The sequence below is a fragment of the Cucumis sativus genome, chromosome 6 (genome assembly GCF_000004075.3).
Source record: "Cucumis sativus cultivar 9930 chromosome 6, Cucumber_9930_V3, whole genome shotgun sequence".
Taxonomy (NCBI): Eukaryota; Viridiplantae; Streptophyta; class Magnoliopsida; order Cucurbitales; family Cucurbitaceae; genus Cucumis; species Cucumis sativus.
In genome coordinates, this window is record NC_026660.2 from 14,894,108 (window position 1) to 15,016,642 (window position 122,535).

General features: G+C 31.4%; 12 protein-coding genes and 1 long non-coding RNA gene across 20 annotated transcripts; 8 read left to right on the forward strand and 5 right to left on the reverse strand.

The window, feature by feature from the left end:
* Window positions 1–16,044: 16,044 nt before the first annotated feature.
* Window positions 16,045–20,709, forward strand: LOC101221327 (probable serine/threonine-protein kinase PBL5). The gene is made up of 5 exons (XM_004148200.3): window positions 16,045–16,180; window positions 16,957–17,216; window positions 18,441–18,630; window positions 19,428–19,819; window positions 20,271–20,709. Exons 1-5 carry the CDS (start codon window positions 16,099–16,101, stop codon window positions 20,478–20,480), a joined length of 1,134 nt encoding a protein of 377 aa, XP_004148248.1. The 5' UTR covers window positions 16,045–16,098; the 3' UTR covers window positions 20,481–20,709.
* A 946-nt stretch (window positions 20,710–21,655) lies between these two features.
* On the forward strand, window positions 21,656–22,732 carry LOC101221086. Its single transcript, XM_004148199.3, has 2 exons — window positions 21,656–22,025; window positions 22,326–22,732. The coding sequence occupies exons 1-2, from the start codon at window positions 21,761–21,763 to the stop codon at window positions 22,508–22,510; spliced, it is 450 nt and encodes a 149-aa protein (XP_004148247.1). The 5' UTR covers window positions 21,656–21,760; the 3' UTR covers window positions 22,511–22,732.
* An 8,218-nt stretch (window positions 22,733–30,950) lies between these two features.
* Window positions 30,951–43,444, forward strand: LOC101214662 (phototropin-1). Of its 3 annotated transcripts, XM_004148180.3 has the most exons (22): window positions 30,951–31,712; window positions 32,769–32,951; window positions 35,144–35,235; window positions 36,338–36,668; window positions 38,265–38,481; window positions 38,578–38,648; window positions 38,762–38,868; window positions 39,004–39,053; window positions 39,206–39,310; window positions 39,458–39,517; window positions 39,597–39,686; window positions 39,910–39,986; window positions 40,112–40,196; window positions 40,516–40,596; window positions 40,772–40,875; window positions 41,222–41,271; window positions 41,353–41,459; window positions 41,585–41,707; window positions 41,810–41,861; window positions 42,479–42,591; window positions 42,731–42,871; window positions 42,947–43,444. In XM_004148180.3, the coding sequence occupies exons 1-22, from the start codon at window positions 30,958–30,960 to the stop codon at window positions 43,052–43,054; spliced, it is 3,102 nt and encodes a 1,033-aa protein (XP_004148228.2). In that variant the 5' UTR covers window positions 30,951–30,957; the 3' UTR covers window positions 43,055–43,444. The 3 variants fall into 3 exon arrangements, with proteins under 3 accessions (XP_004148228.2, XP_031744131.1, XP_031744132.1); XM_031888271.1 differs by lacking the exons at window positions 42,479–42,591; window positions 42,731–42,871; window positions 42,947–43,444 and adding an exon at window positions 42,013–42,470; XM_031888272.1 differs by lacking the exons at window positions 42,479–42,591; window positions 42,731–42,871; window positions 42,947–43,444 and adding an exon at window positions 42,217–42,470.
* Window positions 43,445–44,251: 807 nt separating this feature from the next.
* LOC101214422 (uncharacterized protein DDB_G0283697) lies at window positions 44,252–45,675 on the forward strand. The gene has a single exon (XM_004148179.3). It carries the CDS (start codon window positions 44,329–44,331, stop codon window positions 45,391–45,393), a length of 1,065 nt encoding a protein of 354 aa, XP_004148227.1. The 5' UTR covers window positions 44,252–44,328; the 3' UTR covers window positions 45,394–45,675.
* Window positions 45,676–45,850: 175 nt separating this feature from the next.
* LOC101220851 (chitinase 2) lies at window positions 45,851–46,817 on the reverse strand. The gene has a single exon (XM_011658935.2). It carries the CDS (start codon window positions 46,815–46,817, stop codon window positions 45,903–45,905), a length of 915 nt encoding a protein of 304 aa, XP_011657237.2. The 3' UTR covers window positions 45,851–45,902.
* An 8,487-nt stretch (window positions 46,818–55,304) lies between these two features.
* LOC101220613 (embryo-specific protein ATS3A) lies at window positions 55,305–57,183 on the forward strand. Of its 2 annotated transcripts, none has more exons than XM_004148197.3 (2): window positions 55,305–55,587; window positions 56,585–57,183. In XM_004148197.3, exons 1-2 carry the CDS (start codon window positions 55,495–55,497, stop codon window positions 57,032–57,034), a joined length of 543 nt encoding a protein of 180 aa, XP_004148245.1. In that variant the 5' UTR covers window positions 55,305–55,494; the 3' UTR covers window positions 57,035–57,183. The 2 variants fall into 2 exon arrangements, with proteins under 2 accessions (XP_004148245.1, XP_011657238.1); XM_011658936.2 differs by having other exon boundaries at window positions 55,393–55,587; window positions 56,588–57,183.
* Window positions 57,184–65,480: 8,297 nt separating this feature from the next.
* LOC101220383 (WUSCHEL-related homeobox 3) lies at window positions 65,481–67,259 on the forward strand. The gene is made up of 2 exons (XM_004148196.3): window positions 65,481–65,995; window positions 66,765–67,259. The coding sequence occupies exons 1-2, from the start codon at window positions 65,627–65,629 to the stop codon at window positions 66,975–66,977; spliced, it is 582 nt and encodes a 193-aa protein (XP_004148244.1). The 5' UTR covers window positions 65,481–65,626; the 3' UTR covers window positions 66,978–67,259.
* A 1,693-nt stretch (window positions 67,260–68,952) lies between these two features.
* On the reverse strand, window positions 68,953–75,891 carry LOC101220144 (putative respiratory burst oxidase homolog protein H). Of its 3 annotated transcripts, none has more exons than XM_011658937.2 (13): window positions 75,676–75,890; window positions 75,416–75,581; window positions 74,789–74,951; window positions 73,706–74,503; window positions 73,194–73,289; window positions 72,916–73,034; window positions 72,270–72,372; window positions 71,761–71,840; window positions 70,661–70,814; window positions 70,338–70,472; window positions 69,565–69,693; window positions 69,352–69,427; window positions 68,953–69,221 (listed from the first exon to the last, which is right to left on the reverse strand). In XM_011658937.2, the coding sequence occupies exons 1-13, from the start codon at window positions 75,848–75,850 to the stop codon at window positions 69,118–69,120; spliced, it is 2,298 nt and encodes a 765-aa protein (XP_011657239.1). In that variant the 5' UTR covers window positions 75,851–75,890; the 3' UTR covers window positions 68,953–69,117. The 3 variants fall into 3 exon arrangements, with proteins under 3 accessions (XP_011657239.1, XP_004148243.2, XP_031742494.1); XM_031886634.1 differs by having other exon boundaries at window positions 68,985–69,221; window positions 69,361–69,427; window positions 75,676–75,891; XM_004148195.3 differs by lacking the exon at window positions 73,706–74,503 and having other exon boundaries at window positions 75,676–75,889.
* A 5,155-nt stretch (window positions 75,892–81,046) lies between these two features.
* LOC101219908 (putative respiratory burst oxidase homolog protein H) lies at window positions 81,047–85,586 on the reverse strand. The gene is made up of 13 exons (XM_004148194.3): window positions 84,998–85,586; window positions 84,738–84,903; window positions 84,508–84,670; window positions 83,613–84,422; window positions 83,356–83,451; window positions 83,145–83,263; window positions 82,941–83,043; window positions 82,699–82,787; window positions 82,446–82,611; window positions 82,248–82,361; window positions 82,017–82,148; window positions 81,845–81,923; window positions 81,047–81,582 (listed from the first exon to the last, which is right to left on the reverse strand). Exons 1-13 carry the CDS (start codon window positions 85,344–85,346, stop codon window positions 81,470–81,472), a joined length of 2,499 nt encoding a protein of 832 aa, XP_004148242.1. The 5' UTR covers window positions 85,347–85,586; the 3' UTR covers window positions 81,047–81,469.
* Window positions 85,587–93,114: 7,528 nt separating this feature from the next.
* On the reverse strand, window positions 93,115–94,819 carry LOC116404674. Its single transcript, XR_004217677.1, has 3 exons — window positions 94,137–94,819; window positions 93,577–93,667; window positions 93,115–93,473 (listed from the first exon to the last, which is right to left on the reverse strand). It is a non-coding gene; the product is annotated as an uncharacterized LOC116404674 (long non-coding RNA).
* A 10,284-nt stretch (window positions 94,820–105,103) lies between these two features.
* LOC101213939 lies at window positions 105,104–111,185 on the forward strand. The gene is made up of 3 exons (XM_004148177.3): window positions 105,104–105,565; window positions 105,701–109,975; window positions 110,819–111,185. Exon 2 carries the CDS (start codon window positions 105,827–105,829, stop codon window positions 109,961–109,963), a length of 4,137 nt encoding a protein of 1,378 aa, XP_004148225.1. The 5' UTR covers window positions 105,104–105,565; window positions 105,701–105,826; the 3' UTR covers window positions 109,964–109,975; window positions 110,819–111,185.
* A 2,949-nt stretch (window positions 111,186–114,134) lies between these two features.
* Window positions 114,135–116,461, forward strand: LOC105435836 (zinc finger protein CONSTANS-LIKE 5). Its single transcript, XM_011658938.2, has 3 exons — window positions 114,135–114,617; window positions 115,319–115,492; window positions 115,988–116,461. Exons 1-3 carry the CDS (start codon window positions 114,267–114,269, stop codon window positions 116,201–116,203), a joined length of 741 nt encoding a protein of 246 aa, XP_011657240.1. The 5' UTR covers window positions 114,135–114,266; the 3' UTR covers window positions 116,204–116,461.
* A 1,761-nt stretch (window positions 116,462–118,222) lies between these two features.
* Window positions 118,223–122,067, reverse strand: LOC101218953 (protein GAMETOPHYTE DEFECTIVE 1). 3 transcript variants are annotated; one of them, XM_011658940.2, is made up of 6 exons: window positions 121,553–122,061; window positions 121,285–121,362; window positions 121,069–121,149; window positions 120,372–120,526; window positions 119,192–120,273; window positions 118,223–118,784 (listed from the first exon to the last, which is right to left on the reverse strand). In XM_011658940.2, the coding sequence occupies exons 1-6, from the start codon at window positions 121,964–121,966 to the stop codon at window positions 118,573–118,575; spliced, it is 2,022 nt and encodes a 673-aa protein (XP_011657242.1). In that variant the 5' UTR covers window positions 121,967–122,061; the 3' UTR covers window positions 118,223–118,572. The 3 variants fall into 3 exon arrangements, with proteins under 3 accessions (XP_011657242.1, XP_011657241.1, XP_031743981.1); XM_011658939.2 differs by having other exon boundaries at window positions 118,223–118,793; window positions 121,553–122,056; XM_031888121.1 differs by lacking the exon at window positions 118,223–118,784 and having other exon boundaries at window positions 119,315–119,481; window positions 119,666–120,273; window positions 121,553–122,067.
* Between the last annotated feature and the right edge of the window lie 468 nt (window positions 122,068–122,535).

The window sequence follows — 122,535 nt, forward strand, 5'->3', positions numbered from 1 at the left end:
ACGGGACTTTAGTGGAATGACCCGTTAGTTAACGAATGTTGATTAACTCGGTTTAAAAGAGTTTAGCTAGTTAATCTTGAATCGTTGGAGCCCATGATCTATAGGTCCATTAGGTTCCTCTGCTAGCTCATATGGATTAAACTTAGAACAGTGTGATGAAATAAGTCGAATTGTTCGAATTGGGAGAAGAAAGAGAAACCGACAAATATAGTGATATAGTCGTCAGTCTTCTAATTAGAAATAGAGCTTTATGTTTTACATACTATAAGTATGAATGCGGATTCATACTAAGAAGCTTGGAATTGGTGGAATTGGTCAAAAATAGTAAAAAGTCAAAATGTTGACTTTTGACTTTGAAAAGTCAAACTTTGACCGACCTTATATTCAAATGTGATTTGAATTTTGGAAAAATGAATGCGGATTCATGCTCGGGAGGTTGGAATTAGTCAAGACGGACAAAATGGTAAAAAGTCAAAATATTGACTTTTGACTAAGAAAAGTCAAAGTTTGACTTTTGACTAGAAATATCTAATGACCATTTTACCCTTGGACTAAGTTAGTGGGAAAATCCAACATTTTGTTGGATAATCCCACTAACTCTTAGTGGGATATGTGGCTATATGAGATATAGACACCTAGCCCACTAAGTTCCACTAATTGTTAGTGGAATATTAGGTGTTGAGATTTGGCAAATGAATTGCATGTAATTAGGTTATAAATATAGGTGTTTTCAAATGTTGAAGAATTTTTTTGCCTCTTTTATCATTTTCATCATCTCAACCAAAGAAAAAAAGGAAACCTTCCAATCCCATTTTATCTCCATTACTTTCTACACCAAAATTGGGTCTCACAACCCGGTTCTTTGTCTAGAGGATAGCAGTTGAGTACTAGTGGTGGTCTCGGTTAGAATTGGTAAGAAGATATCAAACCTTTTGAAAGCTTCAAATGTAATATTTCCTAAAACCCTAATTTGATTAGTTTATGGTTCCATGTTAATTGTGGCAATTAGGGTAGAAATTCGATTCTTTTTCCGCTGTGCATGATTTAGTTCTATCATATTACAGGTTGAGGTGAGGAGAAAGATTGTTTAAGATTGATGCTTCAAGATAGATTGGAAAATAATTTTAATAAGATTGGATAGTTAAGTTCAAATGTTATGGAAGATGTGTCATTGTTTTTAAGATGACAAAAGAAAAGAGTCATCTTAACAAAGGAAGGCGTAAAGAACGTTTGAAAATTAGCTAAGTGTTGGCTAAGGCATGTTGCATACTTTAGATGGCCAAAAGTGTCAAAAGAACCTCTAAAGAGACAAGTTGGGTGGCTAAGGGTTGAGATGTGGTATGGTCGAGAGGTGTCAATGCTAAATGGTCAAGACAACCTATAAAATCCACACTTAAATTACAAGAGTTAAGGCGGTTTGGGATGGAGTTATGTTGTAAGAAATTGATGTCTAAGGTAGTTTGTGAGGAAGACTTGTGAAGTGTAAGTGTAATTACGGGATAAGGATATTATGCAAGAAGAAGTAAGGAAGCTTCTCAGAAAATTATTAAGTGTGTTAGTGGGTCATGTGTAGTGTTTAAGTTAAACATGTTTTGGTTAAACCTTACGCTTACACGTGCATCGCTAAGAAGGAGAGCTTGCAAGCAGACAAGAGTTTAAGGGTGACTAAGAGTTTAAGGGTGTCAATGGTGGTTATTCTTTGTCTCCATGAGATGGTATCATTTTCAAAGATAAAGACTGATCCTATTAGCTTAGAAGATAGGCAGGGAGGTTCCTCTCCATAAATTGAAGGCTCAAACTTGCATTTAAAATAAACAGTTATTAAACCAACTAAGTCGGGATGGTTCCATCAGGATTTCCTCCAGTACCATTAATTGAATATTAGAGCAATTTGCATTATAAATAAACAGTTACTAAACCAATATTCGTTAACATCTAAAGAATGTACACAAGGGCAACGCACCAGACTTCAATTTCCTTCAGCAGGTAAGATAGAAAAACAAGTGATAATCAAATTGAAAGCAAAAGAAACACAGAAGAAAGAAGTAATTGGTTCTACAAAAAAACAAGTGATAATTTTGATTACAAGTAAGTAAAATTGAAAAGAAAAAGAAAGAAGTAGATTAGGAAAAATGTTAGAGCCGAAAATTACAATTCAATACCTTCTCAGTGTAAGCAATAACATGAGCTTCCCTTTTACACAGAAATTGGAGACAAATGGAGGTTTTCCGGTAGAACAGGTCTGTATGTGTTACGCGTTTTCGAACAAAGAAGGTGAATAGATGGAGCCGTGCAAGAACGATGAACAGAAAATCACTCTCAAAATAATTGGAAACTCATACAAAGTAAGTAAAATTGAAAAGAAGAAGAAAGAAGTAGATTAAGAAAAATGTTAGAGCCAAAATTAAAATTCAATACCTTCTCAGTGTAAGGAATAACAGGAGCTTCCCTTTTACACAGAAATTGGAGACAAATGGAGGTTTTCCGGTAGAACAGGTCTGAATGTGTTACGCGAAGCTGTTGAATTTTGTACTGATTTCTTATCTAGAGTAGATCCCATTGGACTTGGGACTCGCAAGTCACAAGACCATTTAGATACTTCAAACATTGGTAGACCATTGTCCACGGAAGTTCCTTTCAAACCTCAACAAGAACTTCTACATCAAGCTCATCAATATGTTTTGGAAAATACAGTCGATGTCCAACCATATACAGAGTAAGTATTTTCTTGCTTTCTTGATTGTTTTATTCACTTTTATATACTTAATCTAACTATATTACAATGTTTGAATTGATGACTACAAAGAAAACATATGAAGAGGAACCCTAAACCCTAGAAATCAAAAATGGCTTCAAGAGGAACATAATCGAACTTTTATACATTGGCTACAGGAAGAGGTATAGTGCTGAACATAGTAATTTAGTTACACATGTTATATGTCCAATTTTAAGTAAGAATTATCATGTTAGGTATCAACTGAGCTTGAAGTTGGAAATGTTGGAGTTTCAGATAACTTACGATGGATTGCTCATGGCCCTCATCCTTTTGTTATTAGATATAGTGGTTATGCAATCAATGGATGTCGCTATCACACACAATCTTGTGATAAAGAACGAAGTGTACAAAACAGTGGAGTTAGCTTAGTTGCAAAAACAATGCAAGTGTCTAGTTCTAAAGATAAAAATCCGGTCATCGGAGATATGTCATATTATGGAGTCATACAAGAGATATGGGAACTAAATTATAATACGTTTAATGTTCCTGTGTTTAAATGTGATTGGATTCAAAACAATGGCGGTGTTCGGGTTGATGAACTTGGCTATGTTTTAGTTGATTTGAATAGAGTAGGACACAAGTCAGACTCCTTCATACTAGCAAGTCAAGCAAAACAAGTTTTTTATGTTGAGGATCCAAGCGATGTTAGATGGTCAGTTGTGCTTACTCCACCACAAAGAGACTTTGAAGATAGATATAACAACGATGAACTTGGTGATACAATACTACAGTGTGAAGGAATACCCAATGGTATGCCATATGTTGACTTAAATAATGACTTGGATGATAACATCTGAACATACGTATGAGCAGATTGTGAAGGCACATGGATACCTACATAATATTATAAGGTTTAGTTTTACTGTTCTCAAACTAATAGTACCATTCGTTTATTATGCTCATTCATCTCAATTAATTGACCAGTTTTTAATTTTGTTTAAAACTTGTATATTATGCTAATTGTTTCTTCATTTTCATTGGCAGCCTTTGATTCATACATCACATGGATAACTTTAGTGATGAAGAAGCTAGTGTTGAAAATGAAACCCCAAAGCAGATATGTAGACCACGAGGACCAACTATTATGTTCAATGTCACTCGCATTAGAAGTTTGGGAGAGAAGAAGGTGGTGATGTACAATGAAGACGGAGTACCCATTGGTGAGAATGGAGCAAAGTTGAAGTCTTTCATAGGATCTGCGACACATTATCATGTCCCGATCACATATTCATCGTGGAAAAGTGTGCCGGTAGAGCTGAAAGATAAAATATTCAGTACGGTTGAGGTATATATATAATTTCAATGTGCTTATATTGATAATGTTCATGATGTATACTTTATTAATCACTTTTAAATATTTAGGCCGCATTCATCATTGATCCAAGATCTAGGAAAAATATTATCCAAACTGCTGGCATTTCGTTTCGTCAGTTTAAGTGTTGGCTAACAACAAAATATATTATGCCACATAAGGATGAACCACAACTCCTACAAGTTCCACCAGAAAAGTATTCATTCATTGATCAACATCAATTGGGCCAGAATTTGTAAGGTCTAGATTTGTGTGAAACTTTTCAGGTATGTTACTTTCTCAATAACAAATATATTTGTAAGGTTTAGATTGTGTGTTACTTTCTCACTAACAATATTTTTGAAAAATAGGAAAAAAGACTTCTGCAACAAGATAGACGATCTAAGAACAAGTATAACCATAGGATTTCGAGGAAGGGTTATGCCAATCTTATCGAGGAAATGGTAAGAACTAATTTATTAAGTTTATCAAACTTTATCAAAGGTTGTTCTAATCTTATTATGGAATTGAAATGTAGAAAAAGGAAGGTTCAAACCAATAAGAGTTGGATCGAGCCATCATATGGAAGAAGGCTCGAGTTAACAAAAAAGGGGAGTATGAGAACGACGACGTTCAACAAGTTGTCCATAAAATTGTAAGACTTTTTGTATATTGAACATTTGAACTATATTGGTTTTGTTTACACATTTCTATAACGTAGATTGGTTTTTGTTTTAGGATGAGATTTCAATGAATACGTCTTCATCGTCTCAAAAAGGACACTCTTCTAACGATGTGTTAACCCAAGCATTGGGTACAAAAGAGCATCACGGTCGTGTTCGTGGGGTCGGTGGGTATGTTACTCCTACCAATTACTTTCATTCTGTAAAAAAGACATCTAAACGTGAGGATGAGACTATACTTGAGAATGAAGAACTTCGAAGGCGTGTAAGCGAATTAGAAGCACATATCCACTCAAACTTGTCTAGACCATTATCTAGACATGGTAGTTGTTCGAAGCCAAATATCTTAGAAGAGAGTGACTCGATGAAAATAATCAAAGGGAAGAGTAAGTTGATGGATACAATTGAAGGGAAAGAGGTGGAGGAGATAAATGTAAACGACGACAAAGTAGAGTTGGACATCTTTAAGGTATGCAATCGATCCTCTAATAAACTCAAATTCTTGAATTAGGAGAATCGTATTGAAAGTGAATGTTTTTCTTGAATTAGGAGAGAGCCTTAATAAAAATGCCTAAGGAAAGAGAGGTTGTCTGTGAATCGACGTCAGTTTTGCCAATGGGAATGAAGTTGATTCTCAGATACGCTGAGAAGATAATGGAGAAAGATTCTAGTATCACTATTCCACTACCTGTTGGGATTTTTGGTGTTAGTCAAAAGACTTCTGTTCTCCGAGAGGACATCATTGATCTTTGTAACATGAAAGAGGTAAAAACATTTACATTGGTGGCCTATATGACGTAAGTCAATTTCATTTCTTTAGATCTAAATTTATGTATCTCGTTTACAAGTTTATAATATTTTGTAGGTACTTGTATTCATCTGTTCTTGGTTCGAAGGAAAATATACAGTACGTCTTTGTAGATCCATCCCTCACCTCTGCCGGACACTCGCAAGAATCTCGAGTTCAAAACTTATGCAGTAGATTGATGGTCTCAAAGATTAACGAAATAGTTCTTGCTCCTTTTAATCCTGGGTAAGTCAAGTTATTTTATTACTTGCTTTGCAAAAAACTAGTACTAATATTTTGTATAATTATGGGTCATTGGGCACTGCTGGCCATAAATGCGTATGATGATACAGTATTTTACCTCGACTCACTAAGGACCACATCGAAGTCAACTATAAGATACGTCACTGACACGTAAGTTAATCTAGTATTTCATTTAGTGTTGATTCTTATATGCATGTACACATTATTTAAACTATTTGTTCAATCTTATCTTGTCAAAACAGAGCAATAGCGATGTTTCAATCACAAAAGAACATTAAAAAAAGTAGAAAACAAACATTATGGCGAACAGTAAGGCAAGTATCAACTTTTAAAGTCATTATATTTTTGTAGACTACTAGCAATTAGGATTACTTTGTTATTCAAATTTGTTGCTTTTATATAGTGTCCACTACAAGTCGGGAGTACTGAGTGTGGATACTACGTCATGAGGTATTTGAGAGAAATTGTGACTAGGGGAAGCATTGTCATATCCGATGCGGTATGTTATATATCAAACTATTGGTTTTGTGAGTTAATTGGTTTATTTGTATAGTCAGTTAATTCATTTAATTTATTTTGCATATTTATATATAGATTGATACACGAAGATCATACTCACAGGCAGAACTAGACGAGGTGCGAGTTGAGTTAGCTGACTCTTTGGGTTCTTATATATGACTATGACTAATATTTTGTGATTCTGAAGTAGGAAATTTTTTGTTGTGCCGCTTCTTTATGACCTTAAACTTTATGTATAAAAACTTTAGCCGATAATTCTTTTGAATTGTTCATATAGAGCATGTTTTGTGACTTTGTAAGTTGATTTGAATTCATACCAATGTAATGCCATATGAAATCTAATGTAAAGCCTATTTCATTATGTATATGTAAAGTCTTGGAATTGAATATATATGGTGAATGGTTTTATTTATATATATTTTTAGATTTGAAACTATATTTGATGAATATCAAATATCTATGAAACTGTTGCTGGACAATTACAGGACAATCATCTTTCCATTACAGCATAATTCAATTACAAATTCTTTTTTAAAAAAAAATAAAAAATGCTTGACGATTTTAAAATGTCATGAACAATTGCAAGCTTGACGGTTTTAAACTATCATGAACAATTGCATTTTTGACGGTTGACAAATGTCAAGAACAATTACATTCTTGACAGTTTTAAAATGTCATGAATATTAAAATTCTTGACGGGTTTAAAATGTCATAAATCATTTCATCCTTGACGGTTTTAAAATGTCATAAACAATACCAGTCTTGACGGTTCTAAAACGCCATGAACATAAGTATACTTGACGTTTATAAAACGTCAACGTTCACTATTCTTGACGTTTAATCAACCGTCAAGAACTTTGCCTTTCTTGACGCTGGCTTCAACGACGTTTTTAAAACCGTCAAGAGAGCCTTCTCTTGACAGTTTAAAAACGTCAAGAGAGCCTGTTTTTGTAGTAGTGTACGTACTTAGCACTTTTAATTGATGACCTACAAATGTTGTGGACGGATGGAGTTCGTTGTTTCGATGCATATAAGGAAGAATACTTCATACTGTGGGCTGTCTTATTGTGGACCATCAACGATTTTCCGACATATACGGTAATCTATGCGGTTTTAGTGTGAAATGATGTAAGGCTTGTCCAATATGTGGAGAGGAGACTACTTCAATAAAATTGCAACATGGAAAAAAAATGTCATACATGGGACACAGGAAGTATTTGCCAAGACATCATCCATACAGATTACAAAAAAAAAAAAAAATTTAATGGGAAGCAAGAGCATGAAATTCCTCCACAACCCTTGTCGGGAGAGGTTATGTACCTTAAGATGAAAGACGTGATATTTTCATGTGGGAAGAAGTGTGGGTAGACCGTGCATAATGAAGGTGGCAATGACTTTTGGAAAAGAAGACCATATTTTTTTCAACTACCATATTGGAAACACTTGCATGTTCGACACTGTTTAGACATAATGCATATTGAAAAAAATGTATGCATGAACATAGTGGGCACCTTGCTTGATATACCAGGAAAAAGTAAGGATGGGATGAATACTAGACTTGACTTGGTTGAAATGAAAATTAGACCAGAATTGGCACCAACGTTTATTGGTAATAGAACTTATATCCCTGCAGCATGTTGTACACTATCAAAAGAAGAGAAGTATCGGTTTTGCAAGACTTTGTCAGAAATTAAAGTTCCAGAAGGTTATTCAGCAAATATTAGTAGTCGTGTCTCTTTGGATGACTTAAAATTGACCGGCCTTAAGTCGCACGACTGTCATGTTTTAATGCAGCAACTGTTTCCAATTGCAATACGTTCAGTCCTACCGAAGAATGTGAGGTACAGTATTAGTAGATTGTGCTTCTTCTTCAATGCGATTTATGCCAAAAGTTTTCTGTCTCAGATCTTGATGCATTGCAAGAAGATATAGTTCCGACTTTATGCAATTTTGAGAAGTATTTTTCACCATCGTTTTCTACAATCATGGTTCACCTTGTCGTTCATCTCGTTAGAGAAGTAAAGCTTTGTGGACCAGTATATTTGCGGTGGATGTACCCATTTGAACGATGCATGAAAGTGTTGAAAAGTTATGTTCGAAATAGAGCTCGACCGGAAAGATGCATTGCAAAAGCAAGCATATGCGAGGAGGCAGTTGAATTCTGTTCAGATTTTCTTTCTGGATTAGATCCTATTGGACTTGGGTCACTCAATTCAAGGGCATAAATACAAAGCGACTGACCACTATCAGCAGGAACATACGTTCGACCCAATGTCCAACAACTCAAGCAAGCACATCTTCATGTCTTACAGAACATTGGAGAAGTGCACCCATACGTTGAGTAAGCATTTGTATGATTATATACTGCCATTAATTTACCCTCAAGGGACCATTTTAATGTATGAAACATTTTGTAGACAACATTTCAATCAATTAAAGATGGAAAATCGCAGAAGAGTAAAAAATGAACAGTGACTACAAGTTGAACACAATCGATCATTCAGTGCATGGTTTAGGGATCGAGTACTTACACAATCAAAAGTTTATTTTCGTTTAATCTAATTGTTCAATATTTAGAACGACTAACTGTTCTATTCAATAGGTGATGAGTGAACTACATGAAGGAAAAGTTCTCTCGAACACCATACGTTGGCTTGCACATGGACCCCACCCTGCTTTAATGATGTACGACGGGTACATAATTAATGGAACGTCTTACCACACAAAATCTCGTGATGACTACCGAACGGTGCAAAACAGTGGGATTATGTTAGTCGCAACAACAAGGCAAGTGTCAAGTACGAAGGACAAAAACCCGGTCGTTTGTGACATGTCTTTCTATGGCACCATTCAAGAGATTTGGGAAGTCAACTACAATATGTTTAAGGTTGTTCTTTTCAAATGCAATTGGGTTGAAAATAATGCTGGTGTTCGGAAGAACGATCTGAACTACACACTGGTGGACCTTAGTCGAATTGGCCACTCTTCAGATTCGTTCATTATTGCCACACATGGAAGACAAGTATTCTATGTCACAGATCCTGTTGATGCAAGATGGTCCATTGTTGTCATGCCACCGAAGAAGGACTTTCCCCACAAATGTGTTGATGATGACATAAGTGACATTTTACCTCACTATCCCCCACTCTCTTCTTACCACACAACATGTGATTTTGACGAAGGTGGTGAAACATATACTTTAGACCTGACTGTGAAGGCACATGGGTTACCAATTAACTTTGTTAAGTATGTATAGTAAGATGCATACACTTTGTCATTTGCGTGTGTCATTCAATGTTCACTCCATTTTCAGAGATGACTACTTCAGAATGTACCGTTATCAAGTTTTCTTTTCATGTTCAACAATATCTTTGTTTTCAAATTTCGGAGAATTTTATGTAGTAGATATTCTAATTTGAAAGTGTTATGTGCGTTACCATATTTAGTGTGAATTTTGCCTAATTAAGTTTGTATGAATCGTTCCTATTTTCTTTGAGAACCAAGGGTTTATTAACGTTTAATTATGAAAGCCATGTATCGGTTCTAATATTAGACTTTTCAGTTATGTTAACATTTTTTTGGTTATTTCACATTTCACATTTACAATTAATTGTTATATAAGTGTTATGAAATATTAAATGAATATTGTTACTAACAGTGTGTTGGGTTATGTTTTAAATCACATGTATGTTTGCAGTAATGGTTCATTCAAATGATGATGAGGTTGCTACACCCCTTCAAAGAGGGAAAACTACTAGCCAGAAAAAGAAACGTGGCCCTACGGGAATGAAAGATATAACACGTTTTAGTAGTGAGGGACGGAGAATGGTTATTCAGTACATTGAACTAGGTCAACCTATTGGACCGAATGCAACAAAGTTGAAGATTTTTATTGGAACGACTGTAAGGTTTCACGTTCCTATCACGTACACTACTTGGCATGCTGTTTCAATAGAGATGAATGAGAAAATCTATGAACTAATTGAGGTAAAATTGCTTCTTATTGAGTGTTTTTAGGTAAAAATCTATGAACCCTTCATTCCCTGTAGCACTTTTTTGGTTCATGAACCTGAGTACTTGTTGTAATCTTCTTATCCGTTTTAATAATCTGAGAGAATTGGTGCATGATTATTCATAGTTCATCTTTATTTGCGATGATTGTCTAATACAAACTGTTCAACTCTAAGGATTACAAATTGTTATACATGTATTGTCGTAGTTTTTTTGTTCTAAGGACTAGGAACGACCCAATAAGTTGTTCAATTTGCAGTGGCCATTTGGTTGGACGTTCTTCTTCTCCTTGATCTCTTTCTCTTGTTCTTAGGAACTTCATTTTCATTATCAGATTGGATATCCATTACCATATTCTGTTTGGCATCTGTAATATGAGAATCTGGTTCTTCCACTTCTTCTTGCAGTGGTCATTTGTTTCTTATCATTATCAACTATATTATTGGTCAAGTGAGAACTCATATGACATCCCAAGGATCTCCCACAAGCAAAACTCTTATTACAGAGCTTGCAAACATGTCTTGACCCTAAAGTCTTTCAACCAGAAGAGAAAAAAAAAAAACACCAAAGGACGAGATGAAAAAGCTAATGAAACTTCAAAATTAATCCAAAAGCTTGAATTGATGCTGCAATTCTTGATCTCATAACACTAAATACAAGATCCAATACACAATGAAAACAGAAAAACAAATCCAACCCATATTAGAATATCAAGAGGGACCACCATGAGTGAGACGGTTTAGAGAGGGGGGACCACAGTGAGTGGGGGAGTAAAATAAATAGAGAAGGGGAGAGTGAGAGGGGGTATGTTTTTGGTTTGTGTATTCTGGAGAGAAAGAGTAGCAGAGAGACCCTTCAAAGGCATTCCATCACTTGCCTGGTCTTCCAAAATTTGGTAATCCATCACTTATGAATTGCTAAAAAAGTTCTCTTCATCCTTACGCTTAAAGAAGAGTGGTAATTTGATGTGACAACTGAGTAGTTGTACTTCTCTGAGAATAGATTTTGAAAATTTGAACAGAGAGCCTTCAAAGGCATCTAAGTTTTCATCTTGCCTTTTTAACCACAAGCCAATCCATTTTGGTCCATTTTGACCACCCAGAATAGTTGGTAAAGAAGTTCCTTCATCTTGAAACTAAAGGGATGATGCATATGTCCATTAACCAAAGAATAGCTAACGTTTGTTACTATATTTAAATTTCAGAGTTTTATTGCAAGAAACAGGGGTGAGAGAGTGCTTTGCATTCTTATACTTGAAGCTTCGATCTCATCTCACTTCTTGCTTTTCTGCTTGTCATGCTAAGCTTCGATCTCATCTCACTTCTTGCTTTTCTGCTTGTCATGCTAAGCTTCGATCTCATCTCACTTCTTCCATTGTGTATATGTATGAAGAAACCTCAAACCAAGTATATAAGTAGGAAAAATTAGTTTGTGGGAATTACTTGTGAGAACAGGATTATATATTTCATGTTTGATATTTTGCAATTGACATTTTGCACGTACAAATGAACACCATAATTTCTATTCATGAAAAATATTCAGGAGTGGTTGTATATATATTGGTTTGATGTGCCCTTGTTTATAATGTGTACTTGGTAACCTATCTAGTGCTTTATGCACACATACACACACTTAAACTCTCTATATTTGTCTCTTTTTGTCTCCATGAACAATGAGAAGGCAATACAAACAGATGAATTCTATGTTTGGTTCTCTTTCTTTATCTCAATGTTGGGGGAAAGATAAATATTTGAGGCATTGATTTCAGGAATTGGTGCAAGGGTTTGATCAAGAGCTTGCTGCGGATGTTGTGGCAAGATTAACTTCTCTTTTTTTGTAGATGGAGGTATTCTTAAATGCTTATATCCCTAAAAATGCTTATATCACTTATATTTAATCGTTTACGTCACCAATAATTCTCTTCAAACATTTTAAACTGCATTGCTTTGGCTTCAAAAACTGAAAAAAGAAATTGGAAGACGACTCCAAGTTTTAGGGAATTTTATATAGGGTTCCTACCTTTAAAAAGTTTACTTTGTCATGTGTGCTGAAATTCATGTGTTCCTCTATTATATTTATTCTAAGGTGTTATTTTACAACATAAGCTCGCTCTATCCTGAATTACTTTATAGCTTTTGGTTGCTGATATTAAATTCTACAAACGCTCATTAAGTACATTGTTAGGAAATAAGTTCTTGATTAGAAACAAGATTCCTAATATATATAATGGTTCTTTTACATTCAAATTACTACATGGCAATCCTCCATTTTCTTCTTTGTTGTGGTAATGTTGGTTCACAAATGTATATGTTATGGATGCTTATGTTCATGTTGTCTTTGTAGGTTCAACTAGAGTCGACAACTTCATGAGTTTTCTTTCAAAGAACATTTCTAGAGACGAACATTCTCGGTTGGTCGTTTATGCTTCTGCAGAAAATCTTGTTAGATGTATTCTAATGCTATTTAAAATATTTTTTGATTAAGGGCTAGGATTCCGTACATGTGGATTGTTGAAACTTGTATGGAAATGTACAAATATTATAAATTGTATTATAGTGTATACATATTAAAGTGTTGGCTATTTTTTTCTACATGGGTGTCAATATTATAAATTCAAAATTGTCATTCTCAGCTACATTATTGTCATTCAAATGGTTCGTGTAATGGTGGAGCGGCAAGGAGAACAGGAAAAAACTGTAGTAAATTGAGAAATGTGCAACAGGAAATAAATGACATAATAAATGAATTGTACAGCTATTACTTGTTGTAAATTGGAAAACGATGAAAGTTATTTAACAAAATAAATTGTCACGATTGCCCTATATGTGACAGGAAAAAAATGACGTCAATAGATAAACAATGACAATTTTTTTAAAAAGAACTGTCACGATTGCAATATATTTGACTGTAAAAAAATGTCGTCAATAGCAAAACAATGACATTTAACGTTATCGAAAAACTGTCACGATTGCACAATCGTTGACTGGAAAAAAATGTTATCAATAATTAAACAATGACATTTTTTTTAAAAAAAAAATAGTCTCGAATAACATATTCATGACAATTAAAAAATGTCACAATAAATGAATTCGCAACATTTATTTAACCGTCGTTAATACACAAATGATGATAGTTATTTGTTGTCATAAAATAAAAATATGACAGTTATTTGAAGTCGTTGAATGCTGATTAACGACATTTATTTCATGTCATAAAATAACCTATTGCGACAATTTTTAAAATCTGTCGTCGAATGACTTTCCATGACTCTCGCTTCTATGACTGAAAATAATTGTCGCGAATTTTGTTTACGACAGTAAATAACTGTCGTCGTAGACCACTTTTCTTCTAGTGGTAGTCTAGTTTTTAAGTTGCTTTAAATCGATCTACGTAAAAGATAATCACATTAGTGTAGTGTTAAGTTTATTACAGTTGGATATTTAAGAAGTGTTCGGCTAACACTATTTCAAAACTTTACTGGTTGTCGTTTTTATTATTTATATTCATTAATTTTTTTTTATTATTTGCTGTTATATTTATTATTTGCTTCTCAAACTAAAATAGTTTACAAGTCAAACAATTATTATTATAATATAAATTAAAATAATTTATATCTCAAACACAAATTATTATAACTCAACTATAATAACCTAGGATTATAATAAACAACTCCTTGTCCAAACGCTTCATAAGATAGTATAGGTAGTGACTAATTCATTTAAGCACAAAAAGAAATTATGTCGACTATCTTATTTTGAGAGTACTTACTCTATTCTTTGGGATGGTTGTACAAGTCTATTTATAAGCACATCCTTTTGATACACACCTCCAAACTCTAGTTAAGTGTGACGGGTGATCTTAAAGGACATTTTTTATGCTCAAGATTATACGTTGCAAGTTAAGATCCAATTCAAATTTTCTAACGGTATACATTCAGCGTCATGGTTTTCGACCCCAAACGTTTGAAATACTTGACTTTTTCTTTTAAGCTGTGAGCCCAATATTTTATTTTATTTTATGATTTAAATACTTTAATTTTATAATTATTCAAAAGATGTTGATTGATATCAACATCTTGTCACTATTTACCTCGAACATTTGTATAAAACTAATATTTTGATTTACAAGTCTATCTCTTGCTCTTTAATTACATCAAACAAATAACTATAATATTTGGTAAAATAAATATAAAGAATTTGCTACACTACAAAATTTAACTTAACAATTCAATAAAAAGCATGAAAATAGACTAAGTAAGTATTAAAAAAAAAAAAAAAGCACAAAATACATTTTTAGTTTATGAGTTTGAGATCAGTATCTATTTGGTATGTGAACAAAAATTGTTGAGTTATTGTATGTTGAGTTGCCACGTTGTAGATGAGTTCATGTTTTTAGTAATATTTCTATTGAGGTGGAATTTTGTACGTTCTTCTCTTCCTTTCTATCTTACCACTTCTCTCCTCTCCCTCTATCTCTTGGAACTGCGTTCCTACCAATTTTTTGAAAAACTGATAATTGTTAAATGAAAATGGTTTTTGATTTCTCAAACCGATTACCATCAAATGAAAGTGTTTTTTAATTTATAATATACAGAAGCAAAACTCAATTTTCAATTTGGAAAATGTTGAACCTAACTGTATCTTAGATTATAAAAATCCTAAATCAAATTTCCACATCTCCCTTGCCATTTCCTCACCAATTTGTCAATATTTTCTTCAATATTGTGATTTATACGAGTGAAGGGTATGGCTACTGAGTACTGCCGAAGCATGAAGCTTCAAGGGTTGTTTTAAGAATTTCATGTATAAACTTAATAGAAAATAGTGAGAACTAGAAATGAGAATCAATAAACAAATTTTAGTTAGAAATTTGTTCACAAAAACAAATATTATGTTTTGTTTATGTTCGTGTAGCAGGTTAGTTTGTTTTTGATAAACTAATACTGTTTCAAATATAAAAACTAAAAAAAAAAATAGTTAAATTAATTTTTCAACTGATTACCGTTGAAATGGGTTTTGGTTCGTCATATGAAGGCTTCTGGATTTAGAGAGATCCGTAGGAAGGGGAGAAAGAAAGGAGAGGACAATACAAATACAAATATAGGGGAGAAAGAAAGGAGAGGACAATACAAATACAAATATTAATAAAAAGTATTAGTGAAAGAAGTGTTATTTTTTTTATTAGTTAAGTTGGAAGTATTTAGAAGCATTTTTGAGTTGATTTTATAGAGGCATAAAAAATGTATTTTATTTATATTATATCAACGTGAACCTGTTAAAGGTAAGATTGGGTGAAGCTCCTGAGTTAGTCACTTGCTGTCAATTATTCATACGGCGCTTCTTAAGTAAACGGCGAGCGTGGGAGAGCGCGTTCTCAGCGTCAAACGCGTACTGGACAAGAGCGTTTTACCTACAAAAAAGGACAAAGATCTGTTGCAAACCAGCCACAAAACCGTTGGGCCAATCAACCCACGCCACGTAAGCCCACAGAACAAATTTCATATTGTAAACAAATCCTGACGTGTTTTACTTCATTAAATAAAACCCCTAACACTGACGTGGCACACAATCACTTTTCCACGTATGCTAACTTCAAATATTGTAGTTGTTTACGCGTCTCGTAATCAAATTCGTAATAGTTATTTTTCTAGAAGAAAGTTAATTATAATAAATTTCTTAGATACTTTTATGCCCAAGTTGACAACTCTTCTCCTTTTTCTTTTCTTTTTTTGCCTTTGTTTCATCGGCTTCAAGTTTGGGCTGCAAAAATGGGTTGCTTTAGCCATATCAGAAAACAAAAGAAAAGATTATCAGGGAGCAAATTAGAAAGCATTCAACCAGCTTCTTCAGGTATTTTTCATCTCTTTTTCAAATTTATTCAAGAGGTCCATTTCATTTTTTAAGATTCATACTATTAATTGTTCCCCCAAATGGGTCTAGAAAAATCCTTCAATGTGGACAAATTTTATGATTGATTTTGGTTACTTTAATTTTAACTTTTGATTACTTTTCATGTGGTTTTAGATTTGGAATGAACAATTTTATGTAAGTAAAAAGAAATTTCTCACATCAAGTTTTAGGATTGTTTCGTTTTCTTTTTTTTTATGTTTGCTTGGAAAATAAGATAGTATCCAATTTGTTAGATTTTGCCTCTACATTGTCTTGTAGAATTAGAAATGTTGGGATTTTTTCTTTTATTGTGCATCAATCAATGACGATTCTGGTGCACAGTTCTTTTCTTTAGAGATTTATCTTTGTCAAAAAAGCAATCAATCTTCTATGTTAAAAGATTGTAATTTGTAAAAACCAAGATTGTTGTAACTCAAGAACCGTAAAATTCTACAAATTTAATTTATATTAACTCATATTAACTGTGTTTTTGCATAGTTTATAAAATCTAAACTCAATGTAAGCATGGCATAAATTTATTATTGATCTAAATATCACTGACTCCTCGGGCAAATTTTTAAAGTATGTTGACGTATATTAATGATTAATTTTACATAATTCTATGTCGTGTCAACCTACAAATTAATTTTTTTAATTATATAAAAAATTGAAACAATGAATAATGCATTTTGGTGTTGCTTATGCTAATCATTAATTTATTATTTATTTATTACCAGGAAATGCAGTAAAAGTAAAAAGGGATTTGAAAGTAAAAACAAGGGAAGAAGCAAAAGAGGTGGTTTACGAAAACGAGCACCGGTTGGGTTCAAATATAAAGAAAGAGGTTTGTGGTGAAGCAAAAACGTCAAACGAAGAGGTAAAAACATTTACATTCCATGAACTAGCAGAAGCAACAAGAAATTTCAAGTCGGATTGCTTTCTAGGTGAAGGAGGATTTGGCAAAGTTTACAAGGGCTATTTGGCAAGGATTAACAAGGTACATTTTCTTTTTATCACTTTTCAAGTTAATCCACTCTAATAAAAGTAATGTACACATATCTAAATAATTTTAACACAACAACCATTAAACCTCCCACCATTACAAACAAAAATCTTATCATTTAATTAGGATTGAGCTGAGTTTTATTTTAATAATGATGCTTTAAAAAGTTGATTGTTTAGTAATTTTTTCTAAAAAAAATAATGTATACATCCTCGTTTAGTCTTACAATAACTTTTATCTTTTTTAAATAGAGTAATTGAATTCTGAGTAAATTATAAAAAAACACTTTTTGAAAGAGTTTTTTTAGTTTTAAAATATGGATATAAACTTTAAATTTTTATTTACTTGTCTATTAATTTTTTATTGTTAAATTCAATTGACAATTTAAGGGCTTCTTCACTAGTTGAGTTATCTATTCTTTTAAAGAAATTTGTGTGATTGTTTCGCTAAAGGTAGATATAAACATATCATTCATTTAGGTTGAAAATATTAGTATGTACACCCCAAAACAAAATAATTTTAAGATATAACCAAATTTAGGTTGAAAATATTAGTATGTACACCCCAAAACAAAATAATTTTAAGATATAACCAAATTTATGTCTAATTTTTAATATCTATATTATTATATATAAGCTCTGATGAGTTGGTACATGGTTGTTTTTATGTTTAAAAGTATTTGAATACATAGCTAAATACTAAAAACCAAAATAAATTTCCAATCATAAAAGATAAAAATTAGTATTTATAAGTTTACTTTTTAACAACTAAAACAAAGACAGTCCTTTTTTTTTTTTTTACTAAAATATATAACCAATATATTTGAATACATCTCTTACACTTTATTTTGAAATTACCTTATACTTTCCAAAGTTGTAATATTACACCCTAAACTTTCATATTTCAAAACTATATTTGGAATAGAATTCCTTAGAATTTAGAATATACTTCTTTGACAATAATCTAAAATAATAAAATAATCTAACTTTTTTTCTAAAATATCACTAGCACATCAATTATATGTATACTTCAAGAACATTTTTGAAACACTTATGTGAGTAATAAGTATTTTTTAAATAAATGACACAGTTCAAGAAATTGTTTTAAAGTGAAGTTATGATTGATAATTTAACATGCAAATAAAAAGAAAGAAAAAGAAAAAAAAGTAAGAGAAATTGATATTAATATATTGTTTTTTGGACTCTAATTTTGATATAGCTTGTAGCTATAAAGCAACTTGATTGGAGTCGAGGTCAAGGAATAAGAGAATTCATGGTGGAAGTGGTAACATTAAGTTTGGCCAATGACCCAAATCTTGTAAAATTGATAGGCTATTGTGTTGAGGGTGATCAAAGATTGTTGGTATATGAGTTCATGCCTTTAGGATCATTGGACAAACATTTGCACGGTATGCCCTTTATTCTCTTTTTACTTTCTTTGAACAAAAAGAGAATAGAAGTTGTAAAGATAACAATTAAATTAAAAATATTAATTTATATTACAAAGTTTTAAAAAAAAAATTATAAAAGCAACGGGTCTAAATAGACTTTTAATGATAGATTTAATATGACCTATTATTCATAAATTATTTAGAGTCTATCAACAATAAACGTTTGTTAGCGATAAACTTTGTTATATTTGTTTTTTTTTTTATAATTTTGCTGTACATTTGATTATTAACATCATTACAATTATCCTAATAAAAATTTAAATGTATAATATTATTATTGATTATGATATATTACAAGTTTAGTTTTAGATTCCTTAAAGTTTACATACATTTGATATTATGAACTATCAAAAGTACTCCAGTAGAATTGTTAATTTTATGTGTAATAATAATTTATGCTCATGAATTGAATTTGATGTCAAATAGAACTCTAGATTTTGAATTGTGTTTTACTTTGTGTGCGTGAATTTTGGAAATAATATTGGATAGGACGATGACTTGTACAGCATATTAACAACACACTATTGAAGATGGAAGTTTTTTAGGGTCTCTTTGACATTTTCTTAATTTATATTATTCATTGTGCCATAAGATTGAAACCTCAAAAACTTATTAAATTAATTATGTCTAAAAGTTTAAATAATAAATAAACATAATTAGACTTTATTAAAAATATATGTATTATTTCCATATTAAGTAATGCTGAATGAGTAGTTAAGAGTTTGATTTGGTTGTGGGTATGTATATATGTATAGATGTTCCAGCAGGGAACAAAGTGCTTGATTGGAATACAAGAATGAAGATAGCAGTAGGAGCAGCAAAAGGGTTGGAATATTTACACAACAAAATGAAGCCAGCAGTTATATATAGAGATTTAAAATGCTCAAATATTTTGTTGGGTGAAGATTATTGGCCAAAGCTCTCAGATTTTGGGCTAGCAAAAGTTGGTCCAAGTGGTGATAACACTCATGTGTCTACTAGAGTTATGGGCACTTATGGATATTGTGCACCAGATTACGCAATGACTGGCCAGTTGACATTCAAATGTGATATCTACAGCTTTGGGGTTGTTTTATTGGAACTAATCACGGGTAGAAAAGCTATTGATCATACAAGACCTTCAAAGGAGCTGAGTTTGGTAGCATGGGTGAGTTTTTATTTATTTTATTTTAATTTTCAACAAAAGTACTATTTTCATATAAGTTATTCAGAACATAAGTTGTATTTAAAAACTTCTTAAAATATTAATTACTTTTTAAAATCTTATAAATTACTCTAAAGAGATGTCATATATATTTCAAAAACTATTGTTGGGTATACATTTTCTTTAAAATAAATTTATATAAAAATGGAAAATGAAATGATGTGACTATGTCCTGAAAAAAGATTTAGAATTTTATTCTAGGTCACTTTTTTTTTTTTTTTTGTCTAGTGCGTAGTTTTTATCTATAATTAAAAGAATTTCTATTCGATTACTTTAATTTTCTAACATAAAAAACAGTAATAATCATTTGAAAAGTATATTAAATTTAGTTAATTCACAAACTATGATTTTATTAATTAACACAAATTTTGGTTGTATTTTTTTGTGTTGGTAGGCAAGACCATTGTTCCGAGACCGAAAGAGATTCTTAGTAATGGCAGATCCAAGGTTGGATGGTCAATTTCCCATTAGAGGATTGTATCAAGCTCTTGCCATTGCAGCAATGTGTCTTCAAGAACAACCTACGATGAGACCAACAATATCAGAAGTTGTCGCAGCTTTAAATTTTCTTGCTTCTCAAAATTATTCTCACACAACCGATTAGCTTATAAATATCAATTACCCAATTCTAATATATTATATACTTCTTTTCATGGGTCTATCTCCCTAAGAAGCTTATAATTATGTGACCCACTATAGGATTGTTATATTGGGGTAGGATGAAGGTATAGGATCATGTTTGAGTTGTCTTTATGATTCTATTGATTTCGTTTTTAGTTTTTTAGTTTTTTTTTTAATAATAATAAGATTGAGTTAGTTTTATGAGTTCTAAACTTTGTAGCAATTATCTTCTTTTGATAATCTTTTCTATGGTTTATTGTTAACACATATATTGAGGACAAAATTGTTAGAGTTAAAAAAATGACTTTTAGAGCTTTACCTTTTCCTCTTCTTCTTTTTATGTTCAAATTTGTGACTTTCGGTAAAGTCATTCATCAAATAAGTTAGGGAGATTTTCCATTTCAAGGTTGTTTAAATATTATTATACGTATAATAATATTTAAACAAAGTATGGAGATTTGTAAGAGCTGGTCGATTAGAGCTTTTGAACAGTTGGTGATTTGTTTTTCAATCTTCTTACGTAGTAGAATCAAATTTCTAAAGATGTGTTTAGTCCAAAGAGCGGAAAGTAAAATTTGTGAACTGTGTTTTTGTTTAGTTTAAAGTGTCGATGGATTAATTACTAAAAAAACATATTAAATTTTTAAAAAATTTATTAACTTCTTATATGGTGGTGATAGAAGTTCACAACTTTCTAAACTTCATAGTTCAATACTTATTAATATTTTACTTGAGATTAAAGAAGAGTTGAAACATTATAAGAATTATTAAAAGTTAAAAAAATATTCGAAAACGTGAGTAATTGAAGACGAAATGAAAATGAAATCGTGAAACGTAAAAATATTAAAAAAGAAAGTTTGATTGATATCAGACCTGTCTGAATCGAATTAGGTCAAAAACATTCAATTCAAACATGAATTTTGAATAACTTTACGCTACAAATCAATCATTATGAGAATTTGGACTCTTTGAATTTCTAACATTAGAAAAAATAATAGAAGAAGAAGAATGGAAGATAGTTGATTTGGGTTTAAAATGTTAGTTTGTGATTTTTTCTCTCCCTAAACTATAATGCTGGAATTGAAGTCGTAAATACATAAATATATGATTTTAAAACTTTGAAAGAATAGTGAAGTTTCCCGCCCAAACTCAACACCTAACAAACAAACAGAATATAAGTACAAAGAAGCATATACAACATTAATGGAGGCCAAGGCAATGATCAACTTCACATCCTCATTCCCCCACTTCCATTGTTGAAAAATGCAGCAGAGAGCTATCCGTACAACAACCGACGATCCTTGCACCATAATGAACTCCACTCTATCACAAGATCAGCCTCAAGGAATTAGATTATCAATGGACGATTTCACTGCCGCTGGTGATCTTCTTCCAGTTTCCGATCCTCGTTTCTGGATAAGGAAGCGAGATCGCAATTCACGCTACAGATTCCGCGTGCATTGGATTCATTTGATTCCTTTGATTCTGCTCCTCATCCTCTTTATTCTCTGGTGGTCATCTTATCCAGGTAAATTTCCTCAATAATACATTATTATTCTGTTTATCTTAGGTACATTCACGTAATTTTCTTCAATCGATAAATCTCATCCGTTGACAATTCGTTTCTGATTCTTCTTGCATGTATAATTTAGCACTTTCTTTCACTTTCCGATATATATTCTGATTTTATCAAGAATTTTCAAGTACTTACTCTTTTTCTTGATTTCATGATCTTGTTCTTTCTTGCCTCCTCTGTTGTTGATCAGTAATTTCTAAATCGATTTACTAATACTTGTGCTCTTTTTCTCATGCGAACACATGAATTTAGCGATCAAGGATGGAGGAATTAGGGCAGTTGATGAGAAGGATCGGTTTCCGGAGGTGCCGAAGTACGTTGATCATACCGAACTTGCCGTTCTTGGAGATGCTGGAATGGATATTGCTTCGAGTCCTTTGAATCTAACCAGCGTTGGCGATCGAGATTCACGAATAATACCAAGTAAAATCGATTGAGAATTGTTTTTTTTTTTTCTTTTTTTCTTTTTTTGTCTCGTTTAGAAATCTGAGATTAGTTTCACTGAAAATCAAGTAGTTGATGGAGAGGAGAGATTGGGAATTTACAGAACTGTCCCCATACAATGCATTGGCATTCAATCAGATTTACTCATAGAATATATAACAGAAAAGCATAGTCGAGTAGCAATTCAATGAAAATATTTTGGAAACTTGATATGATACTGATCTTTCCCATTCTTGAAGAATTATACATATTTGTTAATAGATTGTTTATGATCTCATTTAAAAATACATAGAATGATAGATTTACGGTATTTATTGATTAATATGTTTCTCAAAATCTCCAATTCAACATTCTCATAAATTGTGTTTGAGTTTTCTGTCACACGTGTAACATTTTTTTGGAATTGACCAATGGTTTATAAGAAAACCACTTATCTTCTCCCTTTCAATTTATGTTCTTTAAGTAATAGTGGGAGGGAAAAAAAAAAAGAAGAGGTAACGAGTAAATATTCCTATTATTTTTGTTAAATTATAAAAATTATAACTCAAAACATAAATTTAAACTTTGAAAAGTACTAATGTTACAGTTGAACTTTCACATTAAAAAATAATGTAAATTTCTTTGAAAAAATGAATGAAGATTGAGATATAAAATGTTGTGACAATAACGGTTTTAGTTATTTTCATACAATTCTAAGTATATCTTGTTTGAAATTCTAGAGTTTAGCTTCAATTAAAGTTTAGATATAATATTACCATTTTTAAAAATATGTAAACACTTCTAAAACAAATGAGAAAGGTCAAGAATTTGCCATAATTGGATTGTAAGAGTCGCATGAGTGGGATAAAAGTTGGTATTACTAAAGTATTACTATTTTCATATGTTTGTGTGTCTTGTATTAGTGTATTTTCAAGATTATTACTACAACTATTATGAAATTAAAAAATTGAACCTTCAAATTGGGAGTGAATGTAAATTAAGTTTCGCCTATCGGATAATTCTAATCAATTGGCTACATCTCAACAACAAAAAAAAAAAAAAAGAAGAAGAAGAAGAAGTAGAGAGAATATACGGAAGGCCACTTGATTGTAGGTGAAGTTAGGTAGTGTTTGTACTACCAAGAGGTGGATTGGAAGTTACTTTTGAAAAAAAAAAAACCTTATGGGCTGATCCATTGGAGTGGAGGAATGAAGGGCGGCCCAAAAACTTGGAGGCCGAGAGTCCATTAGTAGTCAATTTGAGTGATTGCACATGAGGCATGTGATTCCATCTATCTATCGGCCTTCCCCTGGAAACCTACCTCAAACAACCACCAGGGCCACTTGAGGAGGGGACCATGTTAGGACCGAATTAAAAATTACATAAATATTATATGTATATTGTATGTGTATGTGTATGTGTGTATGAGTGTATGAGTGTATATAATAATATATGTGTTAAGATTAATGTAGGAAAGGGGTTTTGATGAAGGTGATGTGACTCCACATTTGGGGCATCCTACCTGTACACTCAAAGCCGTGACCGGATAAGCTAAATGAAATATAAACAAAAACAACAACAAAAGAAAGAAAAAAAAGAAAGAAAAAGGGGGGGTAATTTCACGTGGGTATGTGGGCCCTACCACATGTGGGGGACTTTTCCACTCCCCTCATTCGTCTCTTTCACCTCCTCGCTCATGTTTATAGCCATTACCATTAGCCACCCAATCCGCATTTTAGGTATTCCCCTTTCTATACTCTCTTCCATTTTACCTTTTAAATACTTCTCATTTTTACTCTTAATTTTTATATCAATCTTCCTACTTAAGTTTATGGTACATTTCTTTTTTATCTTTTACTTCTATTTTTTTTAAAACATACCTTTTTTACCATTTACCAAATCATCATCCCTTAACAAATAGAAAAACCTAAAAATCGACACATATAATATATATGTGGTTCACTAATATTATATTAGATGGAATTCTTTTAGATTCTACATTACACCACTAGAGATTATAGGATCGACTTATGCACGTCTCTAAACTATAGGATCAAAATTACGAAAAATAAACTTAAAAGTTTTCGAGGATGACACTCCCAAACCCTACTGGACATATTGTTCTTGGACTTTTGCTCATTTGACTACTCATTGAGACTCCCATATTAGATTGTTCCTAGCACCACATAACAAAGTTAAGAAAGTCCAACAATATTTATTTATCGTGTTTCTTTGTGTGACAAAAGTATTGTTGATATTTAAATCAATTTTAATTAAAAAAACAATAGAAAAAATAATTTCTCAAATTTTGATTACTTATGGAATTAGGAAAAACTAATAGAAGCATATATATATAGTACTATTTTTTTTCTATATTTTCATTGTTCTATTGATATAAGGGGTGAATCCATATTTTCATTTTCATTGTATCGTAAAAAGCATGAACCATAAAAAAATTGTTACTAACATAAATATAATATAAATAATAGACATCATAATAATTTAAAAATCAAATAACGTTTATTTATTAATTTAATTATTTTATATAGTTTTTAAAAAATATCCATTAAAATTTGTGTAAAATTTTAAAACGTTAAGAATTTTGTGAAACTTTGAGGGAAATTTACTTATCTCTTTAATTCCATTTGTAACAAAGAAAGAAAGTCTCGTGGGAAAGGTTGTGGCTGTCTACCGTTAAATTTCCATTATCTCCTAAGAAATATACGTTTTTACGTTAATTACGAGGGTAATAGCGGAAATTTCAGTTGCTAATGATTAGTATTTTTATTTTGAATGATAATTTTTTGTTATCCTTTTCTGCATCCAAAGCCGTTCTTTCTTTTTTTAGTGGTCAATTATTGACATTACCTTATGAGGAAATTATTGTCCTCTTAAAATAATTAAAGAAGTAACCCTCTTTTTAACCTTAAACGTTACAACAATAGTAATTATTTAACTTTTACAATAACAATGCAAAAATTAAAACTTGTTTACAACCTTCTTAAAATAATTCTTAGTTAAAAAGTACCTTTTATCATTAACTTTAAATTAAGAATGAAATAAGGTTGTTTGAAAAATATTCTTTTAACTTTTATTAATTTTAAGAATACCATGGAACCATTATTTTTTCAAAAGTTGTACATTTAAAAAAGAACTATTTTTACATAATAGGATAAAGTTGATAATGTGAAAATAATGTTACTTCATGATGGAATATGATTCTAAATGTCACAAGATGAATAATAATTGTGTCAAAATTATATACTATATTTTCTCAGCCTTCATTATTAAGACAACGAAGTTTCAATAATTATGAAGGGAATTTTTCGTCCATAATGAATTGTGCCTTCTACATGTTTTGTTTATCTTCAAAAATCATTTCACATATATATATAGTTTTTTTTTTTTTGAGATAAAAAGATTAGATAATTTTGAATTGATTCTTTGAGACATAGATATATCAATTTTAATTTCACAATATGGGGAGAGAGCATTGAAAGGAATCCACATCCTATAGGACATATATAATACAAAAATCTTGTTTCAAAAAAGAGATGGGACGAGGATGTCCTCTTCTCAACACTCCTCTTTTTATTGTCTTCTCAATTTATTTATAATATAATTCTTTTTTATTTTTCATTTTACGTTTTACTTCTATTTCTAATTCAAAAAATTATTTTAAATCACACACCTTTTAAAAGTATCTACAAGTATGCAACAAAATATCATAATTTATGTACGATAGATCATGATAGACTACTATATGTATTGAGTGAGAGGTAGGACATTTTGATTCTCTTTTAGTTGACTACCTAAGCGAGGCAAATTCGAGCTCGAAAGTTTAAGGATTCCTCATCATCTTATTTGATGTGCTGACCATCTTAACCTTCCTCTCATGTGGGAAAATTCTTTGATTTCTTTTGGCACAATATGATTATTTATTGATCTATTATTGTCAAGGTAGATGAATTGTAATATTTATTATATTTCGTAAATATTTTGGTCTATTTTAATATATTTTGAAAATAATAATTTTAAATTCTAAATTCTAAATTCTAAATTCTAAAGTTAACCATTTGCTAATAGTATATGTTTATTTATTTATAAAACAAAATTAAAAGTTCATAGTGAGAACTAATCGACATATAAAGAACAAAATAAAAGTTCTAAATTTGCATGCACTTAGATACTTTAAAATATTTTTAAAGTTTAAGTGTTCGTATACTATGAGATTAGATAATATTTTGTATACTATGAGATTAGATAATATTTTGGAATCTAAACAAGTAGTTTAATTACAAATTATTATAGAGATTAAACCTTCTTATAAAAGAATATTTACTGTGGTCGATCATTATAAGTACTCTCACATATAGTTTCAATCTAGTTCAATAGTTTCTATAACTATATATTTTCATTTTTTTTTGACACTCTAAAACGTTTGATTCTTTTCATTCAACCATAAATTTCATTTCAATTGATGATATTAGATATATGAAACATACATTAAAAAAAGTTTACTCAAATACAAAATTATAACATCTTCAATCCAATTAGAGAAATGAAGCATTCATGTTGTGGAAAAAGTAAAATATATAGATCAAGAATCACAAAAGTGTAAAAATTACAATGATTCATATTCAAAATTGAAGAGAGTATAATAAGAAGAAGAAGAAGAATGGTAAATAATAAGTGAGTGGGGAGGCAGCGGGACAAGGAAATACAAAGGGCCAATGGTACTGAGATGAACCGGTCGGGAGAGCCAACAACTCACAATGTGCCTTATTTCACAACACACACAAACCTCAAATCCATTCATCTTTTGTCTTCATTTTCCTCCCCATCTCCCTTTAAAAATCTCACCAAATAAAAACAAAATCCAACCCCCTCCCTCAAAAAGAACCCTAGAGACTACCTGGCCCTTTCCTCGTGCATCAAAAATCGTGCAAATCACCCCAAGTAAAACTATGTTAAGTGCAAAGTTCAGTCTAAGATGTACACACAAATTCTTTCATCTTCTAATGTTACGGTGTAGTGCATGCCATTTGTTGTTGCCTACAAAGATAATAAGCATTTACAATATTAAACAGCAGAGGGCAAAGCTTAGTGGTATTAGCAATAACTTGTAGAGATGTGTGTGTGGAGTGACTAAACCTCACTCATAAAAAAGAAACTTGATGTGAACAAAGTGACAATCCAATATGACGTATTTTTTTCCTCCGGTGAAAAATGGGATTAGAAGCAATGTGTGTGGCAATATGTTGTCACATAACAATAGAGTAGGAGCTCAAAATCCTCAAGCAACTGAATAATCAACCAAATAAGTATATTTATAGTTGCTACCAAATACTCGGTACTCAGCCTCGGTTGATGAATAAAACATAATGTTTGTTTCTTGGCCGGCTTATCGTGAAATGAGTGAATCACTTGAAAACATATGAAAACTAGGGGTGTCCATAAAATATTTGAAAACTGAATCGAAACCGATGTATGTGGTTTGGTGCGGTTTATGTTAGGTTGAAACTATTTCTTTTGCGATTCGATTCAGTTTAATGTTTTAAACCGATTTTATAACCGAATCAAACCGCTTCATTTTTTAAAAAATAAAAAATTGAATTGAATTAAAGAAATCTTCATAAACGTTTTGTTTCTAAAATTCAGTTAAATATGTTGACCCGAAAATACACTGAGGTCTAAAATAGAAAGGAAAATATTATAGAACCCAATGCTTTGGTGACTCGAGATTGTCCAAGATTTAAAATAGGAAAGCAAATTTTATCGAACTTAATGCTTTGGTAGCATGAGATTCTCCAGGATTTAAACAATTGTAATCGAACCATATATGTGATTCGGTTTGACACAAATGTGCAGTTCGATTAAGTTTTGTATGAGATTTTTTTTTTTTTTTGCACTTTGCAGTTTAGTGCAGTTTCAACTTGAATCAAACCAAAAACACTCCTAATGAAAATGGTCGTTCATGGATGTTCGAGAATCAAAACAATAACTCCAATTTGAACCATAAAAAACCTTCAATTGAAAAGAAGTTGAAATAAGCTAATATTAGAACTAAATTGTTTTTATTTTAGTAACTCAACTCTCCACAAATTTTAAATTTTATAAATGATAACTTTTTAAAAATAATTATAGATACAAGAAAATATCATAATTTATTTGTGGTAAACCACGATAACAACACACATCATAATAAATACAAATAAGAGTCTATAGGTAGAACATGATATTTAAATATTTTTTATAAATATTTGGATTCATTTTACTATATTAAAAATAACCCTAACCTCTCTATATACATACCAAATTGTTTTTTCACACGAAAAGTATATGATCCATCGTTAAATGATTGTGTCGAACTAGTATATGATCCATCGTTAAATGATCGTGTCAAACTTTGAATTAATGAGATATGTACAAATTATATAGTGAAATTTGTGAAATGTTATTGGAACAACAAATCATGTGAAATTTTGGGGTCCTTGAGGAATGGGAGAACCTTAACCTTTTCCACTCATTTTTTTCTTCTCCTTTCATTTTTTAATTCCAAAAGTGCTTTTAAAAAAGTCCCATTTTCCCTTTCTCCCACCGCCACTCTTGTTCCTTCTTTTCACTTCAATATTTCCTATCACCTTTTCCACCTTCAAAGCAGCTTTTCCTTCGAGGTAAGCTATGAGTTATGATTATTTTTAAGGCCTAAAATGTATTAGATGAGATTAGTCTTACTATTTAAAAATAGTTGAGTAGTTATATGTATCATGATAAAAGATATTTTTAAATAGTGTTTTTTTTTTTTTGTTAAATTTGTCGTTCTCAAACCAAACGATCATGTTATAAGTTTTTGTAGTATAGAATAAAATAAAATTTCAACACTAATTGACAATAAAAAAGAGTAACTTACCTCCATCTAATAAAGTGTGAAATTATTTGACTTTTTTAAAAGGTATGATCTTCAATATAGTAGCCATCAAATGTTATACACATTATAAGATTTTTTTGTTTTTTCAATATCAGATTCTTGACACATTCTTTGAATATGATACTCTTTGAATTCACTATTTTTTTTATCATGCATTTTCTTTTCATGTATGTTATAATATTAGATTGTAAATAGTTTATTAGTTAGTGAGTGAAGTGTTTATAGACCTTGAAATAGGATCTTATCTTAGACCATAGAACCAAAAGATGTTTGGTGTTGAATTTGGCACTTTTGTGAATTGCCCATCAACTTTTTAGCTGTCGAGCTCAATTTCGTATGTCATATCAAATATGGACTCTTGTTTTATTTGTCTAACAGTGTGGGAGCAAACACAATGAACTAAGGTAAAAAATGGTTAGCTGGGATTTGCAAAAATCACTTTTTTTTCTCTTTTTGTATGTTATTCATTTATGAATTCTAGAACATCGTAACATCTAAACTGAAATTTGTGGATTTATTATGTTTTCATGAATTATTAATACATCTTTTCATATTGAAGTTTTAATTATTATGACTACCAGTCATTAAAGTCTCTGTTTGAGATTTGTTGTGAATGGACATGTGATTCAAAATGGTAATCTTATCAACTTGTTTACAAAATTTTACTAAACACAATCGAAGTTATTATATAAAAAAAAAAACAAGATTTAGATTTGTTTTAATTGATTCATGTTTATAGGAAGTCAATTTATAAAAGGTGTTTAATTATTTTAAATTCATCACAACACAATATGAGTGAAAAAGTTAAATAAATGTTAGAAATTTAACAAATAATAATAGTTAAATTAACTCGTTTAGATTAAGATTTAAATATTTTTGTCAATATCTACCTTGCAAACATTATGCATTTCTTTATTAATTTGTTGAATACTACCCTCCAAGATAAAGGGAGGGTAGAACAGATTGAGTGAAGTGTTGTGTTAGGCAAATATGACTTGAAATGACCTTAATACCCTTCAAATATTCTTTTAATTATATAACTAATCTTCCATCAAATCAACCCGACGTCGTCGTCTCATATCTACCCTACCGTTTCATGACTACTCCACAAGGACTTACCACATAAGAACAACCATATCAATATTGGACCTCAACAACTCTTAAATTTATCTCTATGAATCATCAGTATCTATCGATTTCACTCCACTTTTGTAATTATCTATATTCACATAAAAAAATATAATTAAAAAATTAAAAAAAATATTTTTAATATAATTTATTTAATTTTTATTATTATATTTCGTAAATAGTTTCATTTTTCTTATTTCTTGAAAAAACAAATTAAAAATTAAAGAGAAAATAAAGAAAGAAGATTATTGGGTTTTATAGGTTTGGTTACATGATATTTATTTTCTTAGAAAATGATTCCAACGTAGTATAATTAATTAGCGTTTTAAAGTACGAAAATTTGATGATTTATATATAAATAATTCCACATTTTGATATTGTGAATGTTCATGCAGAGTTCCAATGGAACCGTTGGATAAACCAGCGCCGAAGTCGTCGTCACTGGCGCCATTTCCTCGGGACTCGCGAGGATCCTTAGAGGTTTTCAATCCCTCCTCCACTTACTCGTCCCGATCGATCAATTCCATCCCTCGGACGAACCCAGCGTGGCCCAATTGGGCGGAGCCACGTAGCAGTGCGGAGTCGGATTCAACCAAACTCCCCGCTAAACCGCCGAGTAAAACCGGCGAGGAGATTACGTCATGGATGGCTTTCAAGGACTCAAACCCTTCCCCTTCCCCTTCCCCACAGCCCTCATCCCCACTCGCTCAAAAAACCATCTCGGCGATTCTGAGCGAAAAGTCGCCGTCGGGGAAGACGCAATCGCAATCGCAATCGCAATCGGCGGACGAAGTGGGTTCCGCCGCCTTACGCGCCGCCGAGTGGGGATTGGTACTGAAAACCGATACGGAAACTGGGAAGCCGCAAGGCGTTGGGGTTAGAACTTCGGGCGGCGATGAACCGAATACGAAACAGGAAAACTCGCGAAGGACTTCGAATAATTCGGTGCGGAGTTCGGGCGACGAGATGTCGGAAGAAGGGGGAAGAGAAAGGGGGATTCCGAGAGTTTCTGAAGATTTAAAAGACGCTTTGTCGACATTTCAACAAACATTTGTGGTTTCTGATGCTACTAAACCTGATTATCCTATTATGTATGCTAGTGCTGGATTTTTCAAGATGACTGGCTATACTTCCAAGGAAGTTATTGGAAGAAATTGGTGAGTTTCTTCTTCGTTTTCAACTTTCTTTTTTTCTTCAAATCCCCCAATTTTTGCTGTTTCAAATTTTGTTTTCTTTCTACACAGATCCATACGTACGTTTTCTTCTTCCTGAATAATGCTCGATTCAAATTTCAGAAACAGCAAGTGGAATTTTCTATGTAAACTATAAAGATGTTTGTAAACAAATTTGTATTGAATTCATCCTTTAGCTTTTTAGTAATTATCAAACTGAAGAAAGAAATTGACAGTTGGATGAAGTGAACTATTGTATGTATGTATTTGGTAATTATTTGATTTTTAGTTTTTGAAAATTCAGATTTCCAACCAGTTTTTGTTTTTAAAATTTGGATGAGAATGAAAGATATTTGAAAGAACAGAACACGATTTTCAAAATAAAAAAATCAAGCTTATAATTGGTAAACACTTTTTTTGTTTTTCATTTTTGAAAATTAAACAACACCCATTTCACTTCTAAATTTTTTATCTTATCATCCACCTTTTGCCATTTCTTTAGAGAAAAAACCAAAATTTAAAAACTTGTTTTGTTTCAGACTTTGGTCAAGAACTCAACTCTTTTACTACTCTAAAATGCAAACTATCGTTAAAATGGAGACAAAATAGGCATTAAGTTCAAAAACCAAAACTTAAAAACAAAATGGTTAGCTCAGATAATCCTTCCTTTTCCTTTTTTTTTTTTTTTTTTTTTTGTGTTTAATTTATACTTCTTTCTTTTCCAATTTCCAATTATAATTTTTACTAAGAAAACATTTAAATTTATTGTCAAATATTAAAAACACAAACCCATTTTTTGCAACATAATTTGTTTTACTATTTTTGAACTTTGTTTGATTCTTGGAAGTATTTGTAGAAAATGGACAACAAGACGTATAAATGTATATTTGAAATCAGTGGCATAGATTTAAATTTTGAAAATAAAAAACTAAAGAAACAACAAAGCCTTGGAACTTATGAGGTTCGAAGGTTGAGATTTTTTTAAAAAAATTAGAAGTTTGAGGGTTAAAATATAATGGGAATTTGAATTGGATATTGCAGTCGATTTTTACAAGGTGCAGATACAGACCCAGAAGATGTGGCCAAGATCAGAGAAGCTTTACAAGCTGGGACAAGTTACTGTGGGAGGTTGTTGAATTACAAGAAAGATGGGACCCCTTTTTGGAACCTTCTTACTATTTCACCAATCAAAGATGATGATGGCAAAGTTCTCAAACTTATTGGGTCAGTTTTCATTTCTCCCTCGAAATCCTCTTTTCATTTCTCGTTTACTTTTTTTCTTTTTCCTTCCTGTCTTTGCCGTTCAATTCTCTGCATTTTTCTCTCTGTCTAAATCTTCTTGACATCTACTTACTCTTTTAGTTATATATATATGTTAGCTTGCATGCATTTTGATCAATTTTATGGGATAATTATGTTTAGAAAATTTGTAGTATATTACACTTAGCCACTATGAATTGAACCCATTCAATTTTGATGTTCCCTTTATTGGTAGATTGAAGAAGTAGGCGTAATAATTCTGTTTTGAGTGACAAATTGTAAATTTAAATGTCTATGAACTTGTGTTGCCTTGTTTATTCATTTAGTTGTGAGAAAAATTGTCATTATCTTGTTGGAATGAGTTGGTTTAAGAGCGTGTTTAGAATGATCGTTTAAACACTTAAAATCAAGATTTGATTTCATTTAGAAGCATTTTTGGTTAACTTGCAAGTTTCATTTATGAACTTTGAAGTTTGTGTTTATTTGATTGGATCTCTCATAAATTCAAATTGAAATTTTATATTTGATGCAACCACACTAAATTTTTAATCGTTTGCCTTTCTAATTAGTGAATTTTAACAAATCTAGAAGTTTGTGGACTAAATTTATAATTTTTGAAAGGTTAGAGACCAAATAAGTGTGAACCTCAAAACATTTGTAAACACTTAGAGAGTCATTCCAAGCAAGCTCTAATGCTATTCTAGGAGGGACAAAAGTTGACGTGATGTTCAATTGAGGACTAAACGGTAATTTCATAATAGAGATTGGAAGTGATAGGTAGAAAAGGTGGGACAAGATATGGATATGAATTCACGAGAGTGTACTTTTCGAGTTTTTTTTTTGAGAGAAAAAAAAAACTGAATTATGGAAGAAAAATTCCAAAGCCATGAAATAAGGAGGCAGTATGAGTTGGATATGATCAATGTCTGATGAAGAGGAAGATTTTGGCATATGGGCAATTGCCAAAAAATTCAAGTAGTTATGATGAAAGAGTTTGATCTATGTTATAACTTGCAAAAGAAAAAAAAAACATATCACATGATGAACTAGAAGTAGGTATTTCCCAAGTCCCTCTAATAATTAAAATATCAACTAACTTTTTTCATTTAATTTTTGTATATTACTATTATTGTCCATTTGGGGTACCTGTCTTTGTCCATCTTGCTTATTGATTCAATGCTTGATTGTGATGGAATGTGGGCCTTTATTTTCCTCCTCTTTTTGTTGCATCATCTTCTTCTTCTTCTTCACCATTTGATCTTTGATGGACTGTGATTGATAATGGCAAAGAATGTTGGTTAAGTGCGAATTTATTAGAAGATAATGAGATGCTTATCCTTTGACCTTTGACCTTTTCTTTTTAGTTAAGAGATTCCATTCGAAGATGGATTGGTAACTACTTTGTTTTCTAATTTTGGTGTTTTAAAAATTTAGGTTTCTTCCTTCAATTTGATTTTCAAGGTTTTATTTTTATCTTTTTGTTTTTGTTTTCAAAACTTCGTAAAAGTGAATGATATAACATAAAAATTGAGAGGTAAAAGTATAAGGTCTTAATTTTCAAGAGCAAAAAGATCAATTGGTCAACAAATTAGACTTAGTTTTTTTTTTTTTTTTTTTTTGAATTTATGCCTTTTTTTCCAAATTTTCTTACCATGATTTTCTTTTTAATTTCTGAAGGAAAATTCGAATTCTAGTGAAATTATATACATATTACATTAGTAGGTGATGAATTACAGAACAACCGAGCTAAGTAGGATGAATAGTATTTCCAGGTTTGATTTTTAAGAAATAAGAACAAAAAAAAAAAAAAAACAATAAGCTCTATGGTTATTGAAGAGGGTCTAAAATCAATTTATTTGAAACAAAGAAGTCTAAATTATTGCTAGGCTAGTTTATGAACTTTCATATTTGTATTTTATAGGCTACCAAACTTTGACAAGTGTGTTAAGTCATTAATAAGTTTTTGAATCTAAACTAATATTTTGAAAATTAGTAATCCTATTAAACTCAAACATTGAATTAAAATTCAATTTATATATTAAAATGTATTAGAGTTGAGAAATTTTGAAGAATGTAAAATGTAGTAATAGTGAACCCAAAAGTTGAAAAAGGGATTACGTAAAGTAATTTAAAAAGTTTGTGTGTTGAGGTGGCAGAATGCAAGTGGAGGTGAGCAAACACACAGAAGGATTCAAGGATAAGATGGTCCGTCCCAATGGGTTGCCAGAATCATTGATTCGTTATGATGGTATTCTTTTTGGGCTCTTCTTTTCTTTCGTTTTTTTTTTCTTTCCCTTTTTCTCTCTATTTCCTTCATTATTATTTATTTTGGGACCCCATTATTTTTATAAATTGGAAGTTGGAACCCATCTAATTTAATTTGATGTTTATTGGTAGCCCCCAGTGAGTAAATATATCTGAACATAAAAAAATATTTTTTTTGGAAGAATATGAATTTGCTGAGAGTTTGGTGTTTGAAAAAAAAAAAAGGAAGAAATTTCTGATTTTGAGATGAACATTTGTATTTATCTAATGAAATTTGATATACACTTCCATTATAGCTTTTTAAGACTTGTTTTTAACCCAATTGATAGAGAATATCAACGAATTATGGAAGTTTCTAACCTGTCTATGATATTTTTATATGAGTGTCTTTCTATGTCAATCTCACTTAGCTGCTATTTTTATTAATATTTTGATTCAATTACGTGAAAAAAAGAGAAGAAGAAAAAAGAGATTATTTGTCATAAGATTTGATTGTTTTTAAATATAGCAAATGAATTTAAAAAAATGAACATAGCAAAATGTCACTCTAACTTAATAACAGATTATGATAGATACTAATTAATAGACTACTACTATCATATAATATGATTGAAGATTTATTAATAGTTGGATAAAATTTTCAATGAGGAATACTCATTGAATTAGATTCTAAAATAACTCTACTTTGTCAAAATATAACTAAGTTTCGGGCTTGAATGCTCTATCCTACACATTATTGAGCCCAGGGTGTTATTTTAGACTTTTTTTAGTTCTAAAATATTTGTAACCATTTATCTAAAACAAAAGTTAATACCCCTCTTAAAGTAACTCTGGAAATCTTTCTACTATAAAATTTCATACTCTTTTTTCTTAACATTTTAACATAAATATTAATTTTTTTCCTTTAATTTTTAAAATTTAGGATGGTTTTTGCACATATCAATAAAATGTAGATAAATTAAGAGGTGAAAACATAAGCTTAATCTTTTTAAAAGAAAAAAAAAAAAAAAATCAAAGAGTAACCAAACGTGGTGTAAACTGTTTGAAGTAAAAAAGAATTAAAAATAGGGTAATTTTGGTGGCAGCCCGTCAAAAGGAGATGGCAACCAGTTCGGTAACGGAGCTTGTGCAGGCGGTGAAAAGGCCTCGGTCTCTAAGTGAATATAGGCCTCGAGCTCTAAGTGAATCTATGAACCGGCGGTTATTTAGAAAGTCCGGGGGCGGGGGTGGGGGTGGTGAGGGGGGGGGTAAGGATGAGAAGGACAAACTTGAACCGACTATGGTGAGACGGAAGTCTGAGAGTGCAGCAGCTCCAGCAGGTCGACGATCGCAGGGAGGAAGTAGAAGGTCGATGCAGCGTATTAATGAGGTGCCGGACAAAAAACCCAAAAAGTCTAGCCATCGTTCATTTATGGGGTACGTTTTATTCATTTCCATAAAATAATATATGTTTTATATCTAATTGGTTACGTTTTATAAGTTTTACTCTTATAATAATCACCTTTTACTTCAACCAAAACAAAAGCACTTTTATAAATTCTAATCAACATTTTTTTTTGTACTAAAAAATTTTATTTTTGTTCTAAATTTTTCTTCTGTGAAAATTTTACGAAATTTCTAAAAAAATATTTATAAGTATGGTAAAAGTATATTACGTTCTTACTTGTTTATTGCTATATTTTGTAAATATTTTGATTCATTTTGTTATATTTGAAAAGTTTTTTTTAAAAAAAAGTTCTATTTTTAATAAATAAAATCTAAATATTTAACCGTTAATTAACAAAATACTGTTTTTAAATATAGCAAACTGAACCAAAATATTTATAAAATATGGTAAAATATCACTTTAAAATAGACGGTGATAGATTAATATATGTGTCTATTTGTATCATGATAGGCACAAATAGTATTCTATTACATATAGATATTGATATTTTGATATATTTATAAGTATTTTTAGAAATTTTGTCACTCAAAATAATTTCTCTTTAAAAAATCTATTCATTTATGTGAGTTTTTTTTTTTCATATCTAAAGACTGATTTTTCAAGGGTTTTTTCTTTTAAAAAAATGCTCAGGTGTATCTTGGGTTGCACTTAATTAAAATTTGAGACATATCATTTTTTGAGATTAAAAAATACTTTTTCTAAAATAATAGTTAACCAAAATTTAGTCTCACAAATTTAGGCCTTTAAAATTTGATATAATTATACATATTAAAAAATATATTAGGAAAATTATCCACGTTGTAATAATAATAATTAGGCTCCCTTTAATTGTTTAAAAGAAAAATCTTAATTTTCATACAATTCATGAAAAGTGTTTGTAAGTTGCCAAAATTGATAGATGAACTATATCAGAAGTTTATTAAAAAAGAAAAAAAAATTAACTATAATATTTTTATTCATCATCTCAAGAAATTTGCTATATTTTATAAATCTTTTGGTTTATTTGGCTATATTTGAAAATGCCTATACATACATATTTATTTATTTTAATTTAAGAAATTTAATTAATTTTTATGTAAACTCAACAATCAGTTTTTATTATTATTATTTTTTATAATTTTTATGTTAGTTATTTGAAATTGAAATTTATCATTTAAATTTAATTAATAATCACAGTTAAATAACAATGGGAGGATTTTATAGAAATCTATTCTGAAGAGACGAATTTAGTTTAATAGTTTACAAACTAACTATTAAACTAACTATTAATTGGATTCCAAACGTTCATTTTATTTATCAACAGCTCATAATTTGTTTACACAATTTAAAACTCTCATCAAATCAAAGGTAACTTATAATACAAACATTAAATTAAAAAAAAAAAAGTATGGGGAATTAATCATCCAAAACTGATTCTGAATTCAACTCTTTTACTATGTTAAAGACGGATACCTTTTTCATAGTTAAAAGAGTATGTTTGTGAGTTTTAGTTGGCCTGCACAGATATCTCTTATTAACAAATTTAGACTTGGGAGTTTCTTATATGATTTTGTCTTATGATTAAGGATTATGAGGAAAAGTCAATCAAATGTTGAAGAAAGCTTTGACATTGAAGAAGGTTCGGATGACGAGAATGAGTCCGACGACGATGTTAGACCAGATAGTGTCGATGACAAAGTAAGGCAGAGGGAAATGAGGAAGGGTATTGATTTAGCTACTACCCTTGAACGTATAGAAAAAAACTTTGTGATTACTGATCCTAGATTGCCTGACAATCCCATTGTAAGATTCTTACTTCAACTCTTATCATATTGATTTTAAATAACACATGTGTAATGAAAGTATTAAGGGAGTTAATTGTTTATTATTCATATTCAGATATTTGCATCTGATAGCTTTCTGGAACTAACCGAGTACAGTAGAGAAGAAATCTTGGGAAGAAATTGCAGGTATGCTCAAACTTCTTCACTTTAGATGGTTCCTCAAATGATTTGGATCATATAACTATGGAAATTGTAGTTGAATCAAACTTACAATATCTGTTATTATTATGGATTTGTAGATTTCTGCAAGGTCCTGAAACTGATCGAACGACCGTCAAGAAAATAAGAGATGCAATTGACAATCAAACAGACGTTACAGTGCAGCTTATTAACTACACAAAAAGTGGTATGCTTGTTCTTCATGGAATCTGTGAATTCCAATAAGCTGGCTTTGAATGGAGAGCTATTCATTAATTACTTTGATGTTTGTTCGAGTGTTATGCAAGACTATTTTTGTTTTTGTTTTTGAATCTGAATTCAGGTAAGAAGTTTTGGAACCTGTTTCATCTACAACCTATGCGTGACCAGAAGGTACCCTTTTCTGAAGATGAAATTCTATATGATGTTGACTTGTTAACTTTCGATATTTATATCTTGTATCGTATGGATATCAAGAGGCTGTTTTTTGAATAACATGGCTATAGTTTGAGCTGAAAAAAGTAAGTACTTGCTTTTGCAAACAGGGTGAAGTTCAATATTTTATTGGAGTTCAACTCGACGGTAGTCAACATGTGGAACCACTAAGCAATTGCATAGCGGAAAGTACTGCAAAGGAGGGCGAAAAACTGGTTGGTTGTCTCTAATATGAACCTCACCATGCTTTAAGATTATCCGCATTCAAAATCTAATTGTGCACACGATGAGTAAAAAGTACTCTACGTTGAAGAATGGCTTGCAATTCATTTAACTTGACGTTGCTTGTTGTCTACTGGCAGATAAAAGAAACTGCTGAAAATGTTGATTTGGCAGCCAGAGAACTTCCTGATGCCAATTTGGTATGACGAATCCTTGTATGCATCTGCTGCAACAATTTGAAAGTTTCTGTTTCTCACATGAAATTTCTGCAACTTACAGACACCAGAAGATTTATGGGCAAATCATTCTAAGTTGGTTCAACCAAAACCTCACAGAAAGGATAGTCCTTCTTGGCAAGCTATCCAGAAGGTAGTATTCATTTTACTTTGTTCTCTTTGCCTGAATTATATTACCTTCAAAACATAAATACTTCCAAAGAGTAATTCGATCCCTCTTGCAACCATACTCGTATGCCTTCCAAGTTCTAGATAGTTTAATTTTTTACAGTATAGCCGGCTTGTTGTGTAATCTTTCTTGAATTTCTGCTACTGTCAGTTTAGTAAAATTGTTGCTATCTTCTTCTGTGCTACAGATTTTGGACAGTGGAGAACAGATAGGACTGAAACATTTCAAGCCAGTGAAGCCTTTGGGATCTGGTGATACTGGCAGGTTCGTTTTTTCCCCCATTTTTACTGGTTCTGTTCAGAATGAATCGATGTTAATTTATCAATCAAACCCTTGTATCAACAGTGAGCACCAATCACTATTTAACTTGTTTACATTATTGGCTGCAGTGTGCATTTGGTAGAACTGTGTGGAACTGATCAATACTTTGCAATGAAGGCAATGGATAAGGGTGTCATGCTCAACCGCAACAAGGTTTTGAAATATTTTGATTTAAGTTCATCAATGTTTTCCCTTGGTTTATATTAGTAATTCAATTGCATTTCACTTTAGTCCTGGAAGTGAATGAGACCCTTATATGTTTTCCTTTCTCTGGTGGATCCATTGAAATTTGGAAGCATCGCAATATTTTGTGGAAGAATCTGAAAGAAATATATAGGATTAGAAAGTAGTTGAGTCGAAATTTGAGGAAGATTTTCTCTTTAATGCTTCATTTGATAGGTAAAGTACTTACAAGTGTAGCTATTTTGGATTTCTTTTACTTTGGTTTAGGAACTTTGTTATGTTTTGGTAGGTGCATAGAGCTTGTGCCGAGAGGGAAATACTTGACATGCTGGATCATCCTTTTCTTCCTGCGTTATACGCTTCGTTTCAGGTTAGGAAGTTAGATATATGCCGAAAACTACCTAAATGTTTGTAAACGTTGACAGCAGGTAGAACAGCTTTAGCTGTTAAAACTAAACAGACTGTTGACTGATTTTTTTATTTACCTTCTCATTGGTTTTTTATGCTGCAATAAATTAAATTAAAAAATTTGAGCTATTCCGCAGACAAAAACACATGTTTGTCTTATAACTGATTACTGCCCTGGTGGAGAACTCTTTCTGCTTTTGGACAGACAACCCACAAAGGTCATAAAGGAAGATGCTGTTAGGTAAATTAAACCAAAGCTTGCTATTCTAAAATACTTCATTTATGAACCAAAAGCTGGATGTTGCTAACTTGCTATTTGACAAACGTAAACTTATAATTTCATTTTTAGTTTTCTGATCTTTAAACTCACTATTTGTTTAGTATAGTTTCCTCATTTCTTAAAAGATATATCTAAGTTCTTAGTCCAATTTAAAAAACAAAAACAAGTTTCTGGAAAGAATTTTGTTTCTTAAGATGAAAATCATTTTTAATAACAACTAGAAAAAGAAAAGCAAATTTTTCGAAAACAAAAATCAAAATGGCATCTTAGAAATTTGTTTACCAGAATTATGTTCCTTCCCCGGTAGGTTTTATGCTGCTGAAGTTGTCGTCGCATTGGAGTATCTCCATTGTCAAGGTAAGGCTTTGTCAGTGATTGAGGAGGTGGTAAAGTGAACCTTCAAGTTTCTTGCTGTGAGTTTTATATCTGTTCTTTCAGGGATAATTTATCGAGATCTAAAGCCTGAAAATGTTCTACTCCAGAGCAACGGCCATGTTGCCTTGACGGATTTTGACTTGTCATGTTTGACTTCTTGTAAACCTCAGGTATACCAAACGTTTTAGACTTTAAGTTGTTAAGCATTTAAGATCACCAATCATCTTTGAACTATATAAAGTTTTCATTTACAAGTTATAGGACTTTTCTTGATGTTAATTCTGCAACTCTGCAGCTTTTGCTTCCAGCAGCAAATGAAAAGAAAAAACAATCAAAAACTCAACAGACTCCGATCTTTATGGCCGAACCCATGCGAGCTTCGAACTCCTTTGTTGGAACTGAAGAGTATATAGCACCGGTTTGTACAACTATTTTCCATTAATAAGATAAGAGGATAGTTACTTCATTCGCGAACTTCAAATCTAAACAACAAATACTATACCTTTTTTTTCTTTTGTAGGAAATCATTACTGGGGCTGGCCATACTAGTGCAGTGGACTGGTGGGCTTTGGGTAATTTTCGTTGTGCTTTATTTTATTTTATTTTTCTTGAAACAAAAGAAACAAAATCTCAATGATGTAATGAAAATGACCACAATATTTAGGACATAAAAACTCGCAATCAAAGAAAAACTTTCAAACTTTAACGATCATTGGTCTTTAGTGGAAAAAAACGATGGCTACTACAACAACTACCAAAGAAATCCGGAAAATCATCGTCAGACCAACCAACAAATAGCTGACAAAGCATACTGAAAACTCTTCGACAATGCACGAAGTACAGTCCAAAGAGAGAAGCTTTTGATGAACTAGCACCGAGAAACTTGAAAAGAAACAATCGATCTCATACTCTATAATCTTCCAACAGGAGGATGACGCAAGTTCCAACAGGAAAAGTCAACCACCACCCGTTAAGACATCCAAAAACAGCGAATAAGGAACCAACCTTCAATTGTAGAGCAACCCATTCCACAATCTCTAGTGTTTCGAAGCAAAAATCCTCTGATTGACGAAACAAGTTGCCTCAACTCCTCATAAACTCATTATGATCTCTTGTGATTGATAATATTTGAGGATTATATTTTCAGTTTAATTACCTTATTTATGTTCCCTTATGGTTTATAATTCAGGCATCCTTCTATATGAAATGCTTTATGGATACACACCCTTTAGGGGGAAGACAAGGCAAAAGACCTTTGCCAACATTCTCCATAAGGATCTTAAATTTCCAAGAAGTATATCGGTAAATACTTTTTAAAGTTATTTGAGCTTAATAAATCACTTTTTACTCACTACTAAATATATTAATGTTTAAAAGATCTTTTACATTCTTATGTATATACAAATCTAAGATGTGAAAACTTTCAAATGTTGTGTTTCAGGCTAGCCTCAATGCAAAGCAGTTAATTTTTAGGTTATTGCATAGAGACCCCAAAAACCGATTAGGTTCTCGAGAAGGAGCCAGTGAAATCAAACGGCATCCTTTCTTCCGTGGCGTCAATTGGGCGCTTGTCCGTTGCATGGTAAACTCGAAACTCAATCTCAAGAGACGTCTTACTGAGAAGCTTCATTTCCTAACATATCTGATTATTTTGCAGAATCCTCCCGAGCTCGAAGCGCCTCTTTTCCAGACCACCGATGGCGAAAAAGATGCTAATAAAGCATCAGATTTTGATCCAAAAGAACTTGAACTTAGTGTTTTCTGATCGTAAGTGTGCTTGTTGATTCTGGCTTGTGTTCACAAAGAAATGGGTGTCTTCAGATAATTCTTTTATGGTTCATTTGTTTTGATCAAAATCACCTTCATAGTTCTGCAGAATTGTGGAGCATTCCAAGCTTGTGAAATTTTTTAGGATTCAGGGCTTTAAATTTAGTGTTTATTTAGTATTTCCCAATGTAATAAGAGTGTTGTTGTGTATGTAATGGTGGTTGGTGAATTGATCTTTTAGCTCTGCTTGCTTTTTGAATAATTTTGTTCTGTCCAGTGTCCTGGGTTTTTCTTCTTTACATTGCCATGTGTTAATTTTATGTGGTCTTTTCCATGTAAACTATAAAATAAATAAATATATATATATATATATTTCTTGTGTAGAATACATATGAGAATCTGAACTTTCTACCTCTCAACATTTACCCACGTTTTCAATCCTAATAAATGCATAATCTAGACTTACTCGATAATAAAGCTTTATCTTAGTTGAATTGTATTACTTTTTGCAATTTCTAATGTCCATAATACGCGTATGGTGGTCAAATTTTGAAAATGTGAACATTTCAATTAACAGAAGTATGTATTAGCAAAAGGTTAGTTAAACTGAAAATTTGACTTTATCCAATGTTAGTATATACAATTTAATTAAAACTCATGACTACTTGAGATCCAGTACTGCATGCAAATTAGACAAAACGCACAAAACACAACAAATCTAACCCCCTAAACCTTAAATGAGCTCAACTTAATAATTAATATCTAGTTTATAAGATGGACTAAATAATAATTATTGGATAAGAGATCAAATATAAGCATTTCAAAAGCCTATCAAATTATAATCAAAGTTTACAATCCCAATACGATCATCCTCAATTAGACTTGTGTAGAGATTCGGAGTCCCTTGGAACCTAAAATGTATGTGTGAGAGAGAAAATTAAGAGTTAAAAAAATTAAGAGTGAAAGAAGGAAGAAGGAGGTGAGCATTTCATATATGTTAGTAGAAGGAGAAAATCTTAAAACTTAGAAAATAGATCAAAATTTGGTTTCAATCCATTATATATTTTTTGGTTATTTCCAATGGGCAAAGTTTGGGAGAGTTGGGAATTAGGGTTAAGTTTATTAAAGGGCAATAAAGTATTTTCACTCGTAAAAAAAAGGGTCATATAAATTAAAGTGTTGTCATATAAATGATTTTCCCTTCAAAATTTGTACAATCTTTGGCAATTGTTTTCCTTTCCCCTTGAACCCTAAGAACGACGGTGAAGGGCGATGAAGACCGTCAACGGAAGTGTCGTTTCTTCGAAGCCGATCTCTATCTCGAAAGCGGCGTCCACCCTTTCCTCCTTCCTCTCCGCCGACAATGGCGCTTCAAAAGCGCTCTGTGCCTACCTGAGGCGCGCCTCCGACTCTTTCAACGAGTTAAAGCAGCTCCACAAGGAGCTGAAGTCTTCGTGTTCCGTTCGTAAGCACCTGCATCACGGATCTGAAGTTTCGAACGAGTTCGAGGCTGCCATACACGACCAATATCGGGTCGAAGACGGCGACAAGAATAATTCCTCAGTCTCCGAGAAGAAGAAGCGGCCAGACCGTAAGGACCGAACTACGGATAAGACGAGTCTTAGAGTTCAATCTTATAACGAGCAGATTGGGAAAACACCAATGGAAAACGGTGGGAATGGTAATTTGGAGGATGTAACAGGAAAGAAAAAGGGCAGTGAGTTGAAGATTGAAATTGAGGATAAACCAAGCGGAAAAGTTGAGATGGACGTGGAATCAAGTGATAGAGATAAGAGCGTTGTAGCAGTTGAGAAAAAGAGAAAAAGGCACAAGAAAAAGAGTGAGGATAGACATGATGACATTGAAGATGATGAACGTGAATCTGGAGCCAGGCTAAAACATGGTAAATCGCAAAATACTGATAATAATTGCGATGCTGAAGCTTCTGGTGAGTTTGTTGAGAACAATGTAGCAAATGGAAAAAGTAGAAAGAAGCTTGAGGACAAGAAGCGTTTGGATGATGTGAAGGATCAAGTAAAGAGTGAAGATCAGAGAAGAGGAGACGTCAAAGAGGGAAAAAGCACAAATAATGATAATGATAATGGAACAGATCATGTGGATCTATCGCCCAAGAAGAAGAAGAAGAGGAGAAGGGAAGAAGATGATGATTTTCAAAAGAACAGTGGAGAAGCTATGGTGAAAGAGGAAGTGCCAGTTTTGGATAGCAAAGAGTTGAAAAGAAAAGAGAAGAAAAAGAGTAAGAATAGAGAGTTAGGAGAAGAAGGGCGTGACGATGGGTCAGAGGAGCAACATAGTACGAAGAGAAGAAAAGGTTGAACTTTTAACAATTTTGGTGGATGATTATTTATCAGAAGATGAAGTCTTTGTATTGGAAGATTCCATAGGCTCACAGTTTCATGGAAAGTCTGTTATATCCAAAGCTTCTGTTTACAAATTGCTACCAATGGTAATTGTTTGATGGTTCATACCAACCTCTAATTTTGATTGTTTTATACCAAAGCATTATCCCTCATTTAGGAAGCTAATTTTGTGTTTATTCTTGTGAAAATTGGAAATTAGGACTATTTAATTAATGAAAGCTTATTGAGTTCTTGATTATCTTGCTATCTGTTTGAATGAGTAAGCCTACTGATCTCTGATGTTTATAGGGAAGAAGAAGAACTGTGTGAAAGGCATATATATTCAAAGATATTTTCAAAGGTCCATCATACATGATTTGATGTCATTAGTGTTCTCTTTGTTGCTTATTTATGATTGTTGTGTAAGCTGTTGGTTTTTTCTTTTGAGTAAACAATAAAAGTTAATCAATTTGATCAAGAGATGGATCATTCCACATTGGCTAAAAGGTTTTGTGCTTGTATCTCATTACGAAAATTGTTCTTCTTCGAATCGTCTGCTGACCAAACAAATATGCCATGAAGTTTGCCCCTACTTTGAAGGGTGGTGCATGCCTTGAAGAACCCTTTTTCTGGTGTCAAACCTCCACTTCCATCTGTTGCAAAGCTTGCTAGAACTTTACCACCTTCGTAATTAGAGCTTTGGGCATCGAAATGATTCAAAAACTGAGAAACTGTTGTCCCTTCTCCATAGGAATAGAACTGGAAGTTGACATAGTCTATTAGATCTCCATACTTTCTCCACAAAGCCATGTAATGTGACTGCACAGTGTCGTCATCAAATGGTGCAATGGATGCAAACGAAATGATATTTTGACGTTTGAGTCGTTGTAGGAGTTGCCCTATACACTCGGTAAATGTATTAGGGGATGCTTTGAAGTGTTCATAATCGATGTCTACCCCATCTAGATCATACTCCTTCACTATATGAGATATGGACGTAAAAGCATTGTTAACCCAAGATGTAATGGATTTGGGTTTGAAGAACGCAAATGTTCCATCACTTACCGTATCACCTCCGAGGCTGAGGGCGAACTTGACATTTGAATGCTTGGCCTTGATGGAAGAAATAGAAGAAGGTGTGAGGTTTTCTTCATCCCAAAAGACATTGAACTTGCCATTTGTTGGAGAAGATGAACCTGTGTAATCGATAGCGAAGGAGAGAATGAAGTGGAATTCAACATCAGAATGAATAGGCACGTCTGAAAATCTAACATTTTTGTCTTCAGCTCCTATGTATTCTCTGAATAGTCTTGTGTTCTTTAAGGGCTCTGCCTTTACTAATGAAAGTATGGCAAATAGGAATCCTAGAAATGAAAATAGGAAGAATATACTTGAACCCATGATGATTGGTTGAAGCTTAATGATACTTCTTCCATTTCTAAAACATCGATGCATTTATTAGGTGAATTTGCACATAAAGGCCAGGAGAATCATGAGATTCCTCACCAGCAATGAGACGGCAACTAGGCAGCCAATTTGTTTGTTATGATACATAATTTACTTTTAAGATCTATTAGAACCTTGTCTTATCTCAAGAACATTTTGTCATTATGTAAAGACAACAAAGGTTCCTAGGATTTAACCACCAGCCTATAGTTTGAAGAAAGTGTTTCTTGGCCGTTTGGGGAAAAATACACATCACTATGTATAATTTAGTGTTGTCTCTTCTAGTTCTTTGCTCTTGTTAGTTCAGATATTTTGTTTGTTCTTTTGGTATTAATGTCTGATTGTAGGCCTCTATCAATATTTAGTGTATAGATGATTTGGCAATATTAGTGAGTTGACCACCAAAACTCACATGTATTGGTTAGTTATTGACACTTGCTTTAACTTAGCTATGTTATTTAGGTAAATAATATACTAAGAGAAATGAATTATATAGGCAATGCTTGAGTGTAGAAATTATTGGCCTCAATTCAGTATTTGAACTGCTAGAACTTCGAATCCTCGTATGTGTGTTCAACCTCGATTGTTCTTTATGTTTATACTTGCAAATTACTGTAGGATTTCAATCAATGCCTATGCACCTCAGATAACTGTGATTGCAACTTTATATGGGATAGAAAACTTAATAATTCCGAAAACTTTTTAAATATGATATCTTCAATAAGTAAGTTTTATTTACCAAACTATAAAATTTGATTGTACATAGATGGATAGGTCAATGTTTATTAGAAGAATATGTAAGTGTTGGAGTATCTTGATCCCCTCGGATGCCAATGTCATGAGAGCTATGGTAAGTAATAGGGTTGGAAATTGTGGTTTCAAAGGTTCAAGTAAAAATACATAAATTCCAACATAACCCAAGCTCACGTGTACTTGGCTTGTTCATTCCAATATTAGATACTTCTTAAAGTTAAAAGAATATCAAGTAAACATGTAACTAAAATATATATTATCTGCCTGGATTGTCAGCAAGAAAGCGAATAGACACCCATCCTCCCGAGGGAACACCAACTATATTCCTCTGCATCGGATCAACAAGAATGAACTTTTTAAGATAAAAAGTTGCCAAAACCTTGACCAACAACGAAAACATCATGCCCATGCAAACGAAAAGGGTCATCGCAAGCACCTATAAGACTTGGTACCCTGCAATATGAATCCCGCACCTGTGTGAAAATCCAACCTCACCACCCTCGTCCCATTTCTCACCATCGTGTTATTCAACGGCGGCCCTGTGAAGTGGAAAAAGTTATTCTTGGCTGGACCAAATAATGGGCCTGAAAAAGGGCCGTTTTAGGCATAGCAAAAGTAGCATTGTTTACAGAGGCAGCAAAAATCGATCCATTGGGCCCTTAATATGGGACCGCGCTTGCATGGGCCCGTACCAAGGCCCACTTTTAAAAAGAATCGCTTGTCCACTTTTTTTTATTACGGGGGAAATGTAACCGGAGACATTGTCAAACCTGCCAAAGTGGAACGGAGGCAGAGGGTAAAAGTTTGTTTAACAATTCGAACATTAAGACAGCAAAAATCATCAAATGATCGCTGATTAAGACAAGAAAAATCATCACCTGTAGAAAAGAATCGCTTATCCACTTTGTTTAACAATTGATGCTTTTGACACTATGAAAAGGGATTTGAGATTTTTTGGTTTCACAGTTGCAAACCATAGGCCTAGCTCACTACTACCAGTTATACATTGCTCACCAGACAATCTGTCAACCAATACCTTGCTACTCTTCAACCCATTGGACCCAGTAGACCAATCTAATATCGATTCTGGTCATTTATGATTCATCGGTTCTCATGGGATTGAGGCCCAAATATGAATCTGTTCGTGCTACCATGTTACACTTTGAGGAGAAAAAACTTGACCTTGTATCGTCTATAATTTTTTAAGTCTTGTTATCCTAATTTAAAATGTGATATAATTAATAACAATAATAAAATCTTTGTAGAATCTTTTAATCCTATTTATAAAATTGAGACTAAAAAGTATATTGTAAACGTATAGAATCAAAAGCAAATTTTCCAGTACGAAATAGTTAAAATGATTAACCATCTTTGATTTTTTTAAAAAAAATACTTGTATCTAGTATGTTTCTAAGTATTTAATAAATTATTGACACAAAATTTAAATTTAAAAAAAATACTTGTATCTAGTATGTTTCTAACCATCTTTTTGTATTCTAAGGAGGAGGCACGGCTCCAGGCTCGGAGACTGGGCATTGGCCCACGACTCGAAGGAGAGGCTCGGCTCACGACTCGGAGATTGTGGCTTGGCTGACAGCTCAATTAGAAGGTGGATCGACTCACGACTCAGACGAAAGGTGGAGCGGCTCACGACTCAGACGGAGGGGCTCGGCTCACAACTTACGACTTTTTCAGCTTTTTCTTTCTTTCTGTCTTTTCTTTTTTTTTTTCTGCCCTCCTATTTATTATATTACAATTTATGCCACAAATGAATAAATTCTTAAAATATCAACACTTGTTTTGGGATTAAAATTAAGCAATAAAAAGGAGACTTGGATATAATTAAATTTAGTGTAGTTGGTGAAGCACCAAAACAGAACGGGCTTGTTGGCTAAGTGAATGACAGAGTTAGACAGACTCATTTGCTCATTCCACTGGTCGCTGGTTCGATCTGTTTGGGTACAAGAAGAAAGGGAAATAACAATGGCAATAATAATTATTGTATCATCATTCTCTTTAAGGTATTTCAAAATACCCTTTTTATACAATAAATTATATATAAAAAAGGAAGGCTCACAATTTTTTTTATTAAAATCTTATCAAAATACCTTTATAATGATAAAAATAGAGAAGGTCAGAAGTGAGCTTAGTGGTTAACATTATTTTCCAAATAATATACGATATGTATTAAATGCTACATTTTTAGTTAAATTTTTTATTTAATGTTTAGCTTTCCAAAATATATTAACGATTGAGTTAACTCAAAATTAGAACTAATCTAACCTAATTTTTATTATTTTTGGTTGAGTAATTTGAGTAAGTTTAATAATGAGAGACAAGAAAGAAAGAGAGCGTCACACACGAGAAAAAGAATAAAAATGGAAATAAAGAGAATAAGAGAGGAGAGAAAATATAGATGAGAAAAACATGAATAAATAATTCCTTTTCCAATTTATCTTTATCATCACCTCAATTTTGTTTTTTCAAATTTAATGATTTTTTAAAAATACATATGGACTAATTTTAAATTTATTCCTAAAAACTTATCAATTAAATTGACTGATTTAGAATCCCATGAATTTGAAGTAAATATTTTTCAAAACCCACAAAGGATGATTTTACGTGATTTTGTTATAAAAGAAGTGAAACAAATGAATGAATCAGTTTGAGTTGGTTCATATCGTAAATATAATTATAACCTACAATAACTTATCAATCTTTATATAACTCTTCCTCAATTACTTATCAATCTACTTATTAGATTTGATGCGTATGAATAAACTCTTAAAAAATATGAAAGCATTAAACACTTGGTGAGTTATGTTTTAGAATTTAAATACCGAAAGTGAAAGTGAAAGATAGTTTATAATTAAGTTAAGGGTAGTTTGTGAAACACCAAAATAAATGGTGGCTTGATGGCTTAGTGGACAGCTGAGTTAGACAGACTCTATGTTGATTCCTCAGGTCGCAGCTTCGATCTATTTAGGTATAACAAAATAAATAAATAAATAAAAGGTGACTATGGTCCAGGTATTTCTAAATACCTTTTTTTTTACAAACAAAAAGAAAATGTTGAGGAAGAAGAAATAAAATGCATACGTGTGTATATCCCTTGAAAGTAAGGGACTATATGTGTTTCTTGAAACATCATAACTCATGGTCAACTCGGTTGATTTTTTCAAAAAATAAAGCGAACCAAATATCAATAAATGAGTTTAATTTTGTAGTTTTATAATGAAATTTAGATATAAGTAAGTTAGATGTAGTTGGTGAAGCACCTAAACATATTGTGGCTTGTTGGCTTAGTGGACAGCGGAGTTGGGCAGACTCAACGCTGATTTTCATTCCTCTGGGTCACAGGTTCGATCTGTTTGGGTATGAGGTAGAAAGAAGGAAAATAATAATAATAATTATTGGTGACTATCGTTAAGGTATTTCAAAATACCTTTTTTTCTTTTCTTTTTTCTTTTCTTTTTTAGTTACTTTTACATTTTTTTTATTTTTTATTATTATTTTGAAAAAAAAAATTTCTTTTTATTTTTAAAAATAATCTAAGTTGATGTCCGTTTATGTTGTCTTTAGATGTCATATTTGTTATGATGTTCTTCAAAAATAAAAAAAAAAGTCTTTCCATTTTTCGACATTAAGTACTGTATATATTTAAAACATATGAACGTTAGATATATTTTTTTATAAGGCAAACACATATTTCATTCCACGAAAACTGTGGTCTACTCCTTCCATTATCTAAAATTCGAGCTTAGTACTATACATATTCGAAATATATGAACATTAGGTATATTGAGTATATTTTAGATATTCGATTAATTAGTGAACTATATAGGAAAATAAAAGATAATGAAGATTTTGAATGTGATACATTATAGGGTTTACATATACTAAATAAGATGGGGTATATATACACTAAATCACATAACAAAATTATTATAGCTTACAGGTATATTAAAATATACATTGATCATTTAAAAAATATATAAAGTGATAGTATGTATGTATGATATAGTCACTGTATAATATAGATACATTAAGAATGTGTCGTGTACTATTGTTTTAGTAATATTTACTATTATAAACATATAATTTAAACTCAAATTTTGTCGAAATTACGTAGTTTACGGTATATTTAAAATATAAATGTTTATATGACTAACAACTTAATATTATTATATGAAAAACAAAATTACAACCAAAATTAACTAAGGAAACAAATTTGGACGTTTTAGTGTATGTGATACTGTATATAAGATGGAGTATATATGTGTAAGCAATATCTAGGTAAAGTATAAAATTTGAAGAAAACGAAAACGAAAACAAAAGTAACTGAAGAAGACAACTAACCATAAGTTTGAAGAAAACAAAATTTCAAAATAAATTGAAAACTGGAATTGAAGAACGACATTAAAGACACCAAAACAAGTCGAAGTCGTCGTCGGCGTTGGAATAAACTTCACACATTTCGAATGTGTTGATGAAAATTATTATATAAAATTATATTTAATTAATAAATTATTTCAAAAATAATTATATACAATTATATTTAATTAATAAATTATTCCATATTATGATAGAGTTATAATTGTCCTAACAGTATACAAAATCATAATCAATAAAATAAATTTTAATTTATGTAATTTGTGAAATTTCGTAGTATATTTAGGTTTTTTCTCTAAACCTTTCTCCTATTTACAGAGAATTTTCGTGAGCTTTAGGTGAGCTTGGACTCATTTGCCTGTTGGGCTTGGACGTTGACCCTATTTACTTGACGGACTTGGACTCATTATTTCTTTGGTCCAATTTTTCCATCATGAGCTTGAATTGAGTGAGATATGAGAAAACTTAACCACTCAAGATCAATCAAATTATAATTATTACAATTTTTGTTGTGATGACGTATTGCGATTTAATTAGCCAAAATTTCTTATACAAGATATATAAAATCTTACCATGTTTTATAAATATTTTAATTAATTTTACTATATTTAAAAATATTCCAAAAATGAGAGTAAACTCAAAATTTAGTACAAAATCCCCTTAAATTTATTTTGTGTGAGAGCCTCTGTCCTTTTCTTTTATAATTGACTTTTTAGGAGATTATATTATATTATTGCAAATTTAACGAAATTAAAAAGATTAATAAAATTGGTATATGTCAAATTGAAATTTTTATGTAAAAAACAAAGAAATCACAATTAAATTGCGACAATATTAAAATTTAGTGACTAATAAATTTCACCAGTTATTATTTTTGCACTTAAGTAAATACAACACTTATTTTTTTGGAAGTTTTATGGTCTAATCTAATGAATTCAAAACATTTTTCTCGTTTCTTTTTTCTTTAGTTACTAAATATAGTGATGGATTAATTAGAGATCAAATCTCTAATCTCACAAGATTTTAGAGAATGTTAGGCTTGGACCGGAAGAAGACGCGGCTCGGATGGGCAAAGGAAAACAGCTCGGGCGAATGGTGCACGCCGCTCATGGCTTGGACTGAATGGGCGCGCAGAAAACGGCTCGGACGGAGGGGGCTCGGCACACGACTCTAACGTAAGTGGCGGCTCACGGCTCAGGGGAAGGGGTGCGGCTCAAGGCTCGGAGGTTGGGGCTTGGCTCTGACGGAAGGGGTGTCAGATGAGGAGGCGCGGCTCCAGCTCGGAGACTGGCTTGGCTCACGGCTCGGACGGGCGCGGCTGACGTTCGGTAGCAGGAGACTCGGCTCACGACTCAGACGGAGGGGCTCGACTCACAACTTACGACTTTTTCAGTTTTTTCTTTCTTTCTGTCTTTTTTTTTCTTTTCTGCCCTCCTATTTATTATATTACAATTTATGCCACAAATGAATAAATTCGTAAAATATCAACACTTGTTTTAGGATTAAAATTAAGCTATAAAAAGGAGAATTGGATATAATTAAATTTAGTGTTGTTGGTGAGGCACCAAAACAGAACGTGGCTTGTTGGCTAAGTGAATGGCAGAGTTAGGCAGACTCATTTGCTCATTCCACTGGTCGCCGGTTCGATCTATTTGGGTACGAGAAGAAAAGGGAAATAACAATAGGAATAATAATTATTATTATGTGATCATTATCCTTAAGGTATTTCAAAATACCTTTTTCATACAATAAATTATATATATAAAAAGGAAGGCTCACAAATCTTTTTATTAAAATCTTATCAAAATACCTTTATAATAATAAAAATAGGGAAGGTCAGAGTGAGCTTAGTGATTAACATTATCATCTAAATAACATATATGTATCAAATACTACATTTTTAGTTAAAAATTTTATTTAGCGTCTACCTTTCCAAATTTTACTTCTCCTATTTGAGTTTGTTTCTATTCAATAGACATATATAGCTTTCAACGTTTACACTTTCAATTTCTATTTCTTCATTAAATTACTTTCTTTTTTTTGTTTGTTTATATCTATCAATCATTTTTTAAAAGATTTAAAAAGTTGTTATAAGCTAAAGTTTTATGGCTCTTTTAAAATCAAAATTAAATTTATTCTTCATAATTATATAGAATTAAGTAATACACTTTAACACCCGAGAATGAAAATAGATATTTAATGAAAGTTTGAGATTAAAATTATAAAATTTAAAGATTTAAAAACTAAATTCAAAATTGTAACTTTTTCAAATCTGGTTTGAATTCAAATCAAATTCAAAAATTGACAAGTAAATCTATAAAATTATGAAAGAAGAAAAGAAAGCAGACTCATGACTTCAAAAAAAAAAATCCATTAAATTCATTTTGTGCTTATTATAAATAAAAAATAGTAATTTTGGTAAAATATTTATAATATATAACAAAATTTTCAGATTTTATCAATAATAGATATTGATAGACACTATAGGTTTCTATCAGTGACATTGATAGATAGTGATAGAAGTTTATCAGTTTCTATTATTGATAGAATCCAAATTTTGGTTATAGTTTGTAAATATTTTAATCTATTTTGTTAATTTAGAAAATGACCCTCGAAAAAGTATTATTTTTTAAAAATAATATGGATTCAATAGCCATTTGACTAAAATGAAGTCATTATTTCTTGTGAAATCGCCCGAGATCTTTGGAAAACTTGGCTTGGGTTCTGTTACATTGGTAGAATACGTAGACATGACAATGTTAAATCTTTATGCAAAGAGATTTGTTGTATAAATGAAATGAGATGAACAAAAAAGGGAGTATCACTTTTAATGTTATTATTGTCTTTGTAGTCCTTATGGCGGGAGAGAAATCACATCATTTTCAAGGAAAAAAAAGAAAGATGTACGTATCATTAAAAGAAATATATTTCTTAAACTCATTTATGAATAAGAGATTTAGAGTGAATACTAAAATGATTTATTCGCTTCTCAAAAATAAACATTGGAAAAGAAAATCAACAAATCGTTAATGCTTTAATATTAATAGGATTTCTTATACGTATATGGAGTGTGGTGGTGGATCAATTATGAATAAAATTAACCAGAATTGAATCAATTGTGCCGTACGTTAATTGGAAGAATTTGTTTAAATAATTTTGAGTTTAAGATTTAATTTAGTGGAGTTCTTAAATTAATTTGATATGTATATTTAGAAAATCAAATGTGTTGGGTCAGAGTGGAAGGGGAACCCTTTTCAATCAATAGATATAATTAATTAAAGGTAATGAAGATGCTTTGCTGTAATAAAGAGAAATTTAGGATTGGAAAAGCAAAATGGGAAACCTATGTTCTCAAGAAAAGAATGGCACCCTCCTCTCTCTCTCTCTCTCTCTCTTCTTTATCTAACATTTACCAATTCTGTTATCATCACAACCCATTTTCTATTTTTCTCTCCCATTCCTAACATCAGACCGGCCCTTAGTTCCCATGGCTAATTCCGGCCGAACGTCCCCCCCGTTTATCGCTCTTCTTCTCTTCTCTCTACTCTCCGCCACCCATTGTCTCCTCCATAACGATAAGGTAATCAACTTTTTTTTTAGGGCAATTACAATCAATACAAATTTTAGGGTTGGTATTATTGCTCATATTTTTCTACCCGTGAAAGACTGCTACTGATATAGTTTAGGATCTGATCATTCATACACTTCCAAAACTTTATCTTATATGTTTTGGCGTTACTTATATAATTCATATATACTTATTAATGCTTTAATATTTTTTCTTTTGCTAAATTATAAAAATTTAACTTTGCACTTTATCTAACAAAAAATACTCCTATTTTTCTTTTTAATATTTTAAGACTACTTTTACGGGTAGAAATCATTTACAAATTTCTACAACAATTGGGACTTAACATTTTATGGTAGTTAATTTCTTAGGTCTCAATTTTCTTTTTCCAAAATTGTGGAAATTTTTTACTCACAACCTTGTTGCATTAAAATGTTTTTGAAATGTAGAAAATAATATTACAATATTTTTGGAAGAAATAGGTATTTTTGTAACAAACATTAAGGTCGTGGATATTTATTATAATATATTTCTTTTGGTTAAATTTTAAATTTAGTTTTTCTAATTTAGAGAATTTAAATTAATCTTAGCAAAAACTACTTATGAACACACGCACAAAAAAAAAAAAAATTAAAAAAAATGGTATAGGTAGAATTCAACTAATTTATAATTTTATATGCATCTTAGATTATAGAGATTAAATTAATTAAGAAAAAACCAACATTATACAAATAAAAGTAAAACTCAACTTAAATTATTTCAACTCAATTAATCCATTACTTTATCTCTTTTCTTTTTTTTTAAACTATTGATAGATATTCCATTCACATAATATAAAATTTTACTATTTTCAAACAATTTTATTATTTTCAACTTTTTTAATATTTTTTTTTATATATAATTTGAAATTTAATGTTGGAGTATAATGAGACTTGTATTTATAGTAAAATAGTAATGAAATTGAGAATTATTCAATAAAACAACTAGTATAATCATCTTAATTAAATAGCAGAAAAATTGTATGTACGCGGTGACCGTGGAAACAAGTTGCACGAAAGGAGCGGACACATCAAATCACGTCAGTCTTAGATTCGGAGACACAAATTCAAACGACATTGTGGTTAGACGTTTGAATTTGAAGCACGTGAGAAGAGTGGATCCTTTAGAACCTCAAGTTCTAGACGACGTTTCCAGAAAACCATTTCAAGTTTGTATGGTTGATCAGTTTCAAGTAACCGGAAAATGCGTCACCTCACCCATATGTTACCTCTACCTTAAACTCTCTGGCACTGACGACTGGCGACCCGGATTCGTCCAAGTCCGGTCCTTGAAGGGCCCACACCTTAGCTCCAATTATTTCTATTTCCGGCGTGTATTGCCTCGTCACGTTTGGCATGGGTTTGACACGTGTCCAGGTGAAGTCACTCCTTTTGGCATGAAACGTAATAGAAAAGTTTAAATTTAGCCCTTGTTGGATTAATTTCTTTACCATGTCAATTAAACAACCAAAATATGTTATGTGGCTTCTTTTTTAATTAACGTGAGATTTTGTTTTATCATAACCCTTTTTTTAAAAATGAAAATAGCGACAATGAATCATCCTACCAAGAGTTCGCTCTTATTAAGTTTTAGTTCACACAACTATGAATAATCTATTTTTTGGTAGAATATCTCCTCCAATAAGTCTACCTAATTTAATACATCCAAATTTTGGTCGACAAAGGTCTACTTGGTTTGGATGTTCAATACTTTTTTCTTTCATTAGGAGATTTACCCATAAGCTTCACTGCAGAAAAATCGTTGAAAATCTCATTCACAAAAAGAATTGATTTTGTTAGTGCAGATTGTTATGTTAGCTTAGCTGATATTCATTATTAAAGTTTCCTAATCATTTTATTGGAAATTAAAACTTTCAAATAAAATTTACTAATTAAAATATCAATAAATTGAAGTGAGAAGTTGGGAAATTATGAAATGTTGCATCACACAATAAATAGAAAAAACAGATGAGAAGGAAATTAAATAATGCAATTTGATGGGCATTTATTATTCAACTTCAATAATGATAAGAAAAAGAAAATAAAGAAATGTTTCTTTCAAAAATGAAAAAAGAAAGAAAGAAAAGAAGGAAAATAGACAGATGATTACAGAGATTTGGTGAAACGGTGATGGAAAGTTGCATTCAGAATATTTACTACTTCTATTGTATATGTACCCTTAGATTTGACTAATCATTAATTCTCTTTGTCTCCCCTTTTTTTTTTCTTCGATTCTAAAATAAAATTTATACATTTAAAAACCTATATAAACTTTTAATCACAAAGACCTAAGATATCAACTTATCTTAGTTAATTCAATCTCTTGTATCAGTAGGATATTGGTTTGAGCTTTTCCAGTAATTCATGTATTATTGTAGATTGAATAAATTTTGAAGGGGTGAGAGATTGCTACCTTATTTAATAAATTTATAATGAAATTATAAATAATTGTCAAATTTGGGGTTAATTACAAAGGTAGGCAACACACATCATACCCTAAATTGGATTAAAGTTACAAAGCTGGATAATTTCGATAATATATATATATATATGTAGCTACTATATTTGTCTTCATTACAACTATTTGATTGCCGATCGAATTGTGAAATAATTAGGTTTGTGTTTAAATTTTAAATTAGAGTTCTTGAAGTCTAATTCGAAAAACTTACTCTGAACGCTCTCAACTTTTAAAGATCAAATCTTTGAATATCTTGAAAAACACAACTTTTCTTTTTAACTTAAAATTAGAAGGTAAAGCTCGAAAGATGTATTAATTAAGATCCAAAGAAAAGAACTACAATTTTGAGAACAAGCTGCAAATTCCTAAGGACAAATTAACATCTAAAACAAGTTGTAAAATCTTAAAAACAAGTTTATCTGTTTTAGTTCATGTTACTAGGAGAATATATGTGTATAGATATGGCTAAAGATTTGATTACAAATTTCAAGACAAGCCTCAAATCTCTTTACAAAAATAAGGTAAGCAACAACAAAAGTAATCAACTATGACACACTGTTTACTTTATACTTTTATACTTTTCAACCAGTGTAAATGTGGTCTATAGTGGAAGCTAAATTCATCCAAATTAAATGAAGATTACCAACAATGTATTCTACTCTGGTTGCATTTTAGTTTCATCCAAGAATTTCACAAAGTTGCAAAGTAAAAGTTCATTAGATTAATTCTACTTAAAAATGTATATATATATATATATATATATATATATATATATATATATATATATATATATAACATTCCAACTTTTAAAATATAAAAAGACAAGGAAATACAGAGAACAAATAAATATATATTTATCACAATTTTAACTATTACGAGTTGATATAGTAATAAATAACCAATAGGAGGTTATGATGATCTCTAGTTAAAGAACTAAGAGACTAATATGTTCCATTTATGGTAGATAACTATCTAAGATTTAATATTTTAAGAGATTTTTTTATATCCAAGTATTATTTAATCAATCAAACTTGAGTGTTTGATTAAACCTCATGTTTCTCACCATCTCTAAAAAAAATACATTGAACTACTACTCCCTCCATTTTTAATGGAAATTGATGGTAAAACTGAAATCTCATGTTCCTCTAACATGAAACTAAAGCTCACCAAACCTCGAAACCGTTAGGAAAAAAAACTATCTTTAAATAAATGTAGTTGGTTAATTGATGTTTTTGTTTGTTAATAAAAAAAGAATAAATAAATAAATAAAACATATAAAAAATTGCAATCAACATATATTTTATTCAAATAAAAACTGGTAAGTGATCGTGAAAACAAAATATGAAAAGTTCATAAAATAACATCATATAACCCTGACAAATGAATTCAAATTTTCTGCTCCCTGATTAAACATAGAGTTACAGACATATGAACTAAGATAGAACAACTATGGACCCCGGCCAAACATAGAAATGTAAATGCTAGACATGTTATATCAACTCAACACCTCAAAGAGCCCCTAACAATCACCTCTTATAACAATTACTATTTTTTAGTCTCTAATTAGCTAGTTATAGTCAACATCTATTATTTCAAAACCCTCCATTTGCAACAATATTTTATAATTCATTCTCAAATGTAAATTTTTTACAACTCAAACACATATTATTATAACCAAACCTAAAATAGTTTATACCTTAAATAAAAGCTATTAGAATCCAACTATAATATGATGGGATCATAACAACAAACTTTTTGTGAGCAACTTTAAAATCGATAAAAATAAGTTGTGTATGGATGAAAAAACCACCTAGAATGATCTAAAATTAATTTAATATTAAATTTATACATTTAAAATGTAGGTAAGAAAAAGATGGAGAGGACACAAAAATTTAAAGAATTTTTTTTGGGAAAGAGAGTAAAAGAAAGTAATTAAAATTTGGTATAGGAAATATAAATAAAAAAAAAAAAAAAAGTGAATATATTTAGGTTATATATATGTATATATAAAATAGTGAAGGAATTAGGGTTATAGTTGGTAGAAGGTTTAGGGTATAGGGAGCGGTAAGCATGGGTTTGGCATGACCGCAGTACGGGTCTGTGGTGATTGAGCTCAACTGACCAACTTCTTCTTTCCCCGTCCTGCCCAATCAATCACTCCATGCATGCCCACCTCAACTTTTTTTTCTTTCAAAAAAATACCCCTACTAATTAGTTTACTATTACTATTACTATTATTGTTATTATTATTTTTCGATTTGAGATCATCAATTCTATCTGCTACGCTAGGAATATATAAAATATCACATTGACTTTTTAAATAGTAAAAAATGTCTTATCAACTCACTTATATTTGGAATATGTTTGTATTCCTTTATTTTTTTACACTACTACTCTACCTTATTTTACTTATTAACCTCTCTTCTTTACCAGCTTTTATAAAATTATTGTAAACGCTAAGATGGTTGAATATATATATATATATATATAAAATATAACATAAAAAGAATTATTCTATCATACACCTTAAAACACATTTTTATCCATTCCTAATGAAAATAATAAAATATATATATCAACCTGTAATAAAATTAAAATTTATAGGCGCTGTTTCTTTTTATAGAAAAAACAAAAAAAATATTATATTGTTATTGAACAAAGTCTAACATTTCGTAACAAATACACACTCAGAGAGGATGCAAACAAAGTTTCGTATTCGTAAAATAAAAAATATTCAATTATATTGGTTAGATGAAAAAAAAGATATTTATAAATATATGAATAAGATCAATACTATTTCTTATGATAACTATTTTTACTAACCGTAATATTTTGAGAGGTAATTAATTACATGCATCTAATTAGTTCATAATATCGTAATATCATTGTTTTCATAATATCGTAATATCATTGTTTGTATGGTCGGTGTGTTATCCAAGTAGATAAACTTTACATAAATTAAAGAATGTAGTGATACAAAAAAGTTGTCTATTAGTAAAAAATTTAGCATAAAACCTTAAGAGGATTATGCCTTAAACAAACAATAATAATAAAGAAAATGTGTCATAATAATAAAGAAAATGAGAGATGGAAGTTATTTTGTTTGAATGATTTGAAGAATTGAATAATGGAAGGAATTTTTTATAGGGTACAACTTAAGTCAAAATGTTAGATTAGATGTGTCTATTGTTTTTGTGAATCTAATATTGCATGGTCATAATTAACCCAACAGAGCTACACATTAACATGAAAGCTAAGACGTGACATATTACAGTAAATACATCGTACGATATATGTTGGATTTAATTAATTTCCCTCTTCCAATCTACTATTGCTATTCACTAGGTTCGATGATTTATCAAAATCCACATTTTCAAACTCTTCTTCACCATTTTTTTTTAATTTAATAATATTTATATGCTATATCTTTTCAATTTATTTTAGTACAAAATAAATATTTTCCTACTTTTATCAAATTTTTTAAGTAATATTATTTATTTTCAAAACTTAACATCTAACCTTGTCTATTTTAAATAGAGAAGTACTTTTTTTACTATAGGTTTTAGATTTAATTATTTTCCATCTGGTGATCACTAGATTTTAGATAGAATGTTATATATATATATATATATTTGACTCTTACCATTTGAGTTTGAATTTATTGTAGTTGAGAAATTCTAAATTGTTACAATTTTATTCTTAGAATTTGAGTTTATTCCAGTCTTGTGTTTGATTTTTGAAATTCACAATTTAACTTTGATTTTAAAATAAGTATTTATTTTTAATCTTTTGCAATAATATGTATTAATCAAATTAAAATAATTATGAAGTGAAATTATAAAAATAATTTAAAAAGGTAATGGATTATATAATTGTTTGAAATTAAGTAACAAAAAAGAAAATACAATACAAGAGAGTATGAGTGAGAATTAAGTAATAGAAGTGAAGATTAAAAATGTAAGTTTGAAAATTTAGCTTTCAAACCGAAATAAAAGGTAACATTTTAAAATAAAAAAGAAAAAACGAAAAAAAATCTTTAGAGAATTATATATATAAATTGAAACTTAAAAGAGGATGTATAAATATGATTGGTATAATAGTAATAATAGAAGATTATAATTAGGAAATGATGAGGGAGAGGGGAATGGTAATGGTCAGAAAGAGATGACCATAGCCTGATTGACATAATGAACCGTCCAATCACCCAATTTAGTTTCATGCAAAACACACGACCCCCCCTCCATTTCTTGATTAGACCATACCTCCCCTCCCTCTTTTACTTCTTACCTTCTTTTTTAATCAAAATAAATTCTCTCATTTACCAATCCTTCTAATTTTTACTCAATTGTAGTTAGAAAGAGAATTACCCAAATGAATTGTAAGAGTAAAAAAAGAAAAAGCATGGGCAGGAAAATTGAAAAGAAATCTTTCGAAGAAAAACCCAGAATGAATGGAAATTGGGGAGAGAGACGAAAGGGTAGGTTTGGTGGGGGCCCACGGAATCGCATGAGCGGGCCCGGGCCCACGAAAGTCGAGCAGGATCATTGTCTAGAGTTTCAGCAGAGGGAAATTACCGTTCTGTCCAACTGATTTGAATTTCTGTCCTTGTCGTTTTCCGAGAGCCAGCCCGACCAATCTCTGTTTGTCTTTTAAAAAAGAAATATATAATATTAATCCACAGTAAAAAAGAAAAAAAAGAAAGAAAGAAGAGAAAAAGATAATGTAGTCTGCGATGTGGTTTGGGTTCTCCTTCTTTCTTCTTCCTTTTTTGCAGAGTCAATTTTTTATTTTTTATTTTATATTTTTTACCGTCCTTTGTAAGGAGTGAAAAAAAGGGCCGGCAGCCCCACAGATTTGAATGTTGAGGATCGTCGTGAAGTGGCGACAAACGGACGATTGTGATTATTCGACAGACAGAGAAGCTCCACTGCTTAGTTGTGGCCCTCTCGCATTTAATGAATTTTGATGCACCGCTTTATCCAGTTTTCCAATTTCCACTGGGGAAACACAAAACAAAACAAATCATTATTATGTTTGATGAGGTGGAATGTGAATTAAATGAGGAGTTGGCAAGACCATCTGAGTTGGCGTGTTTTTATTGGGTTCTAGAGGTGGAGTGATTGACAGTAGAAGGGAGGGACTGGCCGTCTTGTTCATTCCGTTGAGAAACTAGTAGTCATATTACGAGGTGATGATGACATAATCATCTTCTAACACCTCTTTGTTTTTCCTTTTTTCACACTCCTCCTCTTTCTTTTCTATTATTTTAATTTATTCAAATTCCACCTCCTTCAATTTACACCATAATAATAAGTCTCATTATAATATATAATATATAATCTATTTTTTTTTATTTTTTTTATTTTATTTGAAGACCAAATTAGCTTAACATAAACAACAAATAATCTGTGTTTGACAAAACCATAACCTGTTTTTGTTTGCTAGAAAATAAAAATGGATAAATAAGTAAATAGTAAATAGTAAACACTAACAATGAGCAAAAGAGAGAGGATAGGTAGAAAAACACTTCATCCAACTATATTGTTACAAAATCAGCTCAAACTATACGTAAATAAGTTTGTATTTCAAAATTCACCAAAGTAGAAAAACTATCAAATAAAATTTTAAAAAATAAGTAGAGAGAAATAAAGTAGTACAAAGCTTAATGCACTTTTTTTTTTTTTTTTTCTCTCAAAATCTCTCTAATCTAGATTAATTGTTTGTACTTTTAGAAATCTTATGCAAATGTAAAAACTATTCATTTAAAGGGGATTTTAATTGAGTGTTCAAATATATAGTTATCTATAAAACTTAAGGTTTGAATAGATAGAATGGTAAAGATACTATTCATTATTTGAGCACATGGGTAAATATGGTATTATAAGTTTTGATCACAACTTCTCCGTGAAAGTTAGTATGATTCGATAGGTACAAGTTTTTAATATATAAATGTAGTATCAGAAGGCACAAGTATAGCCTTTTCTCTCTATAGCTTTATACTACTAATATATCTTTTTACTTTTTACCCTTGCCTCCCAATATGTGTATGTATATATACATACATACATAAGAAATCTTGTAGTTATATATTTTCAAAAAGTAATTTTGAACATATAATAAATAATATTATACATATTATTATATCTACCAAATTACTACTTTTATTTAATTAAATCCACTATTTCTTTTTATTTTCTTTAAACTTTAGATCTCATTAAATTATATTTTAAAGAAAGTTAATGCAAGTTACATATACAATCAAAAAAATGGATGCACCTATTGGCTGTTATATGTGTGTTGTGTAATTACCATCTCACTTCCACTGTATACATTCAAGTGGCATATATTGCATTATATCTTCAAAAGTCACATCTCGCTAAGATCGACTGTACTTATTTGACCTAAGACTTTATTTTTTAAACTAAAAATTGAAAAAGCCACCCCCACCATTTTCAAATGAATACCTACATTTCAAATTAAAAGTCAGCCAATGTGGAAAAGTTAAAAACATTTTATATCATTACTAAGATTGAAAAAGTCACCGCCACCGTTTATTAGATATGAGATGGAACCTCATGTTTTAACTATGATGGAGATGAATCCAACCAAAAAGAAACTTACGTTCAAGATGATAAATCCAACCAAAAAGAAACTTACGTTAAAGATAGAGATGAATTACCACTCCCACTGCTAATTAATTTTAAGCAAAATTCTTTTAAAATAGGAAGAGGAATCATACACATTTGTTTTGGTCTTCATCAATGAGGTAAAGATGGTGATTATGGATTCATATTAAATCACTAATTGAACAATGGTCTGAAATTAAGAAATTAAAAAAAAAAAACGTAAAAACGTAGAGAAAACTGATACAAAAATTTACGTATAATTCACTAACAATGTATTAGCTATGTTCATAAGCAAAAGAAGAACAATTTATTCTTAGAAGCGATGTCTCTAGGAATAGAGAGTGTATATAGAGCAATTTTCTCTACAATTCTAATGCAAAATAGTATACGTAATGTAAATATGACAAATAGAAACTTGTCATTCAAATTGTCGAATTATAACATAACATATTCAAATACGTTCCAATAGATACCATTTAAAATCATGATTGAGTTGAAAGAAAAACTTAAATGAGTAGACAAAAGTAAATTTAATATCATATCAATACTCACACAAATAGAACTATGGTTGAATAAGTGTATTTATTTTTTATACATAGAATAAAAAATTTGATAATTTGTGTAAGTTTGTATTCTGTTATTGTGTGTACTAAGTAGGGCCTGAAATCTAGAGATGAATGCCTCTCCAAAGGAAACATAGCATGACACTCCTTCATTATCACTCCCTTTTAATTTCCACTAAGTTTCATTATGACTTTTTAGCCCATTTCCCACTTTATTTTTTATGTTTATCATCATTCTTCCTCCTTGTCCCTCTCTCCCCTTTTATCCATTGGATCATTTTTGTCAACAAAGCTTTCTATATATACACACAAACACAAAACACAAAACTCTCACCTCCAAATTCCAAAAACAAACAAACAAAAATTATGTCTCCATCAAGTATTACTCCTTCGAGATGGTGTCCAACACCAGAACAAGTGATGATTTTGGAAGAGATTTATAGAAATGGGCTTAAAACTCCTAACGCCACTCAAATTCAACATATTACTTCTCATCTTTCTTTCTATGGTAAAATTGAAGGCAAAAATGTTTTCTATTGGTTCCAAAATCACAAGGCTAGAGATCGCCAAAAGCTTAGGAGGAAACTCTATAAGCAGCTTCAACAACATCATTTCTTTATGAAACGACAACGTTTTGATGATCATCAACATGACCATCATCACTTCTTTCAATATTTCCTTCCTCACCATGTTCCCCAACTACTCCCACAGCTTCCTTCTCCCTCTTCTCTTCAGGTTCTTACTCTTTTCTTTGTTGACTTTATTCATATTCCAATGTTTTGACTTTTTAGATGTACGTTCGAGAACAGATAATAATGGTGTAAGTTAAGTATATGTATATGAAAATTAATTTTCACTGTAATATAAGTTTAATTATGATAAGGAAACAAAACTTTGGTATTATCAAAGCTGTGTGTACAACTCAAACAGTTGTTACATAAAAAAACTGTCAAGTGATAGATAATTTGATTTTATTTTTTCAATTGAAGAATCTATGAGACTAGATGTAGCTTAACTAGATGCATCTAATTATCGTTCTTGTAGTAATTTAACATGGTTCTATAGATGGGTTTTTTTTTTTTTTTTTTTTTTTTAATAGTTAGTGTTTTTTTAGTACATTAAATTTAGGTAGAAATTTGAACAAATTATTTCAAAACTCAAGGGAAATAATACATATTGATGACATAAGAAATAATACTCAAAGTAAAAGTCCTAATTGCACTCACCTTCATTCTAGTCTGTTCTTCTATATATATAAATAGTTATTGCAAACTAAGCAAAGATAAGTGTAGTTGTTGGTATCGAAAGTCAAAAGTATTCTTCTAATACTAATGTGTAAACGTTTTTTTTTTTTTTTTTAATGGTATTCATTACATTAACGATGCTATATTTTATAAAAAATAAAAAAAGAGAGAGAATGTATACACATTTAATTTTTTTCTATTTATATGAAGGCTTTTCTTTCTTCTTTATGGAGTGTAATAATGAGATTTTGTTAATGCAGAGGGAGGTGGGTGAAGAGGAGGCAGCGACGGAAGTGGAGGGTGGTGGAGGGAGGAGGTGGATGGGAGGCGATGAGGGAACGACGGTGGAGGAGGAAGATGGAGAAACAACATGTGGCAATGGAACTTTAAGGACGTTGGAGTTGTTTCCGGTGAGAGCAAGTTGGGTGAAGGAGGAAGAAGGGACGAGTGGAAACGGTGGATGGGGAAATTAATGGAAAATAAATAAATAAATTTAAAAAAAATAGAAAATATATTCAAGGAAAAAATAGGGTAGGGTCAGGCGTAGGGTAAGTAGTAATTAGGGTTTTAAAATTAGGTGTGTCATAATAATTATTATTGTAAAAATTTAGAAGAAGAAAAATCTGATTTCTCGTTTCACTTTTTCCATTATTTCAACAAATCTCTCTCTCCATTGTGTCTTTCTTATCTGTTTGTGTGTACTTCAAATCATATTAAATTCTTGTTGGCATGTTCATATTTTTATGGTTATCGAATATGGGCAATGAATTGCTGTTTTTATTATATTGAGACAAATCTACAAAACACAAAACAATAATTATCAAAATACCATTATTTAATATAAGTATAATTACAAATAATAGGTATGTTTAAGAATAATCATTTATATTCTTTTAGTATTTAATAATCAAATAAATATTTGGAGAAAGAAATTGATAAAACCCTAACATTCTAGCAAAATTTTACTCCTAATATATTTCTAGGTTAGATCACTAATACTTTTCTTTTATCTTTTTCAAAATGTATTTTAACTATAAACAATGACCATATTAGAGATGTGAGTGAGGTTGAAGTGTTGTATTAACTCTCGTAATTATACCTTCATTTCATGTGTTAATTGTTGTCTACTTTTAACATTTCACTCAACTAGTAATTATAATCTATATATTAATTTCGGTCTCGAGCAATCTCTTTAACCAAGCCAACCACTTTTCACTATGGACTATAGTTAGTCCTCTTGCTTAATAAGCTTAAGCACAATCAAAGACATATTGAGAGAATTAAATATAATCTTTAACCAAGTCTAAACCCAACAAAACACAACCACTGCCCCTAAAACAAAATAGGATGATATGATAATGGAACTAGTCTTAACTAAATTAGCACAAAAGAAACTTTGATTTTTTTGTTTTCGGTCTGAAAAAGAAAGATCCTAACATTATATATGTGTGTGAAGTGAGTTGTGAATAAGAATTAAGAAGTGAGTGAATGACATTGAAGAAAAGTGATAAAATGAAGGGTGTAGAAACAAACAGCAGCAACAGAGAGTGCTTAGCTAATGGGAAGAAGGGTTTGGAATGACTTAGAATCTTTCAGAGAGAGCTGAGCTTAAAGTCAATATCTGCCTTTTTTAACAAATAGTAGTAATAATAATAACATCCCTTCCATTTCCATTTCTATTTTCTACAATTGCCCCCATCTGATTTGACACTTCTGACTCTCACACACACATATTTATTTTGTAAGGGTTGATTTGTTGAGAGTTGTAATCTGTAAATTTACTTTTCGAAAAAGTTTTTCTAATCCATGTTGTTTATTTTCAAACACATGGTAAGGGGTTACTTACTCTTGAACATATTATTATTAGAGTGTTGTAACAGCTGTTTGATTATAATATGTGGAATTGATAAAGTTTGTTCTTCAACTCTAAAAGAAATGGTGTAAGAGTTCGAGTATCTGATATCTGAATAGTAGAGTTAGTAGAGAATTTCTATTTATATACTTGATAGGGGTTTAAGAAGTGAAGTAGATTGATTGTGTCGAACATTATACAATTTTTAATATCATTTTTTTTATCATTCTTATATGATTATTTTGTATTTTATTAAATTTATTTTTACAGTAGTTATTACCCAAATTGTTTGCTCACATTTGTTTATTTTAGTTGGTAACTGTTCTTAAATTTCTATATTCATGTTAATATGGTTTAAAGTATTAATTATAATCAATTTCTTGTTTACTGAGTTCAATTTATTTGCATGAATTTTTTTGGTTTAATTTAAATCATCTTTTAACAAAATGTTTGTTAATTTTGCAATTGCTCTAAAATAAGAAGAAGAAAAAAAGAGTTGTGATAATGATGTTGTAATTTGTAATTAATAAAAATTTATGATTCTAATACATATACACATGGAATTAGAAAATTAATTGGAAATCAACTAAAGAAAGGAAGAACATATGATATTTTATTATTATATTTTTATATATATATAATAGTTATACAATACATACATATGGACACATTTATTTTTTCTTTTATATTAAGAAAAAATCCATTTTTATTTAATAGTAATTTGTGTTTATGAAGGTTTGTCGTGAGAGAATTCAATGTTGCTAAGTGCCTTCATGATGGTACTCAAATTGTGTAGAATCATCGCTATGTTTTCTGCATTTAATAGCTACTTCATTAAAACTGGAGTCTCCACAAAAGAATACACCTACAAAATCCCAAACACAACAAAAATGATGTTAATTCATTATTAATGATTAGTTTATAGAAAAATGGTTTTAAATAACAACATTGTTAAAAAATATTTAATAAACTCAAATATTTAAATTAATTCTTACCTATCTTACCACTGTGTTCCTTTTTCAATTTTAAGAAAACAGTTTCCCAATCTGGTTTTCCATGGCGAGCCCTTATCTGTCATAATTTACATTATACTATATATAATCAATTTAATTAATTCAAAAACTCATTCATCATCATATAAATTAAACCTATATATAAACATTACATCTACCCTCAACTTTCTCCATAATTTGTTATCAGAATATTACCCGACTTCGAGAGATGAAATCAATTTCCTCAATTTTAGTTTGTATATTTTGCAAAATGGTGACGAAGACGGATCGTGGATCTCCTTCCCTTTTGATGCTACTTAAATGGTTGTTCATTTCAATTACTCTCTGGGAATGGTTTAAATATAAATGGTTATCAATACATAGATTGAAATATATAATATGAACATCGAGCAACATATTACTTTTTAATAATTGTTTTAAATGAAAAAATTGTTGAAAAAATTTAATCTAAAACTTTACTCTATATATGTTTATAAATATTTTGCTTTATATGCTATAATATGTATAGTTCTCCTTTTTTCCTTTTTTTTTTTAATAAAAAGTATTGATAAATAAGAAGTACTTTAAAAGCTATATTGATTTAAAATTTGTTGGCTGAAGGCTTTTATGAAATGAATTATCGAAAAAATGATTTTAAAGGCATAATTTTTATTAACATAAAGTATAGAAGTTGAATTTTCATTTAGATTTTAAAAACAAAATTAAGATTTTAAAAAATTGGTTTGATTAAAAAAGAAAAAACTATAAGAAATTACAAAACTTGAAATGCATAAGTTTCTGTCTGCGTAATTTTAAGAAGCAAAAAAAGCAAAAACAAAAGAGTAACAACAATTTGTTTTTGTATTTATGCATGTATGTGTGTATATAATATAATTAAGCTAAGAATTAGATGGGTTTATTTATAAAGCCTTTCTTACTTTAAACTTATTCCAAACAAACAAAAAGTGGATGAATAATTTTCAACATACTCCGTTATCATGTTCGGCCACATCATTCATGACCCCTTTAAACCATTCAAATGATTCTTCCGTTCGTGTTATCCAATAAAAATAAGCCTTCTTAAATTTTGATTCACCATTTTCATCTGTTGACTTTTCTTTTTCCTGCAATAATATGAATTTAATGATTATTGAGCTAGTTATTATTGTTGTAAGTTATTATACGTTTATAGCAAAATGTAATGATAAGTATGTCATCAAACTATAACAAATAGTAAATATTGTAGCAAACTGTAATATACGAGAGCGAACGTAATTAGAAAAGTAAAAATATGGTAGTTCCATGCACTTACATGTGTTTTGATTTGGTTTAATATATCTTTCAAGATGCTAATCATTGGGGTGGCCCCTGTTCCAAAGCCTATGAGCAAGAGAACCTTGTACTTTTTATAATCTTGCGTTACCGCTCCATATGGTCCTTTTATTAAAATCTTTGGATATTTCTCACTACATATACAAAAACATCAACTAATTAAATGTTTATCATACGTTAAAATAGTCATTTAGGTTTTAAGAATTAAGTGTATTTCATCTCAATATCTTTCTATGCTTTACATCTTTGAGATTTTAGTCCATTTTCAAAACTAAAAACAAGTTTTTTTTTTTTTTTAAATAGCCTCTTCTTTTAATTTTTCAAAAATTTGATTGGTGTAGACAATTACAATGGAAAAGAAGTTTTTGTAGAAGTTATTTTTTTAATGTTACAATATATCATAATTATGATCTCCAATACCACGATGTTTGTTCAATTTAATCTCTTATATTTTCAATTGTTGGATTTTAATACTTTTACTTCCAATTAATTTTAATAATAATAATTTTTCAGACAACAAAATAAAGTGCAAATATGTTTTCAAATTTTACAGTAAAAAAATATAAATAACAAAAAAATGTTTTTTTCTAACTTATTTCTTACTCTTTTCATTTTTAAACCCTTAAAATATTTGTTTTTCATTTTGTTTCTCACAATTATTACAAGATTCAACTAATATTTGGGATAGATTTGTTGTTATTTTTAGAGAATTCTAATTCACATCATTAGCTTTAGCATTTATTTATTTCTTTTACAAATTCCAATTTGAATCTTCTTTTCTTATGTGTTTAAGTTAATTTTTTTTAAAACTTAAATTTAAAGGTATTATTGCAGGGGTATATTTTTTTTTAAAAAAAAAACAACATGCCTATTACACAATATTGATTTAAACTTGTCAAAAACATGATAGAAAATGGAAAATTGAAATTGATGGTTTAAAAATGAAGTTGGATTTGAAAAGTTGCATTAGAAAAGACACTTAGATGAGAAACAAAACGATAATTTAAGGAATAATATATATATAAAAATGATTACCAAAAGGAGATGAAAGTGTTTTTGAATTTTATTTAACTCACTCACCCGGATTCCCACTTAGAATCATTTATATTTTCTTGTCTGTGTATTCCACCGATTTTTGTAATTTTTCCTCCTTCAACTGCCTGCATTTAGTGTCTAAAAATGGAAGGTAATCCAAAAAAGATGACATAATAAAAACAAAAACAAACGTGAAATCATTTCATTTGATTTAAGTTTTTTCTAGATGAGAATTGACACATGTTAAATGATTTTCAACAATTTTGTCTCAGATTAATTAAGCTATTTTCTTTAAAATTGAGTATTTTTTCTTAGCATATTATGTTTCTATCTCATTTTTTATTTATGTAATATATGGTCTGTTAAAATGATATAAGAATTGCTATCGTCCTTTAGAAGTAATTAATAATAAAAACTAATTATACAATAAGGAATTACTCCAACTCGTTAAAGGCATATGTCCTCTAAACACACACGCTTACGTTAGAATTTGGTATTAATTTTGAAAGTAACTTTTAATCAATTAAGAGAAAGTAAGGGTACAATATATATACCTTTCCAAATCTTTCTACTAACTTTTCTGTCCAATCTCCTGCATTACGTATATGAAGACTTAAATACTCATCGTCTGGTGCAGAAGTGATAGAAAATGGATGCCTGCATAATATATCATTCCAAAAGTGAAAAAAGAAAGAATCAACCTTTTTGTTCCAGTGATTTTTTCTTAGTCTCTATATAATTAATGACTCTTTCTAAATAAATATATAAAATCCAATGTTATGGTTATGTTAGAACTCATTACCAATTTTCATATACGACTATCCTATTAGGAATGATAACCCTAGCGTAATGATCATTGTCTATTGCGACTTTTATCTTTTTCACACTTTGTTGTGCGCTTCCATCTTGAATATCACACTTGAGTTGACAAAATAATTAAAGATCACGATAGACAAGACCATTACGTAATTAGGATTATGATAGATAGATCATTTCTAACGTGATATTGATTGTATAAGAAGTGTACATATATAAGGTAAGGCTTGATGCAGAGAAGAAGGGAGAATAAGTTATAAATACAAGAATGTAGAAGAAAAAAACCTTCCACTATAATTATTGTTGAACTCAATCAAATATATTAAACTTGCAACTTATATCATTCCCACGGCTAAGTTATTAAAAGATGAGAAGTATATTTACCATTCACATGCTGCTATATCCTCGCAATTCACATACACATAACTCCCACTTTCGTACTTGAATCTTTTAGGTTTTTCCAAACGTAGTGCTACTAGATCATTTTTACTATATACCGTTGCCTGCAAAATCCAATAAATTAAAACATATACACCGCCACGACAAAAACAATAAATAAAGTAAGAGATCTCACGATTTTAACAAAAACAATAAACATATACACCTATTAATTTTAGTATTTAATGAACTTTCAAATAATAAAATTAACATTATCTTTGTACCTTCAGTACTTTTACTTCATATATTTGTTTCTTGATTATTGTATAAATTCCCTCGCTTGTATATACAAGCATCGGGATTGCAACGTACTTCCATGTCTGCATACAAAAGGAAATTATAATCACTTTTTACCATTGAAAGATTTTATGTGTGAAAGTACATAAACCATAATTCAACTGGCATGGTGTTGTAATATCAATCTCGAAGTTTAAAGATTGATTCTCCCTTTTCTTGATCGCATCCACGTGATAAAATAATGATATCAATAATAAATAATGCATAATCCTGTAATTTAACATTAATTCTAAAGACTTTAGGTTGAGTACAAATAGGATTAATGTAAGATTTATATTATTTAGAACTGTCTCCCCTAACCAACCAAGCTAAAATAAGATAAACAGAACAGTAATCTGACATCTGACATATATTATTTCCCTTGAGATTGCTATACTAAAAAAACAGAATGAATGAATGAAGATAATAAGTTCAGACCAAGAGCGATAAAACTACGTACCGTTCTGTTCAACCAGTCGGAAGCTAGCGAGTCGAAGTAGCCATGAAGAATCAGCAAGGGATAGACAAGAAAAAGCAAACGATGTGCATACCAGAAGGCATTGAAACCTATTATATGGTAACAGGATTCCCTTGTACCCCTACTACTTTTCCTAAGACAATGAATTCCAAGTATGAAGGCGCAGGACATTATACTGAACATGAGGATTCCAGTAACACCAGGAACACTAATCAAATCAAAATTACTTGGTTTCTTGGAGTGATCAAAACTTGGCTCAATAATTCCCTTGAGCTTGTAGCTTAAAGATAATGTTGACAATAACGGAAACCCACATCCCAAATGCATAGCCATATGGATAAAAGTGGCTATTGAAATGGCTAAACCAACCATCATGTGAAAGAAAATATGATCATCAAATGGGAATATGGAGCTGAGAAATGTGGATTTAAGTGTTGTTAGTGAACGTCTACAAGCAAGAAACAGAATTAAACCCATATTGAATTTCAGAGTCTCAGCTGCTCCTTTTGCTATACCAGTGCAATAGTTTATTAGTTCATAATCAAATGGCTTCTTCTCCTTGTATTCATTGAATTTCCAAATAAACAGACTCACATTTATGGCTAACCACAGGGTTGAAAACCAGATTTGTTTTCTGTTCTGTTTTATCACTTCTAATGTTTCTCTTACAAGAGTGCAAACATCTGGCCAAAGTGATACTTCATCATCAACTTCCCCCTTCAACACGTTGGCCTCTTTAGATTTGCTTAGTTCTTTGACTAGAAGTTTCAAGTGCTTTTTCTGTTTGGAAACATCAATGCTTTTTCAGTAAAGGTTTAAATTAATTAAATTCCCCGTTTGTTTTTTGTTTTTAAAAAACGATCACACTCAAGCCACATGAATCAAAACTGACAAGGATTCAGCCCTTGATGATCCTGACTTTCCACTCATTCATGAATCCTTGGTGAATTCAAGTGTTACAGAAACAGATATATGTTAAAAGTTTAGAAACTAAGATGAAACAAATCTTAAAAAGGAACCAAAATGGAAGTTAAAAGTTTATTATTAATTATCATATGATAGTACCTCAATGGAACCATTGCCGTCTGGATCAAACTCTTTTATGATCAGAGATGCGTAGTTTTCAATTTGGTTTTCAATACTTTTCAAATTGTTTGCAGAAGCAGTCCACTTCAGTATGGTCTCAATCTCTTCCTTTGAGATCTTATCGTCATCATTCAAGTCACACCTTAAAAACAAATTTGTTTTCAAACCGAATAAATTATCTTAAATTCATACATTTCATACTTCCTCACTTTCTTTTTTACTCAATAACTTAATTATGGTTAGAAGTCGTCAAGCCAATAATATAAAAACGTAAAAAAAAGTAAGATATATATGGTTTACTGACACTATTTAGCTATGTCCACGCAACAAAAGAAAGAGCAGAGAGAATGTTCTCATAATACAAAACGACACTACTAGATGTTAGCAAGACCTTCGTATTTGGTTGTTGGTGTTGCACCATATAACAAATTCAAGTCATTTCAACAACTATCAATATTAATCGAACAAGAATGACATTTGAAAAGAAATGTGGAGGATGGTTGTTCTAACAAGAGGAATTGATAACCAAAATCAAACTCACGAAGACTTATACTAAAGTAGATAATATTAAACCAACATTTGAGGAGAATGCATAAGAGAACTTACAAGTCAAAGAAAATGGCAAGCCTAGTTTCCTGATCATCCCGTTTCAGTTCATCCCAAAACTCTTTCAATTGTTGCAGAGTAATCCCATCGTCAGGCTTTATTTTTTTTCTCTTTGACAGTACATCAAACAGTTCATAGGCAAAATGTTTAGATCTCTCATCAAAGCCTAATAACAGAAACAAGAAACAAGAAATTCAACAATATTGAAAAATGTATGGAGATTAATCAAAGAGATAAAAAGAAGGAAATTCAATTTTCACCAATGCAGACTCCAAAATTTTTCTTGAAAAGTTTTCCATTGACCATTTGTTGGTGGAATTTTGTCTTAACATCATCCCATGATTTGACTACGGAAAAATCCAGAAAGCTCAAAAGGTTATTTTTATTCGGATCAAATGGTGAAGAAGGCTGTTGTGTTGAATTTTCATTGGCCATTTGACCTTGGAAGATGATAATGATGATGATGATGAATTGAAGAGTACTTGTAAGTGTGAGATTAAATAACAATTAGTTTTTATACCAAACTTGGATTGTTCTTTAGGAATATATTGCTTTGCTTGGTTCTTTGTTAAAGAAATTAACTATTGGAGAAGAAGTGCAGCAAAAATTTGAAGAGAATAATGTTTTTGTATGGGACGTAGCTGCAGCAATTAAGCAAAGCAACATTCCTTTTTCTATTTGATAAACAAGTTTCATCTCCTTTTCCATTTTGATCATGCCCATTTCAACTTTATCATTATTTTTACTACAATTCATGATTACAATCACATCTGTAAATGTGGAATATAAATGGTGATTGATGTTTTGTTCACTTACTTAAAATATACAATTTAGACTTGTATATTTTTTTGTTGTTTTGGAACGTCCATTTTGATAATTTTTTAAATTTTGAATAATGTATTCATGCATGCATCTTCTAAATATCTTTATAATTTCATCAATATAACTAAACCTCTCTCCAATTGTTGCATAACTTCAACTAACTTCTAACTAATATACACAAGTGTGTTAATAACTATCAAGTTTGTAATTCAAATTTTCTATCCTTAAATTGTACTAAAAAATTAATTAAATCATCTTTTTCCTGAAAATATTTATAAATATAGCAAAGTTTTATTCGCTTAGGCTTGGGCCCATTTGTTTTATTGGGCTTGAGTCCATCTGCTTGTTGAGCTTGAACTTGACTAATCTGTTTATTAGACTTGAATTAGGTTGAATTGAGTAAACTTAATTATCAAAATTCAATAAAATATAATTATCGAATATTTGTTGTAATGATGTGATAGAATTTAATTGGCCGAAATTTCTTGCTCAACAGCCCAAAAACCAAAAAACTCAAAACAATAAAACAAAATCAAATAAGATGTTTTTTTCTTTTATATAATTTTTTAAGTTTTCTTTAGACAAAAATTCTTTAAGTTTAATTTTTTTTTAAAGTTAGTTTGCAAATATATATATATATATATATATATATATATATTATATATATATATATATATATATATATATATATATATATATATTTCCTATAATTGAAGTTCTTACCAACCATTAATTGTGCTTTTTACTAAGAAAGAGAGTGAAATGAATTTATTATTTAAAAAATAAATAGTTATTCAAATTTTAAAACTACTACTAAACAATGAACGTATGAATAATATTTTTTCTTTTTAGTCGATAGTATTTGCGATAACTAATTGAATATTTTTAAATAGTCTTTGTACAAATCATTCGTAAATGAAAAAATTATATACAATCCTAAATGTAGTCTACACATCAAACACATACTATTAAAATATACATTAAAATAATTTACAACCAATACACAAACTATTTTAATCAAACTATAATAACATAGAAGCTATAATAGCTTACTCATTGTCTCAAACACTTCCTTAATTTCAAGTTGACACGACATCGGTTAAATAAGAAATCATAGTTAGTTTGATGAAGTAGTTGGTGGTGTAGGTTGGGAGAAACATTTTCATCTTTTTATCATTATTCTTCACTCTCCAAATTTGAGTCGTGAACAGAAGTATTTGCTTTCTACAACGGTGGACTTAAAAAGGAGAGTTTGGTTTTTCTTTTCTTTCCTTTCATGCTTTTTTTTGGTTCAAAACCCTTCACTATTCTTTGCTAAAAGAGCTCCCTTTAAGGCCTAACCTCATTTGCATTTAGTCAAGTCATGAACCTTTCTTTTTCTTTTTATCTAAATCCTCATGATAGACATAGCCATGGAAATTGTTTACTATTTGTACTTAGGTCTCTAGCATCTACACGTTTGTGTTTAGAAGGTGTTCAAAACAAAGAATGTGGTTGTGAACTTGTGTGATTTATAATTGTTGAACAAGAAATCGACCAATTAAATTTTGTCACGTCATCACAACAAAATTGTGATGGTTATAATTTGATTGGATTTGGGTAGTCAAGTTTTTTCATATCCAACCCAATTCAAGCCCCCGATAAGAAATCTGGCCAAACAAGAGGTACAAGCTCGAGCCCGCCAAGAAAATGGGGCAAAATGGCCTAAGCTCAAGCCCAACAAGCAAATAGGCCCAAGCACAAACCCACTAAGCAAATAGGCACAAACCCAAACCCACTAAGCAAATAGGCCCAAGCCCACCTAAAGTCCATGAAATTTCTCTATGAATAAAGACCTTTACCATTCATTTGAGGGGTATTTAGTTGAAGAAAGAATTGAAGCTCTGAAGTACCGAAGATTTGAAGATTCAAACTTCTACAAGCTCTCAAGACGTGCAAGTTCGTATCAACCTCGAGATCAACAACTTCTGAAAGATTGAAGACTTGGAAGATTAAACTTTCATTAGATTCCAGAAGATCGAAGCTCAAATCAACTTGCAATTACAACATCCTGAAGATCGAAAATCGAGAAATTCTAAGTTTTTAACTTGTATTCGAGAGAAATCATCAAATTAGTAAATACTAGAGATTGTATTCACAATATTTATCAATATATCAAAGTTTATTTCCACGAATTACATTTCTTCGAAATCTCGTGTAAACAATGATGTTTAGAAGTTAATAAAACATAAATTCCATATCTTTATTATATTAATTAAGCCTCTAAGCTTTTAGAAATGAATAAACTTAAAACTTTTAGACAAAATTTAATTTGAAAATTGTTCTTCATTTAGTGTAACCATCTATTTTCTAAAAATTGACATATGAAAAAATCTATATGTATTTTAAGAATTAATTGATGGATGATTTCTGAAGGTAACTGTAATGAAGAATCAAAATTAACCAATTACACATGAATTTATGAACGAAATTTGAAAATTGATACAATTACATAAGTTTAACATTTAAATTGATACAATTCTTAGTTTAATATTTTAATTGATGTAATTTTCGAAAAGATCAGGAGTATAGAATTACAAGAAAAAATATATATATGAAAAGAAAAAGAAAAAAAAGCTTCATTGAAACTTATGTCAAAGTGGTATTTTTAAAGAAGAGCATTGAAGAGCCTTCTCACTGGCCCCTGCTTTGAATATCATTCATAAGTGATCCTATTTACTTCCCCACCTTTTTAGAGAAAGAAAAAAAATGTGTTTCCCCTATATCAAAATTTCAGATTTTATAAATGGTAAATATGGATGGACTTCTCTTCGTCTCTATGATTATCATTTTAAAAAATTATTATATTTTTCTATGAAATGTTTTTCATTAATATTTTATTTGGTCTTTCTTCAAAATTAGTTCTAATTTTAAATTATCACATTTGCATTCAAAATTGCTTTTTCCTTACTTTTTGAGATATAAGAATGGTGTCATTTTACTTGCATCGCCATCAACCAACACTACCAAAATATTCTTACTTTATTTTTTGTCATCTTCGTCTTTGTGGCCGTCTTCTTCTTCTCTACTTTTCTTTCTCAATTGTGATTGCATGGTGTTCGTTGGCTTTGTGTTCACCGAACAGATTGTGGGGTTGTCAAAAAGGATTTGAGAGGCCATTGAAGCATTAGATACAAGAGTTGTTTTTCTTCATTTGCTATTGGGCATTCAATGGATAGATTGTCACATTCGGTTTTTGGCAAAATATTAAAAGAGCCGATATGCTCCAACCACATTAAAAAGAAGGTTAAATTGTAAAAAAAAATGTCACTCAATGTCAAATTACCCTTAAACTTTTAAAAGTTTAAAAAACGTCATTAAACTTTAAAAATGGTTTAAAAAATACATTTATTTAACTTTAAATGAAAACCGTTAAAGTTTTGTTTAAAAAATACTTTTGATCATTTGAAAAGTTTCATAAAAGCTATGCATGCAAATGTTCTTACTTTAAAAGCTTTCAACAAGATGAGATTAGACAAACAATAGTTCAGAAGCTTTTAAGGGAGAAAAGGTAAATCCACAATGAAGCATATAAATCCCAGCATCTTAAAGCAAATCCAAGATCAATAATAAGAATGGTGAATTGTAGTAAATTGTTTTCCTCATCTTATAATGTGATGCTTTGGAATACCAATAACTTTGCATGAGTTGAAAGCAATGCCATCAAAGTATCATCGGATTAGAAACATTAAAAGAAGAACAAAAGGTTCCAAAGAAATGCTATTTTATAGCATTATTGAACAAAATAGAATCAACCTCTAGCACTATGGAAGTCTAGTTATAGTTATAGTTAAGTCAAGTCATCAATAACAAAGAAGTAATAATTCAAAGACTTAGTTTTAATTTGTAGGTTGTTAGGTAGCATAGTGTTAGTCATTTTTTAAAAAACTTAAAGTGAGCCAAGGTTGGCCCATTCATATTAGAAAGCTAAGGCCAACGCTAGTTTAAGTTTCTTTTGAGGTGTGTATGTATGTATGGTACTGAAGAAGAAATTTCTATTAAAAGCTATCTAAACTTGATTGGAGAATGTTATGGGATATAATAATAGAAAGGAAGAAAGTAGAGGCAATGTGAATTCGATAAAATGGAGACAAAGGCCAAACTTTAACAAAAGGAAAGTCTCAAGGTTGACCCCAAAAGAATTAACAAGGTCATTTAAGGTAGAGCCCAACAACAATAAGACCAGTGTAGACATGAAAAAGAGAAAATATAAGGAAACTTCATCAATAAGAAACAACATGCTACAATAACACTAAAGGAAACAACATAACCAAAAGAAGTGAACATCGATGCTAAGGAAACTTTTAGCCATCATGGTTAGCAAAGTATACTAGTGTTAGTTAGATAAGTGGTATAGTATTTTGAGAGAGCGCTGCTCCTATAATTAAAGTGGAAGACAATAATTATATGTGATTGTAATAAATTTTCATATCATAATTTTTCTTATGCTTGAAGTTTTTTCACGTTAATTTTGTGTCTTCCATTTTAATGATTTTATTTAATTTCTTGGTTGTTTTTGCTTTTGGAACTTATTCTTATCTTGGTGGGAGGTTTTTCCCAACATTTTTACCAGTGAGACTATTGGTTTTTCATCAGAAAGGGGTATGAAAGTAAGAGTCTGGAATGTGAGTTTAGGTGTCAATTTATGGTTGGAAAGGGGGCAGAATAAAAGAAGAGAGAGAGTGTGCAAGACATAATCTACGTTTGAAGTAATCTATTTTGGTAATTACACCTTGATATGGTTATGATGTAAACAAAATGACAAAGAAATAAAGATAGAAGGTTAAGTGTTTCATTTTCGATCCAAAATCTGGAGTCATACATTCAACCAATAAATAAAAACACTATTTCTTTCTTTATTTAGCCATAATCACCACCACTCGTATTTCAAGCTTCAAAGTGGAGGCCAACTCCACAAGAGGTAAAAGGATTAAAAGCAATGCATGATAGCTTTGATAAATCCACACCTTTTTTTTTTCCCTTTCCTTACAGAAATCAATCGATATCAATTAGACAACAATTATTAGAGAGCAGCAAAAGTTGATGGGAGATTGCACAAATTGCTACGCTGGATAGTGGAATTTAAAGCATTCTTCTTCCTTTTTTTTCCCTACTTTTTTTAGACGAAAACAAGCAGCTTACAAGTGGAAAGATTCAACTAAAAGATGATACCTTTAGTTTTATAACTTCTTTTTAGAAGTTCTCCTTGTGGAAACGAAACCTTGTTGATCTTGAACTACCGCTGAAGTTCTTGCAGAGACCACGTAAGTCCTTTACAAGATTGTATGTTCCACAGTAAAATACACCTGCAAACAACAAGAGTTTGTTGAATTATCACTTCCATTACAAAAGTTCGAACACGGGAATGACCTGTTAAATTATCACTCAACCTAAAAGTTTAAGCGTGATTGCAATGGGTAGAACTAGTTAGACTAATAGTTAAGTGTATAGACTTACGAGAGCTCGATCCAATTTTTGTTATATTTATAATTATTTTGCATTGTGTTATATATTTGCAACAATGATAAAGTTTAAATTGAGGTTTTGTTTGTTAATGTTGTTACTCACCTATTTCAGAACCACTGTGTGCAAGTGCCAACCTTTCGAAAACCTTCTCCCAGTTCGGTCTTCCAAAGTGAGTCCTTATCTGTGGATACAGATGTGTTAAAAATGCAACGTGATGATAGAAAGAGAATTTGCTTGGTAAATTTAGTTGTTTGTGAATTGAGTTCATCATTACCCGGCTTCCTGAGACAACGTCCACTTCTTCACCTCTAGATTTCTGAATTTGTTGCAGCATGGTGATGAGCACGGATCGCACGTCTCCTTCCTCGTGCACGCAGCTTAAGTGGTTGTGCATTTCTATTATTTCCTGCAAGTGATTCAAAATGAGATAAAGTTGATTAAATGCTGGTAGATCGGATATAGAATTGAGTTGTTTTTTTTGTTTAAATAAACATCGTCGACATACATTGTGATCATACTCCGCAACGTCGTCCATGACACCTTTAAACCACTCAAACGATGCCTGTTCCTTTGTCACCCAATAGAAATATGCTCTCTTTGGGACCTTTTGAGCATCAGTCTGCAATTATGCTTGGATTAGTTCCCATGGTAACATTTGCTTTTTTCAACTAAATTATCAAACGGTTTAATTTAATTTACTTACAGCGTGGGAGTCACTTTTTTTTATCTGGTTTAACAAATCTTTCAAAATGCTGATCATTGGAGTGGCCCCAATTCCAAGGCCTATTAGCAATAGAATGTCATAATTCTTGTAACTTTGAGCTGGGGCTCCATAGGGTCCTTTGATCAAAATCTGGGGATATTTCTTACTGCAGAGACAAAACAAGCCTACTTAACTGATTCTGGAATGAAAATGCCTTGAAAACTAACCACGAACAGGACGGGTTTTCGCTCACCTTGATTTTGAAGGAATATAATCTAAAGATAATTTGGTTTCCTGTCTAACAATTCCCCTTTTCCTCCTTGTACTTTCAGGATCACATTCCTGCATTGCCTCTATATTTAGTGTGTAAAAATGGATAGAAAAAGAGTAAAATGTGATGAACTTCATACCACATTCTTCAGGCAAATTTGACAGCATCAGAAAACACAAATAAACAAAGGTCACAAGAGCTTGACAGTTGAAGTAAATTTATACCTTTTGAAATCTGTTTCTGAGCTCTCTTGTCCAATCTCCTACTGCCTGTATATGGACACTCAAATAGTCGTCTCCTGGTGCAGAAGTGATAGAGAATGGATGCCTGAATTCAATGAAAAACATCCCAATTCAAATAATCACACTTCCAAACATCCTTAAATAATCAACTGCTTAAACAAAAATAGTTCAAATATAAGATATTACCATTCAAAATTTGATATATCCGGGCACTTAACGAACATATACATTCCACTTTTTTTGTACTCGAATTCTGTAGGTTTCGTCAGGTATAGTGCTAGAACATTTCCTTCATACACTACCGCCTGAAAAGAAAAACCAAGAAAACCAGAAGAATTCTTTTAGTTTGCTCGGCCAAACCTCCGTAAAAAGATAAATGACTTGCAGGTCTCTGTACCTTTTTCACATCGACTGGATGGTAAAATTCACGGAATTTTATAAGAAGTCTCTCGATAAAATACAAAAGTACTGGAACTGCAACGTACATCCATGTCTGCAAATAGATAGAGATGACAAGCGTTAAAATTCACTGATTTGTTTAATTTAAACTATTGTTTTGCTCATTCATTGATTATCCTTCCTGAACTTGCTCATGTTAATAGGAATGAAGACATTAACATTAGATTAGCAGCAATAGAACAGCAATAGACTAACCGTTTTCTTGTACCATGCCTCAACCAGGAATATGAAGTAGCCATGAACGATCAGTAGGGCATAGCAGAGAACAAGCAAATGATGTGCATACCAGAAGGCATTGAAGCCTGCCAAATGTTGAAGTAATGGAGGTAGCTTGTCTTTATGCCTCCTGAATAAAGGAGTTGCCAATGTAAAGCAAAAGGCCATTATAATGATCATGATGATTCCAGTAATACCGGGAACACTTGCAACCAAGTCAAAGTAACTTGGCTTCTTGTAATTAAAATCTGACCCAAGAATTGCCATGAATTTGTTGTTTGGACATGAGATCAGTCTTGGAAAATCACAGGCCACATGCATTATAACATGAAGGAAAGTACCCACTGCAATGGCTACAGCAACCACCATATGGAAATGGATATGATCATCAAAAGGGAAAATGGAATTGAGAAATGTGGATCGAAGTTTGGTTATTGTGCCTCTACAGACAAGAAACAGAATAAGAGCCATATTGAATTTAAGAGTCTCAGCTGCTCCTTTTGCAACACTAACACAATAACCCATCACTTCAAATACTCCCTTATCCCTATACTCCATGAATTTCCAAACAAATAAACCCAAATTTATTGCTAGCCACAGTATCAAAACCCAGATTCTTTTCCAATTGGCAATTATAGCTTCTTCTGCTTCCTTCAGAAATTTTCCGGCTGGAGTTTTGCATCTTCCTAGAATCAGGGAAGATGTCCGAAGTTTAGAATCTTGGCTCTGTAACCTTTTTTTTTCTTCAGAGGTCCACATTGCTTTCACTAGAGTTTCCATGTCTTCAATCTGTTTAAACAAGCCCACATAAAATCTTTTAGATGAGTTTTAAGAGAGAAGGATTTTCATCTTTCTTTTCTTCTTGAACAAGTACCTCAATAAATCCATTGCCATCAGGATCAAGCTCTTCCATGATCAGAGATGCGAATGTTTCAGCTTCTCTCTCAAGGTTTTTCAAATTGTTTGCAGAAGCGCTCCATTCTAGTACCGACTTCACCTCTTCCCTCGAGATCTTGCCGTCGCCATTTTTGTCACAGCTGAAAACACAAAGTTGCTTTAGAATCTCCATTTCAGAAGGAAAGAGATGTAAAGAGAGATTCATACAAGTCAAAGAATATCCGTAGCCGTGAATCTAAGTCTTCTTTCGTTAAGTCCTCCCAAAAATCTCTCAATTCTTGCAGCGTAATCCCTTTCGCTCCCATTATCCCTCTTCTCCTTGCCAATACATCAAACAATTCCCCACCAAAATCCGTTGAATCCTTTTTCATACCTAAATAACAAACAACAAACCGAAGTTCCTACTAATTTAGCCAAAAATGAATGGAAAATGGAGAATAATCACAAAGGGAGAACTAGAACTTCACCAATGCATGCTCCAAATTTGTCTCTGGAAAGTTTTCCATCAGGAGCTTGTTGATGAAAACACTTCTCAGTTGCTTTCCATGCTTCCTCTTCTTTTCCGTCTTTGAAACCATCCAGAAACCTCAACATGCTAAACGGCTTCCGTCGTCTTCTTATTCCGAAGACCGGCTGAGAAGTCTCAGCGACGGTCTTCTTCACAGCGTAACTGTAGTTGCTCTGCTTCAAGTCCCCTTGGTTTAAATCTCTCTGTTCGTCAGCTTTCTCATATGTCGTCATGTGATCGATTTCAATGCTCTCCAGTGGGCATTCTCCTGGATTTTCTTTCACCGGTTTTTTATCTGCGCACTCCATCGGCGTTTTTCGTCAGAACTACAAAGAAAAAGAATGGAGAAAGGAGTTGCAGAGTTGAGATTTGTAGTTTTATTCTGAGGTTATGGTGATTTGAACAAAGGACAGAGTGTTCGAAGGAAGGTGGAAGATCATGGGCGGCATGAAAGTGGTGGTCGACTGTCCGGTGAGAGTCTAAAACTTTGAATAACAACTCTAAATAAATAATAAATTTTAAGTGGTTTTTTCAAAAAATAATATCAAACAAAAAGAAACACAAAAGTCCATTACACATAAAAATAAATATAAACATTATGGATTTTGCTATTTTGGATCATTTTCTATAATTCTTTTAAATATTCATCTTCTATTTTTTATATTTATTTTTTTCTACAAATTAGATATGAATCAAATATTATTTGAAATTATTTATTTATTTAAATAAATAAAAGTAAATAATTATTACATCATCCAATCAATTGATTACTTATCTACCAAGTTATTTCAAATTTACTGTTTATTTCTACTCATATTTGGGTTCTGTGTTTTATATATATTGTCATAATCATTTGATTAAATATATGGATATATGAACTAAAGTAGTTTTTTTTCTTCGAAGTTCATTTCTCAATTTTTAAAAAAATAAAGTTCACTTTTCAAAAGGTATAGAATGAAGAGATCTCACTGAATATCCTCCTATGAGCTAAATTGGACAAAAGTATTAAAGAAAAATAAATTTTATTAAAGTATAGAGACTAAACCAAATTTATTAAAAAAATTCTTTTGTATTTTTTTTTATTTTTTTATCTATTGCCTCTCCCTGTTTCTTTTTTTTCTCAATTTTCTTCTTTCTCTTTCATTCTATTCTCTCTCTTCTATGATCCTACCTCCTCCAATTAAGAAAGTAGGGAAAATATCAAAGATATATCAAAAACATTTCGTGGAGGACATTTGCACATAAGTGATAATGGTCTTGAGTTCATAGTAGAAAAGTTTTTACGAAATTGGTGGATCCCAGAATCAAATGGAGAGACATCCGTTGGTCCTTTTGGTTATATTTTTGTTCCCGAACGAGTCATTTCATTTCATGAATTAAAGAGGAGGGGACAATTGTGAATTGAATGAATTATTCATTACATAAAAACACGAGTTTCTATTATAAGTAATATGATTTCATTTGTTAAATGTAGGATGAAAACTCTCAACCACATTATTGAAAAACATACATGATTTCTACGTGGGTAATTATTTTTCATTTAAATTCTTTTCTTCATATTGGTTTTATTCTAAATGAAAAAGCAAGAAAACAATTTTCTTAGGAAGATCGGAGAGTCGGTAATATTCAATTCCTTTTTGTTTCCACGACACATATTTGTCATTTTACTTAAAAGAGGAAAAAAGTCACCGGTTTAACCATTTTCTCAATATCAACAAATCTAATTTCAAATTGACTTAGAATTTAATGGTTGAGTTAACTATAGTTTGGTTTAGTTTTGAGATGGGCTTAAAAAAACACGTATTTGATAGAGATTTTTAAGAGCTAACTGAACTAACTATAAAAAAAGAATGGTGACAACTGACTTACATTTTCTAAAAAGAATATAATATAATTAATGGTTTATTTTTAGATTACACGAACTCTCACGTATTAAGCATCTTTTAAATAAGAAAAAACCAACCATAATATTTTACTATTAGTTTGCTAATTTAATTATAAGTTTAGGATTTGAGGCAATTCACTGCAAGATTTACAAAATCATCTGAAAGAAATTAAGCTCATGGTTTTTATTTATTTATTACAAAAAAAATAGCAAAATTCGACCACCATCCCAATTTAAAACCATAATTAAAACCGAAAAAGTCTAAAATACTCTCATTCATGAATCAAATTGCTATCTGATTATCTCCTCTTTTCTTTTTCCAATTTTAGTTAGTCTCAGATAGTGGATTAATTAACTTCTAATTGTCTTTTTTTTTCTTTTTTGTCGTAGTAACTTTTGATATTGTTTGGTTGTCTTCTAATTAGCTATTATTCTTTGACATGTTTAATTACTATTTGATATTGTTTGTTATCTAATTGATATTGTATTTATTTGTTATTTGATACAGATAGTATATTCATTTGTCATGTGATTGCTATCTAATTGTTATTTGATTGTGGTAGACTTTTATCGTTAATAGACTCTTATGGTTTATCATAAATAAATCATATTTTTAACATTATATATCAATGATAGAGTTTTATTACTAATAGATTTTTAACAAATTTGACTGTATTTGCAATATTTCTAGCATGTTGCTATATATCATTTAGTGATCAAATAGCAATCAAACTATTCCAAATTAACAAGGAATTCATCGTGCTTGTTTTTTTTAGTATAATAGATGGTAGTTTCTAATAGTAATTTGATTTTTAACTAATTGTCGTATAAAATCATTTTATTTTTGTCATTTAGTTAGTCATTCAGTTAATTCAATCGATTTATGATTGTCATATAATTACTTTATATTCTTTTTCATATAACTTATAGTTTTTAATTTAAAAATCACAAAATGAAATATTAATCAACTGCTTCAAAATTATACCTAATGAAAATCACGACAGACTTTATATCATGCAATCAGATAGCAATCACATGACAATCAGATAGAAATTAGATAACAATCACGTGACAATCTGTAATTTAACCATCCAATAAATAATGAACCACGATTATTCTCACCCTTGACTAAGACCAATTGCTTGAGCAAACTTCATCCAATACGACTACCCCATCAGCTAAACACTTAATGTGAAGAGAGCATTAGATGCAAAATGAAGCCTTTAAAACCAAGACCAAACTTGTCCAAAAACCACAACCCCTTGAGGCCCCCACCGAAAACCAAAATATGGTATGATATTGTCCACTTTGAACATATATTCTCATTGTTTTACTTTTTGTATCACATCATTTATATACTCTCATCACTTTTTTTTTCTTAACCAATGTGGTAATTTGTCCACACTCGTAATAATATCTATAATGTTTAAACTTTCCATCCATGTTTATTTATAAATTCAAGAGTTTAAAATCTAAATTAGTAATTTTAAAAGTTTAAGGATCAAATAAACCTAACTAAGTTAAAAGAAGTATCATCATAATTTAAAATATAGCTTTTATTTTAAAAAAGAAAAGAAAGTTATTTTATTTAAGTTTAAAGAAATCACTATTTAAATTAAGAAAATTGTCAAAAATAGTAATTTTGACAAAATATAAAAAAAAATTAGATTCTATTAAATTAAATTTACAATATCATCAAATTATGGCTCACATCAATTTTGCACCTAATCAACCATATATTTTGGAAACTATTATTCCTCTGACTTCTCTCAACAAATAAATATACATTGTTTTCTTCAAAATCTAAGAACTAATACAAAAAAAAAAAAAGTTAAATAAATAATGTAAACATTAATCAGTACAACGTGCTCCACAACTCACCCTTTGGAATGGCGGAACGTGCCAAAAGCAAATACTTGGTTATTTTCTAATAAACAAAGTTATGTGGGGAATGTCAAATTCATAAGAACATCTATAATGTGAATATCTCTTTCCTCACTAAATACAGAACAAGTTTGTAATAAAGAAAGGTGTTTGGATAAAGATGAGACGACCACTTATTATTACTACTGTTTTTCAATTGGGGAGTTGAGTTGAGAGCTTCAATTATTTGGGGCCTAGGGGAAAAGGGAAATATATTCTTAATGCTTATATGCATTTCACCGTTTTCTTTTTCTTTTTCCTTTTCGAACAAAGGTGATTACTTTTTCTAACTACGTCTTTAGTTTAAGTTTGGATTATTATTTTTAAATAAAGTAAGTATAAACTAAAACCTAATTTTCAATACAAATACATCATAGTTAAGGATGTGTAATGTGTTACAATCATTGTATTTGTTAATTAGAATGTGTGGTTCATAGATGCATGTTAGTTTACTTTCTTTATATTAATTTCTTTTGCAAGTGATCACTTGTATAGAAAAGTGACATTCTTAAAATTGCTTATAATACATGTGCGATAGTAATTAGACTAATCATCATATATTATTTGTAAGCTATCAAATTGTTTTCCCTTATTGCTTTCTAGACTTACCATAAATTTTGTTTTCTCAGTCATGCTTTCAAACAATTACGAAAACCTTTTCCTCTAAACTCTTAAACCAGTTTCGTAAAAAAATGTGGTAATGTGATTGGAAGAAAAGCTCATTTTGTGCCACTAATTTTTTGAATTTGGATCGACAATAGAGCACTACTATCACGAATTCACAGTCTATGTCATATTGTTGGTTTATTACTATCTACACCACTTTGTTCACGACCAAGAAAACGTTGTAAACTACCATCTAGCAACAACAACATTATCTAACAAGCATCTTTATCAATAAACAAAACTAATCAACAAAAATGTTATCACTATATTTCATTGATATCATTCTCTATCAAACGTCCATAAATAACTATAAGTATCTTCAAGCAACAAATCATGATATAAAAAAATTATAAACAAAAATACACGCATAGTGATAGAGAGCATAAGAAACCTATAAACAAAAACATATCTAAGATGAAGCGACAGAAATAGAAGAAGAAGAGAAGAGAAGTTGATTTTTTCTTCGCACGGGTCATGATTAATCAGGGTTGTGGTCTTGGATGGTGTCGATTAATTGTACGGGTTGTAGGTTTGGGTATGGTGAAAGTGAGTTTTTTCGACATTTCACATTGGATGTAGTAAAAAAATTGTATATAAAAAAAGTGAGGTCTAATTACGTTAATGTCTTGTAAAATCGTTCCTCTTACTCATTCTCTCCCCATTAATGTTTTTACATTTTCTCTCAAACATATTTTTTCAAATAATATTAAACTTTCCTTTCATCTTCCTCGTTTCCTTTCCTCCATTCCTCCTTTCTTTCACCTCCAATTCTCTCATTTTTCCGGCCAACATCCAACAATATCAGTTGGGGATGCACCTCCAAATTCAAGATGTGTTCTTATTAATTTCACATTTCTCTTTTTATGATATATACGTTTTATATTGAACATTAACTATATCTGATATATATGTACTATGATTTATGTTTGAAAATTAATTCCATTTCAATCTGATATTTATATAATCATACAACTGTTAAAAATAATTCGATTAAACATTACAATGTGGACACTGTTATGTCAAAACTTTCAAGTTTAAGTATATTTTAAATACATTAGTATATTTCGAATATTAGTTAGAATGTTTGTAAACATATGTAATACAACGTTCTAAAGTTTATTTTGAAATAACCATGAATCTTCTAGAAAAACTAATAAGGTGTCCATGAAACCAATCGACTAATTATCAAATATATATTATTTACGAGTATATTTTATATATTAATTAGAACATTTTCAAATAAATAATTAAGTATATTAATATTTGGATAAAAAAAAAATTAAAAATCCTATTTTGCTCTCTAAACTATTAAAAGTGTCATTTTTTGTTCGGAAACTTTTGAAAAAAAAAGCTCACTTTGTCTTTTTTTTTTTTTTTATGTTAGGATTTCTTAACTATTTAATAAGATGATGATGTGGCTTCTATATTTGAATAAATAACAAAAGAAAATCATGTTAATTTATTATATAAATCTTTCACCTAAGTGAGAAACATAACCAACACTTGAGTCAAATAAATTAAAATTTATTTGTTCTTTTTTCTCTAAAATTTAAATTTCTCTCAACCCTTTATTCATTTTTTTTCAAATTAAAATATTGAAGCAAATCGAAATAATGACATTCAGTAGATAAAAAAAATAGAGCTAACATATCAATATTAACAGCTACAATCACAAAAGGTAAAATAAACTAGAAAAATAAAGTAATTACAACACATTTTATACAATAAACTTTATGAAATTATAGATAAACCCATAATTTATCACAAAACAAAAAAATAGAGGAAGAAATAATTGAGAGAAAAAAAAAAAAAAACACCTCAATAATCACAAAATATTTCAAACTTGAGCCACTAAAAAATTTGTGTGAATTAAATCAAATCTAACACATGAGTTGGAAAAGTAAAATGGAATGACAATTCACCAAAATGGTAACAATAAAAATCTTGAAGTCAAAGTTATTTTTTAGCTTTTTGATAAAACACCAATATATCATCTAATTTTTAATTAAAAATTAAAACTCTCGATTATTAAAAGTGATATCTTATTTAAGAGCTTAGTCATTCGAATAAAGAAATCATTTTATCATTTCGTTGGAGAGTTAACAAAATTTTAGTAATAGGAATAAAAATAGATTTTTTTAAAAGTTTAAGAATGATAAAAACCATTTTCAAAAGTTTAGGAACAAAAATAAAACGAGATAGAAAGTTTAAAGATGAAATAGAATTTAAACCAAAAAAACAAAATGTAATAAACATCATTTTATTTACATTTTCTCTTTCTAAAGGAAAATAAAAATTTTATATTAAATATGCTATAGGTACCATCATTTTCAATTTCAACTATGTTTTTAGATTGTTGAAGGTAAAATTTTGTACATCTAATACAGTTTCACCAAAGGAGAATATTATAAATAGCCTTTTCTTTCTTCTTTTTTTTTTTTGCAACTTTAAAGGTCATGCTCATGCTCATACTAATACTCTACTGTAATTAGAGTAGTCTAATTATCATTAACTTTTTTTAAAATTTATCACATAATTCCCTAATGGATTACAAATCTCAATTTTACAATATTGAATTAATATACTTGTTCACGCCCTAGTTACCTTACATCATGAACTTTTTATCCATTTATTTTTTTATAACAATTATTTTCTTAAACATTTATCAAATAATTTTATATAAGATAAAGGTGTAGTTATATGGTAAATTTAGTATAATCCATAAAATTAAATCATACCTGTAAAAGAATACGTTGAAGAATATTCTTTTTGTATTTTATTGATAAATGTTCTATATTTTACAAGAGTATCAAATGATGCATAAATAGCTAAATTACCCAAATTAAATAAGGAATGTAATATAATTAGCCTAATGTAATGTAATTAGCCTAATTTACAGAATTTACATTAATATTCTCCCTCAAACTCAAGGTGGTAGAGTGACGATCAACTTGAGTTTGGTAAGTAATTGACAGAATCGATTAGATGGCAAGGCTTTGGTGAAGATATCCGCAGGTTCACTACTACAAAAATTGAATTACTTAACATTAATACAGTGTCATGTAAATCTATACTTGACGTTTTAAAAGCGTCAAGTAATCGACTGTCAAGTATAGTTCTATTACTTGACACTAAAAAAACGTCAAGTACTCTATTGCTTGACATCATTTTTGTGTCAAGTAATATAGTATACTTGACAATATTTACACGTCGAGTAAATTATATACTTGACTCTATTTACCTGTCAAGTGAGATAGTATACTTGACACTATTTACAAGTCGAGTAAGATATATATTTGACTCTATTTACCTGTCAAGTGAGATAGTATATTTGACATTATGTATATGTCAAGTAAAATTTTATAGTTGACACTATATATCCATCAAGTAAAATGGTATATTTGACTCAAATAAGATAGTATATGTGACATGTATTTAATGTCATTTATACCATTTATTAATATATTAAATATACTAAATTTTTCTTTTTTCATTTTTTATTTCCTGCATTACATACATTTACTTCAATAAGACATATCCGTAAACAAAACAAATTCTCCAACGAACAATTACACAACAAAAAAAAGGACAAAAAGTTTAGTATAATATGTAAACCAACAATAATTTCATTATTCTCAACAATGTCATCAACAATTACACAATTCCAATCCAATATAGCCAACTAAAATTTCCTATATGTGTCCTATTCCAAAATATTAAATGATAATAGTTGTCTTATATAATCAAAATTGAAGTCTATCCCCATATATCTTTTGCCCTCATAATGGCTATGAACAAAACGTTTCCACAAAAAAGGTTATGAGCATTCCCATATCTTAGCCATTTACAAAATTAACATGATCATATCTAGGTGTGTCTATCATATGTACCGAGCTAAAAATCCAGCCCACTCCCCTCGTCTATCCAATTCAAGCTGTGTGTATGGGCTTCTTGTATCAATCTATAAAACATAAAAAGTAGAATACACTTTGTAAAATATTTGAGTTAGTCATAATATACTATCTATAACTTTACAATGTAAATAGTTTAAAAACATATCGCACCAGTGATAATGTTTGTGTCCTTAGTCACAATTTCTTGCATGTATCTCATGTCATAATATCCACATTCAACCGTACCTACTTGTAAAGAACACTATAACACAACCAATTAACAATGCATATATATTATATTATGTGCTAGATTAAAATAAAAATTATTTTATAAATATATTTACATTTACCAATATATGCATGATTGGCTACCATAGCAGGATAGCCACACATAATACAACTTAAAATATACAATAATTGTGTAATATATACATGATTGGCTACCAATGCTACGGGGCTACCAAGGCTACAGGATAGCCACAAGACCAAACCAAGGCTATGGGGCTACCAAGGCTACCAAGGCTACAGGATAACCACAAGATAGTATGACTCAAAATATACAGGCTATGGGGCTACCAAGGCTACAGGATAACCACAAGATAGTATGACTCAAAATATACAGGCTATGGGGCTACCAAGGCTACAGGATAACCACAAGATAGTATCACTCAAAATATACAATAAATGTGTAGTATTTGCATGATTTCCAAATGAGAAGGATGATTACATACCTCAATCATATTGTATACTTTTTCTTTCAACTCAGTCGGCACCAGCTTCCAAGATGCATGTGTAATTGGGATATGATGATGCACACAAGATCAATTCATTACTCATTACTATAAAAAAAAATGGCATTCAAATGTATGAATCTTACCAAGAGTAAATATACAAATTCATTACTCATTACTATAAACAAATCAATATGATAATTATAACCATAACGATAACAAATTAATTACGGTCTAAAACATCCAAGAGTCACCCTTAATTTTTCATTACTCATTCCTGTAAAAAAACAACAATAAAGAAAAATGATGGTCTTCTCTATTTGTCAATTAGATTATACCATTTGTTTACGAATTTGAACATAAACAACATAAACATATAACACAAATAAATATAAATATACAAGAGTCATTCTCAATTTTCTTCTCTTTGTGTGTTTCTCACTTTGGGTTTACAATATCATCCTTAATTACAAGATATAAATCAAATTCAAGGGAGCATTATTCATTGAAAAATGTTAAATACAATAAGAATGAGGAGCATAAAAACCTTTGAACGCGGAAGCAGTTCGCCGTGCGGAAGATGTTCGCAGTCGTGGAAGCCGTTCACTGTGGAAGTTGTTCGCTGCGTGGAAGCCATTCGTCGGGTTGAAGCTGTTCGCAACGGGTTGAAGCTGTTCGCCGGGTGGAAGCTGTTCGCCGGGTGGAAGCGTTCGTGTGGAAGCCATTCGTCGTTTGCCACTCTGTGTTGTGTGGAAGTCGTCCGTCGATTCGAAGAAGTGGCCGTTCGCCTGTGTTGTGTGGAAGCGTGGAGATGAGAATAGGGTTTCATCGTGGAGACGTGAGGGATTACTAAAAATAGGGAAATAAAAGATTTTAATATATTTACTTGATATTTTTAATTAAATGAATTTAATAAATTAAAATATTTCAATAAATATATTTGATAAACTTTTCAAAAAATTATTTTTTTTCATATATAAATATAAAATAAAACAAGCTTTTTTAACAATATATAAATATAAATTTTTCCATATATATTGTTTTAAGGTTAAAACTTGAAAAGCAATAAATTTTTCATCTTTTCATTGGATACCTTTTTTAACAATATATAAAAGGAAAGAAGTGTTATTGAGGAAGTTGAAAAAGAAGCCCACTAATCATTTTTAATAATCAACATGAAAATTTCTATAGAAAAAAATGAAAGAAACATTAAAAAGGAAAGAAAATTACATGAGTTTTTGTTAACTTTTGAGGAAGATCCATGGATTGATCACGAGAATATAAAGATTTGAGATGATGAATATTTTTTGAATTAGGAAAGAAGGTTTTTATAGGAGAAATTAGGAATTGATAATAGAAAATAAGTTGAAAGGGTGAAAATTAGAAAACAATAGATTTGTACCTTGTTTTCAATTTGTTATTATTATTATTTTTCTTTATTTCTTAGTTTTTGATAATATTTTTTTTAATTATATCATTTAAAAAAAATTAAATAGAGCGGTTTGTGAGTTTTTGTTTCAATTTATTTGTTTTTATTAATTTATTCTTAATTTTCGCTATCATTAAACAATTTTCTTAAATTATGTTTTAGGTTTCCAAGATCTTCAATCTTTCCATAAAAAGAAACAAAAAAAGAAAAAAGAACCCCTAAATTATTTTGATTTTAATTTTTTTGGTAAATAACTGAATTGAGTTATATATGCTCACTTTAATAAAATGATTTTTTTATTAAACAAAACTTCATAAAATCAAGTTGATGTGCGAGAACTTAATATTATATCACTTACCAACACAATATTTAGATATGCATCTCCTGGATATCACCTATTTTTGTCTATCAAATTGTCTAATCATGTCACAAAATTTGTAATTTTTTTTATGTGAGTAGTGATAAATGATGTGTAAAAGTAAATAATTATGGAGATATACCAATAAATTGGATCTATTATTAATCTACACTACAAACTAAAAACTAAACAATGGAAAAAGTTGATCCATTTAAAATTTATTAAAATGTTTCAATAAATTCCATTAATAATCATTTCAATAAAATATTTTAATGAATTTCTTTGATGAAATATTTAAATAAATTTATTTAGTGAAACCGTTCAACAAATCTGTTTTGGTAAAATATTTTAATGAAAGATTTCAATAAATTTATTTAATTATATTTTATTAATTTTTTTAATAAATTTATTTCATAATATTTTCGTTAAAGTTTTTAACAAATACATTTAATAATGTTTTCATTAAAATATTTTAATATTTATTAAATAAGCATTTCATCAAAATACTTTGATAAATTTACTTAATGAAAGATTTCATTAAAATATATAAATTTATTTATAAATTTTGTATAAAATATTTTAATAAATTTATTTAATGAAATATTTTCAATAAAATTGTTTAAAGGAAAGATTCAATAAACTTATTTTAATGAATTCAAAAAATTATTTTAGTGATAAATTTCAAAAAATTTATTTAACAATTTTTTATTAAAGTATTTTAATAAATATATTTAATAAACTTTTCATTAAAATGTTTTAATAAATTTATTTAAAGAAATGGTTTCAATAAATTTATTTAAATAAAATATTTTCAATAGGTTTATTTAAAACAAAGATTTTAATAAATTTAATTTAAGTAAAGATTTCAACAAATTTATTTTAGTCAAAATTTGTAAAAGTTTGTTTTAGTGAAAGATTTCAAAAATTTATTTAATAATATTTTATTAAAATATTTTAATAAATTTATTTAATGAGTTTTTCATTAAAATATCTTAATAAATCTATTTAAGGAAATATTTTCAATAATTTTATTTAAAGGAAAATTTTCAACAAATTTATTTTAACGAGAGATTTTAGTAAATTTAATTTAATGAGAGATTTTAAATTATTTAAGTGAAAAATTTCAAAAGATTTATTTTCATAAGTTGATTTTTAAAAAATTATTTTAATAAGTTGATTTTAAAAAATTATTTTAATAAGTTGATTTTTATACTTTTTTTTTCATATTTTTAAACGTTTTATATTTGACATTTTGGCAATTGACATTTTAAAAGTGTTAAATAAAAAATGTTAACTATATTTGACGTTGTTTTCACGTCAAGTAAATGTCCACTATACGTGACACGAAAAAAACGTCAAGTAAAATCTCCACTATATTTGACGCGAATAAACTGTCAAATAAATCTCCACTATATTTGACGCGAAAACCATGTCATATAAAAGTTAACGTAAAAATTTTCTTTTTTAAAACCATACCTGACATGTTTTTTGTGTCAAGTAAATGTTCACTACTTTTAACTCGAATAAAATGTCAAGTAAAATCAACTTTATACTTGACGCAAAAAAAAAAAAAATGTCAAATAAAGCTAACATAAAATAATTAAAAAAAAATCGTGAAAACTTCATATTTTTTAAGACTATACTTGACGTTTTTTCTTTAACATAGTTCATACTTGATGTTTTTTTAATAAAAACGTCAAGTATGTAAAAGTTGCTAGCGTCAAGTAAACCCATTTTTGTAGTAGTGGTTGTTCAATAGTAGAAACAGAACGTAAGAGGAGGGTGTTGCTTAAGAGGTGGTGACGAACAAAGTGACAGTCATTTTCAATGTGTTTTGTACGTTCATGAAACACATCATTGTGAGCAATCTGAATGGCACTACGATTGTCACAATGGAGGAGGGTAGGACCCTGTTGAGGGACACCCATATCAGCAAGGAGCCACCGAAGCCATATAAGTTCAGTTGTAGCATCAGCCAGAGCACGATATTCAGATTTCGTACTTGAACGAGATATAACACTTTGTTTCTTACTACGCCATGAGATGAGAGAATCACCTAAGTAAAAATAGTATCCTGTGGTGGATCGTCGATCAGTAGGATCCCCTGTCCAATCAGCATCAGAATATCCCGACAACACAAGGGAAGACTGAGATGAGAATTGAAGACCATGTCCCAAGGTGCCTTTGACATAGCGAAGTATGCGTAGAACAGCAGTGAAATGAATTGTTCGAGGAGCAGCCATAAATTGACTGACAATATGAACAACATATGCAATATCTGGGCGAGTCACTGTTAGGTATATAAGACTACCAACAAGTTGCCGATACAAGCTTGCATCGTCAAGAGGAACACCATCAAACGGAGTTAAATGGACATGAGGATCTAACGGTATTGAAGATGTGGTGGAGTCTGTAATTCCTGAGCGCGCTATTAGATCAGATGCATATTTCGCTTGAGATAACAGATAACCATCTGAACGGTGAGAGACTTCAAGACCGAGAAAGTAATTGAGAGATCCAAGGTCTTTCATCTCAAAATGTTGACCAAGATATTGTTGTAGGTCGGATATGGCCTGTTGATCATTACCAGTAATAATCATATCATCAACATAAAGAAGGAGAAGAACAATACCATGAGTTGTCTGTCGTGTAAAAAGGGCATTGTCGTGAGAGCTGGAGGTAAATCCAAGTTGAGTAATGGTGGAGCTAAACGTGGCAAACCAAGCTCGTGGAGCCTGTTTTAGACCGTATAGAGCGCGACGAAGGAGACACACCTTGTTGGGAGGAGGAGAAGTTCCCTGAGGTGGCTTCATATACACTTCTTCAGAGAGGTTGCCGTTAAGAAATGCATTTTTGACATCCATCTGAAGAAGAGGCCACTGTTTGGCAGCAGCAACAGCTAACAAGCTGCGAACAGATGTCATCCGGGCAACAGGGGCAAATGTTTCTTCATAGTCAATCCCATATTCTTGTGAGTATCCTTTTGCAACAAGCCGAGCTTTATAACGTTCAATAGTTCCATCAGAGTGAGTTTTGATTTTGTAAATCCATTTGCAACCAATGGGTCTTTTACCGGGAGGTAAATCAACATAGTCCCAAGTGTGCGTCTTTTCAAGAGCCTGTAATTCTTCATCCATTGCTTTCTGCCATACTGGGTTAGTACTGGCCTCTTGATAAGAGGTGGGTTCAACAAGGGAAACAATGGTAGAAAAACAATGGTAATCAGTGAGATGAGTGGGAGGTTCTCTTACCCGGGTAGAGCGACGAAGAGGAGTAGCAGGTGGCGATTCAGGAACATCATCGGAGACAGACGGTGGATCCAGATTTGCAGTAGCAGGTGAAGATTGTGCAAGCTCAGTATCCAAGGTGGGTTCAGAGAGAGGAAAAAGGTCAACAGATGTATTTGTAAAGAAAGATTGAGGACTAGAGAAAGAGGTGTGGAAGGAGGACAAACGAGAGAACATAGTGTGTTCCCAAAAGGTGACATGCCGAGATATCCGGAGTCGGTTGGAAAGAGGGTCCCAACAACGAAATCCTTTGTGTTCGGTGCCATAGCCAAGGAAACAACAGAGACGGGCACGTGGTTCAAGTTTATTGTGTTCATGAGGATGTAAAAGAACGAAGCAGGCACTACCAAAAACTTTGAGTTTAGAATAGTCGGGAGAAATACCATATAGTTTTTCGAATGAAGAGGTGTTTTGAAGGACAGAGGAAGGGAGACGATTGATTGTATATACTGATGTAAGGGCAGATTCACCCCAGAATTTTTCTGGACAAGAGGCAGAAAGAAGGAGGGCACGTACTGAGTCAAGAATGTGACGATGTTTGCGCTCAGCACGTCCATTTTGTTGAGAGGTATGAGGGCAAGAGCGCTGAACAATAGTGCCCTGTTGGGAAAGAAAAGAAAGAAGGATGGAATCTTTATATTCCAAAGCATTATCAGTGCGAAGAATTTTGATGGGAGAGGAAAATTGAGTGCGAATCATGTTAGCAAACTCAATATATGTGCGAGATAATTCAGAACGATGTTTTAGAAAGTAAATCCATGTAAATCGAGAGTAGTCATCAATGAATAAAACATAATAGCGATAACCATGAACAGTAGTAATTGGGGCAGGACCCCAAATATCAGAATGCACTAAATCAAAAGGTTTATCACAATTAGAGATGGATTGAGAAAAAGATAAGGCAGGTTGTTTAGCAAGTTTGCAATTCAAACAATTAAAAGGAACAAACTTAGTAAGATTATTTAAATTGTTAACATAAATTAAATGACGAAGTTTTTCAGAGGAAGCATGACCAAGACAAAGATGCCACTAATATGTGTCAGAATCAGTGACTGAAGCAGAGATGGAAGAAGAAGATGAAACCCGAAGTGATGTGAGCTCAAACAATCTTCCCACTTTGCGACCCGTTCCAATCGTCCGTCCCGCCTGCGAATCTTGAACCTGACAACCATTAGGAGAAAATGAAACATTTAAGCCAAGATCACATAATTGACCAACAGACACTAGATTAAAGGTCAGGTTAGGAACACAGTAAGTATGGGGAAGATGTAAACTGGGAGTATCAATGGTACCAGTATGAGAGATGTTCATACAATTACCATCAGCAGCATAAATAGGAGGTAAAGATTTTGTAGGGCTAGAAGTAGACATAAGAGAAAAGTCAGAGGTCATATGATTACAACAGGCAGAATCAAGAAGTCATCGATTACCTGATGAGACAGCAAGAGCAAAGGATGGTGAAATTAGTTGATTCAATAAGCTCTGAAGATCACTTATCTGAATGAGGGATGAATCATCTGAGGTTGCAGCAACAACAGATGAGGAACCGGGTTTAGTAAAATTTTTCTCTTTTGTGGAAGTGCCAGGAGGTCGAGGTGGTCTGGTAGGGCAGTTATCCAGAATGTGACCATGTTTATGGCAGTACATGCACTCTATTTGTGACCAGAGAGCTTACAACTCTTACAAAACATATTTGAGGCTCTGTTGGGAGTGTATGTGCTGGCAAGGACAACATCAGATTGTTTAGTAGAATTGATGCCAAGACGCTTTTCTTCAAACAGAATTTCTTGAATAGCTGCATCTAATGAGGGTAAGGGATTCCGGTGTAGTAAAGCAGCTCTAACAGATTCATATTCTGGGCGTAATCCCATAAGGACTTTAATAAGGCGAAGATGATCTTTGCTGATGCTCGCTTGGTCAAGCTGAGTCCAAATGGGTTGAAGAACTGCCAAATATTCATTAACAGACTGACCAATATCTTGATTTAGATTTACAAGTGTATTGTGCAATTGGTAATAATGGGCTAAACCAATAGACTTGAAGCGTGTAGACAAAAAATCCCATAATTTTTTTAGCATCATTAAAGGCATCAAATTGTGCATGTATAGCGGGAATAGAGGTGTTACCAAGCCAGGTGATAATTTGATGATTTTTACTGTCCCAATCTTCGAGGCGTTCAATGAATTTGTTATCCCCTTCCTTGTCCTTGTCTTGTGCAGTTGGTTTGGTTATGTCGCCAGTTACAATGCGCCATAGTTTTCTTTCAATAAGAAAACTTTTCATTTGATTTGCCCATGTGATATAATTTGTACCATCAAGTATTGTACAAATGAGTCTAAAGATATGGTCTCTCTCCATTTTGATTTGAGGTTAACAATGAGGATTTTCGGCTGAGTTTTGACTGATTCGTGACTGGATTCGTCAGATCTGGGTTTTACTGTATTTTGCGACTGAGATTTGCAAGACTGAGATTCGTGACAGGTGAGCGTCTTCACGGCTGGGTCGCGGCTGAGTTGCGACGGCGAGAACACGACTGGATTCAGGGGTTCGCGGCCAAGATTTGTCTTCACGGCTGGGTTGCAATAATGGACAGAATACGGACAGAGGGTCACGACTGTGAACGGAGACAAAAAATTGAAGACAAACGGCTGAAAGATTCGTCAGATCTGGTGGGCGGCGTCGGTGGGTAGACGTCGTCTTGCACTCACGACTGGAAGAGGAGTTGCGTGCGGCTTGGAACGACAGAGGAATAAAGACAGAACGTCTGCGAGGCGCGTATCTCAGCGGCGTAGACTGGCGCTTCGCGGATGGAGACAGAGCGAAGCAGAAATGGACAGGATGACACCTGCGACGCCGAGGCTGCGACTAAGCGGCGCGACACCGATTGTGTGGTGGAATGGCTGCGAGTCGCGATGAAGATGCGAGACAGAGACGGTTTGGGATGTGGCGGAACGGCTGCGAGGCACGATGAAGATGCGGGACGGAGACGGTTCGGGATGTGGCGGAACGGCTGCGAGGCGCGATGAAGATGCGGGATGGAGACGATTCGGGACGCAGCGCTTCTTGGAGTTAACGGAGACTCGACGGTTCACAGGTGGTTGGCGGCGGCGACGACGATTGAGATAGATCTAGGGTTTTCAGGCTCTGATACCATGTAAGAGAATATGTTGAAGAATATTCTTTTTGTATTTTATTGATAAATGTTCTATATTTTACGAGAGTATCAAATGATGCATAAATAGCTAAATTACCCAAATTAAATAAGGAATGTAATATAATTAGCCTAATTTACATAATTTACATTAATAATACCAATTCACCAAATTTCCCGATTAGTTTCTTACCATTAAATAAAAAATTGAAATGAAACCTTATTACTCACAAATTTTCAACTAAACTTTTTAAATGTACAACTATCAATTATTTTAAAACCTACCACAATATTCCAAACTACTATAGTTTATTAAAGTAATTATACATGTGCGCACGCATATACATATATTTAATTACTTAGCCACCGTGGATTAGGTTAGTTCCATTATGAATAGGATAAGTGAAACTTTAGTGCAATCAGTTTAAGCCCTATTAAAATCACTCCTTATTGTAATGACTACTTACCTAAAAATATTAAAAAAAGACTTGAATAGTTCTCGACAACTAAATAATTGTCTTATGATTATACAATAAAACGAGCCTAACATTGTATATATATATCACAATAAGTGTTAATATCTTTGAACTAAATAGTGAGAGGTCCTAATATTTTATTTATAGACACCACCAATTCTGATATTTAATTAGAACATTATCTTTTTATCTAATAAATCTAATATAAAATAATAGGCTCGAAACAAATAGAAACATATACAATACATAAATACATAAGAGCTATATTAAGAATATTATATTTAAAATAAATCTGACAATGAATTTTTGAATTATTTATATATTTTTAAAAAACTAAAAGAAAAAGGTTAAATATTACCCAAAAAAAATTCATTGATTTCAATATCTACTGCGGACGAGTAGTAATTTGTTTTATCCATAGATTCATCGTTTTCTAGATTATATGAAATAAATACATAAAACGTTTCAAATGATTGATGTTAATGGGTCCTAAATAAATGGCCAAATATATGGACAAAATATCATATTAGTTTTTTCCTAAGCGTACAATAATTTAACCATGACAACACATATGACTCAATACAATAATTTTTATATTTAGAATTCCGAGTAATAAGTCTTTAATTAAATGTCGTCTATTAATTACATTAACGTACTTTCACATTTGTATAATAGCAAAATTAAATTGTTTACTTTTAAATTTTGTGTACACTAAATTCCTAGTGTTTTTTTTAAAAGGATGAATATCTAAAAGACTATTAGATATGAAAGTGAAAACTTAAGGCTCTTATTAAAAAAAGATTTAAATACCCTAACTAAATATTTTATTTATTAATTTATGGATATACATTAAAAATAAAATCGAAAGTTTATAGATTTATGAAATATTTTTAAAGCATAGAGATGAAGTGGAAGGTTATGAAACCAAACTTTAATGATTTTGTTCCAAGTAAAGATAACTTTTGATTAGAGAAAAATAGGGCAATACTTATGAATGTGGTTATGATGCTAAAAGTAAAATAACTATATCTTTACTTACATAATGGAGTGCATGATGCAAAGCCATGTGTTTCTTGTGGGAAAAAAAAATAGTGCTATTTTAGTATGAATTTTTATTGAATAAAACAATATATCAATCACATAATCATATGTCAAATGCTAATTAATTAGAGGGTTTACGTTCTATTAAACAAAATTATCTTCTCATTCTACATCTTTTGGTAGGAATTTGATAGTTAGGTTATGGCAACAGTATCAAAGCATGTCACACATTTTATATTGTTCTTTTCCAGTAAAGAAAATTATTTAGTGAGCTTGATTGGTAACTGGGCTTTTAAAAGCCCATGAGTCTGATTAGCCCACTTGGTTTTTTAGCCTACTATTAATTACTTTTACCCTAAACTATAAAAGTTTAATATTTTAAAATTTAGCAACTAAAATCAAAATCCCAAGACCAGAGTTTTTTTTTTTGTCCACGTAGAATAGGCTGGTTTGGTCATAATACTTCAAATTTTCCATATACTCTTAACTTGTGTTTATTTGGAGGAAAATACATTTATTTATTTTGAAAAAAAATTCATACTTTGAGAAAGTTACATATTTTCATAATCTTTGTACACTCGTGTTTTTTTTCTTTTCTTTTCTCTCTTCGAAATTTCAACCCGAGCTTATGATTCATAAATTCTCCAAAAATACATATATATAAATATGGAAGTTGTGTGCAAAATTGCAAGCGTGGAAAAATTACAAGAAGGAAGGAATTAGGACCAAAGAGGTGGGCTAATAGCCCATTCCCCCTCACCTGCTTTTGGACCAGGCCCAACTAGCTGACTGAAACATTAATGTTGACATACTTCTAAACAAGGGAATTTGGTATGCTTAACAATTTTTAGAGTTTGGTTTTTTTAAAATACAAAAAAAGAAAGAAAAACACAAAAACTACAATCAAAATATAAATTTTGAATGTTGGTTGAAAAATTGAAATATATGCTTTTAAGTATAATCAATATACTCTACATCTTTATTGATTCAGCATTGACTTATAAATAATTTCCATTGTATCGTAAAAGATCCATGAACCGGGTTAAAATAAAAAAAATGAAAGTATTGAAATAATTATATAATATTTACTATGAATTTTAACTTTTTTAAAAATACTGAAAGAAATATCAACAAATTGAAAATTGAAATTAAGATACTTGTGTGAAACGACGACGTAGAGAGGGAAAGGGATGGATTTTAGATCTAAGGGCTAAGGAAAAGAGAAGAGTCCGAGGGATGGCCCGCCCATCTCTGGCAATGGCCATTACCGAGTTGACTCACTGGTCTCTCTCGCTTCGTCTCGTCTCTGTGTTGCTGAGCCCTATTTGCTTCTCCTTCTTTCTTCCTTCTTCTTTTCCAATTCCAATTCCCTTACGGTTTCTCCTTTTTCTGCCCCTTTTTCGTCTTTTCCACTCTTCTTCTTCTTCTTCATCTTCTTCATCTTCTCAATCTGACGTTCCTTCTCCCTCCACGTCATCATCGTCTTCTTCTTCAATCCCTTTCGGACCTGCTCTTCTTCTCTTTAACCACACTTATATTTAACCCTTTTTTCTCGTTAGGGTTTCCTTTGCCTTTTCCCTTTTCATGTTTTCTTGCGATTTCTCTTCTGGGTTTTCCTTTGCTCCTTCCGATTTCCTCTACATGCTTCTTTGGGTTTCCTCTACGCCTTAATCTAATCACCAATGAGGTTTTTTTTTTTTTTTTTTTGATGGTATTCAATTCGATATTTATATTTTGTGTCTTTTAATTGTTGGGTTTTTTCGTTTTAGTTTGTCTGGGTGAATGTTGATATTAATTTTGGTGTTTTTTTTGGGGTTTGTAGGGTCTAGGTTGACTTGGGTTATGTTCCATTTTGGAGTTTCTGGAATTTGATAGTCGGAGGAGTTAATTGGGTTTCTGTTCTGAGTTGTGTTTTGGGATTGATTTGGGTTTTTTTTCTTCATATTCCATGGCTATTGAGAAGAATAATTTTAAGGTTTCGAGGTTTGACTATGAGTTTTCACCTGGAAGTAAGAAGAGTATTTCCAGTGATGAGGATGAACTTCAAAGACGTACCTCTGCTCTGGAGTCTGATGATGATGATGAGTTTGACGAGGCAGATTCTGGGGCAGGGTCTGATGATTATGATTCACTGGAATGGGGAGATACTGGGGTGGAATTTTGTCATGTTGATAATCAGACTTGTAGCATTCCTCTTGAGCTGTATGATCTTCCAGGTTTGGAAGATATATTGTCGGTCGATGTGTGGAATGAATGCCTCAGTGATGAGGAGCGATTTAGCCTCTGCAAGTTTCTCCCAGATATGGACCAAGAGACTTTCATGCTCACGCTAAAAGAGCTTTTTACAGGCAGTAACTTCCATTTTGGAAGCCCTGTAAAGATGTTATTCAGCATGTTGCAAGGTGGATTATGTGAGCCTAGAGTTGCCCTTTACCGTAATGGTCTGAAATTTTTCCAGAGGCGGCAACACTATCATCTTCTGAGGAAGCATCAGAACAATATGGTAAGCAACCTTTGTCAGATGAGAGATGCATGGCTTAACTGTAGAGGATACAGCATGGACGAGAGACTCCGTGTCCTAAATCTTATGAGAAGTCAAAAAAGTTTCAATGATGAGAGGACTGAAGGGTTAGAAACTGACTCGTCGGATAGAATATCGGGTGAGGGGTTTCCTCGAAGGTTCAAGGACAAGAGAATGGCTTCTAAAATCAACTTTTCTTCATATAATGCAAGTTCCATTTTAGATTTTCCTTCAGGGGGTCGGCTGACTAATCTTGAGGCACTAGAATATGGAAAACAGAATTCCAAGGGTACATTTAAGATGGCTGGATCCAAGTTTCCTTCTTTAATGGAACCTATGGTCCGCCTTCCTTCAGCTTATCATGATTTGGATATTAACTCAAGGCCCTATGGTTCAATGGGTGATCTCCCCCAGCTGAGAAAGGTAGGTGGATATGACTCAGGGCCAATGCTTAGGATAAGGGATGAGACAAGGATTGGTGATGCTAATGAAGAAACAACCTACAGAAAGGGTACCCAACGGGATCGAAAGACTCCATTTGGTGGTGGAATGGAGAAAGGGGCTCTAGAAGCTGGCAAGAGATATGAGGCTTTGAGTGGTAACATTTTTGACAATTTTGTTGGACTTCCTTTGTCATCAAAAGGTGATTTATATGGAAAGAACAAGAATGTAAACTTGTTTCCAAAGAGGGGTGTTGTGGCTGAAAAGCCTGCCAGCATGAGGACATCCTACAATCCTTCCAAGAAAACCAAGTTGTCTGAAAATGCGCAGTTAATTGGGAACCAGACCAAATTTATGAAGGGCAGCGTTTCTCAGGTCCCACGCAAAGGTACTAAAGTTGACTCTGAAGATCTTGCCAGTTCACTCCAACATAACAAGACTCAGGGGAAGGATCCACTGCTTAAAAATACTGACTGGAACGTTAGGGGAAAGAAATGGGATTCTGGTATGGAGCCTACTGATCTTAGTTATGGAACATATAGATCTCCCTCACCTCAGGTAAATGAGGGACACTTGCTCTCTGAATTAAGAGCGAAAGGTTCAAAGAAGAAAACTAAAGGAAGATTTGTCCAGAAAGGGGGATCAGACCCTGCTTCCTCCAAAGGAAACAATAAGTTCATTAGAGGTGAAGAAACAGAATCAGACTCATCTGAGCAGTTTGAAGATGATGAGGATAGCAATCCTTTATTGAGGAGTAAATTGGCCTATCCCAGTGTGATGGAAATTTCACAGTCTTCATTGTTGAATTCTGGCCTAGATGCTAGAAAGGTCAAGTATGCCAAAAAAGATATTAAGGAGCAGATTGGTAGTCTTGATCCACTATCATACTCCAAAAAGATGGCTAATAAATCTCCTCAGGATGGATATGCCTTTAGTGGAGTTAAGACTATGAAAACAAGGCAGGGGAAGATTCAAGACTCTGTTTCTTTCCAAGAGCTATCCTCCAAAATGTCAGAAAAGAGCTACCTCCCAGTTTTGGATACATTCAGTGATGATGATGAAGATGGGAAGAAAAATTCTAAGATGCTCAATAATGGCCAGTTTCAAAAAGAACCTAGCAAAAGGTCACGTAAATCCTCATCGAAAGCCTTCACTGCCGAGGGAAAACAGAAAGGCAGGGGCAACCTTGATCTTTCTGTGCAGTCAAGAAATCTGCCTGACTATGCTGTTAATGAAGAAGATGGTACCCTTGAGATTAGATTATTTGAAGATGATTATGGAGCTGATAGATTTCCCCAGGCAGTTCTGCAAAGTGAGTCATTTATGGACGTTCCGAGTGAAAGACCTGATGGTCCTTTGCTAGGATGTAACTCAGTAAAGAAGAAAAGGAAAGTGAAAGGAGATATCACAGAAATGGATAGAAAGGCTGACGGTGAATTGCAAAGTGACACCCTTCAACAAATTAAAGATTCCACTTCATCGAAGAAAAAGATGAAGAAGAGGCAGAAGGCTGACAGTTATAGTTCTGATCTGGGAACAACTGAACCTCCTGCTATAGAAACAGTGACAGTGGATATGGAGCAGGAAACTAAGTCTCAGAGAAATTCGTTCCAATTGATTACACCTACAGTACACACTGGATTTTCATTCTCGATCATGCATCTTCTTTCTGCAGTTCGCTTAGCCATGATTACTCCACTCCCAGAAGATATGTTAGAACCCATAAAAGAGAAGAAGAAAAGGCATGAGGGCGATATCACGGCAGAACTTTCTCATGATAATAAGGCAGATGTGAATAGCTTAGAGCAGGCTGAGGAAGTAAATGTTCCTTCGCTAACAGTTCAGGATATAGTAGATCGTGTGAAATCTAACCCTGGTGATCCTAGCATTCTTGAGACGCAAGAACCACTTCTGGATTTGGTGAGAGGGGCTCTGAAGATATTTTCATCAAAAACAGCTCCATTAGGAGCTAAAGGCTGGAAGATGCTAGCAGTTTATGAAAAATCAACGAAAACATGGTCCTGGATTGGCCCAGTTTCTCGAAGTTCAACTGATTATGAGGCCATTGAAGAGACGACATCACCTGAAGCTTGGGGTCTTCACCACAAGATGCTTGTTAAGTTGGTCGACTCATTTGCTAATTGGCTCAAAAGTGGCCAAGAAACTCTTCAACTAATAGGAAGCCTTCCTGCTCCTCCTTCCTCGTTAATTCAATTTAATGTTGATGAGAAAGAAAGGTTTAGGGACCTGAGGGCTCAGAAGAGTCTTAATACTATTAGCTCCAGTACTGAAGAGGTGAGAGACTATTTTCGTCGAGAAGAAATTCTTAGGTACTCAATTCCTGATCGTGCTTTCTCTTACACGGCAGCTGATGGTAAAAAATCTATTGTTGCTCCCTTGAGAAGGTGTGGCGGCAAGCCTACTTCCAAGGCACGGGATCATTTCATGCTAAAGAAAGATCGCCCTCCACATGTCACAATTCTTTGTCTTGTGAGAGATGCTGCTGCACGATTGCCAGGTAGTATTGGGACCAGAGCAGATGTGTGTACGTTGATAAGAGATTCACAGTATGTCGTGGAAGATGTATCTGATACACAAGTTAATCAAGTTGTAAGTGGTGCATTGGACAGACTGCATTATGAGCGTGATCCTTGTGTGCAATTTGATGGTGAAAGAAAGCTGTGGGTTTATTTGCATAGAGAACGTGAAGAAGAAGATTTTGAGGACGATGGTACTTCATCAACAAAGAAATGGAAGAGGCCTAAAAAAGATGTGATTGAGCAATCTGATCGTGGACTTGTCACAGTAGCTTTCCATGCATCTGGAGAACAATCTGGATATGACATTTGCTCTGATCTCAACACAGAACCCTCGTGTATCGATGATGTTAAAGGAATGGAACAAATTTATGGTGACGTGAGGCAAAATCTGGAGCATGACATGGATAATATTCATCAATCTGATCATGATGAACTATGTCCAGGTCCACAGATTATGAACGCTTCTAATCCCATGGAAGAGACCAAATTGATATGCCAAGAAAATTCTACTAATGAAGATTTTGACGATGAAGCATTTGGGCAAGAACGGCCGATTGGCTTCCTAAGTGCAAGCATATCATAATGAGTACAGCAGGTAGTTGTCAGTCTGGTATTAACCTTTTGAATTTGGATGCCGTATTCCTGTATGAATTTGGGTGTCTTGCTATTTAATGCTATGGATTGAACATTTGTCTTCTACTTGTTATACACTGTTCTATTAGTCTGTATATCTGTTTTTAGTTCTCTAATTTAAATATTTAAGGTGAATTTTGTAAATAACAAAATAAAGAACAAAGTTCACATTGTGAAGTTGTACATAATTCAAATAATCTCTGCATGGATCCACTCTTTTTCCGTGCATACTTCCCACAAACATCTCAGTGCCATCACTTTCATCTGTTATAACAAGTATATGTATTTAGCCGGAATTCAGTTTCTTAATTATAGTTAAATTTTCGTTTTGCTATTTCTTTTCAAATGAACCGTCAATCTGCTGCTTATAAGTGATTTTTCTGTTTTTGTTATTATTATAATAATCTTTATGGGCATACAATAACGTTGAAACGAGACTAGCTGTTGATCAATTTGTTGTCTGGGTAGTGTTAAAATGCCAGAGGACTTCTTTTCTTAGGTGCTACTTTGAATTTTGGACCTTTAATTAATGGCCGAGAACATGTTCTGGATTACCAGAAAAGATATGTTCTTAACCTGGTTCAAGCATGGAGCAACATTAAGCTTCTTATCTTCTTAAGTTTTCAGAAATAGTTTTATTATGGAAAAGGTTCTATTCTGATCAGAAAAAAGAGTAATTGCTAATTTGTTAGATGAATATAAAAAGTTGCAACTTGTACATTGTGCACTGAATATGCTTTACAACACATTGTATGGGTCCAACTTCCAACTACTAACAAAGTTTCAACTTGTTTGTCTTCTGCAGGTCTAATTTGCATTCTTTCGACGAGGCTTGACAGATTGAAGATGCATTATTTTTGCTTTTCACTAGTGTATATTGTTTTGCCCTGGTGCATGATAGAATTAGAGCCAGGCATCTAAAAGCTTTGAGGGCCTTGACAATGTCCTAGCACAGGTAGATATTTTGTTCACATGTAGATTAGTTACAAAATTTACTTCTTTTTCCCCCTGGAAGTGTAAATGAGAAAACGGACCAATTTCATAAATTTGGTTGGTCTTCTACATATTTATTAATTAGATAGATGTAGAAATTATTTTTCCCCTTTTGCTTCCATGGTTGGTTGAATTTGAAAAATGAAATATCAGAAGCTACAGATTCTCATTGCCAGCCATATACAAGTTAATTTGAAATGATAGATTTAGAAGTATGATCGAAGTCAAATTGAATGACTTTTTATTACGTGCTTTAAAAGTGTTTTTAAGCATTTAGAAAGTTATTCCAAATGTACGTTCAAACAGGTACGAAAAGCTCGTTTCTTTTGACTTTTGGTCTATAGGTGCATGACTTTATGTTCTTTGTTTTGATGAAATGGAAAGATTTCTGTAGGTTGAGTTAGATCCGCTGTTGTATATTGTTCCACTAGAGAATGATTATCTTCCTTCCACACTTTATATTTTGCTCTGTCCAAAGCACATCCAAGGCATCAAATGTGATGATAGATTTCTGGTTTTCCTCCAACTAGGCAAAGGAAGTTTGCGACAATAAATAGTTCGTGATGCCTTTAGATGAACGTGTCTGTTTCTTCAAATGTTGGTCTTCAACGAAGAATTCCTAGTACGAATGAGACTTTTCCTTTTCTTCAATTGTTGGTCTTCAACGAAGAATTCCTAGTACCAACGAGACTTTTCCAAAGTTGGCAGATATAATGCCCTAGCCTATATAATTTTAAGAATAAATTGCAGAAATACCCCTTAAACTATAATAATTGCTACAAATTTACCCCAAATCTTTGAAAAGCTCAATTAGGAAGAAGAACGATGTTGTAGTTCTTAAACCATATGAAAGGAAGAGATCCTTTGCTCAATATGGATCTGTCATGAATGAAGGTCCTCCCATTCACAAGAGGGATAACGATGGTCTATCAGGTATTTATTAGAGAGAACAAGTGTAACAAGTCAAATTAAGTATGGTATCGTCAAAGGGATCGTCAAACTATTCAAACAATTCTTCAAGTTCTTTAACCGACGAATGAATGAGTTTGGTTCGTAATTCTTTCCAATAACAAATTGAATGAACTTTTATTCTAAAAATTGGAAAGAGTTGTTCAAAACAGTAATGAACTCCATCTTTCATTCCATATTCGTTGATGGCATACAATACATACCCAGAGTAACAATAAATTTAGAAAAGAAAGTCATGAATTCTCATCCAAAAAGTTGATTAACTTTGAAAAGCATTGAGTTCGTTCTTTCTTGTTCTTCTTTTGATGAAAAAGACAGTTACAAATTATATGCTTTAACCTTATCTTTATGGGCTTCAATACTAATAAGAAAAAGGAAAATGATTCTTCAACTTGGCTCTTTCACCTTTTTTGAAAATTTGAACTCATAAAACTTTGTTCATTTTTGGAAATGACCCATTGATGTGGAAAACCCACAAGGTTTCTCAATATCAAAGTTTTCAATTAAACCATACCCATTTATAATAGCATCTTTATATATACCCTCTTGTTAAATCATATTAAAATGACATTTTTTTTTATTAAAAAAAAAAACAATAAAAAAAAATTCCATGAATTGTGATAATATGGGCATCTCTAAAATTGCCTTTCGAACATATTAGTTGGAGGAGTTTCGTAAAGCTTTTTTTTTTTTTGAGGCCCCATGGAACTGTTTTGCAATGGTTTATGAATTGAATTCCATTTTCTATATAAAGGAAATTTATTTATTTAGTTTATATGGGTCCTCTATAAATTTCATCTTTTCTTTTATTTTGCCTGTTCATTGAATGGAAAATAAGTTACTAAGAGTAGTGGACTCTTACTCTTTTTTTTTTTTTTTTTTTTTTCTGTAAAGGAAAATAGTAAGCACTTAAAGACCAACCATTGAACGAAACGTTAATAGGAGATTTTCTATATATATAAATAAATAAATAAATTAAGAAAAAAAACAGAAGAGAAAGAGAAGAAAAAAATGACTCACTTTTTGAAGTGATATTATAAATGGAGAAGTAGAAGATTTGATGGACCCACTAGCAAGATCCTTCCTTAGAGACTTCCCTTTGACCAAAATTTAAATACATATATGTGTGTGTGTGTGAAAAATTGGGTGACTTGCATCCATTCATTACACCACAATATTTTTCAATAATATTCATAAAAAATAAAACTGTGATTAAAGGATTGTACACCTCACACAAAATATATATCTTAAAAATGAGTATTTTTTTAGTATTGATATGTGATTTTTTTCATATATACACGTACATATTTAACTAAGGTGCATTTCATTATTCTTCCACTATTTTCTTTACAGGATTGTTTTCATTTATATACAGAGAATGTTTTAGAAACCTAAACAAATTTTGTGTTATAAAGTATTTGTTTATTGGCTTATTTAAACCAAACTTATTATTATGTAAAAAGAAGAATTAGAGGTTCCAAGAACTAATCCTCTGTTTTTGTTTTTAGTTAAAAAAGTAGGAGTAGAAGTGAATGAGAGAATTTAAATCTCTTACATAAAATACATAGCATAAAAGTAAAGTTATATGGTGAATGGTATAATTAAATGAACAAAAATATTAGAAAAGAAAGCTAATTTTAGGATGATTTTGTGGTTAAAATGTCGTCTAGCACAACGTAGTATGAGGGTTCAGGTATACTTCTACTCCGTTTAAGAAGTTGTAAGTTTGAACAGTTACCTACTTATTTGTGGATATTTTTTCTTTTTTTTAGAAATAGTTATTAAAATATCTTTACTCTTCTTTTACTTTTTGTAAACTTTTAAAATTTTAAATTTTTTTATAAATAGTTAATGTAGTTTTCTCAATAATATAATAACTATCATATAGTAAAAGTTTAGAAAATATGAAACCTCCCTAATAATTCCAATCAAATCCATTTTGCTATAACCAATTGAGATTAATTTTCTTTACAAAAAAAAAGAAAAAAGTATTAGTAAAAAAAGTCAACGATTTTAAAAATTCGTTCTTTTTTTTTTTTTTTTCCAGAAAGAAATGAATGAAGTTAGATTAAAAGGAAATAAATATATACGTGGCGTGATATTCCACGTCATCATCAGAACTCACAATAGTATAAGTAGTCCTCAATGCCACATTTGTATCCTCCAAACTCTCTCACGAGCTTCCTCTTCTCTCTCTCTCTCTCTCTCTCTCTCTCTCTCTCTCTCACACACACACGCGTCTTCTGATCGGAGCTCCTCCTTCGTGTTTCTCACTCGCTGCTGTTCCTCTGATGGCCTTTTCCCCATTTCTCTCCGCCGCCTCACATTCCTCCGCCGACCTCGCAGGCGTTGATTTTGACTGGTTGCCTGATTCTTCCATTAAGCTTTGGAATTCTGATCAATTTTCCGACAGTTGTGGCGACGGCTCACCGCCTTCTCCTCCAGAACCCCTCAAAATCCGTCCATCAACTAACAACTTTTTATTACATCCATCAGCTTTTCCCCTCCTTAATCCTGATTCTCTTCAATCCAATGATACTGATTCATTTCTTCAACGCACTTTTTCTTCCTCCTCGCCACCGCCTTCTGCAGCCATCGATCCTCCTATCAACCGGCCGCTCTTCCCCGTCGGCGATTTTCAGGTGAGACGAATGAAATTAACTAATGCGACTGAAAAATAATATATCTGGTGAGACCAACACAATCTTTTTTAGAAGAAATTACAGCATATATACATTCATAGATTTGGGAAAAAACGTCGTAATGTGATGATCATATGTATCGAGTAAGTTTTGGCTGGATATTAGATTCAGGTTCAATGCATTCTGCAAAGGTTGATCATAAACTGATGTGACGATGACATTCAATAATTTTTGTGGTAATTATTGTAATGAACAAAAATCAGATTTTATGAACAATCGTAAACATTAATAAAAGTTCATCTTGGTTAATTTTATGATTGATTAAAAAAAAAAATTGTTACTTTATTTGACTGTGGAATAATTTATGCCATTAATGGAAGCGGTCAACTTAATTCCATGCAAAAGGATCATTAAAAAAATGGCTTTTCATGAATCCAAAGAGTTTTGTTTTATTATTTTTTTAAAAAAAAAAGGGGTTTTGAGTATAATATTCAAATGAAAACATATACTATACTATTATTAAGAGAGACAGACTGATTAATAAAGATATTCTTATAGTATAGTTTGTGGCTTGACAAGCATTGATCGAATAATATATATATAACATATTAAATAGTATTAAGATAAGTTGCAGTGTAATTAAGTATTTTTTATAATGGATGGAAATTGGGCTTTGAATAATTATATTGAAAATGGTGCAGAAGAAGAATAATAATAATGAAAGAGGAGATGAGAGTCCAGTTTCATGTGAGAGTAGCATCACCATTATTGAAGGGATGAGCAGAGCTTGTAGGTACAGTCCTGAAGAGAAGAAGGAAAGGATTGAAAGATATAGAACCAAAAGACACCAAAGGAACTTCAACAAGAAGATTAAGGTTTCTTTTTTTCTTTCTTCTCATATCATTATATTCTTCTTTATCTATCTTAATAATTATATAAATGGATTAATTCTCTTATAGAAAGAATAAATAATAATTTCATCTCTTATTCTACTATCTACATATTATTTCATAGATTCTATATGCCAACAACTATGTATTTATATATACATATATCAGCTAATATAATTATAATATTTCAATTTCATTTAATCTTAAACTTTTTGCTTTTGTCACATCTAACTTATATGAAAAACTCCAAAATACCCTCTCTTTTTTTAATTCAATCCTCTCTCTCTCTCTCTCTCTCTCTTTTTCATTTTAAAGGTTTGAAAGGTCATTTGATTATTTAGAAGAGGGTAACAATGGAAAAGAGAGACTTTTTAAAAACCATCCCAAAAATGGGTCCAAAAGCCAATTAAACAATTCACAAGTAAACGAATCTGTTTTTGTATGTTATACTGACTAATATTATTTGGGTGTTGGTTAAAGTATGCTTGCAGGAAGTCGTTGGCAGATAGTCGACCACGGATTAGAGGACGATTTGCGAGGTACAACGACGAGGTAGTGAAGAATTATCCAGTGCAATGGAATCAACACGAACGAGAGGAAGAAGAAGAAGAAGAACAGCAACGGGAAGCAAATAGTTGCGGAGATAATTGGATCAAGTATTTCATCGATACATATTCCACGAACCTTATTCCATGAATCTCACACAACAACTAATTACAATAATAATAATAATAATAACGTACGTAGTTGTAGTAGTCTCTAGTGTGTCATTCGGCCTCTTCCATTTTGACCTGCCTTTCAATTACCTGAGAAATTTATTTTATATCTATACTTATTTTAGCTTCTTTTCTCTATATATGTATGAAAAAGTTATATGATAAGTATACAATATATATGTAATTATAATGATGTCATTCAAGGTGTGAATACAAGGATAATTGAGGGTTTTTTTTTTTTTTTTTTTTTGAAGTAATGATTAGGTATGCTTAACTTGCACCTAATCGTATACTATGAATCCTTATCTCCCTTAAACACATATATTTAGGGGAAAAAAGCATTAAAGATGTTATATAATATAATTAAATTTGATTTTATCAATTAGTTTAAGTTTTGGATCAATTTGGTATTTAAAATAGTATCCGAGCAACGTGGTTAAGATGTCTTTGTATTTGATCTCTTGGAACCTCCCATTAACCTTCATTTTCTGAAATTAAATTTGTCTATATCCACTGAGTCCATCATTATTTGGGACTATACTTTTTTCTTTTCTTTCTAACATTTAATGAAGATTAATGGAACTCTTTCCATCTTTTAGTGAAAATGAATTGAGATGGATGTAGAGAGGGGCCATTGTTAGAATAGATTCGAGGTGTAGTGTTAATGAGTTTGAGTGCTGGGGGATAAACGCCTAAGATAAGTCAAAAAGTTAAAAGAATTTGAGTCATTGTCATTTAGAAAGAGAACAACAAAATGGATTGCAACTTAGTTCGGTGACGGTCACAATCTTTAGAATCGTACCCTCATTCCATATTCCAATCGAAGTTATTGCCTTAGCTTTAGCTTATTCATCACACTATTCCATTCCACAAACTCATTAAGAATATAAACATACACCAAAGTCACTTTTATCCCCTCCCAAACTACTTTTAAAATACTTCAAACCACTTCCTAAAGAAGTTCTTAATTAGTGTTTCCATGAAAATAATGTACTTTAAGAGTACTACTTACTTGTCCTTCTAACCATGTTATCTCACGGTGAAAATAACTACAAACATAATTTAACTTTAATTGATATCTACATCATAAATCATACTTGTTTTTTAGATAGTAAATATAAAACAATGCAAAAAAATTTGTAAATATAACAAAATTTAGATTCGATAAATTTTGTTATATTTATCATTCTTAGATAATGTTATCGTGGACTTAATAGTCTATAAAGCTGTTGCCCACATCCCCTCACATCCCCTCATCCCAACTACACAGCAAAGTTGTTTTGCCATGTGACAAAAATATATAAAAAAAGATTGGTGCAAAAAAGTGGGAGTAGCGAGGAAGATTCATGAAATCCCAAGGCTACAATTGGATACTAGTGGACCAATTGGTTGCTTGTTCATTGGGTTGATAATGAGCTCAAAAGCCTCTCTTACTTCAGCTAAAAAAGCATTCTAAAGTATTGCATTTTACTAAATCTAGTTCCTCCAGAGTATGTCAATTAAGACAAGAATAGCATATACTGAAACAAATGTTAGAAAAATCACTGTTGTTTGCTGTAAAGGTAAAAATAAAACCATCGGCTTTCTAGGGGAAAAAGAATCTATAACTAGATTTTTCCTCCACAAAGATGAGTTTTATGTGTAATTCAAGACAAAATTATGCTTTTAACAAATGGAAAGTAATTTTCAAATTTATAGAACTATATAGTAAAATAATTATACTAGTTCCAAATGTACTAAAAACTATAACTGAACTGTCTTCCTAAAATAAAAAACATGCCAAAAAAATGGGATAAAATGTGCTTGTATCCTAAATGGAATAATTAAAGTAGATTAGAACCCTACAGCATTCGTCTCAATATTCCTTTGTACTAACCGACCCATAATGGGAAGATGGGTAAATTTGAATGAAATTTACAACTTTAAATTGGTGATAATGGCAAAAACTATATCCTGAATAAATAGTGGCATGGCTACACAAAAACATAAATAATATAAATTTAAGTTCTCAAACATTGTACATATTTTTATTTACTCATTTTCTATAAAAAGCCACACTTCAGTTGAGCAAAGTATTGAAAGAGTAGATGATAATTGGCACCTTGTCATCTGATCGATTGAACAAGCGTGTGGAAGAGCTGTCACTATATCATGCCAATTCGAGTTTGTCCATAGTTCGATCCCTCCCTCCCACAAATTTTGGATTAAAAAATGGACTTCAACAGCTAGAAAACTAGAAACAATGAAGTTTATATCAAAACTAATTCAATGAGAGATTAATTGTTGCAAAATGCATACCCAAGTATTATAAACAGGATGGAAGAATAAAAACCGAAGAAAAATTGACTGCTAGCATTTAGTTTTGCGGGCCTTCTTGAAGGCTAGGTGATTGATTGAGCGCTTAAATGGAAGCAATAGCCCCAGGTGATGCCTCCTCCGTTTTGATCTGCATTTTTCTGTATTTCTTTTGCAAGCTTTCTTGAAGGGCAGAGGGTTGATTAACCGTTGAAGAGGAAGCTTCGACGCTGGATGATATCTTTCCCGTTTTGATTGACATTTCCCTGCATTTGCTAGTTTCAAAAGAAGTAAAATAAAATTAAAAAATCAAACAATTGTCAGGAGCTTCACTCGGGTTTCATAGTACAGAGAATCAAATAGGAAAATAAAACAGAGTTCAATCAACATGGAGGTTTCTGTTGGTGTATCCCAAACTAAAATTCGTCAGCATAAAAAGAGTTATGTATAAGGGAAGAGTTATAATAATCTGTGGGGTTAAGATGAAGAGGTAAGCTTGTATGTTGCACTCTATGTCAATTGTTTGGTGATGCCTAATGAATATTAATGTTAAAGGTTTAATCTTATACAATTCTCAAGAAAATGCACCCAAAGTATCCAAAAGGGAAGAATAAAGGCTGTGGTCGACAACAAACAAGTTTCCATGTCTTATATCTTGGTGGGAGTTAGGTACCTGTGGATATCACGCTAGTGATAGGCTGATCTGAAGGCTGTTGTGTGATCTGCGGGTCGGCGTCTCCACTTTCTTGATCGTCCATGAACACCTCAGATGTTTGTTGATAATCATCTTTAGTGTCATTTGTGCAAGAATCAAGGGGAGAAACCTGATCCTCGGCTATTGCCACATCCGCAGGCTCCCCAAGTCTTGCACTATGTAAACATTCTTCAGCTGCCAATGTACCGTCTACTACCATTGTCGCATGCTTTTGATCTTCTGAAATCAAATTAGATGAATTTTTTTCCCTACACACATTTTCTGAATCAGACAGTGTAACAGAATTTTCTAGACCATATTCATTCTGATGAAAATCAACATTCTCCATTTTTAAAGTTTCTGTTCTGTCATTCTCGAAAACAACAGTTGATAAATTTTTGGTAGATGTAGGAGAATGCACAAGCTCATTTGTTGATACTACATTTAACTCACTAGTCAGTGTCAGGTTTTTTGATTGCAGATTATCAACATCCTTTTCAATAGGTTCTTCCTGCTTTAAGATCTCGGGCTGCACAATTTCATTGATGGTGTTTTTTTCTTCCTCAGAATTACTTGGAACTTCTTCTGCATTACCATGTGAATGTGAAATTTTAGAACTTTCAATTATAGAGGATAAACGATCAGATAAAGGACGGTGTTCTTCAGCAAGAGTATGGGACTGTTGAATTACTCCATTTACTGCAATCTGTGGCTCAATGGCATCAGTAACAGGCCACAAATCTTGCTTATCATTCAACGAAAGTTTTGCCTCAGGGCATTCTATTACATTCTTGACTAGAAAACCTTGTGATGGCAGGTTGTCAACTATTGAAGTGAAGTCAATGGATTTCACATTTTTTGATCTTTCATTAGAAGCAGCAAAAGATTTTGCTATATCATCCAATAGCAAATCACCTTCTCCACTTGACATAGGATCCCATTTGAGCAAATCCACTGACCAAGGGTCATCCAGATCCAATTTGTCATCGGATGATATCCTTTCAACTCGAATGGTCTCCTTGTAAAACTGCTTTCTCTTTAGAGCATTAGCTATGAGATTCCTGAAATGCAGTAAATAGGAAGAGTAGCTAAATATTAATGGGTATTCTTTACGAATTACAAGGGGTTTCATTTAGGTATTCTTTTAAAGCACTCATACCTACAATTTTTCGAAACAGCAGCTTTTGCACATTCCATAGAGACACCAAGCAATGATGACAAGTTCGCAACATCGTAAGGTCCTCTGATTTCATTTACAGAGGGGGCAGCACTGGATAATATGAGATTTTTTCCATTTGTCCAATCCACCAAGACCTGAAAGTTCAATAGACTAAAAGTCACATGATGAAATAAGTTCGTTTATAATAAAAAGAAATGTCATATCTTAACATAAACAAGATAACAGAGCATAACACTTCTAGTAGACCATTGGTCCACTGCAACAAGCAGCAGCGTGCAGACAAGGTTGGGGTGAAAGATGCAGACATGTCAAAGAACACGATAAACGATTTTTTTAGGGAGGTACAGATAGTACTTTTATATTAAATATAGATGCTTTTATCTATTTTAAACTATTATATACATATAGCTTTTTAGAAGGAAACTTATACCTAAACTGTCCATAAAAAAACCGAAAACAACAGCATACTTTTTGGATATGAAAATTGGCATCGCCGAGCAAGGAATGGCATAACAAGTCGAGAGATAATCTTTTCCTATCTAACTTTCAGTACACCATCTCTATAAACGGAACTAGAACCGTGATGCATCTTTAACAAAAAGGATTAATCGTTATGGTCACAGGTGAAATTAGGCTCCCATGACGGTGTAATATTCCGTACAAACTTCCATCTCACCTTAGCAGTGGATATCATTTGCCTCCTTTCATGAACATCCGAAAGAAGATCAGAGTACATGATTTCAAAGTAAACTCCACGCTGCGTGAAAAAAAAAAAAAAAAAAACAGCCAGAAGATAGACGTCAATCGACCCGGAACTAAACTTATAATTCATCTATCTACGATCATAATAATACAAGTAGATCAAAACACGAAAGATTAATGGTTGACAAACCTTAATTGCAGATATTATCGAACCTTGCTTCAACCTGAAAGGCAGTTTCTCCGCAAAATCAATGGCAATTATATCTATCTACGTGATGAAAAACACAACTAATATGAATATAATGTAAAAAAAAATATATCAAATATGATAAGTTCGAATTAGAAAACATGTTAAATATGCAAGCACTAATCTCTCTCAACGCAAAACAAGATCATTGAATAATCCAGAAAAAGATTGCTGTAATTTACAATTACAAAACATGATAAATCCGACAAACCTCCAATTTCTCGCAAGCCTGTTCGAAAGCATACTGATTAAGAGGCTTAACAGCAATCAAATCGTAGGTCTTGAGAATAAGGTTGCCAGAATTGACGGCCAGAACCTCGTTGTTAGTGTTGATAGAAATAGTAAGACGCGTGTACTGACGGAAAGGAGAAGACCGTGGGATGTCTAGAAGATCGCGGTGGAACTCTACGGAAGCGGAGAAGGATGGAAGGATAGTGTGAAGCGATGAAACCTTGAGAAGGGGAATAGAACAGCGATCCCGGTCGGACATCACTCCTTTGATTGTACGGTTGTAGGCGATACCGGAGTAGCCGAGCTCCATGATTTTGGCAACAACCTTGATGCGATTAGCACTGCTTGAAGATGAACGGTCATCGTAGGGTATGTTGAGGTCGAAGAAACCCATGGCTGTTAAGAAGAAGAAGACTCAGGGTTTAAGGAGAAAGGCGACTGAAACTTTGCAGAGCACTTGAAACAAGTCGGAGATAGACGAAGGGTTTAACGATGAAAACGCAACTCGCAAACCGGACCTAGGGCGGTTCAGCCCGAGAATATCAAGTTTCGGCCTATTAGGCCCAAGTCTAAAGCTTTTCGTCTTGGGCTTAGAGAGAGTGAACGTATCAGTTGCAAATTTAGTAATTAAATTTAAATTATTGCAAATTTAGGGATTTTTTTTAAAAATAATGTAAAATTTGAAACATATATCAAAAACAGGATTGATGCAAAACTATTTTTAAAAATAGGTGATTTGAGGTGAAGTCCATGCAGTGGACCTCACATATTCTATTTTTTCCTTATTTTTATATTTTACTACACTGGGCCCCACATTTTTTTTATTTTCTCAATATTTATATACGTGGATCCCACACACTTCACTTTTTCTCATTATTTATATATACATGCTCACATATAATATAATATATATTATTAAACATTAAAATTCTAAAAATATCTTTCTTTATTAAATTATTTATT

What these genes read in the sequence shown, in the direction of transcription:
- LOC101221086 (XM_004148199.3), top strand. Translation starts at nt 21,761, where the DNA reads ATGCAGCAGAGAGCTATCCGTACAACAACCGACGATCCTTGCACCATA. An exon ending in CTGGTGGTCATCTTATCCAG is followed by an intron (nt 22,026 to 22,325) that starts GTAAATTTCCTC and finishes ACATGAATTTAG; the next exon opens with CGATCAAGGATGGAGGAATT.
- LOC101219908 (XM_004148194.3), bottom strand. Translation starts at nt 85,346, where the DNA reads ATGGAGTGCGCAGATAAAAAACCGGTGAAAGAAAATCCAGGAGAATGC. An exon ending in AAAAAAGTGACTCCCACGCT is followed by an intron (nt 82,362 to 82,445) that starts GTAAGTAAATTA and finishes GCATAATTGCAG; the next exon opens with ACTGATGCTCAAAAGGTCCC. An exon ending in TTGCGGAGTATGATCACAAT is followed by an intron (nt 82,149 to 82,247) that starts GTATGTCGACGA and finishes AATCACTTGCAG; the next exon opens with GAAATAATAGAAATGCACAA.
- LOC101220383 (XM_004148196.3), top strand. Translation starts at nt 65,627, where the DNA reads ATGTCTCCATCAAGTATTACTCCTTCGAGATGGTGTCCAACACCAGAA. An exon ending in CTTCTCCCTCTTCTCTTCAG is followed by an intron (nt 65,996 to 66,764) that starts GTTCTTACTCTT and finishes TTGTTAATGCAG; the next exon opens with AGGGAGGTGGGTGAAGAGGA.
- LOC101218953 (XM_011658939.2), bottom strand. Translation starts at nt 121,966, where the DNA reads ATGGGTTTCTTCGACCTCAACATACCCTACGATGACCGTTCATCTTCA. An exon ending in AGGCTTGCGAGAAATTGGAG is followed by an intron (nt 121,363 to 121,552) that starts GTTTGTCGGATT and finishes TTCATCACGTAG; the next exon opens with ATAGATATAATTGCCATTGA. An exon ending in AAATGATATCCACTGCTAAG is followed by an intron (nt 120,527 to 121,068) that starts GTGAGATGGAAG and finishes TTGAACTTTCAG; the next exon opens with GTCTTGGTGGATTGGACAAA.
- LOC101214662 (XM_004148180.3), top strand. Translation starts at nt 30,958, where the DNA reads ATGGAACCGTTGGATAAACCAGCGCCGAAGTCGTCGTCACTGGCGCCA. An exon ending in ATCATTGATTCGTTATGATG is followed by an intron (nt 35,236 to 36,337) that starts GTATTCTTTTTG and finishes TTTTGGTGGCAG; the next exon opens with CCCGTCAAAAGGAGATGGCA. An exon ending in CGTTATACGCTTCGTTTCAG is followed by an intron (nt 40,597 to 40,771) that starts GTTAGGAAGTTA and finishes GCTATTCCGCAG; the next exon opens with ACAAAAACACATGTTTGTCT.
- LOC101220144 (XM_011658937.2), bottom strand. Translation starts at nt 75,850, where the DNA reads ATGGCCAATGAAAATTCAACACAACAGCCTTCTTCACCATTTGATCCG. An exon ending in CCGACTGGTTGAACAGAACG is followed by an intron (nt 73,290 to 73,705) that starts GTACGTAGTTTT and finishes TTTTGTATGCAG; the next exon opens with ACATGGAAGTACGTTGCAAT. An exon ending in ATTTCATCTCTCGAAGTCGG is followed by an intron (nt 69,428 to 69,564) that starts GTAATATTCTGA and finishes AAATTATGACAG; the next exon opens with ATAAGGGCTCGCCATGGAAA.
- LOC105435836 (XM_011658938.2), top strand. Translation starts at nt 114,267, where the DNA reads ATGGCCTTTTCCCCATTTCTCTCCGCCGCCTCACATTCCTCCGCCGAC. An exon ending in TCCCCGTCGGCGATTTTCAG is followed by an intron (nt 114,618 to 115,318) that starts GTGAGACGAATG and finishes AAAATGGTGCAG; the next exon opens with AAGAAGAATAATAATAATGA. An exon ending in ACTTCAACAAGAAGATTAAG is followed by an intron (nt 115,493 to 115,987) that starts GTTTCTTTTTTT and finishes TGTTGGTTAAAG; the next exon opens with TATGCTTGCAGGAAGTCGTT.
- LOC101221327 (XM_004148200.3), top strand. Translation starts at nt 16,099, where the DNA reads ATGGGTTGCTTTAGCCATATCAGAAAACAAAAGAAAAGATTATCAGGG. An exon ending in CATTCAACCAGCTTCTTCAG is followed by an intron (nt 16,181 to 16,956) that starts GTATTTTTCATC and finishes ATTTATTACCAG; the next exon opens with GAAATGCAGTAAAAGTAAAA. An exon ending in ATTTGGCAAGGATTAACAAG is followed by an intron (nt 17,217 to 18,440) that starts GTACATTTTCTT and finishes ATTTTGATATAG; the next exon opens with CTTGTAGCTATAAAGCAACT.
- LOC101220851 (XM_011658935.2), bottom strand. Translation starts at nt 46,817, where the DNA reads ATGGGTTCAAGTATATTCTTCCTATTTTCATTTCTAGGATTCCTATTT.
- LOC101214422 (XM_004148179.3), top strand. Translation starts at nt 44,329, where the DNA reads ATGAAGACCGTCAACGGAAGTGTCGTTTCTTCGAAGCCGATCTCTATC.
- LOC101213939 (XM_004148177.3), top strand. Translation starts at nt 105,827, where the DNA reads ATGGCTATTGAGAAGAATAATTTTAAGGTTTCGAGGTTTGACTATGAG.
- LOC101220613 (XM_004148197.3), top strand. Translation starts at nt 55,495, where the DNA reads ATGGCTAATTCCGGCCGAACGTCCCCCCCGTTTATCGCTCTTCTTCTC. An exon ending in GTCTCCTCCATAACGATAAG is followed by an intron (nt 55,588 to 56,584) that starts GTAATCAACTTT and finishes TTAATTAAATAG; the next exon opens with CAGAAAAATTGTATGTACGC.